At 41.0% G+C, this 126,744-nt stretch overlaps 1 protein-coding gene across 1 annotated transcript; it reads left to right on the plus strand.

Annotated features, from left to right (window-relative positions):
* The first annotated feature begins 45,717 nt into the window (after nucleotides 1–45,717).
* On the plus strand, nucleotides 45,718–121,556 carry ST6GAL2 (ST6 beta-galactoside alpha-2,6-sialyltransferase 2). Its single transcript, XM_039222697.1, has 6 exons — nucleotides 45,718–45,778; nucleotides 86,342–87,343; nucleotides 97,888–97,985; nucleotides 99,614–99,715; nucleotides 102,639–102,813; nucleotides 121,284–121,556. The coding sequence occupies exons 2-6, from the start codon at nucleotides 86,398–86,400 to the stop codon at nucleotides 121,553–121,555; spliced, it is 1,593 nt and encodes a 530-aa protein (XP_039078628.1). The 5' UTR covers nucleotides 45,718–45,778; nucleotides 86,342–86,397; the 3' UTR covers nucleotide 121,556.
* The last annotated feature ends 5,188 nt before the right edge of the window (nucleotides 121,557–126,744 follow it).

The raw sequence follows: 126,744 nt of genomic DNA on the forward strand, positions 1-126,744 counted from the left end.
GACTTTGGCTCAGATCATGATCTCACAGTTCATGGGTTCCAGCCCTGCCTCAGGCTCCTGGAGACTGTCTCGGATTCTGTGTCTCCCTCTCTTCTCTGGCCCTCCCCGTTCATGCTGTCTCTCTCTCTCAGAAATAAATTTTTAAAAAACATTTTAAAAATGCACATGCATTTTCATATCTTTCCCGGTGTTGCACATCTATGACTAAATATGTAAGTTAGAACATTGATCCTATGATTCCAGCTAGTACAAGTAAAACAGTTCTTTTTCCTCAGTTTCATTCCCCTTTGCACTTCTGACAGTTGTGTCATTTCTACATTACCAGGTTATTTAGCACTTACATTTGTTTCTTCTTGGTTTTATTGTTAGGTATGTATGCTGTGCTTAACTTTCTCTCTGGGTCTTTCGGTTAGCTAAAGAGCATCTTCTTGCTGTTCCTCAGATATGTTCAGAGGAATTTTTCTCAAGTTCAAAACTATTACCCTATCATCCTTATACTTGAAGGACATTTTGACTGAGCATCAAATTCTCAGCTTACTCGATGTTTCTTCGGATGTCTTTGTCTTGTTGCAAAAGATGCTATGGAAAAGAAGAAAATAAGGTTGATTCCCCCACTCCTCGTGTCTTATTTTGCCCTGCTTCATTGAAATTTATTTCTTTATGATTGAGCCCCAACAGTTTTTATAAGAAAATGACTTGAGCTGATTGGGATAAATATAACTTGGGACTTGGCATACCCTTTAAATAGAAATTCAAGTTGCTATTCATTCAGGGAAAAAATTTAGTGTATTTAATGTATTTAAACACGTCTTTCAGCTCTGTTATTTTGGTTCTTTTCTTCAGCAACTCACATGTTAAATCTCTTTGGCCAGTCACCTATATTCTAATCTTTTTTATTTTCATAAAATTTCAAGCATATAGAAAAGCTGCAAGAAGACTAGAAAATACTCTTATTTTCTCTTTACCCAGATGCACCCACTGTTTATATTTTGGTGCATTTACTTATGATTTATATGTGTTCCTTCTCTTTCTCTCTGTCTCTCTGTCTCTCTTTCTACACACACACACACACATTTTTTTAAACCAATTAAGAGTAGGTTGTAGACATTAGCCCTTTTGCCATAAATAGATCAGTATAGCCCCTAACAAAAAGGCAATTCTTTTACACAATCACAGAACAATGTCCGGATTCAGAAAATTTAATATTCATACAATCTTGTTATCTAGTTCCTACTCTCTATTCAAATTTCATCCGTCGTCTCAATAATGTCTGCCATGGTATGTCCCCCACCCAGCCCAAGATTTAATAAAGGGTCACACATTGTATTTCATTATCACGTCTCTTTAGTCCCTTTAATATGAAGCATTCTTTACACTTTGTTTTCTTTAATGACTGACAGGTTGTTTTGGGAATATCACTCAATATTGTATAATTTTGTGTAATTGGATGTTTTATCATGATTAGTTGTAGTTTTATATTTTTGACAGAAATACCACAGAAGTGGTGCTGGGATCTCGGTGAGTCATAACAAGAGGTACTTGATCTTGATTTGTCTCAAAGTTAACTTTGATCCCTTGAGGGATGTTTGAAAATTTTCTCTGTTCTAAAGCTACTATTTTTCCCCCTTTGTAACTAATAAGTATCTTGTGGGGAGACACTTGAATAGAGACAGGATGTTCACAGTCTCACTCTTTCACCTACAGGTTTTGAATCAACCACTCTCACACAGTGATTTCTTAACTCCATCACTCCTACTTTTCTTCATTGGTTTTCACAGTAAGGAGCTTTTCTTCCTATTCATTTATTCATTCATTCATATCAGTAATAACTGATTGATTCTCATTTTATCCAAGGAGTTAAAAATCCCTTCTGTCATTATTTATTTTGGTGTTTACATTGTCCCATAACCAACCAGCTGGCATATCTTTGTAGGCTGGCTCTTAGGACCTTCTGGTGACATTCCATCATTCTTTGATTACTTTCTTACTTCCTGCACAAAAGGATGTTCTCTAACTCATCTTACACTTTCCTTGCCACAGCCCCTAGAATGGGCCACTTCTCCAAGGAAACTATTTCTCTGAGCCATTTCATTAGAAAATGGTATTTAGATCTCAAAATCCTGGTGCTGATGGATATTGAGGCATATTGTTCCCAGGCCTTTTTAGCAAGGAAAATTGTAAATATGGTTATGGATTGATGTGTGTGTGTGTGTGTTGTGTTGTGTGTGTGTGATCATGAAATTATACAGATACCTTCAATGCACTGCGTACCACAGGTTTCCCTTTAGTCCCCACCCTCTTCATGCTTGTAATCCAATTCACCAACAGGAGAGGAGAAACTTGAAGCCAAATTTTCCTAATATATTTACTTCTTTGCTCAATTCTAATATGCTCAGTTGTAGTTTCAGAATTACTACCCACAGGACTGTGAGAAAACAAAGCTACTAATTAGAATTCAATATGTATGCACATATTATTTTTATCTTTAGTCTGCAGTAGATAGTCAAAACACTATCTAACACCAGTCATTTAGGCCAGTTCTCTATTGCACAGTCTCTATATTTTTAACACTTTTGCCCCATTTTCTTATGAGCATTCTCACCTCTACTCTCCATGTCGTTTAATTTTTTTAATACATGTTTGGACCCGATCCAGTTCCATCTTCGTTTTGCTGATGGGTGGTTCTTTTTTCATATTCTGTTCTGCATTTCTCCAGCCTGTGTTCCATACCCATTCCATCTTCCATTTCTTTCCTGAGTTCTTGCATTTCTCCTTCATTGTATACCTTTTAAAATGGGATTTTTTTTAGTTTATGAAAAATTTTTTTTTACAATTTTCATCTCTACGATTGCAATAATTTCTGGAGAATTTCCTTCCTCTGTTGGTAATCTTTGCTGCTCATTTCTCTCTTTTCATGTCTAGCATCTTTGTTCAAATGGACATTGTGTGCAAGAGATTCTAGTTCTCTCCCTCTTACACCATTCATATGACTGGGCAGTTCGGAGCCAGCCTATTTGCAAGAAGTGGCATAGGTTTCCAAACTGGCTGGTTTCCACAAATCATGTGCTCTCTGCTCCTCAGCCTCCTCATGAAACAGCTTTCTGCAATATTGCTTCTTCTGTACCTTTCTACATGCAGACCAACTCCTCCATTTCCTTACTTTATGGTGCCATCCCATTTCTATACTTTTTTCCATAATTTTTCCCTTGCGGTGGGAGCCACGTTTCTCAGACTTTACTCTTATTAGCCCTTTTGAAGATCTGCTGTCCTTGGGTTCTGCTGTTGAGACTTTTCACAAAATGTTGTTACATCTTCTATAGGTCTGGTCTCATAAAAATCATACTTCTTAAGACCCTGACCTCTAATTTTTACAGCTGCCTTCTGCCAAGAGCTCACAGCTACTTTCCAAAGGCACTAGCTGGAATGTATTCAATGGTTTTCTTTCTGACAGTGCCAAGTATATTTTTTATGGCCGTAAGTGCTCTGGATTTTCTTAGCCTCGTTACCCAGAGAGCAGAGCCTAAGGCATCGGCTTTTGTGGAACTGCTTTATTAGGAAATGCAATCTCAAGGATCAAGAGTGAGAGAGAGCGAGAAGAAAGTAGGGGATTAGGAAGAGCAGTTCTCCACTTCACAAACAGCATGACTGACTGTTGGTTTGTCCATTATTGTCTTCCAAGAGGCTCTTTATGCAGTTATATCTTATTATAGTCTGTCCAAAGAAAGAAGAGGAAAAAAAGTAATCCAGTAGCTCCTGTGTCCCATTCACCAAAGATTTCCTCCACAGTATTCATTTTCTCACACTTCTAATTTGCACCTGCTCGGGCACAAGCTGAGGCCGCAATTCTTACACCTCAGAGTCAACAGGGAAGCCCAGGACAGAGCTACAGCGGGGCAAGTGGATGTCATTACTAGATGATGGCTACCGGAAGTTATTTGTTCCAACTTAGCTCGGCTGTACATTCTGACTCATCAGACATTGTTCCGGTTTAAGTGTATGGTCACAGTATAATCATTAAAAGCACCTCCTTGTACTTTAAATATTATTTTGGATTGAATACAAAAGACATATTTATGTGGCAGGACCCAGGACAACTCTCAAATTCCCTGGAGACAGGTTAATCCGAGAAGATCTGGAAGAGCATATAAGACGTATCTGATATACAGTCTGGAACTTTTTCCTGGATATTTCCTACCTTCAAGTATGATATCTAGTCAGTTATGCTCTAAGAGGATGAGAAAAGCTTTTTTTTTATTTTCTGGGGATCTCTCTTCACCTTTTGTCTGTTGATATCTTTAGATATTCATATAAAAAGAATGGCAAATTGCATTGGAGGGAGGGGATGGGAATAGAGCTAATTTGATACCCCAGAAGGAAGTGATAAGGTGTTTGTGCAGATGAGGTGTCCTTAATGACTTTAGAAATAAAAGTGTGTGGAGAGTATATTGTTCAACATAAAGATTATTGATTTTCAGTATCACTTGAAGGGTGATATACATTGATTGTGTTAAATTAACTGGTCAATAATGTACTGTTAAAAGTCTCTGCTCAAACTTCGAGAAACTGTAAATGCAATTTGGAAATTGTGACTGGGTGCTAAATCTAAAAAGAATGTTACGAAGTAAAATTTATCTTCCTAAATAATCTCTAAATATTTTTATTTAGACAACCTAGACATAGTAGCCAATATACTGTTCTGCTCTTTGTAATTTTGGCTTCAAAGGTTAAATTTAATTGGATATATTGAAAATCCCAGTGAAACCCCAGAGGTAAAGCAATCCATTTTAATTATGAAACGTTCAGAGCATATCATGCAAGCTACGGTCGTCAAGCATCTGAAAGGTAGATCCTGAGTTGTTCCAATATGCAAATCACAAAGCGAAGGGAAAGATTTTTCAAAATATTTTCTCTCACACACACTTGAATTTGCATTTAAAAGCACAAGAATAAATTTATGAAAGATTTGGTCACAACACCAGCAAAGAAAGCATACCAAGAGAAACATTAGCTATTAACTGCCAAACAGCTCTTTGCTAAGGCATAAGAGTCGGGCTAGGCGGACGATGGAGGCACTTAATCAATGAAGTCAGCTGTTCAAAAAATTGGGATATGAGTTTCAAAGAAAATGATTATAGGTAAAATATTGGGAAATAAAAATTGTGAGAAGACTCTGTGCTTCCTTAATCTAAAATAAGGTACACTAGTTTCTTAATTTTAAAACACCATCAAATAGAAGCTGGGTTGTAGATTAAATAACAAGCATTTGGAGATTACTTCTATGGGCACCTGGGTAGCTCAGTCAGTTAAGCTACTGACTTTGGCTTAGGTTATGATCTTGCACTTCAGTGGGTTAGGGCCCCACATTGGGCTCTGTGCTGATGGCTTAGAGCCTGGAACTTATTTTGGATTTTGTGACTCCCTCTTTCTCTCTGCCCCCTCTCTCAAAAACAAATAAACATTAAAAAACTTTTTAAAAAGATAAAAAGATTGTTCTAATGAGACTTTTGGCCCCTCAATGGCCTTGAATAACATTAAGAAGACACATTGTCTTTCAAAATCCAAAATTGTTTGTGTTCTTGACATATTTAGCAGCTATAGGACCAATAGTATAGTCTTGAAACTTTTTAGATGCTATTAGTGTCTTGACTCAATTTCCTATGATTAAATGTATAGCTTAATTTTGAGTAGAATTTTATTTTGTTGAAAGTTAAACAGTTTCTCTTGAAAGTCAGATATCTTACAGATAAATATTCATTGAGTGACAGAGATATGAATTAAGTACACCAATCACTCCAAGCTCCCACTATGAGAGTTTTGGTAATGGTAATTTCTACTACCTTTGATTACATTGCCTGGAATTTGACAGTTTGGATTTTTTTTTTTTTTTTTTTTTTGGCATACAAAATGATTGTATTCTTGTGGTGCCTGGGTGGTTCAGTCGATTAAGCATCCAACTCATGATCTCATGAGTCCTGACTTCAATCCCCCTATGGGGAGAATCCCTGCTTGGGATTCTGTCTCTCTTCCTCTCTGACCCTCCCCTGCTTGTGTGTGCACTTTCTCTCTCTCTCTCAAAATAAATACACTTTTAAAAATGTTTTTTTATAAAAGTATTCTTAAAATAATAGTTATAAAGTTATATTTCTAATATATTTTAAGCAATGAAGACTGAGTTAAGTTTAACATTGTTTCTACTAAGTTTAACATTGTTGGGGCACCTGGGTAGATCAGTTGGTTAAGAGCCCAACTTCAGCTCAGGTCATGATCTCCTGGTTCATGGGTTGGAAACCCATGTTGGGTTGTGCACTGGTGGTTCAGAGCCTGCTTGGGATTCTATCTCATTCCCTCTCTCTCTCTTCCCTATCCCCATTTGCACACACTCTCTCTTTCTCTCTCAATAAATAAATTATTAAAATAAAATATAAAATTGTTTCTACAAAATAAGTTACTTATTGTCACCTAAACACTAAGACCCCTATGAAAATAATAACAAAGTAAACATACCGGATAACTACAAAAGAACCCATCTAGGAAATTATTTGTAAAGTTTATATTGCTATATATAATATTACCTTTGTTTCTTCCAAGATCAGGCTGTCAAGCAAATTTCACCAAGAGACCAGTAAATAATTAAATCCACAGTGAGATGCAGAGGTATTTGAGGGTCAAGAGTAATCCAAACCGTACTTCTTCTGTGGAGCCATTCTGCATCTTTTAAGCATACCTGGGGCTCTACCTACCATCACACATTGTTCTCATAGATTATAGTCACCCATAAACTTCAACTCAATGCATAATTGAGTAACAACTGTCCCTGGCTTTGTTTGTGTTTCATGAGTTAACGTCAGCTCCCTGAAGTAAATGTTAATTTTCTCTTTTTGTAAGTTTATTTATTTATTTGAGAGAGAGAGAGACAGAGAGAGAATGAGTGGGGGAGGAGCAGAGAGAGAGGGAGAGAGAGAATCCTAAGCAGGCTCTACGTTGTCAGTGGGGAGCCCAATGTGGGGCTTGAACTCAAGAACCATGAGATGATGACCTGAGTCTACATCAAGAGTTGGACACTTAACCGACTGAGCCACCCAGGTGCCCCACAAGTGTTAATTTTCTGAGGCAAGGAGCACAGTGTGCATTTCCTAGACTACCTACAGTAGTAAAACACAGTTGTTGGACTGCCTATTGAGGTTGACTTCGTGAGGAACCACTGTCAAACATCCTCACAGAGTACTTATGGTCTCATCTACCAGAGCCCTTCCCATAGTATGTCATATTTGCTTGTTTTCTTACCTGCATCCACCTCTGAACTGGAGACTTTAGAGTGATGACTTGTTTTTGTGTGTGGAGTTTTGTTGTTGATATTTAAATCCCCTGTACCTAGATTGGTAGCTGACTTGGGTCTTAATATTGAATGTTTTGTTGCCTGTCAACTGCTATCTGAGAAAGAACTATGTATGAATCAGCAATGATCTATGTAGGCAGTAGTTGCTACATTTAGTATATCAGGGTAAACAGAGTTTTCCTTAAAGGGACAAATGGCAAAGTTTAGGCTTCCAGGATATAAGGTCTCTGTGACAACTACTCAGTTCTATCTCTGTCAGACAAAGCAGTCCTAAACAACAGTAAACAAACAGCATGGCCATGTTAATATCACTGTCATCACAAAAGCAGGAAGGGAACTGTATGTGTCCCGAGACCCACAATATGCCTACCTTTGTCACAAAAACGCCAATGCTTCAAAAAGAGGTGGGAATTAGAAACATCCAAGAAATCTAATCAATACTTCCTAACAGTCATAGGTGCAACCTCTGGACTCGTCTCAAAAGTGGTCTGATTTGCTGCCTACATTCATTGTGGAAAAAAACGTTAAATTTCAGTCAGAGGTTAGTCAAGACAAAAGTGGGCCGTGGGGGAAGAACCCTGTCCGGGAGGCATGGAGTCTAACCTCAGTCCTTAGTCTTCATAGTAACACCATTCATGGAGGGATTACATACCATGGACCAAACATTTAACAGATATCATCTTGTTTAATCCACAAGGAACACTACAGAGTAGGCATTACTGTTTCTCTTTTATGCCTAAAGAAAAAGTGATGGAAGTTACCCAGACGTTTTATTTGAGAACCCAAGGCCGTATGAGGAAAAGGCAATTTCAAGTCCAGGTCTGCCCACCTGCAGACGCTGTGTGTTCTCCAGACTCTGTAGTGGTGGGGGAGATGCAGGAAGGGGTGGGGGGAATAAGAGGTGAGGAGTGGGAAACCACTGTCATGGGAGGTGCATCATGAGTATTTTATAACAATGACCTGTAGTGACCAAATAATCGTAACTTCTATTCAAAAGATGATGCCGACATTCTTTTAACTCTGTAATCTGCCACCCAAAGATTAGGAAACAAGAACAACAACCCTGTTTGATGGAATTAAACAGCTTGGGTTAACAATTGTATTAAAGTTACATTCATTATCTAAGCAAAATGCAACAAATTGCACATTTTTGAAGAAAGAAGTTTTTGTGTTAAAACTGCTAGTATTTCAAAAGTAGAAAATACAGCTTTTCCATAATACAACAGATTATTTTTATTTGAACACATTGTAGAAGTGTACAAAAGTTCTAGTTTTTGGGTTCTCACTAACATGAAATTGAATTCTTAAAATGGAACATTGATCTATAATATTCATACAGCTTGCTAGATGCTCTAAGTCTGACAGGTTTTCTTACCTCTCCTTTCTTATCCACAGTCTTCCTTTATACAGATTTCATTAAAAAGAAGCATAAGGATTTTGGGGGTCAGGAATCATGAAAAACAGGCCTGTCATATAAGTGGCCCAAAACATGCTCTAAAAAGACTGCAAGAGTTGATTTGTTCTCCACTGGCTTTTGACCTAAACTCAGTAGCTACCATCTTTCAAAGGATGCAAACTTTACAGAGGCATTGCAGAGAAAATGACTAGATTTTTAGGTATACCGATGGAATTTTTCTTTTTGAGATGCTAATAAAAAGTCCTTTGTTTTTGTTCATTTCCTGAGTTTTAAATGTGCTCACAAATACACACACAACAATAGTTTGAACAAATTCCCTGCTGAGGTTCAAAAGCTGCCTGGCCCTCACCCTCAGGCTTAGAAAGTTTTTTCACTAACTTTGTCCCTGCTTCTGCCCCCATGGATGCACCTCCACCACTAGGGCATCTCAGAATCATCCTGCACTTCAAAGATCTCTTTGCTCTGTTAGCCTATCCTGAAGCCTTTAAGAAATTCTTACCTAAGCTGTTTTTCCTCTCCTTTTACAAGGGTTTTAAAAAGTCAAAATCTTAAAGAAAAAAACAAAAACAATTTAAGATTCAGGTTATTTTGAAGCCTCCACAATCAAAGGCTGTACAAGTGAAGGTTTTGCTAGCACACTCACCCACGTGGTCCATATGTTATATTTTGGATAGGCAAGATGTTAAACATAAGCTTTAATAAATGCAGTGAGGCTAAATGAAGTCAAGAATCGTGATTTTTGCATATACTGTTTAACCATGATTTTGCTTGTACCAAAGGAAGAGAGACAACCTTGAACATGAGAAGGGGGAAAAAAAGTCATTGCCTACTTGGCTTTTACCAATTTGTGGGAATATAATCTAAATTTTAACTCTATCACCTGACTTCTGGTCTTGTTTTCTTCTTCATTTAGTTCTTACTCATCTCTTTTTTCTCTTCCTTCATAAACTCATATCATTGCTCAATATATGAAGAAGAAGCAGGGAAATTATATTCCTGGATACTAGCTTTCAGCTATGTTTGGAGATATGGTGGGGCCATAGTGGATCTGACTTGCCTTGGACTCATGATTCGTGTGATGCAAGATGCCATCCAGATGACTGTTGTGGTTGGGTCTACAATTCAAGAATATTAATATGATTATGTAATGAAAAGAAAAGCTAAGGAGGAATATATCTTTGTTATTTGATTTCAAGCATATTCACAAATAGCTTCCAACACTAACAAAAGAGTGATACACAAGCCCTCTTCTTGTCAAGTAATACCAAACATCTGGATGAAAACTGAAAAAGAAGAATCAAGCAAATTGCCTATTTTGAATAGTCATGAGGCAAAACACTCAGATCTTTGGGAACATCATACAGGAACTTTTGATAAACACATCCCTCTTCAAAACTAAAATACTATGAATTTGGTTTCTTACATATGGATCATGTTTCTTATCCCAGAATAACACAGACTTAGAAATGGGAGAGCACTGGAGAGGAGTTTCTAGAAGCTGGCAGAGAAGGCAAGAGGTAGTTTATAAAAGGCAAGAGGTAGTTCATAAGAAATGGGATATGATGGGGGTGCCTGGGTTGCTCAATTGTTTAAGTGTCCAATTTAGGCTCAGGTCATGACCTCGCAGTTTTGCATTCAGCCCCTGTGTCAGGCTCTGTGTTGACAGTGTGGAGTCAACTTTGGATCCTCTTCCTCTCTCTCTCCCGTTCCCTTACTCACATATGCTCTTTCTGTCAAAAATAAAATAAACATTAAAAAAAAAAAAGAAATGGGATAGGGTGCACTGCCAGAGAGACTCACAGCTGACCTTTACTGAGGGCTTGCTCTACCAAGCATGGGGCCAAGTGTTTCATATGCATTACCTCATGTATACCTCAAAACAACCCCAGGATATCATCTGTGCTGCCACTATTGTACTACTAATGCAAATAATAATACTAGTTATGACTTATTGAGTGATCATTATATATCAAAAAACTATGCTAAGCACTTCATAGTTACATTTACTAACTTGGAACTCACAACAACCTATTCAATCATTTCTTTATCATAAATGAGGTAATTGAGAACACGGAGGTTAACTTACCTAATCCATATGCCTAGGGAAGCCACAATCTGTGTGAAGGGGGTGGACCTAGAGAGGAATACAGTGTGCAACATTTCCTGATGCCTCTGCAAAGCTGGGACAGTCTCAAGCTACAGTGTTTTATCAAGAAACTCCTTCTCATCCACTCAACAAATGATTATTATGAATAGGAGTCCTTTGTGAAATGCTCACTGTGTAAGACACTGTTCTAAGTGCTGTACATGCATTCCATCTCTATATTTTATTATCTTTTTGTCTTAGAAATCTGAAATCCAGAGAGTTAATTAAGCTGCCCAATTCAACAGATACTAAAAAGAGGATATCAGATTCATACTGTGAGACTGAATTTCTGTTTCAAATACTGCAGTAAGCCTCACCCATGGATGAGCATTTTTGGCCATGTGCCATGGCAATGTCTGGGTCAGAGGTTGGCTATGCTCTGATAAAAGGCCAGAGTCCTTGCCAGAGACAAGCTAAGGACCAATTGACGAAGACATACATAAACCAATAATCAAAATATCTTTAAAAAGTTGTTTCAATTAAATTGAAATACACCAGAAATTACCTTATATAGGACATGGCACTTGACCTGTCAGTCAAGGTAGGCATTAGAAGTTAATTGGCAGAGTGATACTGGGCTAGATACAAAGAGGACTCTGGCAGAACATGAGCATATATCTTGCTGCATGGAGCTTCTAATGACATTACAGCTGCGAGAGAATTCCTTAACATGCAAATGATATTTCACTATAGAGCCAGAATCATTTGCATGGACTTGCACCATGTCAGGACCCAGAATGTCCCTTCCTCAAGCTCTGCATCTTTCCATCCCACCCACCCTCGAATTCTACACAGCTTTAATACCCAACATTCCTGGGCAGATTTAAGTCACATCTCCTTTCAGGCAGTGCTCATCCCACTCTATTATAATTGTTTCCTTCCATCTCTCTCCTCCACTGGATTGTGCATTCATATTTTCATTGCCAAAGTCCCTACCACTCCCTCATTTCAGTGCCTCACAACCACTGAGCAGGTGGTTGAGGGGAAGCTTTGATTCAGAATGGAGCTCAACTTCTTCATGCTCAGAGAAGTTAAACTGCCCTAAAACATTTAACTAGTAAGAGTCAGGGCTAGGATTTAGGTCCTTAGCTCTCTGGCCTACCTTTCTCATCATTGCAACACACTGCCCTCAAATTAAGTAGAGACTGCTTAACTGCTGACCCATGAATACAGAGCTAATAAGCTGATGAATTCAAACTCCTGTTCAAGTCCTTTGAGTTCAGATGTAATAATCTTCACAGAAAATCAGCAAGGATTCCTTGGCAAAAAGTTAAGGTTACATATTAAAATGATAGTTGTGAAGGCATGATATGGAGACATGAGGGAAACAGTGGGCAGTACAGTGATGACACTATCAGTGATCAAACTAAGAACCAGCATGGTGATGGAAATCAAGGCAATATATGAGTGACTGTCCCAGAAACCAAAGATCCATGCCAGGCCCTCACACTTGACTCTGCTTTCAAGCCTCCACCTTCTAGGTTATCCTTGGCTAGTCTTTTCCTAAGCTAGAAAAGTTCTTCTCCCTCTTAAAATTTTTACAGAGGCAACTTAAGATCAAGCACCAAAGAAGGAAAAGGAGTTTCCAGGTTCTGGTCTGACATGTAAAGAGCTGAAAGTTATCCCTCCCATTCACACAACAAAGAGCTGTGAACTGAAAATCAACAACTGCTTTTAGATCCACCTCCACAAAATTGTAGAACTAGACAAGGAAATACAGAGACTCACAGCTCCTATAACCACAAACTGATAGGAAAACCTAAACTGCAATTGATGGATTGTTAGAGGTTCAGTATGGACAATCTTGAGAGATAAATGGGGAAGACCTGCATACATTTGTCAGTTTCCCTTCCAGGAACCTCATCAGATTCTCACAATGAAGATTAAAGAAAAACTCCCTCCTTTTTCTGGCAGGGGAAAGGGAAAATGAATCTTTTCAAAGTACACTGAGAGTGTTGCAATCGCTGACTGCCTCAGGAGAAACTATTTTACCAGAGTCTAACTGATTTCAGTTTTACTAGAATTTAAGGGAAGGAAAATATCCAAATCCAGCTCTCTGTAGACTTCCTCCCCACCTAAGAGGGAAAAGGATGCTAAGAAACACTCATCATGAATGCCACAGCACAACGGCACACACAGACTCCACTAATATACTAAGACCTGATCATAGGTCTGTAGAACACTTCCTCTCCTCTGGATACCTGCACCATGCCTATAGGTATTAAGAATTTAGTATCCATTTAGTTTGGCCAAGTGGCCTGCAAGGATCTTAAACTGACACTAGCCCTTCATGCATATGCATGTCCCAGACAGTAGCCCACAGAGTCTCAAACAAATATAAGTCTTTGATGTGATTTTCCCTAGAGCCCTTTTTAGCAAAAGTCTCCCCTATCTCACAAGCCTTCCTCTTGTGTACTTCTTAGATAAGCTCCCCAAAGGGCTTACCAAAACCTTACTCTTTTGGTTTGAATTGACTAGTCCTGCCCTAGTCTGGGAATTCCAAAGCACTTGGCCCCTGAATTGTAATGAAGGTATGCACTCCAGGTCCTACTGCTGTCTGCACTCCACCTTGACCTCCCCTGTAGCCCCTTGATTCACTCCCCATACTTCCTCAAGGACCTGTGGGTAATAAACTTCTCTATTTCAATCTTTCTCATGGTTTGTTGTTGAGCTGCAGTACACCAGCACCCAGTGCTCCACTTAACAAATGTTAATTTAACAAAGTCATAACAATAGTATAACAATGTTCACAGGTAAAAAAAAAAAATTCAAGCCTCAGACCCTAGTTCAGAAAGTTTCTAAGAAAACAAAAAGACAATAGAGAAGACAAAAGCAAGGACACTAGAAGACTTTTTAGTCACTGACATCACCACTAGAACACACAGTAAACACAATCAAACCTTTAGCCACAAAATACAAATCTTCACACTAAAGGCCTATTATCTCAGTTCCTTTCACCCAATACATTCTTTCTCATATTCAACAAAAAGTTACAAAGCATGTTATCAGGCAAACCAGAGTTTGCAGAGACAGAGAAGACATCAGAACCAGTATGACGGAAATTTTGGAATTATCTATCAGATTAAGAATTTAAAATAACTATGATTGATATGCTAAGAATCAAATGAGAAAAAGTGCATAAAGTGAGAACAGTATATGTGCTATCAAAATGAGCACCAGACAATGTGAGAGCAGGTAAGTAATATATCTGCTACCTGTAATAGATGGAAACTTCAAAATCAAAAGGAAATTGAAAACACTAGAAGAGAAATAGAAATGTCTTTAATAGGCTCATCAGTAGAATAGATACAGCTGAGGAAAGAATAAGTGAGTTTGAAGATATATCAATAGAAAGGTTGCAAACTGGAATTAAAGAGGAAAAAAAAAACGAAATCAAGAACACAAAATACCCCCAAACTGAAGGATAATTGCAAGAGAAGTAGCACGTGTGTAATAGAAACATCAGAAGGAGAAGAAAGGAAATAATGTAGGAAATATTTGAATTGACAATGGATGAAAATCATCCAAAAGTAATGACAGGCATTATACCAAGGATCTAAAAAACTTAGAGAGCACAAAGAAAGCAGGAAAAATAGCAAAAAAATAATACACCTGAAAAAATAATATTCAAACTTTCAAAAATTCAAGGACAAAAAGAAAATCTTAAATGACTCTAGAGGGGGGATAATTCCTAAACTCTACAGAAACAAAGATGAGAATTACATTAGACTTCCCTTCAGAAACCACGCAAGCAAGAAGAGAGGGAAGTTAAATATTCAAGGCATTGGAATAAAACTCCATCCGAGTCTGTCTTCAGAAAAAATATCCTTCAAAAATTATCCTTTCACAAACAATCAAAAATAGAAGAAATTTGTCACCAGTAGAACCAACTTGTAAGAAAAGTTAAAGTTCTTCAGAGAAAAGGAAAATTATATGGGTCAGAAACTTAGATATACATACATAAAGAAAGAGTATTAGAGAAGAATTAAATGAAGGCTTCTTTTTTTCTTGGCTTTAATTGTAGTAGTTTGTTCAAAATAGTAATAATAATAATAGCAACAATATATCAAGTGATTATAGCTTATCAATGAATGAAATGAATGACACAATAGTCATACAGGATAGGAGAGAGAAATTGAGAAGATTCAGTTATGAAGTACTTGTCCAAACTGTGAAGTGGTATATTGTTATTTCAAAGTGGATTTAGTTGTAAATGTATATTGCCAACTCTAGGCAATCACTAACAATTTTTAAAAAGAACTATACTTGAAATGCAAAGAGAACAGAGAAAATGGGAGTCAAATAAAATGCTCATTCAAAATCAGAGAGAGCAGAAAAACAGTGTAAGACAAAAGAAAAGAAAGAACAAGGGCAACAAGTTCAAGGGTTATAAATATAGTAGATATTAATCCAACTTTATCTATAATCACTTGAAATGTGAATTGTCTAGGGGTACCTGGGTGGGCCCAAGTCTTGATTTCAGCTCAGGTCATGATCTCATGGTTTGTGACATCAAGCCCTGCATCAGGCTGTGTGCTGACAGTGTGGAGTCTTCTTGGGATTATCTCTCCCTCTTTCTGCTCGTCCCCTGTTCTCTCTCCCTCTCTCCCACTCAAAACAAACAAATAAACATTAAAGAAAATAAATGTGAATGGCCTAAATATATCAGTTAAAACGCAGAGACTGACAAAGTGTATTTAAAAAAATACTATGTATTGTCTACAAGAAACCAGCCCATTTTAAACATAAAGGCACAGATTAAAAAGCAAAGGGACGAGACAGATACATCATGTTAACACTAATCCAAACAAAGTTGGAGTACTTCTATTAATTTCTGACAAGGAGGACTTCAGGGTAAGAAAAATGATCAGGGATGAAAAGAAGCATTGCATAATGGTAAAGAGATTAGCCCAAAGGAAAACATAACAATCTCATATACACTTAATGGAAGAGCATCAAAATACGTGAGGCAGAAAATGATAGAACCACAAGAAGAAACAAGCAAATCCACATTGCAGTTGAAGACTTCAGTGCATGTCTATCTGTAATTGAAAGTCTAGCAGACAAAAACTCAGGAAGGATATCGTTGAACTAAATAACACCATCATTCAGATAGATTTAAAAAACACTTTCTTCTCACAGTCACATGAATATTTCCCCAAGAGAGGGTATATCTCAGAAATAAAACACACTTGAATGAATTTTAAAGAATAGAAATTATAGCACAGTGCTCTCATAGCACAGTGGAATTAAATTAGAAATTAACAACAGAGAAATAGCTAGAAATCCCCCAGAATATTTAAAAATTAAACAGCCCACTTCTAAAAAAATGCATGGGTCAAAAATTCTCAAGAGAAATTTAAAAATATTTGGAACTAAGTGATATGAAAATAGAACTCATCAAAATGTGCAGTATGCAGGGAAAGCAGTGCTTAAAGGGAAATTTGTAGCATTTAATGCACATAATTGAAAAGACAAAAGATACAAAATCAATAATCAAAGCTTCCATCTTGCAATATAGAAAAAGATGATCAAGTTAAATCTAAACATGCAAAAGAAGAGAAATACTAAATATTAGAGCAGAAATAGATGAAATTGAAGAGAAGTAAACAATAGAAAAAATAGTTAAATTGTAACCTGCTTCTATGAAAAGATTGGTAAAATTGAAAAAGTATCTAGGCAGGCTCACCATGAAAAAAAAAGAGAGAAGACATAAAATCCTAAGATCAGAAATGAACTAAGGCCATCTTACTGATATTGTGGACATTAAAAAGATAACAAAGGAACATTCTGAATACCTCTATGTCCTAAAATTTGATTTCTTAGATGAAATAGAGCAATTCTTTGAAAGATAAAATATACCAAATGAGCCCAAGGGGAAATAGATCATCCAAAGAGGACTATATCTGTTAAAGAAATTAAATCAATAGTTAATAACCTTCCAAACAACAAATGCCAGGCCAAGATGGGTTCACTGATGAATTCTAGAAAATATTAAGGAAAGAAATGATATCAATATGTTACTCATAATTAGAGAGAGACCTCTTCCTAACTCATTCTATGTAATTATCATTATCCTCATACCAAAACTAGACAAAGAAATTGTAAGAAAGGAAAACTACAGATCAGAACATCGATGCAAAAATCCTCAATGAAACATGAGAAATGAAACATGAGAAAACTGAATCCAGCATATATAAAACCAATTATGCACAATAAACATAATTTATTCCAGGTATGGAAGCTGGCTTGGCATTTAAAAATCAATTAATGTAATCTATCATATCAACACACTAAAAGAGAAAAAAACATAATTATACAAATAGTTGTAGAAAAACATTTGAAAAATTTAGCATGCATTTATGATGAAAACCCTCAGCAATCTAAGAATAGAAGTGAATTTTCAAAACTTGATAAAGTATATCAATGAAATGCCTACAGGTAGCAACTTACTCAATGGTGAGAAACTTTCCCCCAAAGATCAGGAGTAAGGCAAGGATATCCCCTTTTACCACTTTCTATTGGAAGTCCTAGCTAATGCAATCAGATAAGAAAAGAAAAATATAAATTGAGAAGAAACAAACTTTGTTCATAAATAACATGACTGTTTTTATAGAAAATTCCCAAGAACCACCAATAACAAAAAACTCTTGGAATGACTAAGTTATTATAGTGTAATTTCAGGATATGAAATTAATATACAAAAGTCAATTGTTTATATACAAAGAATAAATTATTGTAATTTAAAATGAAGAACATGTTGTCTCCTCATGGCTGCAGGGCAGCTGGAAAATGAGCATCTCATCTTCATATGGCAATATCCAAGGCCTGGGGAAAGAATGGTCCTTATTTTCATCACTTTTTAATAAAGAAGAAAACATATTTAGAGATGAGACCTCCTCCCCAACACACATCCCACTACCACCAATGATGAATTCTGTTCAAACCTTTGACCCATTTTAAATTGGACTCTCTGTTGTCTTATTATTGAATTTGTAAAGTTTTTTGAATATTTTAGATACCAAGCCTTTAATCAGATATGTTTTTCAGAGATTTCCTCTCATGTAATGGGTAACTTTACATTCTCTTTGCAGTATCTTTCTTTTCATGTTTATTTATTTTGGTGGGGGGATCAGAAGGGGTTCAGAGAGAGAGAGAAAGAGAGAAAAAAAAAAACAGGCTCTGTGCTGTCAGTGCAGAGCCTGACACAGGATTGATCTCATGAACTGTGAGATCATGTCCTGAGCCAAAATCAAGAGTTGGACACTTAACTGACTGAGCCCTCCCCCAGCACCCCTATCACTGCAGTATCTTTTGCAAAGCTAAAGATTTTGATTTTAATGAAGTCCAATTCATTATTTTTTCTCTTTCATTGATCATGCCTTTGGTGTTGTATCTACAAAGTAGATTATCATACCCAAAACCATCTAGAATTCCTGCAGTGTTACCCTTGAGAAATTTTGATTTTGCATTTTACAATTACTGTTATTCCATTCCTCTTACCAGTGATTGTGTAGGAATAGGCAGAAGCACATTTGCATTCTTACAGCAATGTCTTCTAAAAGGGATTAGAATAACTATGATTGGTTTTGACTATTGATTTTCAATCTTCTTCCACCATTGGAATCACCTGTGTATCAGTCAGTTTAGAGTTCTCCAGAGAAACAAAACCAATGAGGTGTGTGTGTGTGTGTGTGTGTGTGTGCGTGTGTGTGTGTGTGTGTAATAAGGAATTGGGTTACACATTTATGGGGATAAGTGAGTGCAAAATCTGCAGTGTGGGTCAGCAGGTTGGAGACCCAAGGTGGTATAGTTCCAGTCAAAAGGCCTTCTGATGGAGAATTTCCCATTGCTTGGAAAGGCAGTTCTTTTTGTTTTAGTCGGGCCTCCAGCTGATTGGATGAGACCCATCCACATTATGGGGAGCAATCTGCTTATTCAGAGTTCATTGATTTAAAAGTTGATCTCATCCAAAACACTCTTCAAGTTGACACATAAAATTAACCATCACAAGCTAACCCCCTGTCAACTTGGCACTCCTCAAACCATTGTTAGTCTCCAAAGAGAGACACTAACAAGGTCATACTTCCACTTGACATTCCTGCAACAACCAAAAACTCACTAAATTCTTTCCCCAGAGAGGACACAGAGTTCTTGAATGATGCTTACTCTTCTCTCTGATATCCCATAACTTAAATACTATGATATGAAGCTAATAATACTTCAGTAATATGATATAAAATCAATATAACATGGTTACACACACACACAAAAAAAAAAGAATAAGAGGGAAGAAAACAAAGGTACTTGTTTAACACACACACTCACAAAAACACACATTTATAACAAAATAAGAAGTAAGAAATACTCATGACAAGTACATCTCTCATTTCTGTAATTGGTCACATGGTCTTAGCTAGTATTTATAACTACCTTCTTCCACTACTCATTCTATATTCTCTTTGCCTTTATCAAGGGTTTCAGCCAGTTGTGGTTCTTTACACAGTGGGATGACCCAAACTTTCATCCCTGAAAAGTCTGGGCCAATATTAGTCCTACCTGAATTGTGTTGTTGTAATTTAGTTGTCCATGACTTTAATCACAGGGCATGGTGATACTTAAAGATGCCTAAAGAATTTCCTGCATTCCAGACATACATTTCTTTACCTTGATTGTGGCATAGTGGTCCAATTTCCCAAACACACTCAGTCACTGCAGCTAGTTCTCTATTGCCTCGTAATTCAAAGGTATGAGGGTTTCCAAATAGCTGGGTAGCAGTCTTAACTTCTAGTTCAATGGAATCATTGCTGTTTCTCCTGGAGGAAACATTCCTCCCCTTAGAAAGAAGTCCTCCAGGCCAGCAGAATATAAGGAAACAGGGATAGGAGACAAAAATTGTTAGTGGATCAAGAGAGCAACAGTGAGTGATACTGCTCCCATATTGCTTGATTCCTAGACCCAGGGATCCTGGCTATGGAAGAAATAGCACCATCTATTAGATGCTGATTTAGAGCACATATAGCCTCTGAGAGAATGTCGTCCCAGCTTTGCAAGGTATTTTCACATAGCTGACTCTGCAAACAAATTTTCAAAGACCATTCCACCATTCTATCTAGCCAGCTATTTCAGGACGGTGCGGAGCATGGTAAGACCAGTGAATTCCATGAGCATGGGACCATCACCACATTTCATTTGCTGTGCAATGAGGTGCTTGATCAGAAGTGATGCCATGTGGAAAAGCATGATGATGGATAAGGTATTCTGTATGTCCTTCTGGTAGTTTTGACAGAAGCATTGCACATAAGAAAGAAAAATCCATACCCAAAATAAATGTCTATTCTAGTAAGAACAATGTGCTGCTCCTTCCATGATGGAAGTAGTCCAATGTAATCAGGCAACTGGCTAATCACGCTGGGAAATGGTGCCATATGTGGGACTCAGGACTGGTCTCTGTTGCTAGCAGACAGGGCTACTCAGAGTGGCCATAGCCAGGCTGGACTTGGTAAGCAGAAGTCCCTGTTGCCGAGCCCATTCATAACCTCCACTGTCCTACCATGGCCACCTTGTTCATGCATCCATTAAGCAATAACAGGGGTGGCTGGGGAAAGAGGTGGACTGTGAGCCACAGAATGGATCATCCTGTCCATCCCATTATTAACACCCTCCTTTGCTGAGGTCACCTTTTAGTGTGCATTCTCATGTAACACAAATATTGTCATGTGTTTTTTTCCCCGTTCAGGGAAATCTATCCATATATGTCATCCCCAAATTTCTTTGTAATCAATTTTTTAATCATGCTCCTTCAAGTCCCTGACCATCCAGTCAAACCACTGGCCTCAGCCCATGCATCAATATATAATCACATGCCTGGCCATTTCTTCCAAGCAAATTGAACAACCACGTGCACTGTTCAAAGTTCTGCACACTGAGAGAATTTCCCTTCACCATTGTCCTATTGGGAGATCCCAGAAAGGGGCTGAAGTAGCTGTCCACTTTTGAACAGTGCCTGTATAGCATGCAGAGCTCCCCATAAGCAAAGTCTGAGTAGTCTTGTCTTTGTTAAACGATTGTAAGAAACTCCCCATGAAGTCACAGACACAGGCTGGAAAAGAGAAGGCAGTGTGTGAGGAAAGGCAAGAGTGGGGATCATGGGGGGTCGTCTGGGTGGCTCAGTCGCTTGAGCATCTGACTTCAGCTGAGGTAATGATCTTGCGGTCTGTGAGGTCAAGCCCTGTGTCAGGCTGTATGCTGACAGCTCAGAGCCTGGAGCCTGCTTTGCATTCTGTGCCCCTCTCCCGCTCTCCCTCTTGCACTCTGTCTCTCTCTGCCCCTCTCCCACTCACACACACTCTCTCTCTCTCTCTCTCTCTCTCAAAAATAAATAAACATTAAAAAATTTAAAAAAGAAGAGTAGGAATCATGGGCATTTGGACCACTTCTTCATGTAACTTACATGGGCCTTAGGACCTACTTGGGCTTGATCATATATACCACCTCCATTTGATGATGGAGTGCTGCTGTGCCCACCCAATATTACAGCTTTGTGGGTCAGGTAACATCCATTTCCTGTTAGGCAGCTCAGGCCACATGGTACCTTGGGAGCCCAGGGTTAAGCATTCAGTCTCTGCTGAGGCCTAGTAGCAGGCCAAGAGCTGTTTCTCAAAAGAAGAGTAATTATCTGCAGAAAATGACAGGACTTTGTTCCTAGATCCTAAAGGCTTACTCTGAAATTCACCTGTAAGGACTGCCAAAGACTCCAAATAGCATCCTTTTCTGCCACTGACACATCCAGCACCAGTGGATTGGCTGCCTGGATCAGATGGCCTAAGGAGCAGAGCAGCTGGAAGGTAGCCTCAACCGATTGCAGAGCCTTCTCTTGCTCTAGAGCACGGGGGAAAGCAAACACTTCTGGTGGTCTCCAAGAACAGTATGGAGAAAAAAAGCACTGGCATGGTCAATAGCAACAGATCAGGTACCAAGCAATGTGTTAACTTGCCCAAGTAAGGAGACCACCATCTGGCACAGCAGCTGCAATTACAGAAAATACCTGGTTTCCTCCTTGTTTTATATGTGGCCATTTAAATTTATGTTCATATTATTTAAGAATAAATGCAATAAAAAAACTTAGTTCTGTAATCACAGCATCCATTTTCCAAATATTCAGTACCCAACAATGTCTGGTATCTACTGTGGCAAGCAGCATAGATAAAAGGTATTTCCATCTTCACAGAGAGTTCTGTTGGGCAGCACTTACCTAGAATAACAAACTTAGCAAACTTAGTTGAGCTTTCTGTGTGCCAGAAACTAAAACAGAGATTATTAAGGCACAATCCTGCCCTCATAAAATTGCATATGAATATATGATTATAAAAATGTTATATTAACAATCATAACCTATTCATTGCACAAATATTTCAGAGTAAAAGGTATCATGAGCCACTGAATTTTTTTAACAACCCGTTTTAAAAATATTTCAGGCCCATTTTTCCCTTTAGGTTATTAAAACAATACTTCCATATACTTCTTTTGAAAAAGAAATGTTTATAACCATAAGAAAGAAGGATATAGGGTAAAATGGACACCTTTTAAGATATTTTCCATCCCACAAAAAGTTATCCCCTGCCACCACTGTTACCAGGTATAGGAGTTGACCCAGAGCAGCTGTGTCTATAAAGCCTGACCCTAAACTCTTAGCCTTCTTTGATAGAACCAGGAAAGACTCAAATTAAATTTATCTTCAAGAATTGTAAATGGAAGGAAAAGACACAACTCCTGAAATCTGCCCAGAACTGGGGATGTTGGTTCTCTCTGGGAAAGCTCGCAAGACATGAAAGTATGCAACCAGAAGGCCAGCTCTCAAATTTACAATCAAGCAGGCCAGAAAATGATTTCAGTCCTGCTGCTGAATTCTCTCCCAGTAGGCAAGCTACACAGGAAGCCTGATCATCACAAGTTTGTTTGTGCACATATCATCAGCATTAGTCCATTTGAGCATGAAGTGGTAGTAACCACAGTTGGCCTGAGATATCTATGGTCATAAAAAAGGAATTACTTGTCAGGCTGTCTAGGCATACAAGAAAATACATGGAAATGGGGAGCAGAACAATTTTGAAAATTTGGTTTTGGATCAGCTAAGGAAATTTTCTCTCACTTTTTCTCCAGAACCACCCCTTTCCACTAGAATCCCTCACCGAGAATTATTTTCAGAAATTGTGGGAATGCCATGCTTTTCCCTGCTCAGCATTCTTGCTCACTCCATACACCCATGCAGAGGTTGAGAGGAGACAGTACACATGACCCTGACCTTGCTAATCAGAGTCCTTCCTCCTGACTGATTTCTAACTTTTGAGATGAAGTGGATAAGTGAAAGTGGAATGGTTCAATTCTTCTTTTTCTTTACTGTTTATTTATCTGAGAGAGAGAGCACTAATGAGGAGAGGCAAAGAGAGAGAGGGAGACAGAGAATCCGAAACAGGCTCGGAGCTGTCAGCACAGAGCCCTACTGGAGGCTCTGCTCATGAACCATGAGAGCATGACCTGAGCTGAAACCAAGAGTCGGATGCTTACCCGACTGAGCTATCCAGACGTCCCAGAAATAGTTCAATTCATGATGCCCTATCATCTGGTAGGAATCCTTCTTGAACAGAGAATGGCAGGCATTTGGAGACCTTTAGAGGGATTTGTAAATCTTTAAGTGGATTTATAAACATTTAAGTAATTTTGTCTTCATAAAGAGCTGAAATGCTAGAGAGAAAAGTTATGAATAAAGAATGAAAAGGAATTTGCTTTTCTGAGGCAGCCCTAATTTTACTACAATTTTAATCCCATGGAAAACATTCTGGGGCACCCATCTGGCTCAGTCAGTACTATTGATCTTGGGGTTATGAGTTCAAGCCCCACATGGGGCATACAGTTTACTTTCAAAAAATAAGTAAATAATAAAAATTTTAAAAAGAAATACTGTAATGGATTAAATAATAGCTCCCAAAAGGATATATCCGAGTCTTAACGTCCCAAACCTATGAGTTTGACTTTATTTAGAAAAAAAGGTCTTTGCAGATGTAACTAAGAATCTCCCTGATTTTCAGATTACATCACCCTGGATTCTCTGGGAGAAACTTAAATCCAATGACCAGTGTGATAGAGGGAACACACAGAGAATCATAACATGTAAAGACAGAGGTAGAGATTGGGGTGATGTAGCCACAAACCAAGAATGGCCTGGAGCCATCAGAAGCCAGAAGAGGTGAGGAAGGATTCTCCCCTAGAGCCTTCAGGGGGAAGGCAACCCTACCAAAACCTTGATTCTTGACTTCCAGACTCCAAAACTGTGAAAGAATACATTTCTTCTGTGGTAACCCACCATGTTTATCTTCATCTATTACCCTAAGAAACTAATACAAATGCTAAATATAACAATAGTTTTGCTGAATCATCCAATCATTCAAAACTTGGGCTCTACCTAAAGTCAATTTCTTGTTCATGTTAATTCTTGGTCTGACATTAAAAGAATATTAAAGAAAATGCTTTGGGGTTTATCCAAGATGCTTTTCTTTCTACCTAAGCCGGATTTGGGGAAGTCCTGGACTGATTTCACAGACTGGCTTTGAGTCCTATTTCTTAAGTCAAAAGCAATGTCATTTTTGGCTGTGACTAGAGGTGGCAGAGAAAGATCATGCAGAAGGGAATCTTTTTTTTTTTTTTAAACTAAATTTCATATTTCTTATGTCAGGTGAGATGTTTCTTTTTTTAATTTTTTAATGTTTTATTTATTTCTGAGAAAGGGAGAGAGAGAGAGAGAGGGAGAGAGAGAGAGAGACAGCGTGAGCAGGGGAGGGTCAGAGAGAGAGGGAGATACAGAATCTGAAACAGGCTCCAGGCTCTGAGCAAGCTGTCAGCACAGAGCCCAATGCAGGGCTTGAACCCATGAACCTTGAGATCATGACCTGAGCCAAAGTGGGATACTTAACCAACTGAGCCAACCAGTCACCCCTGAGATATTTCTAACCTGTAATATTTTACAAGTGCATTTAAGGCATAAGGGTTTTCACAGTTTGATTCTGTATTCTTCCATTTTGAGCTAAGATAAAACATGAAGAAAGGATAAAATTGCTATTGTCCTTTAGGAAATAAGGGACACAGTCTCCATACATTTAAATTGGTTTCTTCATATATTTACATTTTTCTAAGGTGCAGAAGCAACCAAGGTGCAGAAGCAATACTTCGTTCTTATAGTGCCTTAGGGTCCCAGCAAGGAAACATCCTATGTGATTATAGGGAAAATGAAACAATTGGACATTCAATTGATTCTTACAATGCCTCACTGAGGCAGTTCTCTATTATTTCTAATCCCTTGACAGGTGAAGAACCAAAGTACTAACTTACTTTCCCCCAAAGCACTGAGTGGCTCAGGAAATAACAGACCTCTTCCTCCCAGGCATCTGCATTACAACACCGAGCCTCCTGTTAATTGACTCCTTTAAGTGGCTCAGTTGCCTGGAAGGAACCTTCAGAGGGGAGCACTCTGTGCTTAAGCTGAAGTCATAGGTGGACTGGATCCAGAAGAGCAGTAGGTGGCCACCCATTTGCAGTTGCTATTGTATGTTATCAAGGCCCGAGAAGAGCGAGGCTGGCATTCCCTTCCCACTCTACGACAGACAGCCTGTCTTAGAGGCTCAGAAGCCTGAACCTGCCCACTAGAAGCTCATTCATTTCCCTATTAGAATGTAGCTCCACTTGCAATGGTAGCACACTCAATTGTTAGCCTCTTGTCCTTGATTTCCCAAAACTACCTTAGAGAGAGGAGACTTGGAGTTGTTAGTGAACATAGAGGACAGCTTTCTAAGAAGGCTGGAATAGGGAAAGTTCTTTAAAAAGACAGTGAAGATGGGGCGGGGGGGAACTCCTGGGTGGCTGGGTTCGTTAACTGACCAAATCTTGATTTCCAGTCAGTCATAATTTCCTGGTTTGTGAGTTCCAGCCTGCATGGGGCTTGTGCTGACAGTGTGGAGCCTGTTTGGGATTCTTTCTCTCCTCTCTCTGCCCCTCTTCCTGCTCATGTGCCTGTTCTCTCTTTCTCAAAAGGAATAAACTTTTTAAAAAGGACAGTGAATATGGTAAAGCAAGACAGAAGGCGAGATAGGCTCTCTCTGCCCCCTAACAGTGTTCCAGCAACCTATAAAGAAAAAATAATGGAGGGATGTCTCCAGCAAATGAACACACTTTTTTTTTCGTCCAAGTACCAAAATGTGTTGGTGGAACATTGCAGGTAGCTTGTAGTTAAGTACGTGGTTAGTGTTGCTGATACTGTTGTTATCAGCACTCTGCCATTCTCCATCAAGCAGGCTGACTTCACTGACATCATTTAATCTCTGTGCTGGGGACTTTCTGTGACAGCGGGAGTCCTCTTAACCAACATTAAAAAATGAACACCCCCTCGCACACACCCCCATAGTCCAGGCAGCCCATGAGCAGAGACAGACAGGATCTAATGTATGAAACCCCAACTCCATCATACCCTGAGCTGTGTCTATTATGCCAGTGTCCACGGTACCACAACAGGATTAAGCTCTGAGTACCCACACTGGCTATTTGCCTCACAAAGCATTCTTTCTTAGCTGCCTCAGCTTATAGTTCTTCCTTCCCAACTTCTCCTTCTACTGATGTTTCCTGGGAGCATCTTCAAACAATTCTTACTTATCTCAAGGTTTGCTTCTGGGGAAACCAAACTAAACATTTGTCAAGGTTAGCTGTAACCAGAACTTTCCTCTGCCTAAATGACTGTTGGCTTTGCATTCACAAAGGCCTTTCTTGTCAGGAGTACTATCTTATCCTCTCAAAAGAACCAGCCAGAACAGTTACCAGATCTAAATACATAGTTTCCTTCTTGGTTTATGATTTGATTGTTGATGGAGAAATATTTTTAGATCTATCATTTTAAATATGCAAAGAAAAGGAAGTATGCCAGAGTGCCTAGGTGGTATCATCAGAGGCCTAGGGGGCATCTAAACCCCCACTCCACCCCATGCTGCAATACAAAGAAGTCTCATCTGCCCCTAGAGAGATCAAGTGGAAAACATACTTTTACAGCCACCTGGGAATAACAAAGTGGCACCCCCTTCCCCCTACTTAAATAGTGTCAGAGAAGCCTTTCCCAAATGCAAGATTTAAATAAGATCTTGACTTTTATAATATCCAAGTTTCTGGGTTTGAAGAATAAAATCATTTGTTATATGAAACATTAGGAATATCTTAAACTAAATGAGAGTAGACAATCAATAGACATCAACAGCAAGATGACACAGATGTTGGAATTATTTGACAAAGATTTAAGGCAACCATCATAAAAATGCTTCAGTGATCAAATACAGAAACTTGAAACACATCTAAAACAAAAAAATCTTGACAAATATATGAAAGATATAAGAAGAAACAAAGAAACAATTTAGAACTAAAAACCACTATAGCCAAAATAAAAAGTTCAGTGATGGGATCAAGAGTAAAGTGGAGAAGAAAGAGGAAAAAATAAGTGAACTTTAAGACAGAATGATAAAGATGATCAAATCTGCAACACAGAGCAAAATTAGGCCAAAAAATAAAAAACAAAAGTTGAACAGAGTCCCAGGGCCATGTGAGATTATAACAAAAAATCAAACATTTATGTCATTAGAATCCCAGGAGATCAGAAAGGGTATGGTAATGAAAAAATATTTGAAGAAATAATGACTGAAAACTTGCTAACCCTGAAAAAAGCGTAAACCTACAAATCAAGAGGTGAGCAATCTCCAAAGAAAATAAAACCAAAGAAATGCATGCTAAGAGACATAGGTAAACTTTTGAAAACTAAAAACAGAGAAAAAAATCTTAAAGGCAATCAGAAAGAAATAACACATACCCACAGAGGAAAAACAATTCAAATGTCAGAAATTTTTTCCAATGACAGAATTTCTGATCAGAATCCATGAAGGTCAAAAGGACATGGAGCAACAATTTCAAATGCTTTAAAAAATAAAAGAACTGTCAACCTATAATTCTATATCCAGTGAAACAATTTTTCAGGAATGAAGGGGCAATCCAGACATTCTCAGGTAAAGGAAGGTTAAGAAAATTTGTCACCAACATATTTACCTTAAAGTAAAGAATGCTAACAGAAGTTCTTCAAATGGAAAGGAAATTATTTGGGCCAACAGACAAATATTTGGTAGTGGAAGTAAAAATTGTGACACTGTATAGTGTGGCTTGCAATGGATATAGAGGAAATATTTAGACAATTATAAATGGGGGAAATATATGGATGTAAAGGGAAGTAAGGTTTCTACACTTAACTTAAACTAATGAAATACTAATACCAGTAGAATTTGATAAGTACGTACCTGTAATATAATATCCCAAGCAACCACTAAATAAGTTATAAATGAGATACACTCAAAAACTCTATACACAAGAGACAATCAAATTCTTTAAAAAAATTGTTAGTTCACAGAAATTGAGAAAAGAGAATCAGAAGGGAAAAACAGATAATCAACAGAAAACAAAATATAAAACATCAGCTTAAGTTTTAGCATATAATAATTACATTAAATGTAATTTTAAAAGAGATGATCAGAGTGGATTAAAACATGATCCAAGAATATGTTTTCTTCAAGAAATTTACTTCAAGTATAATGACATACATAGTTTGAAAGTTAAAAGATGGAACAGCATATACCATGCAAATCTTAATAAAAAGAAAGGAAGGATAGCTATATTAATATCAGATAAGCAAATTAAACTATCAGAGACACAGAAGGACATCACATAATAATAACAAGGTCAATCCATCAAGAAGATATAACAATCCTAAATGTGTGTAAACCACACAAGAGAGCTACAAAATGTGTGTGATCGTAACTGAAAGAAGAAACAGAGAAATCCTTTCTCTTTGATTTCTTAGTAACTTCGATACCCCTTTCTCTTGAATTAATAGAACAGCTAAATAGAAAGTCAGCAAGAACGTTGAAGAAATTGACTACTTCATTAACAAACAAAACCCAATTGATATTTAAGAACATTTTACCTAGCGATAGCAGAAAACATTATTTTCAAACACCCAAGGGACATATACCAACTTAGACCTTTCTTTCTTTCTTTTTTTTTTTTTTTTTAATTTCTAGGAGAGAGACAGCGTGAGCAGGGGGGGGTCAGAGAGAGAGGGGGACAGACTCTGAAATAGGCTCCAGGCTCTGAGCTGGCAGTCAGCACAGAGCCCGACGCGGGGCTCGAACCCACGAACCGCGAGATCATGACCTAAGCGAAAGTCGGACGCTTAACCGACTAAGCCACCCAGGCGCCCCTAGACCATATCCTAAAATATAAAACCAAGTGGAATAAACTTACAAGAATTAAAATAATAAAATGAGGTTCTCTGACCACAATAAGATCAAACTAGAAATCAATAATAGAAAGATAAAAGAGATATCATCAAAACATAAAAACTAAACAAAACCTTTCTAAGTGATCCAGTAGTCAAAGAGAAAGTCTCAAGAGATAAAAATATGTGGAACCAAATGAAAATGAACCCAGAGCATATCAAAATTTATGACATGCAGCTAAAGCAGTGGTAAGAGTGAAATTTATAGCCCTGAATATATATAGATACACTAGCATAGGTAAGATTGACATCCAAAAATCAGTTATATTTCTATATATTAGCAACACACATAGAAACTGACATTTAAAAAATAAATTTCTGAAGAATAAATCTAACAAAGCTTGTAATAAACTACAAAACGTTTATTAAAGAAATCAAAAGAAGATATAAACAAATGGAGAGACATACCGAGTCATATATTCATGGAAGTGTCAAAATATCAAACAAGTCTGTTCCTACCAAACTGATTCAAAACTTTAACAAAATTCCCATCAAAATTTCAGGAAGAATTTTTAAGACAAAAGCAAGATTACTTTAAAATTTATGTGGAAGAGTAAAGTAACTAGATTAACTAAAATAATTCTGAAAATTAAGAATGAACTTGGAGGAATCATTCAACCCAAGTTCAAGACTTATTATATAATACAGTAATCAAAATCATGTGGTATTGGAGTTGATAAAGACACACAGGTCAATGGTTCAGATTTAACAGCCCAGAAATGCCCTATAATGATGACCAACTAATATTTGACAAAGATGGGAAGACAAACTGATAGAAGAAAGGGGTAGTCTTTTCAACAAACGGTACTGGAGTAATTGGGTATATATATATATACAAAAACATGAACCTAGACCTGCCTCATACTTTACACAAAAATCAAAATATATTTAAATGTAAAACATAAGATTATTAAACTTTTAGAAAAAATGTAGGCAGAAATCCTTAGAACCTAGGGCTCGATGAAGAGTTCTAATATGTGACCCTAAAAATATGATCCACAAAAGAGAAAAATAATAAATGTAAACAAATCAAAACTTCAAACTTTTGCTCTCCAAAGGACCCTGTTAAGATGATAGAAAGACAAGGTAATATTTGCAAATCACATGCATGACAAAGGAGTCATCTAGACTATGCAGAAAACTCTCAAAAATCAACACTGAAAACATAAACAGTCTGGTTAGAAAATGGCTAAAGACATGAAAGAAAATATGGGTGGTAAATAAGCACACAAAAAGCTGTTCAATATTATCAACCATTAGGAAAAAGCAAATTAAGACCAGATATCCCTACACACATATTCTTAGGGTCACTAATTATTAGTATATATTAGAGCAATGAAAATTAAAAATTAGAAAATGGTGACAATAGCAAATGCTGAAAAGGATATAGAGAAACTGGATCACTCATATTTTGTGGGTGGGAATGCAAAATAGTAGAGCAACCCTCAAAAACCTTATGTTCTTTGTTTCTGAACCATTTCACTCAACACTGTGTGTTTGTGTAACTCAGCCATGTTGTCATACATAGCTACAGTTTGTTCAATTCCATTATTGTATAATACTCCATAATGAATATACCATAATTTATGTATGTTTTATCGATGAAGGACTTTGGAATGCTTCTAGATTGGAGTAATGACATGATACTGCCACAAAATTTTTTTTTATATTGGTATTGTCAGACTTTTATTAACTTCAGTTTTTCTGTTGGAGAGAGTAATTAAAGATTTAATCCGCATTTCTCTGATTACTGAGAAAGCTGAATATGTTTTCAGATTTATTGGCCATTTATATATTCTGTTTTATGAAGCACCTGTTCAATTAACTTGTTTATTTTCTACAGGGTGCCTATGTATTTCTTGCTGATTTGTAAGTGCTGCAAGTGTCTTCTCCCATTTTGCGAATTCCCCTTTCATTCTCTTAACAATGTCTTTGGATGAACCTCTTTTCAGACAGTACAGAGAAATTTCCTATCCCAAGATTAGAGAGAGGCCAGTATGCTTGCTTTTTCCAATGACAATAGCATCATTTGGGGAGAAGGATGAAATCCATAAGATAAGTAAGGATGCTTCTGTGGTGCAACTTTGGCACCAGCTGCTTGAGAGATAGATAGTGCTCAGTTAAGGCTGAAACACAGAGAAGATTGACTTTTGAGCGCAAATGAGATCCTACATCTTCCTCTCTCCATTCCTTCAAATCTACAGACACTGAAAATAAAATAAGAAAGACTGTGAGACAATTCACAGTGTCTAGCAATGGAGACTAGAAAAAGACCTGGTGAAATTTTTTTGTTACTGTTGGCAGAACCAGGACATTATAGCCTGGGGGGGGGGGCGGGAAACGTGGGCAAAGAATGAAATACTTTTCCAGATTGCTGAATTTCCAATCTCATGACAGAGATGGATCCTTTGTATTGTGATAAGTGGTACCATGGCACCACTTACCACTTATGACATCAGCACCAAAGAGAAAGTGGCTGATGTTAACTGAGGGAGGAAGACGGGTCAGATAAGAAGAGAGCACTCGGGGCGCCTGGGTGGCTAAGTGGGTTGAGCATCAGACTCTTGATTTCAGCTCGGGTAAGGATCCCAGGGTCATAGGATCAAGCCCTGCACCGCAACCTACTTGAGATTCTCTCTTTCTTTCCTTCTGCTTATCTCCCCTGAATGCACTTCCCCCCACCCCCTTTCTCTCTCTTTCTATTTCTGTCTGTTTCTTTAAAAAATTTTTTTAAAGGGGGAGCACCAAGTTGGTTCAGGGAAGAAGACCAAATGTCAATGACTTGAGAAGGAGAAAAGAAAAATAGAAACCAAAGGTTCTCAAACTTTGCTAGTTTACAATGCCCTCAGTGTCTCAGAAATTTTTCAAGATGCCTGTAGTCCAAAAGGAATGTCTAATAGTTTTGATTCATGTATTAATTAATTAGGTATGAACAACTTTAAAAGTATATGTAGTCTGACATCTTCATACTGCTGATCCTCACTATTCGTGACTTCTGTATATTTGCAAATTCACCTACTTGCTCCACATATTAGTAAAACCCAACTCAACACTCATGGTTCATGCAGGGTCACTTGCAGACATACACAGAACACTGAAAATTTTGAGTCAAATTTTGAGAAAATGTTCCCAGTTGAGGTCAAACAAGATGACACTGTGCCTTCTTGTTTCAGTTCTCCTACTGTAAACAAGGTCCATAAGTGTTTATTAAGTGCCATATTTCTCACATTTCTTTGCTTTTTTTGGTGGTGATGTTGCTGTTTAAAATATCCCAACCATAGCACTTAAGTTCCTAGGTGCAGGAATGTTCTGAGGTGCCTTACAAAGAAAATATGTGTGTTAGATAAACTTCCTTCAGGCATGTGTTATGCTGCCAGCTGTGAGTTCAATGAACGTTAAAGACTCAACAATGTATACTAAATAAGATGCCTTTAAAGTAAACCACTAATAAACAAGCTTATAAATTGATCAGTTGATGAGAATGTTGTGGTCAGGACCTCCCAGGAACCAATCCTGTATTCCCTCTCAGAGCAATGATTCAGTATTTGTGAATTCACTGTTTGTGGGAACATTATAGAACATAACTACCACAAATAACAAAAATCCACTGTACCTATTCGAAAAAAAATTCATATAAATGGAATATTTTCACTTTTTTCTTAAATATCCAAAGTTATTTAATAATGTGTGCTCCTGTTGGGCACTGCACAACTTATCATATATAAAATCAGATCCAACACTGCTGCTTTCATTTCTGGTTCCACTGTAGTTTGTACAAGATACTTACTTTTAATCACAACAATTGCTGGAAACACGATTTCAAAAAGATGAAATATCACCATTAACAATGTAGCACAATCTAACACTGAGATTGTCAAACTACCCTACCCTACAGGTATCAAGTATCACTGTGTTTCCCTTGAAAATCTAAAATATTCTGCAGCATCTCAGTTTGCTGTGGCACCATCAGCCCCTCTGCACACATTTTGAGAACCATGGATTTAATTAAAGAAAAAAGAAAGACACAGTGAAACTGAATATTCTTTTTAGGAATAACCAATTTGGTTATCTTCCCAAAATGGATAAAGATTGCATATTTATGAGAGAAATGGCAGAAATAGAAGCTGGAAGATGAGGTTTGAACTAGCAGAGAAAGACTCTGAACACCACTTTAAAAGTACTTTTATTCTCAAGGAATTAGAGAGCCAAAGAAGATTTTAAAGAGGGGAGGGCAGATTGGCAAATCTGTATGTAGATATGTTTTAATGATATGTAGATATAGCTATCATAGAGAGAGATAAATTCACATATACATATTTAATATAAATGAAAAATATATATTACACATATAAAGAAATCTAAAATAATAAAATTATAAAAATATATATGATATAAGCAAGTGAATAAATATACCATATATGTATTTTATATAATATATAAAACTAAAAATATATTATAAATGAATATATATGTTTGTATGTAATAAAATATACATATGTATATTTATATGTAATAATATATACATTAGGAACACAGTATGGTGGCTATGAAGGATGATTGAATCAGGGAGAATTAGAGGTGGAAAGACTAAGCTGTAAACTAATTTCAGCACAAGATGGTAAGAATCTGACCCAAAGCAATGGAAAAGGAAAGGAACATTTTAAGAGGCAAAGCAAATATAGTAGCTCAATAAGCTAACTAGTTACTAAGGATAAAGGAGGTAGGGGTGTTGTTTCACTTCCAGCTTCTTGGGCGGACGATGATGCCATCAGCCTAGCTATCTTCAGACTTGAGTTAGAATTCTTTCCATCGATGTTAGATGAGAAGGATGAATGAAGGTTCAGTTTCACTCCAGATGCCAGTAATCTTTAACACTGCTGCTGGTATCCATCGCTGGTTCATTTCTCTGTCAATGTTAAACAACATGGGTTGAGAGAAGGACCCACAGAGATTCCAGAAAGAGCAGATTTCAGGAGCAAGGGCACTGCCATACGTTAGGGCAGGGCTGAAGGGTGGATGGAGGAGAGTTGGGCTCAGAGTTAGCACTGTTGATTGCACCTAGCAGATATTTGCACTGAACACAACAGATGACATCTTTGCTTTTATTGATTCAAACAGGGAAAAGTGATGGCACAGAAATTAGATAATTGTACTTTAAAAATAAATACTTCCTTACAATATTTAATAAATGAATAGCATCTGTTATCAATGCTATTTGCTGTTCCCTCTTCTACTCTTCTGGGACCTTCTCCAGGTAGGTTTACTTCTTTGCCTTTTCTGTGAGGCTTTCCCTGATCATTAGCCTTTTAAAAATAGCAACTCTATCACCCTCAGAATCCTCTATATTCCTTCCCTGTTTTATTATTTTCTAGAGCTCTTATTATCATCTGGCATACTATATAATTTTTTTACTTATTTATTTATTTACTTACTTACTTACTTACTTACTTACTTACTTACTTATTTGCTTATTCTCTGTCTCCTACCCATCCTGCACCAGAACATAAGCCCCACGAGGCCTGGGATTATTTTTTTTTTTTATGTTTTTTTTTGCTCCTGTTTGTCACCCCCTAGTACAGGCTCCGGCATGTAGAAGACACTCGATAAATATTACTTAACAAGTATTTTGAATGTGCATTTCTTCTGTTAAGCGAAATAGAAGAAAAGTACTGTGTACCATTAATTGTACTTTATTACTTATTCTTTTTTAATGTTTATTTTTGAGAAAGAGGGAGAGAGAAAGACAGAATGCATACACTTGAGTGGGGTAGGGGCAGAGAGAGGGAGACAGAGTATCCAAAGAAGCACCAAGCCAATTCAGAGCTCAGGGTTCGAACTCACAAACCGTGAGATCATGACCTGAGCCAAAATCCAACACTTAACCGACTGAACCATCCAGGTGCCCCATGAAGTTGTATCTTAAAAGGACTTAACATGGTCTGAGGTCATTTTTTCAGGAAAAACTTAGATGGAAACTGAGATGTAAAGGTTAGAAAGTGAGCAAGCAAAGGCCCAGCGGCCAGAAAACCCTGAATGGAGGGAGCCAAGGAAGTGCTGTGCTAGGAAGAGGGATGTAGCTGGAGAACTTGGTCACACAAGCCCTGGGGGACAAGCCAAGTAGACTAGCCCAGGACCTCATCACATTTTAGGGCATTTTCATGATCAAATGTTCTCCAATGATGCAGCTTAGTGGTTCTCAAACTTTATGTCTATTGCATATTTGCCAAAATTAAACCAAAATTTTAAAATATTTAATTAATTTAAAAATAACAATAACTAATAAAAAACGCAAGAACCCTCATGCATTGTTGATGGGAATGCAAACTGGTACAGCCGCTGTGGAAAATAGCAAGGAGTTTCCTCAAAAAGCTAAATATAGAACTACCCTGTCATCCAGCAATTGTGCTGCTAGGTATTTACCCAAGAATATGAAAATACTGACTTGAAAAAGTGTATGCACTCCTGTGTTTTATTGAAGCATTATTTACAATAACCAAACTATTGAAGCAGCCCAAGTGTCCACTGATAGAGGAATGGATAAGATCTGGTATATATACACAATGGAATATTACTTAGCCACAAAAAGAATGAAATCTTGCCATTTGCAACAGCATGGATGGATGCAGAGAATATAATGCTAAGCAAAACAAGTCAGTCACAGAAAGACAAGTACCATGTAGTTTCACTCATATGTGGAATTTAAGAACCAAAACAAACAAATAGACAAACGACAACAACAACAAAGGGACTCCAAACTATGGAAAACAAACAGATGGTTACCAAAGGGGAAGTGGGTGGGGGGATGGATGAAATTGGTGATGGGGATGAAGAAATGCACTTGTGATGAGCACTTGGTGATAGAAGTGTTGACTCGCTACATTGTACACCCGAAACTAATATAACACTCTGTGTTTACACTGGAATTTTTTTAAGTTAAAAACGTAAGAATGATATAAAGCTATTGTATGTTAACATAAATCACATGTTTTTGTAACAAAGGAACTACTTTTTGAAACAAAGCAAAACAAAATCTAGGAAGAAGAACCACATTGCTTGACACTTTTGCAAACTGCTTTAATGTCTGATTGAAAATACAGGTGAATTCTCAGCAGCTTCTGCCATTAATCTGCTGCAATGTCACATGTCACATGTCACACCGCGTCTAGAAAACCACTGCACACTCATGATAGAATGAGAATGAAGAAGGAAAATAGTTCTGACTTCAAGAGCTCTTTCCGAGTGTGTCTTGAGGCACCCAGACCCTGGCCACATGTAGAGGGGGCTGCTCTGTCATTCAGGAAGGTGCCTGTGGAATGCAACCCATCTGCCCCAGGACAACCCCTGCTGATATCTTGAAACACTTCCTTCAAGAGGGTTCTTTTTTTCTTATGTTTATTTTATTTATTTATTTTGAGAGAGAGAGAGAGAGCACACATGCAAGCAAGGAAGAGGAAGAGAGAAAGGAAGACACAGAATCCCAAGCAGGCTCCACACTGTCAGCCCAGAGCCCGATGGGGACTTGAACCCATGAACCATGACATGACTGAGATGAAACCAAGAGTCTGACCCTTAACTAACTAAGCCACCTAAGCACCCTTCAAGAGTGTTAAGTTATTCTCAAAAAAAGTAAAATAATAAATATGTATATTTTCCTTTTAACATTTTTTATTTTACCATTCTCAATGACCATAGATAGCAGCATCTTCCAGAATCCATGTAAAGGAGAAAAGAAGAAAGGAAGGCAGGAGGGGAGAGAGGGGGGAAGGGAGGGAGGGGAGAAGGAAGGGAGAAAGAAACAAAGAAAGAGACAAAGAGGTAAGATTTTAAAAGTGCTAACATTTTCAGAAGAATAAATTATTCACTGTATTTCATCAATACTTGTACCATAAGTTCAAGCTGAACAAACAGGGCAACAGACTTTGAGTGTGTCTTTTGAATATTTTTACATGTCATGGGATAATTGGTTCCCCTTAGCCAAGTCAGTCAACAATCTACAAATTCTTTCCTGCATGTAATAGGAAACAGTTTGCTTTGGTGATTCTTTTTCACTTTTGTTGATATTTGAATTGAAAAATACATGGCTATCTAAAATTGTGCTGTATAGGGGTGCTTGCGTGGCTCAGTCAGTTGGTTTTGACTCAGATCATGATCTCAGGGTTTCGTGAGTTTAAGCTCTCCTTTGGGCTCTGTGCTGACAGTGTGGAACCTGCTTGGGATTCTCTCTCCCTCTCTCTCTCTGTCATTCCCCTGCTCATGCTGTCTCTTTCTCTCTCAAAAAAATAATAAATAAATAAAACTGGTTAATAAACAAATAAAATTATAGTATTTAATATATAACTTACAATCAACCCCAATCATGTAAGAATTGATTTTAAACTGTGTTAGATGAGAAACATGTTGGGGAGAATAACTTGAACTGAACAAGAGAGATATCAGACGACTTAGCATTTCTCTTAAAAAACTAACAGGTAGTTTTTTTTTTTTTTTTTTTTTAAGGAAAACTTTGGTCCAAGGTTTCTACTTTGTATTCATGCTTCTGGTGGCTCTTAAATTAGTACCATTATTATCCATTAGTTTCTATAGCTAAAGCTATTTTGTACCATTTCTAGCATTGACTGAGAAAAGTGTAAATTGCTGTAGGATTTAGACACTGAAATGGAACAGTGTTTTCACCTCAGTTGTAATTATATGTTGGGACAGGCTGCTTCACCTTAAAATGATTAGTGTTTTGTGAGGGATGTATAACAAATTGCAAGGCCAATCAATGGGAAAATTACCCAGTAGTTGAGGTAGGGTTTTAATTAATTATATTGCTAGTTTGTTAGAAGAGAGGGCTTTGAACAGGTAATCAAAGAATCATCACATATGGGCTGTTTGTTCCGGTATCACTGTGTTTAAAAAGGAAGTTTTTGACAAGCCTTGGTCTGCCTCTACAGCCTGCCAAGGCTTGGGGGTGGGATCACCTGTCCTTTGGGCAACTTGCTGATGGGTCTTCCCCCTCCTTGTGTAGAAATAAATGAAGCCCACCCAAATGAGAACTGACAAAGGCTATTTATTCAGAGCTGGCTCTAGGGAGGGAGTCAGCCACCATCACATGCATTTGGCAGGGACTCAACGGCAGGCCGAGGTAGGGGAGAGCTTTATAATGGAACAAAAGGAATGCTTTCAGGTGTGCCCTGAGCAACACTGTCAGCGCGAGGAAGCTGCAGGCAGTGTGTGATCCTGCTAGGGATCACAAGATACCATGGAGGGGGTAGTTAAAACAACAGAAATTAATTTTCTCTCAGTTCTGGAGGCGGGACATCCCAGATTGAGGTGTGGCAGGGGTGCGTCCCTTGAGGCCTCTCTCCCTGGCCTGCAGATGGCCATCTTCTGGCTGTGTCATATGGTCTTTTCTCTTTGAGAGGAAACCCTCATGTCTCTCTGTGTGTCCTAACCTCTCCTTCTCATGGGGACCCCAGTCAGATTGGATTAGGAGCCTCCCCAATTACTTTATTTTAAATCAATCACCTCTTGAAAGGCCCTGTCTCCAAATACAGTCATATTCTGAGCTACAGGGTATTAGGGCTTCCACACATTATTATGGACATAATCCATAACCATGGAGTAAGTAGACATGGGGGATCTCATGTGATTGGTTACAGGAGCATATTTGGCTTTCTACATATGGAGAAGCTGGCAGTTTTAAGCCCTGACTATTTGGGGTGGATCATACAAAGGTTTGGCTTCCTGGTTTGGTTGCTGCAGATTTGGAGTCAGAGTTTCATCATCATATACAATCTGGCTGTTATTGGTTTGTATGGTTAGTCTCACCTGGAACAAATAGGTAGTGAGAGAAAGCACCTGCTGTGTCGTTGACTGCTATAGCCATAACTCCTAGAAACAAACCTGTTAGATAGCTAACAATCAATAAATAGTTGTTGAAGGAAAGGTTTCAAGGTCAGAACTTTCATTTGATAACAACAAGTCTTACACATCTCTCTTACCCTCTATAACCAGATTTTCTTGTCTGCAAAATGAGGATATTCCCATCATTTTAATGACAGTTATTGTTTATCAAATCATTACTATATGTTCAATTGGGGTAGACACTTTGAAGTCACTATATCATTAAATTCTATGAACAGCCATATAATATGGATTATTGTTTTAATTTTATAGATGAAGAAAGATGGGGTGCCTGGGTGGCTCAGCTGGCTAAGCATTCAACTCTTGGTTTTGGTTTAGGTCATGATCTCACAGTTTTGTGAGTTCAAGCCCTGCATTGGGCTCTGTGCTGACAGTATGGAATGGGCTTGGGATTCCCTCTCTCCCTCTCTTTCTTCCCCTCCCCCGCTCTGTCTCTCACAAAAATAAATAAACTTGGATGTCTGGGTGGCTCTGTTGGTTAAGTGTCTGACTTAGGCTCAGGTCATGATCTCAAGGTTCATGGATTCAAGCCCTGTGTGGGGCTCTGTGGTGCTGACAGCTCAGAGCCTGGAGCATGCTTTGGTTTCTCTCTCTCTCTGCCCCTCCCCTGCTCTCAATTTATCTCTCTCTTTCTCTCTCAAACATAGACATTAAAAATGAAAATAAATAAAATAAATAAACTAAGAGAGAGAGGAGAGAGAGATCAGAAGCTCCATCTTGCCGGAGTGACAGTTAATAAATGTGTGATCCAGGACAATCTATTCCCCTCTCTGTGACCCTTCATTTCATCTTCTTTAGAAAGAGGGAAACAAAAAATATCCACATCAAAATCTTGCTGTAAAATCAATAAATGGGGGAAAGGGAATGCTCTTTCTGGGGCAACATGCCAAAGAATAAAAGGTGCCATCATTGCTTGTATGAGTCATGAGTGGAGATTAAAGCTAGTGAATACAAGTTTGAAGAGAACAGAATATATTCAGTGGCTCAAAGTATTTCCACACAAATTACTTTTTAATTATAAGGGAAGGAATGGTAACTTCACTGTGGAGAAAGGTAGGAGGCACCACATTAGCCAAGTAACAGAAGTTAAGCCCACTGCCATTGGAACAAAGGCACAGAAATGATCCTCTGGGTGGTACATAACACGTTGGTATTCCTGGCCAAAAAGAAAAACAGCATAACCTGAATCTAATCTGAATTTAATAGCGAGGGAACAGCAGACAAGCCTAAATTGAGGGCATCTAATGAAATAAAGTCTGAACTCTGCAAAAATGTTGAGGTTACAGAAACTCTGAGAAAATGTTCCAGATTAAAGAAACTAAAAAGACACTAAGTATAACAGATGATCCTGGATCAGATTCTAGGTATTTATTATTATTATTATTATTATTATTATTCATTAATTCCCTGTGTCAGGGAGCAAGAATGCATCACCCCCTTCACAGGGAGCAAGACTTTCCTGTCCCCTTTAAGGTCCTTCTAGGGGAGACAGATTAACAGGAGAAAATAAAATATAATAGGTGTATGTATGGGGAATTCACATAGACCTAGAAATTCCAAATACAGTGCCGTAAAATGATCTATGTCATCCAGAACTAAGGAGAAGGAGGTAAGGGTCTGGGATTTCAGGGGAAAGAAAGGCACTCCATAGGGTGATAATAAGACCAGATGTTTGGTAATTAGATGTTTGCCCTGCTATACAGATGGGTCACTCAGATAAAATTTATCTTTGCTAATAACCGTATTCTGGTAAGATCCTCCAATTTAGATTCTTTTGTGTAGTTAAGGGAGGCGCAAAAGTTTCTCTTAAGCCCAAGGGGTCTCAATTGTCTTCAGCTCAAAATAATCCACATGCCAATGGGGCACATTCTTGAGGCAGGGGGCTGTCCTGAACCCCTTCAGCTGCTATATTGGGGGATAACTGAAATGTGGATACAGTCTGAGACTAGACAACAGTATAACCAATTTTATTTTCCTAATTATGATAGTTGTACTTTGGTTATGTAAGAAAATGTCCCTGTTTTCAGGACAATAAAGTGAAGTGTTTAGGGGTAAAAGAGGCATGCTGTGTGTATTGTATGCTTCAACAGCTCAGGAAAAAACATAAAGAGAAGGTAAAGGCATGAGAAAGCAAACACAGCAAAGTGTCGATATGTGGGGGATATTGTGGGGAGGTATTATTTATCCCATTTTTCTGTAAGTCTGAGATTATTTCAAAAGAAAAGATTAAAGATGGAAAAGCGTTTTAAAACCCTCGCTATAAGGATTAAGTGAATTTATGTTTATAAAGGACTGAGAACACTGGCCCTAAAATTTTAGTGACTAGGTATTCGTATTACCACACAATTAAGAAGTGATGGGGCCACCTCTCTATTCCCCTTTGTACCTTCACTTCATCATTCAGAGTTGTGGAAAATCCAGTAAAAGAATTCACAGGAAGCCTTTACATAAACTGTGAAGTGCTGTACCCTTGTGAGTGTTTCTAACCTTGTGATGTGAGGTCAGATTCTCGAAGGTAACTGTGAAATGGGTTAATCTGTTGTGTTGCTGAGGTAACTGAGGTACAGAAATTTCAAACAACTTCACTAAATGTGACAAGGTCAGAAGCAAAGCCCAGAGCTCCTGGCTTTCCATCCAGTCCTTCAGATAGCAAAGAAAATTTTAGGAAAAGAAAACGTTAGCATCTGACATGTTCTCATCCTGTTCTGTATGAGAGGTAGAGATGACCCATGGGAGGTTAGGTTGTGACCCCTGACCCTGCCTTGGGTCCAGCTAAGTGACCTTGCTTGGAGTCCAAAGGCAGGCAAGAAGGGGTGCAAACTGTAGACAGGGCAAGCCTAAGGGCAACCAATTGCATTTCTGTGTCCTCTCCTCCATATCTCATGCTGAAAAGATATCTTTCTTACACTGGCAAAGATCTTTTTCGCTCCATCTGCAAATATTGAAGGAATGAGGGCGGGAACTCCTGTATGGCCAGGATTCCAGGTTCTACACACATCCATACACCTGAGGCTATTTCTTCTTAATACTGGTCTGTTTCCTTATTAACATTTCTCAAGAGTAAATTAATTAAATTTATTTTTAAAAATCTATAGGTTGGCTAGAAAACAAATGTTTCTTCCTGAACTTTGCATTGTTTAATGGGATCTAAACAAGTGAGTATCTGAAATTCATTTTTTATACTGACCAAATACAGAATTGTTTCACTGATGAAGTATGAAGAACACATCTATAGGTGATTTTCCTCCCTATGATACTAAATGCATTTATAGAATAGCTATCACAAGTAAATCAGAACCAGAAAATGTTATGCTTATAGAAGTGGGGGAAAAATCTGCCAGCCTCAGTTTCCCCATCTGTAAAAGATTCCCTAGGTTTACTGTGATAGAAGAATGGCAAAATAAATAAGAGAGAAATATTTTCTATGAACAGTACTTCAAGTGAAAACAAATACCCCAGATTCAGCAATGGTACAGTTAGGAAATATTGACTCTTCAATTCCTACCCAAGCTCAAATACTTCTTGCCTGGGAGAGACACCTAGCCTCCTGATTTGACTGCTTACCAATAATAAGTTTCTGAAAACAGAAGGAATGTTTCTTGTGAAACACAGCCCATCATGAGTCAAGAGTGGATGTGAAAAAAGTCAGTGGAGGAGCCCTGAGTTTAAAAACAGAAAAAGAAATTGAAGTTATTATAAGTAAATGGGTAATAGCAAGCAGGCTTCTGATGCAGGAATGTCCTTTTTTTATTTTTTAATTTTTTTAATGTTTTTATTTATTTCTAGGAGAGAGAGACAGCGCGAGCAAGGGAGGGTCATAGAGAGAGGGAGTCACAGACTGAAACAGGCTCCAGGCTCTGAGCTGGCTGTCAGCACAGAGCCGGACGCGGGGCTCGAACCCACAAACTGCGAGATCATGACCTAAGCGAAAGTCGGATGCTTAACCGACTAAGCCACCCAGGTGCCCCAGGAATGTTCTTATTTGCAGGAGTAAGTTTCTTCTGGCTCTTTGTTGCATTTTGTTTTGTTTGAGGAAAGGGGTATTAAAGTGTCAGAAGAGCCCAGGAATTTCTTACAAATCGGTAGACTAACACAAAAATTATATCATTTGCTTCTATTTGGCATAACTTCTAGGCAATGAAGCTAAAAGATGTCAAAATATGTTATTTATCTTTACACTCTAACAGAAATAATCTTCAATTGATAGCTTTATGTACATCAACTGGCTTTCTGATTTCTTCAGGAAGCAACAGATTAAGTTAGTTTAGCACCACTTCATTTACTACCCCCAATCATAAATAATAAATGCAATCCACTTAAAATTTTACAACAATGATTTGCATATTTGCCTTCAGGTGGTAATTTTTCTACACGCATCAAGCTAATTGTTATTGGGCAACTCTTTTTTTTTTTTTTTAAGTTTATTTATTTACTTTGAGAGAGAGAGAGAGACAGAAAGCGGGGGGGGGGGGGGGGGCAGAGAAAGGAGAGAGGAAGTATCAAGCAGGCTTCACACTGTCAGCACGGAGCCCAAAGCAGCTGAAGCAGGCTCCATTCCCTGAATGGTGAGATCATGACCTGAGTTGAAATCAAGAGTCACAGGCTTAACCAACTGAGCCACCCAGGAGCCCCATTTCTGCTCTTATTTAACTTCTCATTAAGACTTCTTTAGGGTAGTCAACATCAACTTTTGCAGCTAGAATGCAAAGAAACAAGTGTATAAAATACAAATACAGTACTAGAAGTGTATAAAAATTATTCCTTTACTTCAGTGAAGTGTTTAACACTATTGTTTATGAATTACTGCTATTAAGTATCAGATTCCAGGCACGAGGGGAGACACTTTTAACACGTAATTTCCACCTCTTACAACTAATCTTGAAGGTAGGTACTATTATATGCATTAGACAGAAAACAAGGCAGTGACCTGCTCAAGGCATCGCAGCTGATAAGGGGGAGGATTTTCTGCATTACTTCCTTCCCTTACCCCCACCCTCTACCATGTCCCTCTTTTTAAAAAATTTACTTTTAGCCACACTGTAATATTTCACATTCGTGGAATAGAGTTGCTGTTGTTGTTGTTAAATCCTGTGACACATTACCCCTTCATCCCGTTCTGCAGAATTCCAAGTGTCAGAAACCATTAAGGTAACTGGGGAAATACTGAGTAAGCTTTTTTTGTCCATGCTTTTGATTGAATACAATGCATTTTGTCCAGTTTTAGTTGAACCCTTGTGATGTTTTAAATTTCTGTAAGTCTTTTGAGAGTAGGAAAGAGATTTTATTCACCTTTATTGGTCTATTGTTGAACTCAGTCTCCAGCTCACAGTAGGCACTCGGTAACACTGACTGAATTGGGTATTCAGGTAATTGTTTTATCCTAAAAAGCCTCGGGTAAACGAAAGTACATACAAATGGTATATTTAGTGAAAGATTTGTGTCTCCAAAATGTGAGCCCTGGGATGGAGACAGCGGGTAACCTGTCCCTCTGAGGTGGATGGGCGCTACCTGGTGATACCATTTGACTCAACTTAATTCCACCTGGGGACTCTCCCACACCTGTACAGCTCACGTTCAGTGAAAGGACCTCCGGGGTAAGACGGGGGCCCAAAGCCAAACGGACGCACTCTTCGAGCCATGTTGAAGTTCAAAGGAGCATGTTTACCAGAAACAAAGGGAGGCGCGGTCTCTGGTCCCGGGACCAGCTGCGGCCTCCCGGGAAGGGCAGCAAGGCCTCGGTGACAAATGGACATTCCGCACGCGAGCAGACGGACACCTGATCTGTGGCTCCAGGCGGCCCCACCTACCGGCTCCAGCTGCCGGGCCCACAGTCGCCGTCCGCTTCCTCGGCGGGTTCTCCACGCGCCCAGCTAGCAGCCTCTGGCGCCACCGTCCCGGGAACTTTCCCACCCTCTCGGGGCTAGGGGCCGGCGGTGGGGAGGGGTGGCTAGGTGGGGGCCTTAAGGAATCCCTTACCCGGACTTGGTGGGCGGCCCTTGGCAAGTGGAAGGTGGCTGGTCCCCAAGTCCAACCACGACCCTAGGGTGCCCCGGAGAAGCTCCCGGGAGCGAGGACCCGGCGGCCGCGCGGGCGGAACAAAGGGAGTCAGCGGGCCGGGGAGGATGCTGCGCTCCCCTGCGCCCCACCCGGCAGGCTCTCGGGCGCTGCCTCCTGCGCAGGTAGCCCGGCCTGCGGCGCGGCGGGAGGGTGTGTTCAAGCGGGGAACACAAAGACTCGTTTCCCCGAGGCCACTCACAGCCCGTTCACATTCCTGCATCCCTGCCGCGTCGGGGACCTGCGTGCCCGCCGGGAGCCCAGCGCGGTGCGGGTGCAGGTAACCCTCGGAGGAACTCGGGCTGGCTGCAGGCGGCAGCCGGGGAGAAGCACGCCTTTTTAGGCAGCCGCGCCGCCCGCGCCGCCCCTCGCAGCCCAAGTCTGCAGTCGCTCCTCTGCCAGAGGGCAGGGCTCGGCGCGCAGCCGGAGCTTTCCGCCGTGCACCCCGCCTGACGGGCCAGGGACGCGGGGAGCGGACGGCGCAACTTCTCGGCGCCCGGCGGCGAGGTGAGCGGAGGCCGGGAAGCGGGAGGACCGGGGCGCGGGCGGAGGGAGGGGGGCCCTGGGCGGGCGGAGGGGAAGCGCAGAGCTCGGGGGCGGGGCGGGGCGCGGCGCAAGCTCGGCGCGGGGGCCGGGAGCCGCCGCCTAGCCCCGGGGCTCGGGGCCGCGGTCCCTCCCGCCGCCCGCGCCGCCGCCGCCGCCGCGCTGCCGGGAACAATGAGACGCGCGGCGCGGGGCTGAGCGCAGCGCCGCGCCGGCCCGAGGCCGAGCCCCCGCCGCGCCTGCAGCTGCCGCCCGGCGCCGACCAGCTCTGGCCCCGGGGAGGTGATCCCGCAGGCCGCCCGGGACGAGAGCGCGGGTCGCTCGGGACCCCCGAGGTGGCGCGGGGAGGCTGCTCAGCGGAGGCGGGGGCGGCCACCGGCAGCAGGGTCTGAGCCGCGCGCTCGGCGTTCGCAGCCCCGAAGTTCCGCGGCGCGCGTCGGGCGCCCCCGCCCCGGGCCCCGGGCCCCGGCTCCCGTGGGCGGCCGTGTGAGTGTGGGAGCGCGTGGCGCGCGCGCCCGAGCGGCTGCCGGAGAATAAAATGTGACAGGCACGTCTCCGACTCCAGCGCGGCGCGGCAGGGGGAGCGCCGAGCACCGCGGGGTCCGCCGCCGCCAGGCGCGGCGTCCGGAGAAGGCTGGTAGGGGCGCGCGCGGGGGTCGGGGCGTCGTCTGCCTTCGGGTCGCCGCCGCAGCCTGTGCGCTGCTCCGTACGGATGAGACTCGGTGGCCAGCAGCCAGACCTGCGTAGCGGGGTGAGGGGACGCTGAGGGTGTGGGGTTCTTCGAGAGGGTGAGTGAACAAGAGGGCTTGAGCCTTGGGGACGGGCGGACACAGTTGTGTTCCTGCGGCTCAGTCAATAAAACGGCGATCTTTTATTTTACTTAATTTGGCTCTGGGAAGGAATCGAGATTTTTAATTGCCTCTCTTGACTCCACCCCCATGCAAAACTGCACTTCTTAAGGCTTAAAGTGTGTTCTATTGATTTCTAGTTTGCGGTAGCTGTAATATTTAGGGACAGAAGGAATCCTTAGAATCCCCAATACCCGGGTGTTTATTCTTACGCGCTTGCTGGGGGAAAACTCGTGCTTTTAAGTTGTTATACTTTTCGCCGTCTAGAGAGAAGATATTTGATGCATTCTTTTGAGTAAGCAACGTTAACACCCGTCTCTTTTTTGGATGTGACGGTGCTGGGGCGCGGAGTGAAGTTCAACTTGTGGCTCGCAGCAAGTGGTGCCTTCCAAAGCGAGCTGAATAGCTGTGTTTGGAGAAACCGTGCTTTCCAGGAATTTAAATGAGACTTTTTGTGGTTGCCTTCCAGGTCTCTCTTCCTAGTACCGTATTTGTTTTGTCAGGCTGAACTTTCAAAGCTGTTTTATAATCCGAGAAGCACATTGGGAGAAAAGTAATGCTTGACTGGATTTTTATGAACTTATGTTTACAGGGTCATGCTGAAAATTAGAGGAGATGCAAACCATATTTGGTAGCAATCTTTGTTTTCTGTGCCTTTTGCGTTCTAACAGTGAAGGGGCTTGCTGATCCTCTCCGCGGGGACTGGCTGGTTGGGTTAGGGTATTGCTGGAGCGCTTGCAAAACATTTTGGGGGAAGTGCTTTGTACATATTTAAAAAGCCTCATACGGGTTACTTGATACTTACGGGTTGTTTTTTTTTTTTTTTTTTTGAAATTTTGCTCAACATATTTTGCCACTTTGAAATAATTGTGACTAATGAAGAATTTTAAAAATTGAGATGCTGTGTGTGATCCCATTGTTGCAAACTTAGGGCTAACACTTTCTTTAAAATGAAAAATGTGTGGCCTTGCACTTATTTTTACCCACTTTCCTCCCCCCATTATTTTCCGGAACCCGACAGCCAGAATTTTGCAGCGCTCCAAAAGCTGTTGACAATGGTGAATAAATATTATGATGAAAATGGAGAACAACCTAAACTAATAGGGGGATTACCTTGAATTTTACAGCCATATTGAAAAATGGGGGGCACTCAAACATGTTGGAATTCTTGATCCAGTTTTTATTATGATTGATATAAATTTTAGCATTTTACCTTTTTGTAAAATGCAGTTGATGCTTCTGGAGTCTTGAGCTAAGTCTCTTCAGGAAATGGTGATAGGACCCTCAGCCCTTTGTGGAATTCTGAGCCCCAGCGTTCAGACAGAAGGTGGAGACTGTTGGAGAGTGTTCAGAACAGAGGCCAGCATTTGGGTGGGTTCTTATGTCGTGCACACTATTTAGGAAGTAAAGATAAAGTAAGGATATGCAGACAGGAGGATTCATGTCTGAGATAACTTAATGTTTGAAAAATATGTCGATGGAATTATTAGGCAGGGAAGGGCAGTCAATCAGCTATGCTCAAGTTTCTGATGAGGACACTAAGAAGGGGGTGAAGAGTTAATTGGGTTTTGGGGAGGATTTATCGTCAGCCAGTGAGATAGGTTAAATAGTAAAGTGTTTGCTGAGAAATTTCTGTAGGTGCTTGTTTCTAGAGCCCCCCCCCCATTCTCCTCTTTCTGAGAGGATTTAATTGTGTGAGTCTATCTATTGCTTATACTAACTGCAATTGTGTACTGTGGGTCCAGAATGTATCCAAGTGTTTGCCAACTGCTTAAGCCTTCCCTAAAATGACAAACTTATTCTCAAGTTCCTGTGTCTACTGCTTAGATAGATAGATAAAGGATGGGTTGCATTCCATAAAACTTGGAAATACTTGCCCCTTGAGAAACTTAGTTGATTTTCAGATTTCATGCCTCATTCCTGATACTTTTGAATAAAAATATCTTATGCATTGATAATAAGGACACTCTTTTAAATAGTCACCTTTTCTTTAATTGTAATGTCTTTTTCTCCTCCTGGATCATCGGTTATATAATCTTAAATTTTAATTGATTGGATTAAATGAAATACTTAATTCGACTTGCTTATATGTCTAAGCAAAAAATAGTGTCCTCATGCTAGGTGTATGTTAAGTTTTAAGTTTTTGAACCTCCTCAAGAAAAAACTATGGGATGAAGTTGACAACTGACTGTAAGAGAAATAATTACATAGAATCAGATGCTAATTTTGGAATCCGGAAAGTGCAGGTGTACATTTACATAGCAATTTTCAATGTTCTCAACAGGTTGAGGTCAAGGGCAAGGACTGAGTGTGCTCTAGAAGTTGACCAGCTACTATTAGTGGGTAAACTTAAGAATTTCTGTGTAATATATCTGTAATTTTCTGGAAGTGCTCCTTCCTACTTTTGAGAGATTTGTTTGGAAGCATTTTTAAGTACATAGGGCACAGGCAGAAGTATCAGGGGAAAAAAAAGAAGTATCAGAGAAATATGGGTTTATTATGCCCCTTGCTAAATCCCATCCTGATCTGAAATTCCAAGGTCTCCCCCCTCCTCCCCCGGAATGGATGGGAACAGTTGTAATGCTTGGAACCCACCCAAGGATGTGTATGAAGTGTCCTAAGGCTTTGTTGTTATCAGTGGTTTGGTCCAGCCGTAGCATGGATCCTGGACCTGCTGGTTTGGTAAAAGTGCAGGACCAGCAGCTGCTTGGCCACTGTCTTCAAGTGGCCACTGGCAGGTTCTTGGCTGTCCCACTGTGCCAAGTCCCTTCTGATTTGGGGAGGAATTGCTCTCTGGATAGAATTGACATCAGAGAAGTAGTACCCACCGTCTCAGGGATTTTGGCCTGTGCAGAATTGCTCTGTGCCCCCTTTCAGGTTCTGCTGCCCTCTGTGGTCTTCTCTAGGAAAGAATTCTGAATTCCAGGCAGACATCAGCTCTAAGAAGCTAGAAGGGTGTGAGGGTTGGGCTTGCAGTTCGCACTGGACTTTCTCCGTGAAGAAGCCACAAGGGAAATTCTAGGCCGGCGACCTCAAACCTGCATCATAGGGAGTGCTGTCCCTGCACTGCAGGTCACTGGAGCAAGTCTGAGCCTTCCAGGGCCTGGTTTCCAGGGCTGGGAAATGCAGACTTAGATTAAATCCTCTCCAAGGTGTCCTCTCATGCTGAGATTCCGTGAAATTGAGAATTGTATATTCTGGCATACTTAAAAGTGAATTCCCATGCTCAGAGGAGAATTCACCTTTAGTTAACATGCTGGGCATCCCTTCAAACACCATGTAGCCCAGGAGGGAGTAGTAACTCAAAGAATAATAACAGCAGTTGCTTCAGCCTTATTACGGATTATGCCCTGCCAACCTGCTCTGCATAGGTTACCCAGTACGCCTTAGCCACAACCCTGACACGTACTGTTATCCCCATTTTATAGGTGAGACTGAGCCTTGGAAAGATGAAGTGCTTCCTCAAAAGTCCCACATTGGGGAAGCAGCCCTGGGTTTGTGTGTTGCAAAGTCAGTGCTGTTGAGACTATGCTCAGACTCTGGAGGAACAGGCATGACTCCTTTTGTGGTCCCTATGTTGGGGTCAGAGAAGGGCTGTGACCTTGAGCTTGCCCATCTCAAACCATGGCTGAGCTTGTGGGATCAGGAATATTGTATAACAGGATGGAAGGGGCTGGCGGAGCACTCGTGAGACAAAGCCAGCAGATTCACCGGAACCTGGAAGCAGAAAGAGGCGTGAAATGCAAACTAAAAATGACCCCTGCAGTTGAGAATATCCAGCCCATCAGTATTCGAATGAAAATCAGGCTCATATGAAGGGTGTGTCAGCAAGTGAAATTTCCAAGGAAAAATTTAAGCAAAGATTTGAGAAAATGATCCCTACTCTCTAAGTTATTGGGTCAGTGAGGAGAAGAAGCTCAAAAAGTAGTCTCTTGGGACATTGAGAAAAATATTGGCTAAAGCATTAGAGAAGACACTGTAAAGAAAAATCCTGTGATATTGATTATGAACTTCTGCTTTCATAAGTTTATAATTCACACATTACGTTCTGCTCTTGGCTGCTCCTAGTCTTTTAGTCTGAGAGGGAAACGTATTATTAAATTTAAAACAATTGGTTTTCCATGTTCAAATTATACAAAATTTTCAAGTAGAGGTTCCTGCATATTGGTAATTGTGGTTTCTAAAATGATTTAGCTTTAAATTAAATTTGGAAGAGGGTAAATCTCTTAGATAATCTGGTAGCTTTCATTAGAAAGAAATTTGAAAAGTAGCTTCCTCGAAAGTGAAGTAATGATTTTTTTCTGAAAGGTATGTATATTTACTAGGTGCTAAAAACCTGTCTTTGTACCTCTGACCACAAACGGATAGAAAAGGTATCGGTAAGACTGGATATCTTTTCTGAATGACACAGTTAACCCAATTATGCTATGGAACTGTAAGTGCATGATTGAATGAATGGATTTGGGTTTACAGTGAGAAGACGGATCTTGCTGTGTAAATTCTATTTAAAATTAGGAAAACTATACCTGCCATACAGAAGAGGACTGTGTTTCAAAAGAACATGCAAGGGTGCCTGGGTGGCTCATTCAGTTAAGCGTCCAACTCTTGGTTTGGGCTCGGGTCATGATCTCAGGGTTTGTAAGTTCAAGCCCTGTGTTGGGCTCTGTGCTGACAGCATGGAGCCTCCTTGGGATTCTTTCTCTTCCTCCCTCTTTCTCTCTCTCTGCCCTTCGCTTTTGCTCTCTCTGTGTCCAAAAATAAATAAAGTTAAGAAAATAAATAAAAAATAAAAATAAAAAATACCAAGAATAAACACACACATGCGTACAGACACGTGTGCGCACATAAACTCACAAACACGGGGGACTACATCCTTGCATTAATATGTTTGCCATTACTAATTAGGAGTGGGAACCCAAATGAGGATACTTACGCATTAATTGTTGGGATTCAGAACTGTTGAGTGAGAAAATTAGGACTTAGAGCTCTGACCTTCTGACTGAGAGAACATTTTTTTTTCCTTTATTACTTCTCTCTGAGAGAACTGCGTGTTCTAGATTGCCAGTGGCTTATGCGAAGATATCAGAAATGTTTTGGGTTATTTCAACTTTACTTTGGATTTATTATTGATAGAATAGGTATGGGAAAACACACTTTTACTTCTGTGTGTATATGTGTGTGAGTGTGTGTATCTGTAAATATTCTTTACAACAGTAGCGTCTTCAATGTACCTTTGGTAGTTTGCAGAATGTCTTTGACTGTTGATACTCACGAGGGACGCCTCTCTGGCAGGGAAGCCTAGAATACCAATGCTGGGGTCCTATACATTAGTTAGCTGTTCGCTGGGGTGGAAGACATGGAGCCATTTTAGAAGGTTTGGGGTCAACCTGGTGTTGACCAAATAGCAAGTGTGACTTAATCTTTCACTGAGAGAACAGATAACCATTTGAGGTTTCCCCAATGTTGTCTCATTACTTGAAACTAGGTAAAATAATTAAAACAGCAGCAAGCTCATGAGTTTAAAAAATGTCTTTGATACCCTCTGGTTCATAAGGTATTTTTTGGAGCAATTTATGAATAATGGGAAGCTGACAGGGGCAACGTGGTTTACTTTATATTAGTATATGTGTATCTGTATGTGTGTAATATATATGTAGGTATTTGACTGACATTTTTCAAAGGGCAGTTTTCCTCCTTGGAATAACAGTATCGTTACAAACTGTATTCCTCTGCCCTATGTTCAAAATTAGTAGCCGGGAGAGTTGAACTAATTAAGTAATTTGCCTGACTAAATACTTGATACTTTATAATAACATTCAGAGAGAGTCATTAAATAGATTGCTTCATTAACTATTTGAGGTGGGAGGGTTTCAGAAACTGACTTGATGTAACAGGAAAATGTCTGTAATGTAACTTGAAAATAATGTGATTGCTTCCATAAGTTAAACTGAAACATGTCTCTACTGGCCACACTCTGTAATTTTCACATGATTAAAACATATCATTAATGTATTAGAATCCTACCCCGGTAATACCCTTCATATTACTGTTTTATACATATGCTGAAAGAGCAGAATTAATTTTTGGTTTGGGGTTTTTTCAGGGTATTCATGACTGATAAGCATCGTATTAGATGTAAAACCAGAAATGGGCAAAAGAAAAGCTTTAAATTATATTAATGTGCTTCATAAAGGAGAGTAGAAAGACTCCTGGAACAAGGAAGGTTTGTTGTTTCTAGATGGTATATAAAACCAATTGTAGCACGGAACTCTAGGAGTATAACCACATGCATGATGTGGATGTTTTACTGGCAAAATTAAACTCACCTGACCCCAGATCTTCCCCAGTGGGTCCCTGCCCAAATTAGATTTATCTTGAATTCATTACACCACATTGAAAATAAAAGGTGAGTTTATAATATACAGAGTGACCCTAATGGCCCACACATTTGGACTGGGAATTACTGAATCCATGTGGCGCATAGTGGCAACCCTAGATGCTTAGTGTGCTTGGTGCAACACACAGCCAGGTGCCTGAGCTTGTCATCTACTAGGTCCGTGCTTAACCTAGCCAGTTACAGCTTGGAAGGAGAGCCATTCCTTAGAATCTTTCCTTGTTGAACTGAAAGGCATCCATAGATCAATTAATTTACTTTCCAGGGTACATATTTCCTATGAACCCACATTGTCTTTTCTCTCAAGAAAAAATTCAAATTCTGTATGTGGAAAAGGTAGACACAGATCAAAATTATAGGAGGAAGGTCATGTGCATTTTGTTTGTTTGCTATATATATATTGAGGGTAGAAAACAGATTGGTGATTGCAATTAGGTATTTAAATCTTTCCCTTGTTTGTTTTGTGTAGTTGCTAAGCAAATCTTTTTTTTTTTTTTTTTTTGAGGTAAAGTCCCTTGAACAGTTCTTTCACCTGTGTACTTCAAAATGAAGTTTCCTTGGGGCACCTGGGTGGCTTAGTCCCTTAAGCATCCAACCTCAGTTCAGATCATCATCTTGGGTTCATGGGTTTGAGCTCTGCATTGGGCTCAGTGCTGACAACTCAGAACCTGGAGTCTGCTTTGGATTCTTTGTCTCCCTCTCTCTCTGCTCCTCCCCCACTCATGCTCTGTCTCTTTTCTCTTTCTCAAAAACAAATATTAAAAAAAATTTAATGAAGCTTCCTTCATTTGGTGCTGACAATTTGTAGAGAGAGAAAAAGCAGTGACTGAGCCAGGGACTCCATTGCTTGCATTGGTAGAATGGGGGATACATATTCACCTTTTAGCAAAAGAAGCTAATGCCACAAGGATATGTTCCACTCTAGGAGCTTAGAAGAGTGACATCATTGAACAAGACATGGTCTAGAGCATGTCTTTTTAAATTTTTTTTACTTATTTTTTCATTTCACAGGACTATAGTTACTTTGATGTGACATTATTCTTATCAGCTACCTGTATACTCAAGAAGCAGATTTCATTAACTTCAAATACAAAAGATAGAGGTGGAGCAGTGCTCCTAAACCACCTTCTGAGCCTCAGGAAGATACAGAGAATCAAGCTTAGCTCTTCCCTTGCAAATCAAATAGGCCATCAGAGATTTGCTGAAACATCCAGGGTTGGCAGACACTCATCAGTAAGAACTGGCCCACATCATGAAACTGGAAATGGATGGCGTCGGATGCAGTCTGGGAGGAGAAATGAAGTACATAGAAGCCTGTCTTCTTCACCATACCTCCTACATGCCACTTGTTTTTTTTCCTCCAGAGAGTTCAGAGACTTTATTTTCTTTCTCATTCTCAAAATGTGTCTGTGTGTTTCATGTGCTTCTTGTGTCCATGGGATGTGGGAAGGAAGCAGTATCACATCCCCAAAGTTCAGTTTTCTCTGGATTTGGGGCAACTGCTATACCTGTCTTGTTTCTTCACCTGTGTTCCTAACCAAAGAAGTGTTGCATAGAAAAGGCAATTATTAAAATCTTTAGCCAGTGCCAACTGTGCACAGATCATAAGAGAAAAGTTTGATGGATTTTCATAAACCAAATATACCCATGTGCTAGCTAGTTCAAGAATGTGGTATTACCAGGGTGCCTGGGTGGCTCAGTCCTTTAAGCATCCAGCTCTTGGTTTTGGCTCAGGTCATGAACTCACAGTTAATGAAATCGAGCCCTGTGCCAGGCTCTGCGCTGACAGCATGGAGCTTGCTTGGGATTCTCTCTTTCTCTCTCTGTTTCTACTTTTCTCTCTGCCTTTCCTTACATACACGCTCTCTCTCTCTCACTTTCTCTCTCTCTCTGTCTCAGATAATTAAATAAACTTTAAAAAAGAATAAAATATTACCAATAATCCCTGAAGCCTGACCCTTCTGGCCACTGTCATGCAGAAGGTAATCATTATCTTGATTTCTCTCAGAACAGATGAGTTTTCTCTCACCTGCTTGCATTTAGTTTTAACAAAATAATGGTTTAACAATACAGGATAGTTTTTTTAGAGTTAAAGAAGCATTAACCAGCAATGAAATATAGGTTGTGATGTTGAAGTCGAGAAGTTTGGTGTTGGTTCATCATTGAAACTTCCATCCTGTATAAAGTGCATTTTGTTATTAACAGTTGTGGGTTGTTAATAACATAAATGTAGTTTAATTTTGCTATTTCTTGGATGCTATAGATCTTCCTTTCCATTCACTATACAACAGGATCAAAAAATTTTTATGTGTATTAAAAGCTAGTAACATTATGTTGTAAATCTTGAAGATATATTTTAATATCTTTAATATCCAGATTTATTAAAAATAAAGCTGGAGCACCTGAGTGGCTAAGCCAGCTAAGCATCTGATTTGTGGTTTTGGCTCAGGTCATGATCTCACAGTTAAGTGGTTTCGAACTTCTGTGTTGGATTCTGTGCTGACAGTGGAGCCTACTTGGAATTCACTCTGCCCTCCCCCCCTCCCCGCCCCCCGCCGCTTGTGCTCTCTCACTCTTGAAATAGTAAATTAACTTAACAAAATAAACTGAACATAGGATAGTTCTATGAAAAAAAACCTTTAAAATGAAACTTTCTTTACTAACTGAATTTAATTTCATTTGGCAACTTTTAGCCTTTGATTTGTGAATTTGACATACTTTCATAATGCAGGTGGACACTGATAGATGGATAGTTCTGTGAAATATTATACATAATATAGTTAGACATTTTTAGATTTTTTTTAAGGAACTAGCTCAGACAAATTCATGGGGACATGGAAGATTAAAATCATAGATTCTTTAGAGATTTTTGTCTGCTTAGAGATAGTCCGCATTGCTATTTGGAAATAAATAAAAATCCATAAAGTAAAAAAACTCTAAAAAAACTACATGGAGGAGGACACTTGTGGGGATGAGCACTGAGTGTTATGTGGAAACTAATTTGACAATAAACTATTTGAAAAAAAAAAAAAAATCTAAAAAAACTAAAAACTCAGTTCTAGGCTGTCAGTTGCCGGGCCTGTATTTGGTGCACTGACCAGCTTGGAAAAAGATTTTCACTATACCAAAAAAACTAAAGTGCAAAGGGATATAAAGAAAAGATAGAATGATATCTCAATGTTTACTAGAAAAGAATTAAAAATTGGAAATGTGACTTGAAAAAGTAAAAAGATTAACAGGCAGATTGCTTAATACTCTCCTGGTGTACTTGGATTATACTGTATAAATTCAGGATTTGCCTAAACCCAAGAGATTGGCTTAAATCCAAAGCCAGATGCCAATGGAACCCAATTGGTAGAGAGCAGGGCATTTGGCAGCCAAAGCTCGCCTGGCATTGAGAGTCTTGTGATTTGGTTTCTGTCTCCCGAAGAGGAAGCTCTATCCCTTACCTGCCTCTGAAAATGTTGGCTTTTGTACAACATGCCCTTGGGCATGTGCTACTTAAGTGGCTCAGAAATATGTGATTATACTTCATGTGATTGTCCAGAGTGTCTTTCCTGATATTTACTGTTTCTGGAGGGCAAAGTGTTTTTTGGGCTTCAGCTTCTATTGTTTATCATATTCTTTACAGAAAAAATGGAGGGAAGCTCTGCTCTGTCAGCAGAAGGAGCATTTTATATGAGGAATTCATTTTACAGATGGCTCCATCCACTCTTGCTCAGTTCCTGGTTGCCCGTCTATTGTCCATATTGGCAAAGAATCATCTTTTGAAATCCTAAGCTTGATCATGTGATCCACTCCTCTCCTTAGATGCTCCAGTGCTGCCCCCCCCCCCCCCCCCCCAATGGCATACAGGACGCAGCCTGGAATTTTTTAGAACATCCTGTGCTTCTCAGTTGGGCCCCAGTTTTGTCTCCACTTTACTACTTTTAGGGTGTCTCTGACCATATTAGGCTGAGTCTAAGGACGGACCTGCTACTTCCTCCCTCTGTCTCTCTCTTTACAAACACAGATGTCTACACAGTGCATGGTCCCCTCCTGTGCTATAGCATCATCTTTCTTTGTTGCACCTCCTACTTTGTATTGTAATTGACCTTTTACTTTTTTCTCCCCTGCTTAACTGTTAAGGTGCTTGCAGACAGCCCTGTGAGCTCTGTCCCCAGCTCCTTAACAGGTCTTAAGATACTGAGCTGAGTAGGTGCTTGATCAATGTTAGCTGAAGGAATGGAGCTAAAAGTACTTTTAGATTTGAATGGACTACTGTCCACTACATAAACATGATTTCTAAAAATGAAGAGGAGAGGGTGAGATCTTCTCTGCCTTTTTTTTTTTTTTTTCAAACCCAATCCCCATGTATATAGCTTATACAATTCTAGCTGTGCATTTATAGACAGGACATTCTGAAGACAAGGGACTATGGACCGAGTGGACCATTCTGTACATACATTATCTTTAGAGTTGCAGTTAATCACTCTGGAGAAACACATTTACTAGCCATATTAGGAAATCAGAGTTAAACGGTTTGACCTTATAATTTTTATGCCTGTTGTGAATCTCACCAAGAAAACTGGAAATTCACATTTCTTTTCATAAGTGGTAGAAATGTGGTTGGGCATCTTTGTTTCCTCCTTTAACAAAGAACTCTGAAGTAAGGGACATGTGTAATTGGTAAGCGATTAGTAAAGAAATTGGGTGGGATCTGCCCAGGGAGGTTTTATAAAAGCACTTTGTCTAGGATTCATAAATGTATCAAATTCTAACAATTAGAGCTACATACATTATCAGCACCTGGTGTGATAATAAAGGCTGCTCCAGAGCGAATGGCCTCAGCAGCATTTTGTTGTTGGGTTGCATTTTTTCTGGCTGCCCACGAATCATCTATGAATAGGTATTAAAACTGGGATAGATACTGCTAGACCAGAGACAGTATAAAAAATCAGTTGTCCCTCGAGAATTATAAATGCAATCCCCTTATCCTGAGATCAGTCCAACCAGGTACAAGTGGAAAAGTGCATACCTTTAGCTGAAAGCCTGGAGAAGGCACTGTGCTGTGCCTTCTTCCTGTGTGTGACAGATGCGTGCCCTTGACCTTGTTCTGACAATACTCCCTGCAGGAAACAGCCCCCAGGGCTGAGGGGTGCCTGCCCCGGAGAGAGGGGTCAATGCGCCTCTGAGGCCACTCATTCCACAAAAATTTATGTGGAATTTAGTTATCTTCCCAGATGCAGATCTTCTAGAGTGCCAAGTGCTGTGCATTTCTCTCCCCACTATTTAAGAGAGTTTTGTTTTAAAGTTTGCAGTCTCCCAAAATGCTGAGTTAGAGCTAGGGAATGCCTGGGATGAATCATTTAATTAAAGGGACTCTTTCCCTTACTCTGAACCCATACTAGAATTAAAATAAAAAATGTTACCCGTGGTTGAAGTTAGGGACCTTTGGCAGCTTCTAGTAGTAAATAGAACATTGCAGGAATTTAACAAAAGCAGGAGGGATTTTAAAAAATGCATGGAGCTTTTGAATAAACTATTTCTGTGCTCCATTTACATATGCTTAAGATCAAGGAACCACTTGGGAGTAAAGAAAGAAGAACCTAAGTGTGGATTTCCTCTCACCCACAGAAATAGCTTTAAATCGCTTTCATAGTCAAGTTAAGTGGATTTTAATGACTTCATGTGTGTTGGCTATTAGCAGTTGTCATGCTGCTGACTGTGGCACTCAGACAGTTCCTTCTGGTGACCACTCCTCCTCCCAAGTCTGTGGGTACATCACATCATCAGCACAGACTTGCATCTGTCTCTGGATTCACACACCAAGCAAAGGAAGCTTTTTAAGTAAGAAAACATGATCTACTGGTAGAAGGCAGGGTTAGGTACCAAAGCATTAGGGCATGGCTGTTATTTAAAGTGATGTATTCAAATTTGAATATCTGTTTAAATTATTTCATTTTTCTTAATGACCTTAGATTCCCTACACACCCCCAAGCCCTTTTAATTTTCCTTATGAGTCATGCTATGCCAGTTTAATAAGGCTTTCTATGCCAGTGGGTTTCTCTGTGCTTTTTAATTATGTTGTTGTCCCAGACATGGGTTTTGATAACTGGATGTGGTTAAAAGATTCTATTACTGTGTTCTGGAAATCTGGTGCCAACCATGAAGGCCTACCCCTGCGATAAACCAACCCACCATTTTTGTTGAACCCTTTAGGAAACTCACAATCCTTGCATATTGGAACTTTTGCATATTGGAACTCGTTTCATGTGGATTCCAGGCTTTAGGGGGAGACACTGAATTTGGCCTGTACCTTCAGTAATGGGTTTGGTGTTTTGCTTATTTATTGGTTTGGTTTTCTTTTCTTCCTTTTTTTTTCCTCCAAATGTTTTAGACTCCTTGAGAAGATTTACACTCAGGCAGTAAGCCTCAAAGTAAACACAATTTTGTGGCTCCCTAGAAACTAGTGATGAATAATATGGATCTAACAAGAAGTCCTGCATTTACCTTTCATGAATATCTGAAGTAATTAGAATTTTAACTTTTCAGGCCCTCTTAGTGAATTACTATTAAACATTCAGTTTGGACACCAAAATTTTTTGTTTTTTTTTTAAAGTAATTTTTTTAAATGTTTATTTTTGAGACAGGGAGAGAGGGAGTGAGCAGGGGAGGGAGACACAGAATCTGAAGCAGGCTCCAGGCTCTGAGCTGTCAGCACAGAGCACAACACAGGGCTGGGACTCATGAACCATGAGACCATGACCTGAGCCTAAGTTGGATGCTCAACCGAGCCCCCTGGGCGACCCCCAAAATAATTTCTTTATTCTTTTTTTTTTTTTTTTTTGAAGCAAAGCCCCGTTCCAGGAAGACCAGCATCTGCAGGGTCATATGAATAATGCCTGCGGCCCTCTGTGCCAAGGGAAAGGTGGAGATGTGGCCATGCAGTGATTGGGAAAATTCCTTGCCCAAACAGTGGCTGAGTGCAGGGATCTCCCTGGTGAGGCCTGTGCAGAGCTGGCTCTCCCTGCCCTCCCCTCCCTGGCCGTTTTGCGGATGGGCTCCCTAGCAGTCGCCACAGAAACATCACATTGGCTACACCCGTGAAGTGGAACTTGTGGCTGAACACCGAGAGAGGTCAGCCCAATTATAGTCTTCACAAATAAATAAATAAATAAAGGATAATCTTTCTCAGAGGCTCAAAGGTCAGGTGCCTTTCCGGCTGGGCCCTCTGTTCAGTCCTGCTTTGAATCAGGAAGGGGTGAGGAGCAGGGGTAAGAAGGAGCTGGGACCCCCTAGGAGCCGGGGGAGGGAGCTGCAGCCCCAGATCCCTGCATGGCTGGATGTGCAAGTGAGGCCTCAGCTATCAGTCAAGTTAATGAGAAGGGCTTAAAAGCAAACAAATCCTTTCTTCCCTCCCCAGGGTTCTTCACCATTCTAGAAGGGTCTGACTGACAGCTTTGAAGGCCCTACTCCTGCCCAGAGAGCTTAGGCGGCCAGAGGGGGCTTCTGTATTGTGTAAACTGTCAGTCTCTCCCCTCCCTGACCTAGAAAACAGGCAGGAAAGGGGTCCCCTGGGCCCCATCTCAGGCAGGTTTCCTAGGACAGGAGCAGTTCCCACGGAGTTCAAAGGGCAGCTGTTGTTTGGGGGCTTGTAGAGGACAAGGTGAAAAGATGAGGCAAAATGTGTTTTCTGTTTGCTGAAGGAAATTAACAAAGTTGCCTGGGTTTGGTATTTCCTGGAATATCTGCATGGAAGAGGTAAACTTTGTGCACAAGGGAAGCTGCCAGAGACCCAGATGTGCTTCCGCTTGCTCCCTGGCTAAACCTGCCTGAGGGGAATCCTTTCAGGCCCTGATTCTAGTGAGTCATGACTCCCTCCCTAGGACTTTCACAGCATGGCTTGTATCTCCTGGCGTGGGAGCCCTGGACTCCTGGGAATCCTGGGCACGACCCACAGACCTCCACCCTTCTCTACCCCCAGAATTCTTAAATGTGGGACCTTCTCTCACCTTCCGTAGCTAGTTGTTGAATAAAAGAAGCTTCTTTCCTGCTGGACACAGTGATCTTACTACTAACAGCATGGAATGCGATGGTGCTCCTTCCATGAACAACGTATTTAATCATTTTTTTTTCTATTGCACTTTCTGACTCATGCTCTTCAGCCATAATAAACAGAGTGGCAACAGATATTTGTAGAAGGTACTTAAGGAGTTTAAAAATTTCCTCCTTACAAAGAGGAACATGTAGGCTTGTATTGTCTCTTAAGCACCCCTCCCCCACCAACATTGATGGTAGGTGGTTGACAATTTTTTGTGTGTCAGATTCTCTCCCTACCTTTCTTCAGCTTCTGGTCTCCCTTCTCTTTAGTGTGACACATGATGTCAGGACTTAAGCATTAACAGCAAGCACTATTGAACCACTGCTGGAGGTTTTCAGGACTGTTATCTTTGCTTTGGGACTTGTACACAGATATTTCGTTTATTATGGCAGGTTCTAAAAATTTATGACCTGTGAAAAGTTTATTTTCAGTGTAACTGAAGTCAGAATTGGACATTTAATCCAAAATCCATATGGCACTGAGTCGCACAGTGTATGAAAGCGCTTTGTAAGCCACAGAGGGCTGCCTGAGGAGAGAGACAGGCCTGGGTCAACAGACCCAGTCTCAGATTCCAGGGCCTCCACTTCGGGTTGATTTGTGTGAGTTCTTCTTCTTTTCTTCTTTTATTTCTACATTTTTTAGCAGTAAGACTTTCAGAGCAGCTTTAGGGTTGCAGCAAAATTGAGCAGAACACACAGAGATTACCCACAGGCCCCTGCCCTCACAGGTGCACAACCTCCCTCACTACCAGCACCCCCACTCCAGAGCGGTACATTTGTTTCACCCACTGAACCTATCCTGACACATCAGTCACCCATAGTCCACGCTGGGGTGCACTCCTGGGGTTGTACATGCTGTGGATCTGGACAAATGTTCAGATGTATCCACCATTACAGTATCATACAGTGTTTTTACTGCCCTAAAATCCTCTGTGTTCAGCATGTTCACCACATCCTTCCCAGCCCCCCGCCAACTCCCACAACCCCAAAACTGTTTCTATAGTTTTGCCTTTTCCAGAATGTCAGATTGGAATCATAGCGTTTGTAACCTTTTCAGATTGGCTTCTTTTACTTAGTACATCTTAAGATTCCTCATTTCTTGTTAGTGCTAAATAACTTTCCATTATCTGGTTACCACAGTTTATTTATCCGTTTATATCTATCCAATGGATTATTTATCCATTTATCCAACTGAGAGAATCTTGGTGGCTTCCAGATTTTGGCACTTGTGAATAAAGCTATCCACATGATGTGCAGGTTTTTGTGTGGATGTAAGTGTTCAGTTCCTTTTAACATGACTGGAATGTGATGCTGGATCATATAAGAGTATATCTAGTTTTCTAAGAAACTGACAAAGAGGCTGTACCATTTTCTCATTCCCACCGGCGATGAATGAGTGCTCCTGTTGCTCCACATCCTTGCTGGTGTCAGTGTTTGGCTATTTCAGCAGCCATGTAGGGGTATCTCATGGTTATTTTAATTTGCATTTCCTTGAGGACCTATGATGTGGAGCTTCTTTTCATATACTTATTTGCCATTGGTATATACGTTGTCTGTTAAGGTCTTTAACCCATTTTTTTAAATCATGTTGTTTCTTTTCTTACTGTCAAGTTTTAATCGTTCTTTGTATAATATTGCTCAGGGTCCTTTATCAGGTGTCTTTTGCAAATATTTTCTCCCAGTCTGTAACTTGTCTTCTCATGCTCTTGCGATTGTCTCTCAGAGAGCAGAGGTTGTTTATTTCAATGAAGCTCCCCTTATCACCTTTATCAACTATTCCTTTCATAGATAGTGCCTTTAGTATTCTATTTAACAAGTTCTGCCATACCAAAGGTCATCAAGATTCCCCCCTATATTATCTTTGAAGCACTTGATACTTTTGTGTTTTGGGTTTAGGTCTGTGATTTCTTCTACTTCTTGTTCTTTAAGTTCTTCCTTCGTAAAATGAGAGTAAATCTTCTGTGTCTTTTTTATGCTTAAGTACCAAGTAGCACACTTGTCCTGGGCTCAAGGGTGGTCATTTGTGGCTGTTATTAGTAGAACCACAACACAGTAGTCAAAGACAATGAGCTTGGTGGCAGGTCTAGCAAATTGTTTTGGCCTTTGCTTCATCAGCCCTCATAAGAGTTTTGGGGTTTTGTTGTGGTGGTGGTGGCTTTGCATTGCTTTGCCTTTTTATATAATACATGATTCTTTAAAGTGCCTTTTGGCTGATGTGACTGACAACCCAGTAAGTGGTTTAAGCATCTTGAGGATGCAGACAGATCCTAGGATGGAAATTCCCTGACTTTGAGTTGCCGTGGGACTCAAGCACACAGAATTTTCATCTGCTGCTTCTCATCCACATTTGGTGTTCAACCAAACACACCTGGTTAGTAGCCAAGTGCTTGTTTCAGTCCCTCCTCCATCCTAACCCGCCCAGTCCCCTGAAGGATTACACTTGCCGTAAAATGCAGTCTCTGGTTATGGAGGTAATTAAGAATTGGGGAAAAGAAGCAGAAAGACTTTGAAGTTACATAAAACTCCTCATTTATTTGTTTTTATTAAGGTTCTTAGAAATGACTTTGCCATCTTCGACTCTAACATTGTATGCCTTGCTGATACTCTTATATGTTGCTGGCTCAGAGTGAATACTTGTTCAGTGAGTAGAGAAAATACAGCCTTAAATAATTCAGAGAAAACAAGAAGAAAACAAGAAAAGCCAAAGGGAATAAACAATTAATTGTCAGGTGTCCAAATTGCTAACAGTGGAACAATGACAAAAATGTTTGGAAGCTGGGAACACTGCTGCTTTTAATGAGAGGCTGACCAAGTTGGTGTCAAAGCAGAGGAGCTCTGCAGTCAGTCTGGGTTCGGATCCTTACACTGTCCTACAGGTTATGTGACACCCAGAGCTGGCTGAGGGACTCCATAAATTAAAATGGGGAGACTCCTGTTCAAAAAGCGGGGGTGGGGGGGGATAATCCCTTTAACAGTACCAAAACAAAACACTTTACTCTTCCCTTCCTTTTTTTTTTTTTTTGCTTGTCATGGTGTTTTTAAAGTTCTAAGTAAAAATTAAAATTTAATTATTAACATCAGTTTTACCATTCATCTTTGTTGTGCCATGACAGATTTAAAAGCAAATTTAAATGTAAGATCATTTAATTCCTGCACAATCACTGAGATTACACAATGTGTACTTCATAGTGGCACGGGCTTATGTATTCATTCTTAACCAGAACAGTGGAGACACAGCTCAAAACTAAGCTCGTTTTATTTCGCCTCGTGACACATGCGATTCTACGAACCTCAATTTTCCCATAAGGAAGGAATTCTGAGCTTTTCTTCTACATCATTGTTTTCAGCATATATGGATGGTTCATCCAGGGCAATGAGAAGACATGATTAGGGCCCTAGGCCCATTGTGTGTCTTAAAACATTATTGCTTCTTTTTGCTTTTGAAGCCAGTTCTGGCTCTAACAAAGCATGGCCTTTTGGGGCAGTCAGATCCCCCTACTTAGTCACAGAGTAACATGCTTACTGTGTCCTCAATTTGAGTGTTGCTCAACTTCCGTGCACTGGGTCCATGGGGCGTCAGGCATGCTCTCTTTGAATGGGCTGGCAAGGAAATGTGGACATGCATATTGCACACATGTTATACATGTCTGGTTTGCTCATGGGAATGCTTCATTGTCCCATTGCCCCATTTTCTAATTGGATTTTACTTGGAAAACACAAACTCAAAGGTAAAATTATTAATAACTTTAAGACAGTGGCAGGAGGAATTTAAAGCAACCATCGTCTTTCTGAATGTGGGGTCCTTTGACACTGCACAAGTCACATGCCTGTGAAGCTAGCCCTGCTGACATTTAATGGGTTCTTAGCATCAAGGAACATCTTTCTTCATCATAATATTGAGCAATAATATGACCTCACTCATTGGTTGTTTTCAAGTTTAAATGAAGCCCTGTTTGTGGTTTATGAAGTACCATGCTTGATACATAATATGCCTTTACTTAAAGTTGATTCTTTTCTTTTTTAAGTTTGTTTGTTTATTGATTTATTTATTGAGTGTGCATGCCTGTGTGACTGGGGGAGGGGTAGAGAGAAGGAGAAAGGGAATCCCACACTGTCAGTATGGAGCTTAACACAGGGCTCTAACTCACTAACTGTGAGATCATCACCTGAGCTGTAATCGAGAGTTGGACACTTAACCAACTGAGCCACCCAGGTGCTCCATACATTCTTAAACCACTTCGAAGTACAGAGGGAATCTTCAAAGAAGATGGTTTTGTTGTTGGAAAGACTACCTAATGTGGAGGAAAGCCAGAGTCATGAAATGCCCCTTCTAGAATTGAGCAGGCTGAAAAATAATTAAGTCACAAATGAATTTTATTATCTCTGTAGAAACAATTGGGTGCCTGTAGAGATGCATAAGCAAATAAACTGTAGTGCTTGAGGCTTTGAAGAGCAAGGCTTTATAAAAATATGAAACATGCCTTCCAGTTCCATAACTCTTTACCTGTCGGCAGCTTGCTTCCTTGTGTCCAGGAGTGTCAGATGTCTGACATGGATACTAAACCTTGTTGCATCATGGCATAGTGTCTGACAACTGGAAGGGGCCTAAAGTAAAAGCAAAGACTTAACAAATGCATGTTGTAAGGACCTGATAGAAAGAAGAGTGACAATAAATCAGTTTTATTGTTGCCATCATGTTGACAGGGTGCCAGCTGTGGGCTGTGCACTGTAGAAGCTACTTCCTCTATAACCAAGGCTTTGCCAAGCAGAGCCAACGCACAGGGGCACTGTACCAGTACCACACAGACATGTACTGTTCTGTAGCCATATTTCACCCTTGTAGAAACTCTAAGCATATACTTTCTGCATCTTTTTAAAGGGTCCTGCATAAATAAAGACCTCTTTATAGTCTGAAAAACTGAATACCCTGGACTTAATGCCCTGTAGTCAGCATTTTCTTGATGAGGTAAGATACAGAGGTGTGCTAGAGCTGGCTGGTGAATATTCAGGAATTTTGTGAGCCAGTTGTTAAACTTCTTTAAAACAGTCCATCCTCAACATTCATCATTTCCTAATTATTTCAATTACATTTTACTATCATCTATGCTCTTAAAGGCGTTCACATCTCCTGTGGCTGCATGGTGCAAATACTGTATAATGCTGAACTTCTGTGGGTCTCTGTGTCCAACGACATCACTTTAGTAGTTTAAAACCAGCCATGGAGGAAGGATGTACTCTAAGGAAATGGGCAAATGCCAAAAATCAGCTCTCTGCTTCCCACTTCTCTTTCCCAGGAGCCAATTATCAAACATTTATCAGTACATTACTAAGTAGGAATGAAATCGGCATAGAAATTTCTTTTGGAAGATTTGTTACAAGCTCCGTAGGCTCCTATAGAGCATTACAGAACCAATTAGAAAGTGTGCAAAAGGAAAAGGGGAAGGGAATGAACCTTCTTGAAGCATCTGTGCCTGGAAGGGCATTAATTGACTTTCATATAGAGGTCGATTAAAATCCTCTTAAAGGCTGGCTAAGCGTCTGATGGTACCTCAGTCTTGCAATTGAAGAAACTGGTCTATGGTTTAATAACTTACCTACATTGGCATGGTTAACAAGGAAAGTAACTTACATTGGAAAAGTATTTGAATATAGGTGTTTCTAACTCAACTCTTGTCTTTTTCCTGTACAGTGGAAATTTTAATGCCTCATGGGAATAGTGTCGCTAATGCTGTGGTAAGATTTTTGCAAGGGTAATGAATCCTGTATTTTTTTTTTTCTTTCGTGTGTGTATATCAAGCATTGAAAGGCAGGTGCCCATTGGTCATATAGAGGTTCTTCCCAAGGGAGGAAGTGTGTACAAAGTCCTGGGGCAGTGCAGGGAATGATAAGGAATGTAGGAGAGGGTTGCTGAAACTGGATTTTAAGAGCTGACAGGCCATTTCAAAGACATGCAGATGTATGGTCAGTCACATGGCTCAGGGGTTTGACCCTGGGGTTTAATGTGTTGTGGTTCAGGTGGATTTTGTTAGGGGTGACAGGATTATGAGATTGTGGTCAGACTGGCAGCAGCAGGTAGTCTCAGGTGCTTTCTGCCCAGCCACCTTGGGGGTGCACTTGGAATGCAGTGGCCCATTCTTACTGGCCTCCCTGTCTCAGACTCACTCACCAGCCCTGGCAGGGCCAAGGGCAAGGGCAAGTGGGCCAAGGGGAAGCATCTACAATGCAGGCTCAGGGGCCCTCCTCCTCTGATTTTGATTTAGGAAGTTTCCAGATTCTTGACATTCTGAGATGGTACCAAGCCCTTGTTCTATAGCTTCTGTGCCGTCTCCACCAATAAGAAAGCACCCGTACGTAATAATAATAGCTCTTCCTAGCTTGACACTGCTTTTATACCCAGTCTCTGTCTATCCCCACATTTACCCTCTGAGATGTTCAGAGCAGTTAATTGCTCTTCTTATTCCAAAGTTGAGAGAAGTGAGGATGGCAGAGGTTTAATCCAGCACCGCCAGGTCCACCGTTGGCAAACTGAGGACCCAGACTTCTCAACACTTACCGGTGTATTTCCTTCAAATGCACAGTGCCCATAGGGGATGCTGCCCCAGTGCCTGGGATGCCACCTTGTGGTGCTCTGCTCTGCAGCCAGCTTCAGAAACATCATCACCTGTGCTCCCCAGAATATTTTGGACTCCGTTGGAATGATTCTACTGCTGCTACAATGTAGTAATTTTATTCTTTAGATTCCTCATTCCCAATTTCTGCAGGATTCTCTTGGGCTACATAACTAAAATACTCTAGAAGTAAAATCTGTGATCTGATTTATTTGGTATCATTAGATGACAGGGAACGCATTGCGAGTAGTCTGCCTCCACTTAGCTTTGCAACACAGGTAACATGCTTCATTTGGTAAAAAAAAAAGAAAGTTGGAGTCCTTGAGTCCTTGTAAGGTCTGTCCTGGCTTTTGTGAAAGCTCTCTAGTGTCCAGGATGGAGGGAGAAAATACCACCACTGATTTCATGTTCTTTGGCTTTTCCAAGACAAATAGCATTGACATTGTGAGCCATGAACTCATGATTCTGTTGCTGTACTCACTTATTTTGGGCTTGAGGGCAAACCAAAATGTATTTTACTCATTGTATTAATTAGACTTAAAATAGCTCACTTATTTGTTTTCTCTAGTGTGAAGCCAGTTTCTCAATTGACCCACCTCCATCTCGAATTGTGGTTTTCCTTATATGACCTGCTTCTGCTTAGTGTCTGCGTCGTAAAGCACAGTGAAATTACATTCTTCCTGGCACATGGTTCTCAGTGGTGTTCACTCAGAGCCGATATTTTGTTTTCTTGTAAAATGGGAACTTAAATTTTTACTAAAATGAGGGGGACAACCAAGTCAGAATGCTTTTCTAGCACATAATGCAGTGTAAACCTGTCACAATAGCCCACATGACTTCACCTGAACTTTACATTCTGGAGAGAGCCAGAACATACTTTAGGGTATATTCTTTTTCTTAAATTCAAAGTAATAACTCCACACTGTTCAGAAATGAGTACTAGCTATAGGTTTTTTATCAAAGTCATCTGACATTTTAAATAAATTTCAGACTGATGAATTCAGTGTTTCTGTGACAGAGATCATAAACATTTTCCTTTTTCCAAAAGCAGTCTGAGGACTGTATATTTGTACTGTAGTTAATGCTGTGTTAAGTCAGTGTAATATAGCTGCTGCAAACATTTGTAGAGCAGAGGGGAAAAAGCCTTTATTTAAATCTTGCCAAGAGCAGAAATAAAATGAGCAAATGCACAGTGGAGTGAGAGAAAACATAAAGATCCATACAGTTTTATTACTGTGGTGCTCTGGTGGTAGCATCTCATTTAAGTTGCATGGAATATATGGTGCTGTTGCTAATAATTTTATGTCTGAGTGTGGGGCTCACAAGGGATGTTTGTTGAGTGAATCAATGTTGGATCAGTGCTTTCTTTTTCTATTACAGAACTTTCACTTACCCAGCATGGAAATTAGATACAGATAGCCTAAGTGTAGTACTATTTGTATATTTACAGAAGAGTAAGAAATAAAAATAAATGAACCTAAATTCTCCTTAATAGTGAAATGTTCAAGGCTGACACAGGTACCATGAAGACAATTTTGGAAGTTACTTTCACTAAATTATAGACTTATGAAGGATAAGATTGCATTGTATTTTCCTTTTAATCCCCACCAGGTAGTACAGTGCCTGGCATATCATAAAGGCTTAGTGCATGCATTGTGTGTATGTGATGAGGTGTGTGCGTGTGCGTGTGTGTGTTCCCACCAAAGGTAGGTGGGCAGCTTACATGCCATGGCTTATTAACAAATTAGAGAAAAGAGCTTTTTGCAGGCCAGAGAAAAATTACAGCTCTAAGGAAGAGGGGCTGGGGAGGGTGGTGGTTAAATAACCAGAGCACTTGTTTAGCATAGATATTGGACCAGAATTCATCAGAATGATTTATGGCCCATGGTGTCATCCCAGAGACAGAGTCTTCAGACAGCATCTTTCATCTCCTTTGAGGCGCTATTTTCCTGTGTCATCCTGGTCGCTTTAAGCTCATATTCTGATGATTTCACCATGACTCCGGTCTCACCCTTCCTTGCCTTCATACTTTCCCTGACATTTCAGGAGTGGGGCTTGCCCCTCTCCGGGGCAGATCTGGGTGTCCAGCGTCTGGCAGTGGTGCCTCATCAGTATGTCCTATGTGTAAACATTGGGTCCTGCAGAAGCCCTACAGAAGTTTTGTGCATTTGAGGCTGGGTGTATGTGGACGCATTATTGTTTTCACGTCTCTCTTTTTCCTAGTTCCACCTATGACAACAGAAACTGCCAGAAGTCATACTGCTAAGTTCCCATTTCCCAACTGTGTGTGGTGGAGTTTTAGTTAAAACTGTCTGTGGAGGAAGGTTTTTACAGAGCTCTGATGGGGAGGCTGAAACCTACTGCATTTTATTTATGTCATTAAAGACATTAAAATTATAGTGTTTCTCCCAAGTTCTTGATAGTGTATTTCATAGAAGCCTGTGTTTCCGTATCCCCGTGTGTTTGCAGATTAAGTAACAAGTGGTGTGATTTTTGTAAAGAGGATCTATTGTGTATCTCTGCACTTACCCAAATCAAAATACAGGCGTGCAGATTCCCACCTGCCCCACCCCTCACTCACAACTCCTATTTTTCCACTTGCAATGCACCCGGCCCCAAACAACCTAACTCTTACCATCCGTTTCTTCTTGGTTTACATTTTACTGCCTCTGCACAGTCTGTCCAGGCTCCCCAACCCAAGTTAGGCCCCAGAGTCTTTTGTCTTACAGTCCTTCCTTCAGTTCCCCATTCATTCCTGGAATGGCTGAGAACTTCCTATGTGCCAGGCACAGTCTAGGGAGTGAGATAAGACAGTTCCCTCTTCTAGAGCTTACGGCCTGTTGGAGAAAAGCATTAAACAAACAACATAGCAGGTGATGAGTAGTACCGAAAGGGAAGACAGAGCCAGCTGAGAGAGGTCAGGAGGATGGGTATTTCAGGGAAAGCCCTTCTTAATAGAGCAGAGACTTACATAAAACTGGGAGGAAGGCAGGTCAGCTTCTAGAGGATGGCCCCAGGGCAGCAGGAAGGACCCAGGCCAGGCCCCACAGCAGGTGAGAGCTGAGTGTGCAGAAAGCTGTAGGGGCCAGGAGGAGGGAGGATGGCAAGGGAGCAGTGGTGTAAAATGAGCAAGGGACACCTGTGTCTGTTATGAGTCTGGCTCTTGATTTTGGCTCAGGTCATGATCTCATGGTTTGTGAGTTCGAGCCCCACATCATGCTCCATGCTGACAATGTGCAGCCTGCCTGGGATTCTCTCTCTCTCCCTCTCTCTCTGCCCTTCCCCCACTTGCGCTGTGCTCTTTCACTCTCAAAAATAAATTTTAAAAACGAGGTCAGCAAAACAAGTGAGGATATACCACATACACAAGGCAAGGGAGAGGGGGGATTGACAGCAGAGAACTGGCTACATTAGTTCTCATCTTAAGAGTTTCTTTCTGTCACCTGAGCACAGGTGGGAATGCCCAGCAGGAACACCAGTTCCAGGGCCATTGCACTGGTGCAGGCGAGAGGTGGTGCAGACCGCTTTGGGGCAGCAGAGAGGGCAGCTAGTTGTGCGAGTCCAGGTATGTTTTAGGGTTGGGGCTCTCTAGGTCAGGTTAAGGCTGGTGGCTGGGATCAGATGTGAGTTTAAGTGGAAGGAAGAAGCAAGAGTAACACTGATGTCTTTCACCCAGGCAGCTGGGTGACTGGCACGCCGTTTACTGGATGGAGAAAGGCTAAGCGGGGAGAAGAGAGTAACAGGTGTTTGGTTTGGACACATTAAGTTCAAGATTGTTATATATGGATTTGAGGTTCAGAGGAGAAACCAACACGATGGATATAAATGGGGGTGACACCAGGAGATAGAAAACATAGCACAGTTATAGCCATACACTTAGCAGCAGGTGTGTATTTTGAGTTCACATCCAAAAGTGTTCAAGGAATGCAACTTATTCTCAATGTAACTTAAGCTGTATTTTGAGACCGCCATTCCACTCAGTGTTGGAAAATTAAGCTACCAATTCAGCCAACGTTTTCTAGTTGAGTAAATTAACCAAAGTTGACATTAACGTGGATGATTTAGGTTCTGTTTTTCCACTTCTAACTTAGATAGCTTCATGACATCAGGGAAATTGTCTAGTCCTTAGCATACAGGTGCATGTGTTTTGGGCTGGATGGGCTTGAATTACCTGCCTGACCTTCTGCCTTGTAGTACATTACAGTCTTTATTTTTGAGACAGAGAGAGAGCATGAGCAGGGGAGGGGAAGAGAGAGACGGAGACACAGAACCTGAAGCAGGCTCCAGGCTCCAAGCTGGCAGCCCAGAGCCTGACATGCGGCTTGAACCCACAGACCATAAGATCATGACCTGAGCTGATGCTTAACCCAGTGAGTGACCCAGGTGCCCCACCTAGATTATTCTTAAGTGCACTGGGGACATCCTCCTCCTCCTCCTCCTCCTCCTTCTTCCTTCTTCCTTCTTCCTTCTTTCTTCTTCCTTCTTCCTTCTTTCTTCTTCTGGCTGTCTCTTCCTTTTTGAGAAGCCTAGCTAGAGGTTTGTCAATTTTGTTTATTTTTTCAAAAAACCAACTCTTGGTTTTATTGATCTGTTCAACTGGTTTTTTTTTTTTTTTTTTGGATTCTATATTGTTTGAATTGTTGTATTTTCATTTTCATTTATTTCCATATATTTTTTAAATTTCTTGTCTAATTGCCTGATTGGCCCATTCATTCTTTAGTAGGGTGTTCTTTTTTTTTTTTTTTATGTTTTTATTTATTTCTAGTAGAGAGAGAGATCATGACCTAAGCGAAAGTCGGACGCTTAACCGACTAAGCCACCCAGGCGCCCCTAGTAGGGTGTTCTTTAACCTCCATGTTTTTGGAGGTTTTCCAGACTTCTTCCTGTGGTTGGTTTCAAGTTTCATAGCATTGTGATCAGAAAGTGTGCATGGTATGATCTCAATTCTCTTATATTTATTGAGGGGTGCTTTATATCCCAGTATCTGATCTGTTTTGGAGAATGTGCCGTGCGCACTTGAGAAGAAAGTGAATTCCATGGCCTCAGGATGTAGAGTTCTAAATATATCTGTCAGATCCATCTGGTCCAATGTGTCATTCAAGTCCATTGTGTCTTCAGTGATTTTCTGTCTAGTTGATCTGTCCATTGCTGTAAGTGGAGTATTAAAGTCCCCTGCTATTAGCACGTTCTTATCAACAAGATTGTTTCTGTTTGTGATTAATTGTTTTATGTATTTGGGTGCTCTCAAATTCAGTGTGTAGACATTTATAATTGTTATATCTTCCTGATGGATAGACCCTGTAATTATTATATAATGCCCTTCTTCATCCCTTGTTACTGCCTTTACTTTAAAGTCCAGTTTGTCTGACATAAGTATAGCTACTCCAGCTTTCTTTTGATTTCCAGTAGCATGATAGATATTTCTCCATCCCTTTACTTTCAATCTGAAGGTGGCCTCAGGTGTAAAATGAGTTTCTTGTAAACAGCAAATAGACACATTTTGGGGTTTTTTATTTTTATCCATTCTGCAACCCTATGTCTTTTGATTGGAGCATTTAGTCCATTTACATTCAGTGTTATTATTGAAAAATATGGGTTTAGAGTCATTGTGTTCTCTGTAGGATTTCTGCTTGTGGTGGTGTGTTTGGAACCTTGCGTTCCTTGCAACATTTCCCTCATAGAGTCCCCCTCAGGATTCCTTGTAGGGCTGGCTTAGTGATGATGAATTCTTTCAATTTTTGTTTATTTGGGAAGACTTGTATCTCTCCTTCTATTCTGAATGACAGGCTTGCTGGATAGAGGATTCTTGGCTGCATATTTTTTCTGTTCATCGCATTGAAAATTTCCTGCCATTCCTTTCTGGCCTGCCGAGTTTCAGTAGATAGGTCTGTAACTACTCTGATAGGTCTCCCTTTGTATATTAGGGCCCTTTTATCCCTAGCTGCTTTCAGAATTCTTTCTTTTCCTTATATTTTGCCAGTTTCACTATGATATTTCGTGCAGGAGTTCGATTCAAGTTACGTCTGAGGAGAGTTCACTGTGCCTCTTGGATTTCAATGTCTGTTTCCTTCCTCAGATTGGGGAAGTTCTCTGCTATAATTTGTTCCAGGACTCCTTCAGTGCCTTTCCCTCTCTCTTCCTCTTTTGTAATTCCTATGATACGGATATTGTTGCATTTGATTGTATAGCTCAAGTCTTGAACTCTCCTTTTGTCTTCCTGGATCAGTTTATCTCTCTTTTGCTCGGCTTCCTCTTTTTCTATAATTTTGTCTTCTAATTCACCTATTCTCCTCTCTGCCTCTTCAATCCATGCATTGGACGCCTCCATTTTAATATGCATCTCATTTAGAGCATTTTTTAATTCGTCACAATTATTTTTAAGCTGCATAGTCTTTGTAGCAACAGTTTCTCTGATGTCTTCCATACCTTTTTCAAGCCCTGTGATTAATTTTATGATTATTGTTCTAAATTTTTGTTCAGTTATGTTGCTTATATTTGTTTTGAGCAGTTCTTTAGCTGTCATTTCTTCCTGGAATTTCTTTATAGGAGAGTTCTTCTGTTTCGTCATCTTGGCTAGCTTTCTGTCCCTTGTTAGTTTTAAAAGTTTGTTATGCTCTCTGCACCTGTGAGTACTGCTGTGTTAAAGAAGGCTCTTTGACTCTCCAGGGACTGTCCGTTCAGGAAGTGATCTTTGAATGAGGTCTCTTGGTCTCTCTTGTTGAGAGTTTGGTCATTGTATTTCCCTACTAGTAGTGGTATTTGGGACTCTCCACCATGTGTACTTTGGCCTATTTCTTTGGGTAGCCTGTTTTGGGTCCGATCTCCCTGTGCCATGGCATGGGCCATGCTCTATGTCCTAAGCCAGGCCTTGTTTCCAGATCTTAGTCCGTGCGCCCCATTGATACCATCCAAAATATAAACCTGCAGGCCGAGTCCCTCTGAGCAGTTTCAAGCTGGCTGCCTCCCCAGTGGGAATCTAGCCGAGCCGGAAGAGCATTGGAGTGGCTTCTGGTGAGCCGCTTCCCCTCCAGGTCGAGCTGGTGAGCAGCAAAAGTTTCATTCTTAAAACCAAACTTTTGGTGTGTTAAGGCTGTATTACTGAAGCCACTAAATAGCCTTACAAAGCCAACTATTGTCATTTTTACTTGTGTAGAAAAATGTTCCCTGGTCTATAGTTTTCACTGAAACCTTTACAGCTGCCAAGGTGATTTTTTAATGTATAATGGGATTATTTTTTTTATTTACACATATTTTATGGGACCAAAATATCAACTGAGATAACTTTGACATAATAATGAAATCTAAATATTCATGATTCCTTGTATCATGAAAACTGAATGAATTCGTAGGTCATCGAATTTTTGTTTTTAATTTTTTTTATAGTTTATTCTTGAGACAGAGAGAGACAGAACATGAGTGGGGGAGGGGCAGAGAGAGAGGGAGACACAGAATCTGCAACAGGCTCCAGGCTCTGAGTTGTCATCACAGACCCCAGTGCGGGGCTCGAACACATGAACTGTGAGATCATGACCTGAGCCGAAGCCCGATGCTTAACCACCTGAGGCACCCAGGCGCCCTAGGACATCGAATTTTAAATGTTCCTACTAATAACACATTTTTCTTGGGCATTTTCAACAACCCCGGGAGGTAAGGAAAGTACACATCATCATTGTCTTCATTTTGACTGCCTACAGTTTTACCAAGTACTGTCCCTAGCTCCAACACATGTTAACAATGGGACTTTCAAGTCACCTCCCTGGGACTCATGTTTCTCATACAAAAAATGGGCTTCACCATAGTTCCCAGGTGGTAGGATTTGAGAAACACTGAAATCACTGTTCAGTGTTTTACAGGATACCACGAATGTCAGATCGAGATTAAGTTATTACATGAGGTTACAGATAGTCATGCATAACTTGTGGCCTGGGTATGGGGAGCAAATTGGATTACCAATCCCCCACATTGTTTCCCCAACTGTCAGATCTAGACTTTGGGCCAAGTCAGTTTGGCTCTACCAAGATTCATGCCATGATCCTTGTTTCTCAATGGATTGGGAACTACTTCTATATAGGAGAATTAAGAGGTGGAACAGAGAACATAGGACTCAGAGAGACTCCATCTTCCCAGGTAGTTAGGAGTAAACAGGATGGCACCCATAAGTGCTTAACACAGAACCTGGGGCCACGGGGCATCACTGTTTTTAGATACTTAAAACCTATGGTAGCAGCAATAGAAACTTTATTTGCATTTTTCTCATTAAAATCTGTTATTCTGTATCAGCCTGTTAAAGGAAGGATTTTTTTCATTTTCATATGATGAAGCTGAGGCTCCAAGGGGTAAAGTAATTTGCCCAAAATCACATAGCTAGAAAGAGTAAGGGCCAGAATCTCAGTGCCTTTGTATGCTTTCATAAATCATTATAGCTGTAAGTTATTCATTTCTGGATTGATGATGTTGTCACATGAGAGTCTTAACCAAAACTGGAATCCAGGCTGGAATCTAAACATTAGATTTCTATTTTGTGCTAACAGAGGAAGCAGGAATTATTAGCCAAAAAGATTAGGAAGTAGAGATGTAAATATAAACACAGTTAATGATTGCTCTTATTTTTACAACTCTCATTACAACTTTTATTTTTACAACTTTTGTTATGTGTAAAATTGTTATGTTTAAGTCTGTTATCTGTAAGTTAGTTTACATACCCAGATTTAATACCTATTAATATTCTGCCTGATTACTTTGGATCTTTTCTTTATAAGAAAGGACATTTTTGAGCAATGATGCAAGTGTCCTCCCTCCCACTCAAAATCTCAGTCCTCCTTCCTCAGCAGTAGCTGCTGAGGTTTGAACTGGCATTTTACAGTCTTACAGCATTTAACAGTCTTACAGAAATGGTAAAACTCTTGTGTGTTTGCTTCTGCAGTTTCTGTTCTCCCCTCAGCATTATTCTTGAGATCCACCTGTGCTAATCTATGGAGATGGATCTAAAGCGGTTAGCTTTTTTTCAAATGATCCTTATTTGTTAAGATGTGGCTCTTGCCATAGAAAACACTCTCTTTCCCCTGATGCTCAAAACCAGTGCCCTGCGGGGCCTTTGAAGTTTTCTGAAAGGGGGTTCTTCTAAGCATGCTCTCTTCCTGGGCTCTTGTGAGAGCCCCACTGTCTGGACTGAAGAGACATGTTGGAATTTGCATCTATCTCGTGTTTTTTGTTCACTCTTGGTGTTCAAGGTATTAAATCTTCATTTCCCCAAGAACATCATTCAGTTCCCCCGATGGCAAAGTCTTGTGGTATACATATTCAACCTGACATTAGGTCTAATAACTATTTGTTGAATTAGAGCAACATAAATTACAATAAGCTAACACAGTGAGCCCAGTTGAAGATACTTCTCAGGCATTCAGCCCTGATGGGTTCTGCTTGTTGTGACGGAGACACCAGAGAGAGGGCTTTTTTTAGGCAGAGTCTGGGCCACACTTATTAGCTGGAGTCCTGTACTTGTGCTGATCTCAACAAGGGCACATCATTTTGGGGCCATTGAAAGAGAGGGATGCCTACTGGTGAACCTTCAAGTGTTTATGCATAGGACCAATACTCACACAGTGAAATCCATTCTGGTTATATCACTTTTTTTGCTTTTACAGGGTTTCAAAACCTGGACTGAAAAATCATATTTATGTAGCTTTCCCTTTGGGCCAGGCACTGTGCCAGTCAAGTCACACATGGTGCCTGACTCATTCATTTCACAGGGCAGTGGTGACTGAGTCAGTGTTATGACTCACCCTGGATGAAGAAACTGAGGCTCAAAGTATTTATCCAAAATAACAGAGCTGGCAAGGATCTGAACAGGCTGTCTGACCAAAGGGCTTCCTGGTCAACCATACATTGCCTTTCCTTCTCAGTGGTGGAATTGTCAATGTCACTGTGCAACACTGTGTAGACCAGAGATGGTGGCCCTGATGTGGCCCTGATTGGTGCCAGCACCCCCTTGCCTTCACACATGCATCCACTACCAGGCCACATTGATGCTCTGACCCCTGTTGGGATAGGAAAGCATGCTTTTCGTATGGGAGAGTGGCTTCCACTGGTCCAGAGGCCTCTTTGTGAGAGCCACCTGCTGACCGCCTAGACTTTGACCCAGAAGCCCAGTTACATTGGAGGAAGCAGAATGTAAGCTTTAAATCTCAATGGCAGGTATGCAATATTTCATATTCTTGACTATCAAACATCAGTGCTGAAGCTAATTTACAGCTTCAATCATGAGCCTTGGCACATTATTGGTATAAAGTGTAAATATTTGAATGCTAATTATTGTAAAACAAACAGGCCACTGTGTCCAAAGCAGATGAATGCTGTTTCAGGAAGCCAGCAGACCCTAGCTAGTAGGCAGCTTGTGTTGTCTCTGCACAACCAATAATAGATGTCTGGAATCATTTCCACCTCCCTCTGCCCCAACAGCACCTGCCACCTCATTGCAGAAAGTTCTGAAAGCTAAAAGCTGCCCAGAGTGCCTCACATATGTGAGTCCTTGCCTTTTAAACTATTTCCCATCTGCCCCTGCCACTTGAGGAAAAATCTTGTATTGCTGAAATTATTTGCCCAGAAAGAGAACACTATAGTCTTAAATAGATTGGCCACCCTTGTTCAGCCTGAGCCCAGCATTCCTGGTCATCTGTCTTTGCACCATGGAAATTCTCATCCCAGGGACATTTAGCCCAGTTGTTCCACTGGCTGGAGGTGACTGACTCCTTTCCAAACCAATGTGTGCTTCCATGCCCAACTTCACTCCTCCTCCTCTTTAGTCCATTTCACTCCTCTCTACATTCTCCTATCATGGAACAGAGAACCAAGCAGTCAGAATTGTGGTCTTCCTACCTAGATAACAAATTCCATGAGATCTTCCCACCTGTAGCTGCACTGGAAATGTTAGTGAATTGGTATCCTGTTCTGACTGGGCAAAATCCATGTGGTTGGTGTGCCCCGGCTAAGCTGTCTCTGGTGATTGCTGAACAGGTGGATTCTGGGGAGGTGTGGATTCCAAGGCCTACACCTGGGAAGATCCGTTTCTCCAGCAGACAAAAAGCATGTTAGGGAAGACAGGGTATCAGGTGGTCTGGTTAGTGTAGGGAGCTAACCTGAAATTGGGCACAATACTTTCTAGCAGAGAGAAAAAAAATCATTAAAATTTCAGGCATGGTGGGACACCGGGGTGGCTCAGTCAGTTGAGCATCTGACTTCGGCTCAAGTCATGATCTCACAGCCATGGGTTTGAGCCCCAAGTCAGGCCCTGTGCTGACAGCTCATAGCCTGGAGCCTGCTTCAGATTCTGTGTCTCCTCTCCCCTCCCCCACACGTGCACTCTCACACTCTCTCCAAAACTAAATAAACATTAAAAAAATATAAATAAAATTTCAGGCATGGCGCAGCATCCCTTGGTTTCATGGTATATTTGGTATAAAAAGATAGGGGGTTTGGAACAATGTATGTGACGGGGACTACTTACAGCTTCAGTGTCCCCATATGCTGAATGAGAATAATAATGTTGACTACAGAGTTTGATACCAGGATTACAGTGGGAATGAAGAGTTTAAATGAGACAGTACAGATGAGGGGCTTTGCACAGTGCCCAGCATGTGGTAGGCATCTGCTACACGGCAGTGTCTGATACCTCTGCTGCTGGTTGATTCCATCTCCCTGACCACTCCTCTGACTGCTGTTCCTTACACTAAGCTGACCATATGACAACTGGTTAAACTTGCAGGGAGCCACCCACATACTCCTGCTGGCCTGGGAAAGACAGCAAGCGGTGTGTCCCCTCCTGCCTGTCCCAGCCAGGAGCCCATGTCTCGGCGGTCCTGCTTATTTTATTGTATGAATTGCAGTCATTTGTTTCATTAATTTAAAACTTTAATTGGGAACCTTCCATGGGACCATCTATACTTGCTTCCTGGGAATATAAGACTGAATCTGATGTGGTCCCACCCTTAGGTAGCTCCTGCTGTTCCCCACAGAGATTACTCAGGCATCTACATTTTAGATCCACCAAAAACCATGGCACTGGTGTTTTAAACTCAGGCCTTTGCCAAGCGAGCTCATTTGGGTTGGCCGGCCCTAGCAGAACATCGTCCTTCCTTGCACAGAGGATGGCGACACCCATTCTGGAGTCCAGTGGCTCCTGGTCACAAGGAGATTTGGCCTGAGCCAGCTGCCTCACCCTTGGGGCGCACAGCGCACCAGCAGGGGTGCCCTTGTAGGACAGTGAATCAGCAGTTCGGCCAGGACCGTTAGAAAGGGGGCCGGTCCTCCCACCACGAAGCCTTACTGACCTGGCTGACCTCCTTCTTTCTGCTCTTCTGGGCATTAGCTTAAGAATGGGCTGAGACTGGAGTGAGAAAGAATGAAAGAGCGGGCCCTCTGTGTACTGCATGTAGCAGTCTGGAGGCTTTCTTACATTTATAGAAAGTGAAAAAAGGAAAGAAAAGGGGTTATTTGTGAAAGGAGCCAATGGGGTTGTGAAGAGATAGAAGCATTCCAGCTGGAGGCGGTATCTCCCTCTTTTCTGCAGACTTGAGTGTTTCCTTGGGTGTGTGACAAGAACTAATTTTGGAAAAATGAATCTTGAAAGCAAATGTCTCCTGAAGGCGATTAAGATACATGAGTGCCTCACTATAGCTCACATACTGAATCTTCTTTATTATTTCAATGTTAAAGTAAATACTTAGATTTAAGATTCTTTAGACAGCTTCGACACACAAAAAAGACACAAGTGTTTCTCAGACCAGCAGAAAACCCGGCTAGATGGCAGTTGTAACAGAGACCCATCGTCAAAGTGTGTTACAAAATACTCTCCATTCAAGAAAACAGGTGATCGAGCCTGTCAACCTGAGGGCTTATGAGAGGGACATCGTGAACGTGGCAGAGGCCAGAATTAACTTCTCTTTACCCTTGAACAGAATGGGAAGCCATCCCTCTTAACCCTTAGCTGAACTATAATGTTCACCTGTGGCTTGCATTTCCTAATTTCATCTGACTACTTGTAATGAATTGTGCCATTTGGAAAATGTGATTTCTCCCTGAATGATTCGAAGGAGGAATAACACTCTCCTGTATTATTTTCAACATCCACACAGAAATGTGGCTCGTTTCTTTGAGAATTAATATCTAGGATGGGGCACTGAAATCCCTTGAGCAAGTGGAACAATCACAATAATTTCTTGCAGCCGGCCATTTTGTTTTGTCTTTGATCATTGCTTAATGTCACCCTGTTAAGTTTCTAAGAGGCCAGGCTAGAAAGGCAACAGGAACTGGGAGAAAAGTGGGAAGGGAGAAAAGTCATTCAGGTGGGCAGAGAACATCTACTTGGAATGTAGACCTTAGCATGGCTAGGCAATAATGCTATTAGAATCGCTATGGAGAGGGGGCCCTGAGATGGCCCAGTTGGTTAAGAATCTGACTCTTGATTTCGGCTCAGGTCATGATCTCACGGCTTCGTGGGTTCAAGCCCCACATCGGGCTCTGTGCTGACAGTGTGGAGCCTGCTTGAGATTCTTTCTCTCTCTCTGCCCCTCCCCCACTTGCACTGTCTCTGTCTCTCACAAAATAAATACATAAACTTAAGAAAAAGTCACTATGAAGAGAGGGCCATGCCACACAAATGATGCTTATAATCTTGCCATTTTGCTTCCCAGGGGAAAACTGGCAGGAACTGAACTGCCGCAGTCACTTAACCACAAAGCACACATGAATGTATGATTAGGGAGCACTTTGTCATTGGCACCCGGGAACAGATGATTTGCCTGATGTGCCTCTTATATCTCCCCGATGTGATTTATATCACACCAGCTAATGATGGGATATAGCAATGAGTACACTTTACTTTGTTTAAGCTACATCATTATAATAGTTTAAGTATACCACATTAGAGGGAAAAAATGTGCTGTTATTGTTTTCTTTTTCTGTTGCTTAGCTGAACATTTCTTCCTCTGGCTGTATGGTCATTTTGAGGAAAAGAATGAGCAACGGATATAACATTGATGATATCCTCCACCTGTCTCTGACCTGGATTTTTATAAAGATGCTGGTGACTGAGCTCCATGATCCGTAAAATGATGTATGTAGAGTTTTGCTAGTGGAGGATTTGCTCTTGCCTTGAGATTTAATCATTTTGGAGAATGTTCCCTTAATTGGCAGCAGCAGGTTTACAGCGACAGAGGTTGTGGGGAAGGCTTTTGGATTTTAAAAGTTCAGCCTAATCATGAGTTGAGACTGTGATCCCCTCCTTTCTATTATTACTGTGTGTCTGAAGCCAGGAAATCTTACCTAATGAAAAATCATCATTATTGCATTGGGCTCCCTAGTGCCTGCACTGTGTCCAGAGGGCTTCACAAATCCCACCTTTCTGCTTCCTGACGAAGTGGACAGAGAGAACAAGATCAGCCCCAGGGTCCTGGCCCCATGGCCCTGGCCCCATGGCAGTGCCTTCTTCCTGCTTTTCCCTTTTAGGCTTTCCTTTTCACCAGAGAGTTCCTGTCATGATTCTGTGTCTGCTCCATGTCTGTCAGCTCCCCACAGGAGAAAGAAAAAAAGTCTTGGCCTGCTTTGGTTGGGAATGAGGCATTTTCTGAATAAGGAAGTCTGCATGCCTAATAACCCCACTCTGCTGCTCTGAAGCAGCCCAGGGTCACCTGGCATGGGAGTGGGGCCCTCAGATCCAAACCCCACGAGCTGGAGGTTTCTAGGCCCTCCCCAAGGGATCAAGGCTTCCTCCTCCTCATTTTACCCATGGCAATCCTGTGCACACCCCTCCCCTTCTGACTTGGTGTTTTAAAAATAGTCTCTCAATCAAATGCTGGACAAAGACACCTGCACTCCCCATTCTTTGGTAATCCATCGAGTAAGCGCCCAGAGCTTTTGCTCAGTGAGAGGCAACCCAGTGATGAGGACTTCCACCGGAAGCAGAAAGAATGCCTTTTAAATTAGCAACTACAGCCTTGCTGTGGCAGAATAATCTCTCTGGTCTTTGTCCTGGATTCCTGGCATGGGGCTTCAAAAACCCTTGTAATTTCCTGAGTGACAGGAGTGTCTTTGTTATGTTTATGAGGAGACTCTTGGTGGGTCCCTGCCTAGGTTCAGGATGGAGGCTGGTCACCAGAAAGATTAACTGTGTGTTTGGGGATGGGGAGAGGTAAAACTCTGGATGCTAGGGTTTGGTGGAGTTCATGGTTCATGAACACAGAGGTGTCTGGAGAGGGTGATGTTCTTTGACACCACAGAGAGAGGGGTCCACCCCACAAGACCTTGAACCATGTGTGTACCTTACAAAACCTCTGTAATCATTAGTATAGGGCTTTCTTGAGTTCATTCTGGCAAATTATGGAACCTGAAGGGGTGTCGTGGGAATCCTCCAGATTGCTAGCCAAAGGGTCATAAGTGCATGTGGCCTGGGGCTCCCTCTTCACGCTGGTGTCTGAGGTGGAGGGAGTCTTGTGGGACTGAGTCCCTAACTGTGCTAACTCCAGAGGTTAGTGTCAGAATGGTATTGCAGTGTGTTCAGCTGGGGTAAAGGCAAAATAACCATCATTAAGGGTGATTTTCTGATTTCTAATAGAAATGTTGAAATACTGGAAATAGCTTCTAGATCTTCACATTGGGCACCACAGTTTGAAGCACTAGCACCTGACTGAACAGGTTTAGGAAGATCATTTGGTAGATTCTACTCAAAGTGTGATCCCCAGACTGTGCACGTCTGCAAACTGTTCATTACCAGGTCCTGATGAGATGTGTACAAAACTTGATAGTAAGCTTTTAGAATTTCTTGCAGCAATTGGGCATTGCCAAGATATTCAGGAATGGAAATATAAGAGCATCAGATTCTGATTATTTGGAGAAAAACAGCTTTCCTTCACCAGAGATAGCTTAAGAAGCCTTATTTAGAATATATAGCTTCAGTCCCTATGATCAAATGGAGTCAGAACTTAGTGTTAAATGTGTGAACCCTGGAATCACACAGATGGGTTTGTTTATAGTCATTGCTGCTTGCTATCCGTGGCTTTGGGCAAGTTACTTAACCTCTCTGGGCTTTAGTTCCCTCATTTATAAGGTATATTTCCTACCTTATAAGGTGCTGGGAATACCAAATGAGCTAAAGCCAGGAGAGTGCTAAGCATACGGTCTGGCACATAGGTTAACTTTTGGTATTGTTTTTTTCTGCCTTAATTTATTGGCATCAGTTTTCCCGGCTTGGTGAAAGCATGTTCTGTAGGTGGAGGTGGAGGGTGGGGATGGGGGTTTGAATTACAATTGTAAATGAAATCTGCAGCCCTGCCTTTATGTGAATACAAGGTAAAGCAAACACTTTTTAAAAGCCACAACTTATACATTTAAATGAATATTGCTTTTCATAAAATCTCTGAGAGGCTAGACTCTTATTTCAAGGATGCCACAACATTGAAAGTGTTTGGGGCACTTCTCATTTCACATTTCTGTTAGCGCCAGTCCCAGTGATCTATCCTGATGCAACAAAGTGCCTCAAAACCTAGTGGCTTATAGTGTCACCATCACTCTGGTTCTGCAGGTAGACTGGGCTTGGCTGGGTTCTCACTTGGGGTCCTCTATGCATTTGCAGTGAGAGGTTGGCCAGGGCTGGATCATTTGAAAGCTCAACTTGACTGGACATGCAGCATGGTGTCTTCACTGTTCATGTCTGATGCTGGAGCTGGGACACCTGGAACAGCTTGGGGTTGGCCGGGCATCTCTCAGTCCTTGTGGCCTTTCGACATGGCTATCTTGGGTTTCCTGGCTGCAGGGTGGACTGAGGTTAGAGAGATGGCTTAGTTGGTGGCTAGCTTTCCTCCAAATAAGTGTTTTAAGAAGTAGGAAAGGGAAGCAGGGAGTGGAAACGGATCAGAGCAGTCACAGAGCTCTCTTCTGAATGCAAGGGCAGGATTAGACCCCACCTCGCAATGGGAAGGGGGTCAATGAATCTGTGTTCATAGTTAGTCGGCTACAGAACCACAAAGAAAACTTGGTTTTCTTATATAGGCATTTTTTCTTCACCACCAATGACAGAGGACAGATTCCACAGTAACTGTGTTTATGTAGGTATCAGTCATTTTGATATGAGTTATCTAAGTAAAAACCCCAGCCATTGCATTATGGCCCTACCTTTCAATTTTGGTAGCATTGATTAGCCTATGCTAAGGAGGGAAGTCCCCCACTGAGTTCTTCCTACTCTACTTCCTGCGTGTCTGATCTCTACTAATGACCCCCTCCAGCCCTGTGTTGCCTCCTTACACCTCTCCTCCCTGTCCCCCTTATCTACTATAGTGAAATCTGAAAGCCCAGGCAGCCAGCATGGTAAGCCTTGCTCAGAGAACTTCACTCCTCCCCATTTTTCACAGAGCCTATGGCTCAGACATCCAAATAAGCCCTCCAGGTCCCACATAACTGAATGGGCATCACCTTCCAGTTAGGTTTTCCCTATTTCTTCCAACCCCATTACCCAAACACACAGTCCCTACCCCCAACACACATACGCAAGGTCATGCCATTCTTTCAGCCAATAAGTACTCAGTGTCTGCTGGTGTTGCGCACCATGCTGATTGCTGGCTCCAGTATGCTCCAGTATTATTACACACACCTTATAGTTTTCCTCTCTGGGGGCTTTGCTTACATTCCTGAAGGTTAGGGGCATTTCTTAGTAATGTTTTATTAGTATCAAGCACTGTACCCACACAGTAATGTAGCAGTAAACATAAGTTAATGAACTTATGAAGGAGAGGTTCCTTCTCTTAAATTTTACTTTCTACCTTACATTTCATCTCTGCCTTCTTTGTCACCTTTTTTCTGTTAGACGCTCATCTAGAATCAGGCAGCTCTTCCTTCATTTCCTCACTTGTTTGAAATGTGAACATGGTACCCATTTCAAATGTGACTCATGATGGGGGTGAAGTGGAGGCCATTTATTTGAGTGCATTTTTGAAGTCCAAAGACTCCATGGCCATGGTGGCTAACTGCTAACCTGGCTGAAGCATTGCTTATTCAGGACCCTACGTGGACTTCTGGTATGCTCCAGGCAGCCTCCACGGCCTAAAGAGACCAAGGAAGAATCTGATATGGTGGTCACCCTGTAGAAGCACTCAGCAGTACTGCTGTGCAATATATGAGCCGTTGTTGTCTGAAAGAGCAGGAAGAGAGGGCAGACTCTGCTTCTCAACTCCAGCTGCTTTGCTTTTCCAAATGGAATTATGTAAACCCAGTTTCTGGGAGAGGCTGTTGGAATGGACGCCGATTAAGTAGCTGTCAGGGTGAGGGACGTGGTTCTATTTCCAGAGGTTTTCCAAGTATACAGCCACTCCTCCACTTCTCTCACAAGACTCTCAGTAGGACCCCTTGTCTTTCAGGGGTCCAGTCCCTCCAATGGGGAGGGTGTACTATGCTTAATTTGGTCAAAATTCCTAAATGGTCCTGGTTTCTGATGCCCCTTCTAACCCTTCCCTGCAGAAACACTACTCAAGCCAGACTGTCTCCCCCCCCTCCCCCAGACCTCGCAGCAGGTGTCTTCCGGTGGCTAACTGCAGACCTGGCTGTTTTTCAGGTTCATTTGGCCTCCTGCCGCCTTAGGACACAAGGCACTGACCCCAGAGACCTGCCATGAAACCACACTTGAAGCAATGGAGACAACGAATGCTTTGCGGGATATTCGCCTGGGGGCTGCTCTTCGTGGTGATTTTCATTTACTTCACCGACAGCAACCCAGCTGAGCCTGTGCCCAGCTCCTTCTCCTTCCTGGAGACCAGGAGGCTCCTGCCCATGCAGGGGAAGCAGAGGGCCATCATGGGCGCCATGCAGGAGGCCTCTTTCCCTGAGAGCGTGGGTGCAAACAAGCGGCTGCTGGGCAGACGCCCGCCTGTCCCCTTCCACGCGGGTCCAGGCGACCTGCCGCAGTGGGTCCAGGTGCAGCATGGGTTTGAAAATGACGAAGAGTTCTTTTCATCCCAGATGGGGAGAAAATCCCAAAGTGCTTTCTACCCTGAGGACGACGACTACTTCTTTGCCGCAGGGCAGCCAGGGTTGCATAGCCACCATCAGGGCACGCCGGGGGCCCTCTCCCCCGGGGACCAAGGCCGGCGGGAGGAGACTGCACCGGCTCGCCTGGCGCGGAGAAGGCGGGCAAGGAAGCGGCCGCGGAGCCTCGGCGGGAGCCCGGCGCTGGAGGACGCCGACGATGGGGACAGGCTGTACTCGTCCATGTCCAGGGCCTTCCTCCACCGGCTCTGGAAGGGAAACGTCTCGTCCAAGATGCTCAACCCGCGGCTGCAGAAGGCCATGCAGGACTACGTGAGCGCCAACAAGCACGGCGTGCGCTTCCGCGGGCGGCGGGCGGCGGCGCTGAGCCGCGCCGAGCTGCTGTGCGCGCTGCGGAGCCGGGTGCGGGTGCGCACGCTGGACGGCAAGGAGGCGCCCTTCTCGGCGCTCGGCTGGCAGAAGCTTGTCCCCGCCGTGCCGCTGAGCCAGCTGCACCCGCGCGGCCTGCGGAGCTGCGCCGTGGTCATGTCGGCCGGCGCCATCCTCAACTCCTCCCTGGGTGAAGAGATAGGTGGGTCCAGCCCCGTCCCGCACGGTGCGCACTCGGCCCGGCTCTTCGCATCTGGCTGGCTGGGTGGAACGGGGCTCTGCGCTGGAGGTCTCTGATGCTAGCCAGAGTCTCCCATGCTTCTCCCTCACTGGCCTGTTGGAGGTGCCAGCCGAGGTCTTTTTGAGGGATGATTTTATTAAAAAAATGTTTTTAATGCTTTATTCATTTCTGAGAGAGAGAGAGAGAGAGAGAAGGAAGGGAAGGAAGGAAGGAAGGAAGGAGAGAGAGGGAAAGAAAGAAAGGAAAGGAAAGGAAAGAAAGAAAGAAAGAAAGAAAGAAAGAAAGAAAGAAAGAAAGAAAGAAAGAAAGAAAGAAAGAAAAGAAAGAGAGAAAGAAAAGAAAGAAGAAAGAAAGAAAACAAACAAGAAAACAGCGTGAGCAAGGGAGGGTCAGAGAGAGAGGGAGACACAGAATCTGAAACCGGCTCCAGGCTCTGAGCTGTCAGCACAGAGCCTGACACGGGGCTCAAACCTACAAACCGTGAGATAATGACCTGAGCCGAAGTCGGACGCTCAACCACTGAGCCACCCAGGTGCCCCTGGGGGATGATTTTAAAGCAGACGTGTTCCGCCTCTGCTGGCTGACAGGGGAGTGGAAGGCCTGTGCCCTGCCCATTGCAGCCGATAGTGTTCATCTCCTGCAGAGACTGTGTTGTACAAGGCCAGGCTGCCCGCCTAGCCCACAGAGGCCTGAGAACCCCTATGTGATAGGATCATGGGAGAGGAGCAAGACGACCAGAACAGAAAGCAGAACTCTCTGCAGGGCAGTGACAGTTGGGGGGGGGGGGTTTCAATTCCAAAGAGAAGTACACATGGTGATAAATTTTAGGAAGCCCAGGGACTAAGTGGGTATTGAGGGCTCAGAGGAGAGCCCTTCTTGCCTCAACAGTGAGTTCTGACCTTACACCGGCTGGTGCATGTCCAACCTTTGGGGTGGCCAATACACCCAGCAGGGACCTTCTCCAAGTTGGTAAATAACATGACCACACTTTGGGCATCCATCATTCTTTCTTTTTTTTTTTTTTTTTTAATTTTTTTTAATGTTTTATTTATTTCTAGGAGAGACAGAGAGACAGCGTGAGCAGGGGAGGGTCAGAGAGAGAGGGAGTCACAGACTCTGAAACAGGCTCCAGGCTCTGAGCTGACAGTCAGCACAGAGCCCGACGCGGGGCTCGAACCCACGAACCGCGAGATCATGACCTAAGCGAAAGTCGGAAGCTTAACCGACTAAGCCACCCAGGCGCCCCCATCCATCATTGTTTCTGAACTCTGCCTTCAGAGCCATATCAAGAGCCCAGGAGCACATCTGGGTCATAGTTCCTGTATTAGGCCTCTCCAGAGCAACAGACTGATGTAGAGAGAGAGGAGATTTATTTTAAGGACTTGCTTCTGCAGTTGTGGGGACTGGCAAGTCTGAAATTTTAGGACAGGTGAGTAGGCTGGAAATCTAGGTAAGAACTAAGATTGCAGTTTGGAGGCTGGAGTCTGCAGGGCAGGCCAGCAGGTGGGAAGTTGAGGCAGGGTTTCCTTGTTGCATCGGAAGGCAGAATTCCTTCTTCCTAAGCAAACTCCGCACTTCTCTGTAAGGCCTTAGACTTCTGTCTAGGCCCAGGCTCATTCCATCGCCACACTGGTGAACAGCAGTTTGACTCTGTAGAATCATTCAGTCATTTAATAAACACGTGTTTGGTCCTTACTATGTCCAGGCTTCTGAACTAGATGCCAAGAAACAATGTGAATCACAACATTGGCCTCAGGTCCAACTGTAAAACAACTGTGTCTAATACATTCTCACAGTAGACAGTGTTCGATGTAGCTCATAGATAATCTGGAAGTTTCAGTCAAGGGGATTTTTCTCATTTATTAGAAAGGAATAACCATTGTTTCTTGGGTCCATCAGTATTCTGTGTTCAAGAGGAGTGGCTGATAAGCCAGAGCTGTCTTGAAATGGGGCAATGCCATTGTCATCAGGTCCCACAACCCAGACCATCTATCATACATTTTTGGGAGCAGAGCTGAATATGAATTTTCAAAAAGTTTTAAAAAAGTAAGCACAAGTATGGGCTTGAGGTGTAGGGTCCCAGTGTCCCTGTGCTGACATTACAGCAGGCTCATAATAACACTGTCCATGTGTCACATGCAGCCAAAGCTGGAGCAGAGCAGTCTGGAATTGATTAGGAAAGAACAGTGGTTTAAAGCTTCCTGGGGTGAAGTTCTTTCTCATTCCTGAGGGCCATTATTAATAATGTAAGAAGGAATTTAAGTATTATGCTTAAAGCAGACAGTAAGTTGCTTCTGTTTTTGTTTTGCTTTATTTTTTTTAAATGTTTTTTTTTTCTTTATTTCTAGGAGAGAGAGAGAGAGAGACAGCATGAGCAGGGGAGGGTCAGAGAGAGAGGGAGTCACAGACTGAAACAGGCTCCAGGCTCTGAACTGGCAGTCAGCACAGAGCCCAACGCGGGGCTCAAACCCACGAACTGCGAGATCATGACCTAAGCGAAAGTCGGACGCTTAACCGACTAAGCCACCCAGGCGCCCCTGTTTTGCTTTATTTTAAACACCTCTGCATAGTACTTGCACATTTGGATTGCTCTTGCGTGTCAGGGAGATTTTTCTTGCTCTTTATTCTGGCATAAATATCCTTGACCAGAGTCTTACAAACTCTACTTGATTCAGAGTTTGGAAGAGAGTGTGAAAGGCACTGGGAATTACACATTTCTGGGGAACTTGAAATGTCACTTATATCTTTGTTAGTTGCTAGCATCCAAATTTAATTTATATTGTCTGCAGTTATGTGAAGGTTCATGATTAGGACTATAGACTTTTAATTATGAAATTGAAGAACATAACTCAGAAATTTTAAGAAGTTCTCTTAATTGCCAAGATTCCTTCGAATCCAGTTTTGTACTATTATTTTAAGAATATAGAGTCAGCCCAGTTCAATGTATAAAAACCAGGTCTTTCATTTTTATAAGCTAGTGTGTCTCTTAGTCTCAACATTTGTACATGCCAGGTACAGACATTTCTCCTTCCTGCTCCCCTAATGTAAATGTGCTTATTAACACATATTTGTTAATGGCTCTCTTGATAAAAACAGAGTCATGCAGCAGATTCCCTCAGGCAGTTTGGAATATTGGAGTGGGCCATGCTAGTTAGCTGAAGTCATATTAGCCCCTACATTTCTACTTGTGAAGTTGCCTAAGTGAAGATCAAAGAATTCACAGAAGGTCATGGTCTCATGAATGATTGAAGAAGCTAGGAAAGTACCTGAGACTAGCTCCATGTCACCCCTGCCAGGAGGCCAGCCCTCCAGGCTGTAGTGTCCCAAAATGCTCCATCAATCTCCCCTCTCTGTGTGGGAGACCCCACGTGCCTCAGATTTGCTTATCAGCTGCCCTCTAGCTCCCCCTGCTGGTCAGTTCCCTGGCAATGCAGTCCTGCTTCTCCCTGTTGTTAGGCTTGAGTCATGCCTTGTAATTGTTTTTGAGAATGGTGTAGCAGTTGTAAACACCTCCACTTTGAATATGTTATTGCAAAGCAAACTGAACTGTTTTGGAAACATGGAACATTCTTTCCTAGAACCAAGAGATGGTTTTTTTCCAGCCGTACATATAAACAATAATAATTTGGTAGTGAAATCAGCTACCAGCCATCCTGTGCAAACACACTACAGAGGAGAAATGTCTAACAGTCCTAGCCCTGATATAGGAACTCAGGGTCTGTGTGCTTGAAACTCAAATTCTGAGATGTGTCTGGGGAAGTGGGAGGGTGTGGAGGGCTGTGCGTAGGAAGTGGAGCGTATGGTACTTAGTGGCAGAGCTTGGGATTTGGCAGATCTTGATACCTTAAAAGGGAGAAAGCCATTTAACAGGAATTGATTATTTATTGATTCCCAACCCACCAAGGCCTGATGTTATACTAGGCACTAGTGATGCAAAGATGAATGAGGCTGAGAGCTAACCTCAAATCCTCTTCAGTGTATTGGGGGAGACCCAATACACTGCAGACAACTGGAACAGATAATTCCAGTATAGTGGTTAGAAGGACAAAGATATGCATACTGACAGGAAGAAATGACAGCAGAATCCTAACCCATTGTGTGGGCTGATGGCTGCATAGACAGAGGAGGTTAGCCAAAGAGGGAAACCTAGGCTAAAGTTAAGGGTAAGAGGGAAGTGAGACACAGCATGAGGAGTGCTTAGTAGGGGGAAGGAGGCAGGCACAAGGAAGGGCACAGGGGAGAGGAGATGGAGGGGTTAGAGGTGAGATCTATAGGGAGCATGGGGGGAGCTGGGAGTGGAGAGAGACCTAAGTTGATAGGCAGGCAGGCGAGCAGCTTGTACGTCATTTTCCCCAGAAATTAGATTTTACTCTATAATTGTAATAAAAGGTGCCACTTACAGGGTGTCTACTGCAGACAATGTCCTGTTCTAAATGCTTTTGTGTTAACTGTTGCAAAGCCAAGGATAGGATTCTTCCTTTTTTTTTTTTTTTTAAATGTTTTTTATTTATTTCTAGGGGAGAGAGAGAGAGAGACAGTGTGAGCAGGGGAAGGCCAGAGAGGGAGGGAGTCACAGACTCTGAAACAGGCTCCAGGCTCCGAGCTGGCAGTCAGCACAGAGCCCGACGCGGGGCCCGAACCCACGAACCACGAGATCATGACCCAAGCGAAAGTCGGACGCTTAACCGACTAAGCCACCCAGGCGCCCCAGGATTCTTCCTTTTTTATGGGGGCACCTGGAGGCACAGTGAGTGGAGCTTGGGCTCCATTAAACCCCACTCTGGGCCTCCAGAAAGTCCAACTCTGACCCCTGGGCCCATGGTGCAGAGAGAGGCATTGCGATCTTTGAAGCAGGGAAGTGATGGGTCAGCTTTTCATTTCAGAGAGAGTGTTCCAGAGACTGGAGTTGAGGGCACAAAGGAAGTCACACTGCAACCGTCCCAGGGAGAGGCAAGGCACACCAGGGCGGTGGAGTGTCAGAGGGATGAATCATCTCTTTGACAGGCCATTCCCTAAAGACTGAAGGCTTTTGCTCCCTTGCTGTTTCAGATTTTGTTTTCTGGAGGAGTGTGGGAATGAAGGAGGGGGATGTGGAGGCCTGGTGCCCAAGGCAGGACACTGACTTTGTACTCGTACACCTCCTGACTGGCTGCTTCTTGAGGGTTTTTTAATCTTCCTTAGTGAATGCATGTAGCCTGGCTCTATTCTCAAGGTCAACACAAAATGGCTCTACCCTGGAAATGCCTTCTCTAGAAAGAGGTTTTACTTTATTCCCCATGTGCTTGCTGTCTGATCCATTCCTCCTTTTCTAAATATGAATGGACAGCTTAGTTTTTCAGGCACATTATCGAGGAGATGCACAGCCAGGCATACATTTACAAAACATGTCTGCATGATAGACATGCTCTCCACTCATCCTCCCCCAGACGCTCCCCCCTTCCATCCTGATCCCACAGACAGCTTTAAGGAGGTTCACTCTCCATCCATAGCAGCCTCCTCCATGAAAATTAGCCTTTTAACTCTTTTGATTCCATACCACTTACAAAGGAGTTAATCTAGATTATGTTTTTGTGCTCTGCCTTGTAATAGTCACTTGAAGGCTTAACACACACACACACACACACACACACACACACACCTCAGTGTAGAATACTGGCATTTAAAAGCTGTGACATTTTCAGGGGTGATACAGTTAATTTGGAATTTCTACCTAATTAATTTGAAAGGCACCCACTGCATGAGAGCTTTGGCTTATCCACCTTTCCTTTAGACAGAGGCTGCGTCCAAGGGCAGCATGGTTTAGCAGAACTGTGGTTCAGGAGCGCTGGCCTCACACTTCTTGCCCTTACATTACCCTGACTACCTCTGTTCCTAAAGGTCACCTCGCTGCCTGGAGCCTGCTCTCACTCTGCCTTGGGAGTAGGTTGTCCCAGATCAGCAGTGCACATCATGTGATGTGCTTACATCAGGGCCTCACAAGAGGAAAACTTTATAAAAACATGCAAGGGTCTTTATAACCATTGACATTTGCACTGGTGATGCAGAGGCAGCGGTAGGTAGAACTGCTGGTTTGTGTAAATGAAGGCAGTGGTACCCAACAGTACTAGTTGTTGTGGTGGTTTCTGTGGCCCAGCTGCAGGAAAAGAATAGAGTGCCAGCTTCACTGATGGATGTCCTTGATGAAGCAGGAAAAAAATTTTTAAATGTTGGCTTTATTATAGATCAATCTTTGAGTACACACAAGACCAGCTAGGCAATAACACGAAACCCTTCTGCACACCAGCGCATAGTGGAAAAGCCCTTGTGTAACTAAGTAGTGAGCAGAGTTAGCCACTTGTGTCATGCGACACAATTTTTACTTGAAACAAATGACTGATAGAGATACTCTGTTCAGACTTGGATATTTGGTAGATATTTTCTCAAAAAGGAATTGAGTGAGCCTGTCATTTTTAGGAAATAGCTGACAGTATTTTTTCCCAGTGGTAAAATTCAAGCTTTCATCTATGACCTTGTAACAGAACCCAAGTTCATCTGCCGTGTGTGCAGCAAAGCCAATCACTGAGACATCAAATACACAGCAAGGAAAGGGTTTATTTGTGCATCCAAACACAGAGATGGGACAATAAGCCTCAAATCTGTTTCCTTGAAGCAGGAGGGAATGAGTTTTTTATAATCATAGGGGTTGAGAATGCATACATATTGATGCAAGGGCAGGCAGAGAAACATAACGACTACTCATAAGGAAAGATGGAGCATGCGCATTGAGCAAATGTATATTATAACATACATCCCATGTTCACCTGAAGTGGAGACTTAACTCCAGAAGGAGGCAGAATTCAGCCCCTGATGTCAGGAGGTTATATTCAGACAAGGAGAGGGGTTATGGGCTTGTTCTGAGAGCCAGTATAAACTAGATGGGGTTTTAGGCTCTTAACATGAGTAAGGAATGTTCCTAGGCTGGAACTCTTATCAGTTGACCTTGAGTCCAGGCTCTTTAGAAATAGCTAGTAAGTTTGTTAGTGGGGTCTGAAAAGACACAGTAGCTGATTAAGGGGAAACAGTTCTCAGAAAAACAAGCTTTAGACTTTCTGCTAGTTTTAACCTCATTAACCCCAGAACACATTGTTTCAAACTTGGAAATGTCCCAGGCTTAAAAACTGATGAGATGCATGGTAATATTACTTGATGTGATTTGAGGGGATACTTTATAAAGAAGTGCATCAATATTTGGAAGATCTGCATAATTTATTAAAATGGTAATTCCAAATGACCGTTTCACAACGCTGCAAAATCATGCATGGGTGAATCACCCATTTTAAGAGCAAGATGCACTATTTGGATGGATTTTCATGTAACAGAGCATGGCAAGTTCATTGATACTATTTCACATTCCACATTAGGAAAGCTTTTTAAAGAAACTAGCACTTGTCAAGTTTTGATGAAGTATCAAAGAAGAATATTCCCAGTAATGTGGAAAGACTTTAAGTGCTCCTTAAATTTTCAAAGATCTATCTGAGTGTTCACATACTGCAACTAAAGCAATATGTTGCAAGGGGCACCTGGGTGGCTTAGTCAGTTAAGCGTCCGACTTTCGCTTAGGTCATGATCTCGCGGTTAGTGGGTTTGAGCCCTGCATTGGGCTCTGTGCTGACTGCCAGCTCAGAGCCTGGAGCCTGTTTCAGAGTTTGTGACTCCCTCTCTCTCTGACCCTCCCCTGCTCATGCTGTCTCTCTCTCTCTCTCTCCTAGAAATAAATAAAACATTAAAAAAATTTTTTTTAAAGCAATATGTTGCAACAGATAGAATGCAGAAGAAGCTAAGAGAAACCAGCTGTCTTCTGAAAAGCCAGGCGTTAAGAAATTTGCAGACATCTAAACCAGTGCCAGTCTTCTGTTTCTTGAAAATACTTATTTGTCATAAAAATATTTTATTTTGAAGTAAATTAGTAAATAGAGGTTCCTGGGTGGTTTAGTCGGTGAAACATCTGACTCTTGATCCTAGCTCAGGTCTTGGTCTCAGGGTGATTAGTTCAAGCCCCGCCTTGGGCTCCATGTTGGGCATGAAGCCTACTTTAAAAAATAATAATGAATTAACATCTTTAAGTTTTCTATTTTGCTTCCGAAGGTGACATATATTGAAAGATGTAATCTGAATAAAAGAACCTTGGATTGTCGATAATTTTCAACAGTGTAAAACGGTTCTAAGAACAAAATGCGAGAACCGCTGCTTTGGGTAATCAAATTTTTCTGATGTAAATAGCATTTGAATTTTTATGAGAAAATACTTTTCAATAAAAATAAATAACAAAATAGCTCATTACAAAAAAATGTATGTTTACATTTTACAAAAACAAGTGCTTATATTGTAAAGAAAATAGAAAGCGTTCAGGTTTTTTGGCATCATTTATGCAAAGCATGGATCACCTAGAAGGTAAAGATTGCAAATCTCTATACTTTTTTTAAGAACCAAGTAGTAAATATTTTAGGTTTTGTGAGCCATGAGGGGTCACTGTCACAGTTCACCTCTGCCATTACAGACAGTAGATAAAAAAATGAGTATGTCTATGTTGTGGTCCAGCTTTATTTACTAAAACAGGTGGTAGGTCATCGCTTGCTGCCCCCTGCACCATTTCCCCTAAAAGAACACTGTGGAATTTTTTTAATGTTTGTTTATTTATTTTTGAGGGAAAAATAGAGAGTGAGCAGAGGAGAGGGAGAGGAAGAGGGGCACAGAGGATCTGAAGCAAGCTCTGTGCTGACAGTGAGACCCGGGCATTTAGTTCAGACTCACAAACCTCGTGATCATGAACTGAGCTGAAGTCAGATGCTTAACCCGCTAAGCCACCCAGGGCTCCCCTTTAGAATGTTTTCAATTACATAGTCAGGTACCCTTTATTCATTCTTTGTGCTCTGTTTAATTTTGGTGCTCAAAACTGGAATACAAATTCTTCTGAGTTCAGGGCTCGTCAAGAAAGGCACGTAAGATAACTTTTTGTTTGTTTAATGTTTATTTATTTTTGAGAGAGAGTGTGTGAGTGGAGGAGGGGCAGAGAGAGACACACACAGAATCTGAACAGGCTCCAGGCTTTGAGCTGTCAGCCCATGACCTGAGTTGAAGTCAGACACTTAACCAACTGAGCCACTCAGGCGCCCCCTAAGGTAACATTGTTTTAATGGTGGCTTGTGTGCGGAGTCTGAGTCTGCTACTTAGGGAGTAGGAGGTTTTCTCCTAGGGAGACTGCTCAGGAGGGGGTAACACAGTTAAGGAGGTGGGCTGCTTTAAGGAATTGCATGGGGTATGGTTGCAGTAAACATAGGGCACATCCATAGGCTCTTTGGTGAATCAGAAATACATAATCTTATCTCTCACACACCCACAGGCATTATTGTTGCTCCAAGGTAAATTTGAAATGTGCATGGAATTTTTGAAGCTAAAGATAGCCAATAGATTCCTTTACTGCTGATTAACTCTGGTTTCTGGGCAACACAGTAGCTGGCTCAGGAGATTTCAAGACATATGTATGCATATAGACCACTTTGTGGGAAGGGAACATGTCCCCATTCCCATCTAGCCCACCTCTAGCTCTTCATGTCCTTGTCAGCCTCCAGGATGTGTGAGCTTTGTTTTCATCTGAGACCTTTGAGAACGTGAGAAAGTCAGTCAAGTTGAATGAAGAGAGAGACAGATTGATGTTGTAGTTGAAGCTCGGTGAGCCGTTGTGTGCTCTTACAGAGGATGAAGAGTCTAGGCAGCCAGGACCACCGGTGGTGGTGTCTTCTGTTCTCCAGTGCTGTGGCAGGTGGTCACACCATTGCTGGGAACACAGAATGCTCTTGGTTGCTCTCCATGGGTCTTCTGGGAATCAGCAGCAGTATGTAAAGCAGAAATCGGCCAGTTTTCTTTCTTTCTTTTCTTTATTTTGTAAGTGTTTAAGTTTTAATTCCAGTATAGTTAACATACAGTGTTCTATAGGGCTGGTGTCCTTTTGAAGCACAAACCATTACCCCAAGATATAAAAGTCGCATGAAAGGCTATGGCTCTTACCATGTGGGGGATGCCCTGTCCTGGTGCAGGAGGCCGTTTTAGCAGCACCATGAGTGGTTTCCATGCTCTAAAGCAGTAAGAAGCCACAAACAAGCAGCCTCTGGCTATCACAGCATCCTTACCTGCTCCCACAGATTCCATCTTCGAAATACCCTGGAATCTCTCAGAGAATACATGCATAAAACATCCCTTTCAAGAATATGAACACATAACAAGTATCTAAATATACCTGAGATGATATAGGATCACATGTAATGCACTCATATGTTCCCATGTTGATTTATCCCCTAGCCAGGATCTCATTAGAAATAAACACTATACTGAAAAATATGTGTATGGGTGTCTTAACAACTGATAGGTTGTTTGCAATTAGCTTCAGGTATTAAAAAATTTGCTTTAAAACTTTTTCTAAATTATGTTGATTCCACAGCAAAAACTAAGTTTGTCACTCGTGTTCTTAGATTCTCATGATGCAGTTTTGAGATTTAACTCTGCACCTACACGTGGCTATGAGAAAGATGTTGGAAATAAAACCACTGTGCGCATCATTAATTCCCAGGTAAGATGGATGGAGTATTTCCATACATGTACATTTTACAGGTAAATAGTTTAACTGGGTGAATGAAGAGAAATTACCCAGTTGTACATGACCATGGTTTTGCTTATTTCATAGAAATATCTTGTAATGATAAAAGAATTAATGAGAAAAAATGCAGATAAATAGGAATTTATGTGTGACATAAATAGGAAGAAATGAGTAAATAAGATTAAAAGGAAAAATCAGTAGTTATAGAAACATGTATGGATATCCTTATACACATATGTATGTGTATGTATATAGTCGTAGTCTTAGCGTGTTGTGTTTTATGGATGGGGAAAGACAGTTAAATTTAGAAACAATTATGGTGGTATGAAAGACAGAGGATGAAGGGGAGAAAAGCAAAGGTTACAGAATCCAAGGGTCAGTAGGGTGGCTTGGAAACTTTAGTCTGTTATTTGACAATTTAAAAAATGAAATAGTTGAAAAATGGAAGTATTTCTCTTCCTGGTGTTCTTGATACAAATGTTTTCCAAATTCAAAGCAAAATTATTCTCAAAACTATGGCAGTTTCTAGAGTTTCAAAGTATATAGAAAGAACATGAGATGATGGATGATTTATGACAAGTTGCTTGCAGAAGAAAAGATTAGCTTTCTGCCTGGGACCCTGAGCCAGACAGCCTGCAGCAAGAGATGGAACAATCGCTATATATCCTTACTTCATAGACAGCATGGATTGTAAGAGTTGCCATTCATTTATTAACAACTTCCCAGCTTTTCAACTAATCATCTCCACAAATTAAAATACATGTCACCTGTACGATGGGTCCTGGCTGGAGAAATCTTAAAATATGAGGAAAGAGAGCCCATCTTAAAAACTGAAAAGTTGCACCTTAACACTGAGGAACACCAATAATTTTTTTTTTCTCCTCCAAAACTATAGTTAAAAAATGATTGCAGGTGAGATCGAAGGACTCCTTCAGGGCCACAGAGGGAGGAAGTCACATGGGGCCTGCCGCCAGTCTGCTGGCTGTCCCTGATCTGTTTGTCCTGAGGCTGGCACTCTGGAAGTACCTTAATAAAGTGGGTCATCCATATCTGCACGTCCTTCTCCAATTACTTGTGAAGGCAATTGGAGAGGACGTTGGGGGTGCCATTTTAGCTAAGACATTGCATCTTTCAGGAGCTTATTCTATACCACTGGCTATGAATACAGTGCTGGTGAAAATGAAAGAATTCATGAACTTCATTTTATTTTGTTTATTTGAGAGACAGACAGACACAAACGGGAGGTCAAAGAGAGAGAGAGAATCTGAAGCAGGCTTCAGTCTGGGCTGTAAGCACAGAGCCCGACTCAGGGCTCGAACTCTTGAACCATGAGATCATGACCTGAGCTGAGGTCAGACACTTAACTAACTAAGCCACCCAGGCACCCTTTGTGAATTTTATTTTTAACCCTATTTTCCCCAGACATTTCTTTAGGTGCATTAGCATGCAATGCCTGCCTCTCTTACTCCCCCAGAGGAAAATAGTAAAGTCTGAACAACATTTTATTCTTGCTCTGATTAATTTTTTAACTTCCCCTCTTTTTAAAAATATAATTTTGAAGAACTACTTGCTTTGAAATGATTTTTGTATGTATTTTGCAGATTCTGACCAACCCCAACCATCACTTCATTGATAGTTCATTGTATAAAGACGTCATTTTGGTGGCCTGGGACCCTGCTCCTTATTCTGCAAATCTTAACCTGGTAAGTGTTCCCTTTGGTGCCTCTACCCTACTGATCAGACAGTGCCTTTGACTGATTAATAATGGGAGCAAGTCAAGGATTAAGCTTTCGCAGAATGAAACCAGTTGTGGGCACTACTAAAATACGTGTGTGTTCATACCATTTTGATGCCCAGTTCCAGTGGCATCCTTGGTGAACACGAGTTACCTAATGAAAAAGGGGTTTTGCTCTGGAGGATTTAAAAACAAAAACAAATCACAGTGTCCTCACTGTTCAGAAATTCCTAGTTACACTGGAGGTTGGGCCAAGTAAACTCAGTATTGCATTTTGATAGGGTTACATCACCTTCCACATAGTTACTAGACCTTCTGAAATAAATTCAGAGTGCTTGGAAAGAGAATCTAAACTTTGTGAATCAACAGCTCAGTATCTTTTTAAATTTTTTTTTTAATATTTATTTTTGAGAGATACAGAGAGAAACAGAGAGAGAGAGAAGGGAAAGGGGGTGGGCAGAGAGAGAGAGGGAAGACACAGAATCCGAACCAGACTCCAGGCTGTGAGCTATCAGCACAGAGCCTGACACGGAGCTTGAACTCATGAACCATGAGATCATGACCTGAGCCAAAGTTGGACGCTTAACCATTTGAGCCACCCAGGTGCCCCAACAGCTCACTATCCTTTAAGTGGAACCTGTTACAGGCTTTTCTTGAGTGTATGACTCTTTGGCTTCTTCCTCTAAACCTTTTTTACCTTACATGATACAGCACAAACAAGATTACTACTAGCCATCAAAATATAAGCAAGTTATATTTGCTTATATTTGTGGGGGGTCGAGGATGCAAATCATTGCCTATCTAAACAAGCAACTAGTTACTTCTGTAGAAAACTTGGACGAAAAGCCAGTGCACTTGTCTTTTAAAGAGGGCTGGGAAAGAAGTATGATAGTTTTAGCCTCATGAAAGAAGCTTTCCACTGTGCCACTGAGCGTCTTTCGATTTGTTCTGTCACAACCCAAGAGAATACATCCTTCTTAAGATGGAAGTGAGGGAACAGGTCTTGGCTTCACGAAGAGGACTTCCCAAGAGAGCAGCTGCCCAAGGTCAGATAGGTCCCTCTGGGGCTTCTTTCACTGTTCATCTTGAGACTGAGGCTTGGACATTTACCTAGCATGATTTGTAACTGGTTCTTTTTTTAAAATTTTATTTAAATCCAAGTTAGTTAACATATAGTGTAATAATGATTTCAGAAGTAGAAGCCCCAACTAGTGCCCTCCTTAATGCCCCTCACCCATTTAGCCCCTCTTCCCACCATCACCCCTCTGGCAGCCCTCAGTTTGTTCTCTGTATTTGAGTCTTTTATAATTTGCCTCCCTCTCTCTTTTAATCCTAACTGGTGCTTAACCAGGAGTGCAAACCAGAATCACCTGGAGAGTGTTTTTTTTCAAATGTATCTGTCAGAGCCCCATTTCCTGACATATAGCTTATGGCCTGAGTGTGTAGTTTTTGAGAAAACTCTCTGGCTGATTTTCACAGGTACCATCTACTAAGAATCCAGCACAAAATGCATGTTGGAACTCTTCAGCTTCCTTTACAGTCTGAAGTTCTCTGGTTTTAAGTCTGACAGCTTTCCTGCTATTTGTGGACAGACTGAGAGCTCTGGCTATTGGACCTTGTTTCTTCTTCCTTTGGAAGCATCCAAGCCCCAGGGCACAGAGCCATCCAACCCAATGAAGGGGGCAACGACAGTGCTGAAACCCAGGCAACAGGGCTGTTTTCTGTGTGACCTGTGCTCTGGGGAGCAGGAGAAGGAGTGAAGAAACTGAGGCCCATACACCTCTTCTTTCCCTTCTGCTGCCTCTTGGCTTCGGGGCAAAGTTTACAAAAGAAAGATGATTGGCCCAGGTCCTTCTCAAAATTGTTAAAGCATGGGATCCAGCCATGGAATATTACTTGGGATCTCAGTACATACCTACTATTTCCCAAAGGTATCTGTTTGAAGGGCTAACGGAGCCCTTTAGGCCTGATAAGCTAAGTCTCTCCCTCACAGACCTCCAGATCCCATTTCATGGTGGCACCTAAGATGTTTGAAAGACATTTAAAATGAAATCAACCCGGTGCTCATCCCCACAAGTGCCCTCCTCCATGAGCACCGGGTGTTATATGGAAACCAACTTGACAATAAACTCTCTGTAAAAAAAAATATAATAATTAAAAAATTTAATAAATAAATAAATAAATGAAATCAACTTTAGGGTACATTTTTTCATACAGTAGCATATGTACAGTCAGTGGAAGTATACATTTTGATGAGTATTAGCAAATTTATATAGGCACATATCCACCACCACAGTTAAGAATTGGAATATTTTCATCACTCCCAAGAGTTCCTTGTGCTCCACCTATCAGTCTTCCCAGCCCCAGCCCAGACCTAGGCAATAACTGATATGCTTTCTTTCACTATGTGTTACATATGGAAAATATGTTTTTGAAGTATACTGATTGAGCCTAGTGTCAGCAAACTATAGCAGTGGACCAAATTTGGCCTCATTTTGTAAATAAAGTTTCATTGGAACACAGCCGTGCTCATTCATGATATATCTTCAGTGGCTTTCTCAGTACAATAGAAGAATCGACTAGTTGCAGCAGAGACTATCTGGTCCACAGAGCCTCAAGTGTTTACTACCTGGCCCTTTATGGAAAAGTCTGGGGCCCCTGCCCTAGCCCATCTCCCATATTTCACTAAAGAACAAAGCATCGTCCTTCAGGACTGAAACCCCCTCTCTCTTTGTCCTGGTTCCCTCATCCAGTGTTGCAGTGCCTATACTCCGCCTCCTCCGCCTGGTCCCTTAGCCTCTAAGGTAATCCCCAGCCCCACTTGGGTGCAGCCCTGTTTCCTTTTCACGGTGTGGTTCTCTGTACTTGATTGTGTTGGTTTTTTTTCTTAGTGGTACAAGAAGCCAGATTACAACCTGTTCACTCCATATGTTCAGCACCGGCAGAGAAACCCAAATCAGCCATTTTACATTCTTCATCCTAAATTTATATGGCAGCTTTGGGACATTATCCAGGAGAATACCAAGGAGAAGATTCAACCCAACCCACCATCTTCTGGTTTCATTGGTAGGTATATATAAAAAAGGATGATCAGGCAGGCAGGTGGGGTTAGGCTTAGTATTTAGTACATGTACAGTTATGTTATTTAATCAGAACAATTAAAAGCGGTTGTAGAAGAAGCATAGGTTAGCTGAAGATAGTAGAAACACTCTGTTCCAATTTTCTATTGGTGCATGATAGTTACACCCAGAATTTCAAGGTGTAAAGCAAGAACTGTTTTATTTTCTGTCATGGTTTTGTGGGACAGGACAGGCTTGGCTGGGTTATTCTTCTCTTCCATAGGCTTCAGTGGGAGTCACTTCATGGGATTCACCTGCCTCATGGGATGGCTACACTCCCATGGTTGGCCCCTTTGGCAGAGATGGCTGGGAGGGTGGGTTCAGCCAGGACTGTTGACTGTGTGCCTGCATGTGGTCTCTTACATGGTAGTCTCAGGGTAATTGGGCTCCTTAAATGGAAGCTTATGGCTCCTGGCAAGTATGCCAAAAGGCAGGAAATAGAAGCTGCCGGTTTCTTAAGGCTGAGGCCTGGAGACCTGCACAATGTCACTTGCGCTCTTCTGTGGGTCAGAGTAGTCAAGGCCTCACTGGATTCAAGGGGGAGGACACAAAGAGCCCACCTGCATCATCTGCGATCCATCACCCACTCACCCATTCACATTATTTACGTGATGTCAAATTGAGGATCTGAATTTGTGACCACAGGATAGTGTCATGTGTTGCAAGATAGCAAGTGCAGACTTTGATGAGAATAATTCTAAGACCTTATACAGTTCTTGCTACCAGAGTCCACTAGCTCTAATCTAAAAAATGGATTTTTTCATATAACAGGATCATCACACTTGGCTTGCAATATATATATATATATATATATATATAGCAACCAAGCTTTGATCCTCAAAAATTTGTGGTCTTACTCTACTTCTTTACCTATGATTTGGCTAATCATCCCATTATTTCTTTGATTTTACCCGAGTAGGGTAATATTAAAGAATAACCTTGATCCCCTTGACAATATGAAAGCTGTAGTGGGACCAAAGGATATTAGTGGTGTCCACAAAAAACTGTGATGTTCTCCCCACTAATTTCAATGAATTTAGAACCCTGCATCTTAATTTGGGCTGCACAGTGGGTCCCCATGAATAAAGGAGAGATTTATGGAGATAGCCCTGTTTTCATTATGGATACGGGACACACAAGTATCTGAATTGAGGCTTGTGGACTTTGGCGTGAGTTTCTGGTATTGCAGTAATGTGAACTATTTTATGTAGAATTCAAGACAGAACTTACAGTATGACTCAGTAGATTAGTTGCCTTAAGTATAGCTAACCTCTTTTAAAGTCATGCCTTTGACACTCTATTTCCAAATCAGTTTTTTGAAATCCTAGTTTCTTTATCTTTTGCGCAGTTTCGTGGAATCCTGTTGCTTTAGGAAAGAAAGTATAATCCAGTTTGTCAGCAAAGGGTAAGTAGGAGAGTATAATGCTTAGACAGTGTAATGGGATGTGGCAGAAGTTTAATAAAATCTTTTTCATATTGTTGCCTTCTCATGAATTCATGGGGCTTCCACTGCTTGGAGCAAAAGTTTTAGAGCACAGTGGGGGCTTTCAGATACACTTACAGTGACATGCAGTTTGAAAGATTCACGTTAGATAGTCATAGCTGGAGAGAAATATTTTCCCATGTGTTTTTGTTGGAAGGAATCCTGCCACATGTGGCCAGCTTCCTTTCATAGCTATTTGCTGAGAATTTGGAGTTTTCAGAGGCTGATGCTTGCCTTGGAGGCTTCTTTTACATGAATATGGGGGAATGCAGTTTGTCATTGCAGGCACAGAGGCTGGGTCAGGCAGGTTAAGTGTAAATTCTTCTCTGCCCTTTACTAGGTTTTTGATTGTGGGCAAGTCACTCACCCCTGTGAGCCTCAATATGTTCAAATGAGAAATGAGACTCATAAAATGATTCTAAAGATGAGTTGGTGCCCCGATTTGCAATGGTTACTGTTTTCTACCACTGTCCTGCCCAGAGTGACAGGTATTAGCCACATGTGGCTCTGTAAATTTAAATTAATTAGGATTAAAGAAGAGAAAAGCTTCAGTTCTTCTTGCAGTGGCCCTCTTTCAGGTTCTTAGTATCCATGTGCACTGGTGGCCACTGTCTTGATGGGCAGTGCAGAAGGAGAACATCTCCACCATCACAGAAAGTTGTATAGGACAGCGCTGTTAAGTTTTGCTAATCACAGAAGAATGAAAAAGAGCAAGCAGTTAAAGGAAGCCTTAAGTTCCCAGAGGATGGGCTGTGCTCTGTGACTGGGGATACAGATGTCACAGAAGATTTGGACTGCCGTCTCTAGCCAGATTTAAGGGTGAACCCTCACTAAGGATGGACAGGAGATGCAGTCTGTGTGAGGTGTGCCCAGCAGAGCCCCCATCACCCTCTGAGTACTCTGCTGATGTTGCAATCTGTCTGCCTCCTCTTTGATCCTGCTCAGAAATATGCTGAAAGCCAGAGTCTGTTTTATAACTTATCTGATGTTCTGAAATATTGGCAGAATGATGTCCTCACATCTCAATCTGTCTGCTATAAGAATTTCTAAAAATCAATGACTTATTTTCTGTTATCAAAAAGTGTTCTCCAAATACCCCTTTGTGTTCTAAGGTCACGTAGAAAAAAAACTATTGACTTCTTGTCTCAGCACCTCATCATGTCCAGACACTAACCTCTCATGTCCATTACTGAACAAAAGAACCCATTGCAGAGTTGGTCGGTGAGATCAAGATGTTTAGGTGTGCATAGTTGGCAGACTCTGCCCAGGTACAGGGATCAACAAGATGCTCTCTATCAGAGGGGAGCAGTATTCTGATGTTCTGCTTTCCTCGTTAGTGCAGGGCTCCACCTGCACTGAAGACATTGCAAGTGAAGCAAGATGACTCCATTTGCTTTATTGATGTGCTTTTCTGAACAGGGAAATAGTCTCTCATTTAATTACTGATGTCTCTAAACCTGCTTCATGCATTTTCCTTATACATGTTTATGAATCTGCACATGTGAAATAGAGGGACTCTAAAAGTTGACTGTTTTGAACACAAAAGACATTTCTTTCTATGGAAATAAATGGTAGTTAGATTCCCAGGGGAACACACCTTGACTCCCTTAAATGTCATGTCATTCGTGGTATTTGGAGACTTGTTCCTGTTGCCTGAATTCATCATACAGGAGGAAGGTGGAGATGATGAAAGGGAAAAGTCACCCATTAAGTGGGTATTAATTAAGCACCTCTACATGCCAAGCACAGTGCTGATCCCAGGGGTAGTGGTGAGGAAACCAGGCAAAGAACTCATGGTGCAGTGGGTGACAGACATTACAGAGGTGTGCCTTCCCTAAATAAAATAAAATTACAAACTGGGCAATAAAGGAAGAGAACAGGATGCATCGAGAACTGGGAAGTATGTGCTTTGTCCATCATGTTCCTGCTCTTGGCCTAACACATGGGAGGTACAAGAAGTAATTATTTGGAGAATGAATGTTTTAGCTCAGTGGTTCTCAAGTTTAACACGTGTCAGAATCACCCAGAGGGCTTATGTATTAGATATCTAATGATGTGAGGCAAATTACCCCAAAACTTAGCTACTGGAAAGAACAATAAGCATTTGTTATCTTGCACAGTTTCTGTGGTCAGTCTTGTGGGAACAGATTGGCTGGCTTGCTCACCTTGGTATCTTTCATGAGGTTGCATTTGAGCTGTCTGGATTTGGCTTACTGATCTGTTTTCTAGACAGTTCACTAAAAAGATGGCTGTTAGCTGGAGGCCTCAGTTCCTTACTACACCTCTCTATAGGTGTGCTTGAATGCCTCACAGCATGGCAGCTGGCTTCCCTACAGCAGGCAATCCAAGGGAGAGAGCAAGAAGGAGGCCCCAGTACTTTTTATGGTGTCATAAACTATGCATTACCTTGGTTACATTCTATTTGTTATACAAGTCAGTCCCATTGTTGTGGGATGGGACTACTCAAAGACAGGGATACCAGGTAGGGATCACTGGGGGCCATACTGGAGGCTGGCTACCACACCTTTCTAAAACACAGACAAGTGGAATTACCCCTAGAGTTTCTGGGAAGCTTGGAAGGGGCAAGAATTTGCATTTCTAACAGGTTCTCAAGGGATGCTGCTGTTGCTTGTTCTTGTTCTGTACTTTCAGAACCACCCTTCTAGCATTTTAGAATCTTGAAGTTGGAAGGAACTTCAGAAATCAAGTCTGCAGGTCCTGTATTGATAGATATGCCATCAAGGTGATAAGCATTTAGCTCAGCAGGAGGACACAGGATGCTACGAAGAATACATTATTCCTTTTGTTTCTTTGAAGACATAGCTTAAAATTTTACTTTTATCATTACTGATGGACTTCTTTCATGCCCTGACAACTTGTGAAATGATATACATAACAGCTACCTATAAATGTCCTTCTTAAAATGAGTTTTTGTTTGCTTTGTTGGTTTATCATCTTGGGACCCAGATCCTTGGATGTACTGATTAGTCAGGTATAAGTTCAGGCACCAATAAGCAAGGTCCCAACTCTCATCGATTTCAGGAAACCATCTTCAGTAATATTCGGGCAGGTAGTTTGACCAACATCTCCCGTTCAAGAAGCATTTGCACCTTCATTAGCAACCCCTAGCCCTGCATCAGTGGTCCCTTGATGGCACACAAATCATGTGGGCTTGCTTGGTAGATAGGAGCTGTGGCAGGTATGTGTGTGTTCTTCGGGGTTATAACAATATATTATTTATACAATGGAACACTGCATGGCAGTGAGAAAGAATGAAATCTGGCCATTTGTAGCAACATGCATGGAATTTGACAGTGTTCTGCTGAGCGAAGTAAGTCAGGCAGAGAAGGATAGATACCATATGTTTGCACATATAGGTGGATTATGAGGAACTTAACGGAGGACCATGAGGGAGAAGAAGGGGAAAAATAGTGGGGGAGAGGGAGGGAGGCAAACCATGAGTGACTCTTGAATGCTGAGAACAAACTGAGAGCTGATGGGGGTGGGGGAGAGGGGAAGGAGGGTAATGGGCATGGGGGAGGGCACTTGTTGGGATGAGCACTGGGTGTTATATGGAAACCAACTTGACAATAAATTATTTAAGAAAAAAATTTTCAAGAAAAAAAAGCATTCTACCTATTAGGTCAAGAAAAAAAGTTATGTGAATACAGCCTTTCAAACTGTTATTATAGTGTGCTCACCCTTCTTCTTGTGATGGTGTGAGGTGATAAAATGCCCATGTGATGAGATGAAATGAGGCAAATGACATGGGCATTGGGACGTGGCATTAGGCCACTACTGACCTTCTGATGACCTGTCAGGAGAATCATCTGCTTCCTGACTGCAGGTGACCACCAGTAACTGAAACTATGGATAAGGGGAACACTACCATGTTGAAGGAAAGAAGGGTCTAGAAGCAACTTCTGTCCACTGCACCATTCTAAATACTCCTTAGAATGCGGTTGGAAATATTTCTGCATCAGTGTCATCTCTAATCACAATACCCAAATAGGCAGTGTACTTTTTCCTGGGTTCTGTGGGGTCTATATATTATCAGCTCCTATGGAGAAGTTTTCTTTTGGGCAAGATGTTCTAGTAACATCAGATTCAGGCACAAATATTTAAGTTGCATCTGAATTAATTTTCTTGTTCTGTCTACAAATAATAGGAACTGCCTTTTCTGATTATAAAGAAAGAGCAGGGAGTTGTAGGATTTGAGGAACACATTGACCTAACATTGAAGAAAACACACTCTGAGAGTCTCTTCACTTAAACTCATTTTATTACTGGAAAAACATTCCAGAAATTTCTCCTTTCTAATTTTTTGGTAATGTTTATTTATTTTTGAGAGACAGAGCATGAGCAGGGGAGGGGCAGAGAGGGAGAAAAAGAATCTGAAGCAGGCTCCAGGTGCTGAGCTGTCAGCAAAGAGCCCGATGCAGGGTTTGAACCCATGAAACGTGAGCCAAATCATGACCTGAGCCAAAGTCAGAAGTTTAACCTACTGAACCACCCAGGTGCCCCAAAAACATTCCAGAAGTTTCTAGTTCACATACATAAAGAACTTACCAAAGCTAATAATTTCAGTTTGCTTTCTTTTTAATAAAACTGAATTAAAGAACATATGTGAACAATTTTTATAATGTTGATACAGTGTAAATGCATATTAATATCAAGTGAATTAAACTACACTTTTATTACAAGCTTTAATATTAATAAGATATTTATTAAAGATTTAATATCTATAATGTATACGGAAGCTGGTCCTTCCAGATGTCTAAATGAATATTTTTGAGCTATGTCTTCTCCCTTTTTTATAAAAATCGAACCCATTTTATTACCAAACTACCAAACAGAATATTTTGAAGAGATGAATATTTGCTACAATTAAACATGAAACCTAACTCAAAGTCGGACACTGATTAGTGATAATTATCTTTCAAAATATTGTAATGTAACTGTGCAAATATATCATGACTTTTGTTAACAAGGTCATTATGTGAAAATTAATGAAAACTTGACTTTTTAAAGAGATCTCATTATTAACATATGTGAGATCTAACTCTAAGGAGATTTAGAGATTATTTATCCCAACATAGATACTGGTCCAAAGCTTTAGCAAACATTAAGGGAAAGACTAGTCTGTTGCTTTATAAGATTTTTCTTTGTTACATTTTTGAAAAGTCCCCTTTGCAGGCCTTATACAAGGGGGAAAATGACATTATAACTAAATAAACATTTTTAAAAGCACCCAGTAACCCCACTGCCACCTCCCATACTGCCATCTGATTGTTTTAGTCTATGCTCTTCCAAATGGCGACTGCATCTAGAGTTAGGCTTCCTTAACATGGTTGTGATGCAGGGGCTTCCCTCAAGTTGTGGCATCACACAAATGCACAGTAAATGTTTGCTGAATGAATGAAGGGATGAACACATGAATGGAAGTTGTGATTCATGTCTCCTTACAAACTCTCCCCTCTGATAGAGCTTGTCTCACATGTAGAAGGATGTCCATTTCCTCCCATAACACACTCTGTGTGTGTGCTGTGGTTAAGACCTTGAGCTCTGCAGGGACCAGAATCAAACTTTGGTTCTACCAGTCAACTAGGTATGTGATCTTGAGAGCGGGTTACTCCAGACCTCCAAACCTCAGTTCTTTCAACTGGAAAATGAAGATACCAGTACTACTGTTATGTTTGAATCATCATATGCTTAGCACAATAGTTAATATTTACCCTTTACTAATATTGTGATGTTTCCATCTAAAACTTTATGCTCGGTCAAATAAGACCATATTGGCAAATATAGAAACATAATAAAAAAATAGACTTGTTCTCTTCGATATTCCTGAGGTCATGTCAGTCCATCAAATAGGAATATCATAACTTAGACCTTTCTTTAGCTGTTGAGTATTTAAGTTGTTTCAAAGTATTTGATATTATCAAACAGTTATATTGATGAGTCATTTCTATCTCTGTACTAATAATACTATAGTTTATTCTTTGTGTGAATACATAGATTTTTCTTTCTTTTAAACCATTTCTTTAGATAAATCCCAGGAGTGTTAGTGCCGAGCAAAGGCTATATATGACATGTAGATGACTGTTGGTAAATGTTGACATACTACTTTTTCTTTGCATTTCTTTTTTTTTTTCTAAAAATTTTTAATGTTTTATTTATTTCTGAGAGAGGGAAAGAGAGAACAGGGGAGGGTCAGAGAGAGAAGGGGATACAGAATCAGAAGCAAGCTCCAAGCTCTGGGCTAGCTGTCAGCATGGAGCCTGACATGGGGCTCGATCCACAAACTGTGAGATCGTGACCTGAGCCAAAATCGGACGCTTAACCAACTAAGCCACCAGGGTGCCCCTTCTTTGCATTTCTAATCAGACCATATTTCTCCTTATGGTTCCCAGAAAGAGGCACACTAGTAGATACTCTGGAAATGTTATTACATGTACCAACCCGTTCTAGGGATTCTTCAGCCTCTTGGAGTGCACATACATTTTTTAAGTTAAAAGAAAGTAACAGGGATCAAGGTAATTTTGATGGTCCATAAAGACTTGTTTCTTTGAGCAACTTTTTCATTTTATTAGGTTCCTTATTCTTAGCCCACTGGGGAGCTATTTGTACACATATGAGTAGCATTTCTCTCTTTCATCCCTAGTTGGATACTACAGATTAATCTTGTTATTTGGTACTTTGAAGTTGTTTTGACTGTACCGTAGCCTGACTGAGGATAAGGAATAATTTATTTAGAGTCTCACAGCTTCCATTTTGTTCCCATAAAGACCGATATTTTTATAGAAGATCTGTGAACTCACTTGGGGTCATAAAGCATGTCTGGATTGGCTTGCCACCTATATGTGGTAGGGCATCCAGCCGGGCCAGCTTCGCCATCCCTGTCACATAGCCTGAGTACCAGCAGGCAGACAGGCCTGGAAGCACACATTCCAACCAGCAGCACAGACGTTGAGACTCTCTTCTTAAACCTACAGTTGAGCAATTGACAATATTTTTATTGTAGAAACCAGCAACACCTACTGCCACTTTTTAAAAGACAACCACTACTGATTATATTTTAACTAATATTTCTGGAATTCATAAATGCAGACACTATAATTCAGGAATTTTAAATCTGCACAAGAATAATAGGCTTAAAATAAAATCATAACTTTCTTTTCCATTTCATATTGCTTTTGGGGGCTTCTTATTTTCTAATACATCATCCAAACTCAGATGTTTAACACAAAATAACAAGCCACTTAACATCCATATTTATGATTATGTAAAATGTGTCACAGTTATATTGATTAGAAATAACTTTGCATTTCCCTGTAAATAACGAATCCTGACTGTGTGCTACCATGAAATAATATAATAGAAATCAGCTAATAATTGGCCTTTCAAATATCACTCCTGCATTATGTGATTTTGTTTAATAAGGTAGATACTTCTTAAATTATTATTTTGTTACATCACGTTCAGATCTCCAGACCACCTTTTAATTACAAATATTTTCTGGAAGTCTCCCTTGAAGAGTCACTATTGCTCCTAAATAATCTTAAGCATAGGGACTCTCAGGTGGCTCAGTTGGTAAAGCGTCTGACTTTGGCTCCGTCATCATCTCACGGTTTGTGAGTTCAATCCCGTATCAGGCTCTGTGCTGACAGCTCAGAGCCTGGAGCCTTCTTCAGATTCTGCGTCTCCCTCTCCCTGTGCCTTCCCTGCTTGCACTATCTCTCTCAAGAATAAATCAATTTTAAAAAAAGGTTTAAATAATCTTAAGTGTAGTTCTCATAATTTTCTATTTTACGATGAATTTATGGGAAAACCTGACAGGAGTGCTAGATTCCCATGAGACTGGTCTATTCCGTACACTTAGATTTTCTTGCACTCTGACCACTTATTAAGAAAACCATTTTGCAGTGTTGTGGGGTCATGCTCAGAAATTCCTAATTTACCTCACATATGAATTATGTTCAAGTGTTAACTGGAATTGATGTAAGCCAGTGTTTTTTCTGTCATTTGCATTTTGCTGTTTATATCCATAGTTTATTTTGCCTTGTATTAAAAGGATATGTTTATCAAGGAGAAAATTCTATCATTCTGAACAATTTTGGACATTACTTTGAATACTTGGCCGGGTGAAAGCTAGATAGTTTTAATCACAATTAAAATACATGAACACACTATACTAGATCTAAAAACACATCAACTAGAGCTAGACATGCAAAGTAGAATTCTCCAGAGGAAGCCTCATTCCTTTAGAATTTGTGGTACTCTGAACACGGGTTGTACTTTGCTTTTTATCCTGGCTTTGGAGCAAATAAATATATATACACTGTTAGGATGCTGAGTCATATAATGTGACATTTTATTAAGACCAGTTGAAATACTTTTTAATTGGTTTGATAATTACATTGGATTATACAGTACTTAAAGACATGTAATTTGGCAAATGAATGCTTCTTGAATCTTGATTGCCCAGAAAAATGTGCACTTTTTTTTCCTTTAAATGAATCCCTAGTATGGACTCGTTTATAAAAACTGGCCAAAGAAACTGAATGCTAATTGAATTATATTTAAAGATTTTAAAAAAGCTGGCCACATGCCTATCTGATTGGCTTAGGAAAATACATTAAAAAGTGTCTAAATATTGATCTGCCTATCTAAAAGCCTTGCTTCGTGTCAAGAGCAGGAAATTTTTTCATTGAGACTTAATTGATGTACAATATTATATTAGTTTCAGATGTACAGCATGATGATTTGATATTTGTGTCTATTGCCAAATGATTACCACAATAAGTTTAATTAACATCTGTCACCATACACGGTTCACAGTTTTCTTCTTGTGATGAGAACTTTTAAGATCTACTCTCTTAGTAACTTTCTAATATATAACACAATGTTGTTAACTCTAGTCTTGATGCCATACATTATATCCCATAACATATTTATTTTATGCCTGGAAGTTTGTACCTTTTGACCCCTTTCACCTGTTTTGTCCACCCCCCACTGCTGGCATCCACCAATCTGTTTTCTGTATCTGCAAGGGTGTTTTTTTTTGTTTGTTTGTTTTTTAGGCTTTTTTATTCCACATATAAATGAGATCATATAGCATTTGTCTTTCTCTGTCTAACTTATTTCACTTAGCATAATACTTTCTAACTTACTTCACTTAGCAATGCTCTGTTAAGGACTCTGTTAAGAAAGACAAAGAGTCCAGCAATGGACTAAGGTTGTTTCTATATCTTGGCTATTGTAAACATAATGCTGTACTAACATAAGGGTTCAGATATCTTTCCAGGTGGCTTTGTTTTCTTTGGATAAATAGTGAGAAGTGGAATTGCTGAGTGATATGGTAGTTTCTATTTTTAATTTTTTGAGGAAACTCCATACTGTTTTCAACAGTGGCTGCACTAATTTACAATATTGCCAACATTCTACTAGAAACTTAGTTTTTAGTTTGATGTAGTCCTACTTGTTTCTTTTTGGTTTGGTTGCCTTTGTGTTTGGTGGCAAATCCAAAAACTCATTGACAAGATCCATGTTACGGAGCTTAACATCTATGTTTTCTTCTAGGAGTTTCTAGGAGTTACAGTTCTAGTATTTAATCTCTTTTGAGTTATTTTTTGTGTATAGTATAAGATAGCACTCCATTTCATTTTTTTTGTGTGTGTGGCTGTCCATTTTTCCCAATGCCATTTATTGAAGACACTATCCTTTCTCCCATTGTATGTTCTTGGCGCTTTTGTTGGAAATTAATTGACCGTATATGTGTGGGTTTATTTCTAGGCTCTCTATTCTGTTCCATTTATCTGTGTGTCTATTTTTATACCAGTACCATACTCTCCTGATTACTGTACCTTTGTAACATAGTTTAAAATCAGGAATGGTAATGCCTTAAGCTCTCTTCTTTTTCAAGATTCCTTGGCTTTTTGGGGTCTTTTGTGGTTCCATGTAGATTTTAGAATTGTATGTTCTATTTCTGGAGGGGAGGAAGTGCCATTGGGATTTGGATAGGGACTGCATTGAATTTGTAGATTGCTATGGATAATATGAATATTTTAACAATATCAATTCTTCCAGTTCATGGACATGGAATATCTTTCCATTTATTTGTGTTCTCTTCAATTTCTTTCATCAGTATCATGCAGTTTTCAATGTGCAGATCTTTCACCTCAGTTACATTTATTCCTAGGTATTTTATTCTTTATAATGCAATTGTAAATGGGATTGTTATTTTAATTTTTCTTTCTGATAGTTTGTTATTAGTGTAGAAAAACAAAACAGATTTTTGTATATTGATTTTCTATCCTTCAGCTTTACTGATTCTATTTATTAGTTCTAACAGCTTTTGGGCTAGTCTTCAGAGTTTTCTAAATATAGTGTCATGTCATCTGTAAAGAGTGACAGTTTTACTTCTTCCTTTCTCTCCTTCCATCCTTCTAACTTTGAATGCCTCTTTTTCCTTTGTCTTGCCAAATTGTTCTGGCTAGGAATTTCAATACTATGTTGGATAAGGTGGCACCAGTGGACATCCTTGTCTTGTTCATGATCTTAGAGGGAAAACTTTCAGCTTTTCGTCATTGGGTATGATGTTAGCTGAGGGCTGGTCAGATATGGCCTTTATTGTGTTGGTGTACATTTCCTCTATACCCACTTGGTTGAGAACTTTTTATCATAAATGGATGTTGAATTTTGTCAAATGCTTTTCTGCATCTAACTGGGGTGATCTTATGATTTTTGTCCTTCATTTTGTTAATGTGGGTCTATCATGTTGATTGATTTATAGATGCTGGGTCATCCTTACATCTCTGGAATAAATCCCACTTGACTGTAATGTATGATCCTTTCAATATGTTTCTGAATTTGGTTTGCTGATATTTTGTTGAGCATGTTTGCATCTGTGCTCATCCAGGGATATTGGCCGGTAATTTTCTTTTCTTTTGGCGTCCTTTTCTGTTTTTGGTATCAGAGTATTGCTGGCCTCATAAAATGAATTTGAAAGTGTCCCCATCTCCTCTGTGTTTTGGAAGAGTTTGAGAAGGATTGGTGTTAATTCCTCTTTGAATGCTAGGTAAAAGCAGTAAAATTTTATTAGTGATGAAAGTTACTTTTTGGTAGTCTATAAACAAAATTACTTAACATAAAGTTTAAGTGACTTTTTAAAAAAATCTTTACTGAAGAGCATACTATTAAATTATTTGTATTCTTTTTGATTTTTAGGTGATCATGAGCAGTCCTAAGAAAGGAAATGAAAAAAATACTAAAAACATTTTTAGCATAACCAGATGTGAACTCCCCATGTTGGTCTGGCATAGGGAATTGATTATGAAGTATAATGATACTGTGAATTTATCCATGTATGGTATCTTTGCAAAAATTTAACCTGGCAAGCCTGACTGCTGATCTTAGAAAGGCATGATTGCAAAGCTGGCCCTTCGCTGGCATCTGGGATCTTTGATTTGGGAAGGTTCCCAACCCCAAAACTGGTAAGAGTAATTCATCTTGCCTAGACTGTTCGCACAAGCTTTATGGCATATGATGAACACCTGCTTTCATTCTGGGAGTCTGGAATTTTGGTATGTGCCAGGCAGAAACTGCCTGCATGACCAGTTCCTAGTTGAAACCTTGAGCACTGACTCTCTCAAAAGCTTCCCTGATTAGCAGCATTTCACATGTATTGCTAGGAGTATTAAGCAAACCCTGTGTGATTCCTTTGGGAGTGGAAACTTGACTTTAGTTTTTGCTGGAGTTTGGCCCACATACCTTTTACTTTTGCTTGTTTTACCTTGTATCCTTTTGCTTTAATACATCATAGCAGAGTAGCACTATACACTGGATCCTGTGGGTCCTCATAGTGAATCAGCAAACCAGGGGTGAGTTGGGGGCTCTCAGTGTGGCACTCTGTTGGCACTCTAATTCAGAGGACATCTGAGAACCATGTGTTGTTTGTATTTACATCATTTGTGGACAGTAGGGCTCAGTGTCACAACACTTGAAAAGCAATGCTGGTGGTAGTACTCAAACATTCTTTCTCAGTGCATCATGTAAGACTCTTGAAGTCATCCAAAGAATTGTCAGTTATGGGCTTGCTACCTGTTTTTATATTTAAAGATTAGTTCTTTAATTTACTTTCTTTCTTAAAGAAATTTTCTCTTAATCCCCAATGATTAGCACTGTGCCCAGTTTAATAAGTGTTGGATTTAATTGAAGAGGCCTCCAGCAGAATGTGAAGGCTTTGATCTTTCCCAGCCCTGTCCCAGCCCTGCCTCCCTGCAGTGTCTACACCCACACCACCCGTTCCCTAACACACATACTGAGAACTGTGCCAGGGCTATTATATAACTCCAAATATTGATGTATACCTAATTCCTTTTTGCAAAACAGGAAGAAATTTTGTCTTTAGGATTTTGTTTGTGGCTAAATACTCTTAACTATTAGCATTAACTGTTGTGTTGATTTGACCACATTTAACAATAATGATTTTTAGTATTTATTATATGACAGAATCTGAATCTAAACTCCAATCTGTGTGTAATCATGACCCTAATAAATTGAAAACCAGAGTATGCATATGCCAAATGAATTGACCATGCTGTCTGAAAAAAATTTTAAATAATAAAAATATTATCCAGCTTTGGTGTCATAAATCTTGTACACCTTTCACGTGTACCCAACAAATTGTAAATTGATTTTTCCTTTCCTTTTGAAGGTGTTGCCATAAATGTTGTGATGTTAGTGCTATAGCTGGCTGACATTTAAATACTTAGGGAAGATTCTGCTATTGCTTAAGTTTTAGGATGCTTTCAGCTCATGGCTCTAGAAAGCCACAAGTTCATGTGAGTACACAATGGGTTGGAAAATTGTTCCTCTAAGTCTGTATCAGGTAGGGAAAGATCAGGAGGAATAGTGCAGATAACTCATGGTAAGAACCCACACTCTTAACCTCCACTAGCCTTCATTTTGTCTAAAATGAAGAACTATCTGCCAAGTTTCTGCATTTCTGAAGCTCTAGAAGTTATTTAATTTTTTTTTAAAAAATTTTAGAGTTTATTTTTGAGAGGGATAAGAGGGACAGAGAGAAAGGGAGACAGAGGATCCAAAGTGGGCTCTGGGCTGACAGCAGAGAACCTGATGTAGGGTTCAAACTCATGAACCATAAGATCATGACCTGAGCCCAAGCTGGACACTCAACTGACTGAGCCACCCAGATGCCCCTAGAAGTTATTTTTAAATATAAAGTATTTTTATATGAAAGTGCTAAAACTTACCTGTTTACTTGCAGAGAAACTGTAACTTCTTGCCTAGTCTTACAACAAAATCTATATTGTCTACCTAGCAAATGCATGATTTAAAATGTAATAACTAACCAGCAGCAAGAGTAAAAATCTTCTCTGGGAAACTTCCTAGAGGAAAAAAATAATCTGATTCAAACATCTTAGTAGATGCTCTCTGAGACGAAGACAATAGGAAGGACTTGAGAAATCACCCAAGGATCTTCTTACTTGGGTGTTGGTGGCAGCTCAGCTCTAAATTTCATCTAACATGTGGAATGTCTAGCTACTTATGATGCAGCATGGGCATCCCTGACGGCAGACCTTTTCAAGCAATATGTGTGTTAGACCAACATAATCCTCAAAGAACGGCCCTCAATGCATCGTAAGCGGACAAGCATTGGTCCAGAAACATTAGTCACTGATCTATAAGTAGATCATTGTAGAAATTGACAGTATTTAGAAACTTCTGTAGTAACTTGACATAGCATGGATTCCAAATACGTGATAATTTTTAGTAAATCATTGTACTGTATTTTACAGAAGCCATGGTCTGTGATGGATTGGACGTTTTTTAATGGCCTTTTACCACACACAGTTTCAGAATGCTTCTTAAAAATGCAGTTTCCTGGAGTGCCTAGGTGGCTCAGTTGGTTAAGTGTCTGACTTCATCTCAGGCCATGATTTCACAGTTCGTGAGTTTGAGAGCCCCACTGTTAGAGCAGAGCTTGCTTCAGATCCTTGCTTTCTCTCTGTCCCTCCTCATGCCCCCCCTTCAAAAATAAATGAACTTTGAAAAAAAATTTTTTTAAACTTCAGTTTCCTGAATCCCAACATAAACCGGTGGGCACCCAAATCTCTGGAAATGGAAACAAGTCCCAGGAATTGACATTTAGCAAGCTGCCCTGGTTATTCCATTTTATGCTGAAGTTTGAGAACTGCTCTAGGAGAAGACCCAATAATGTGGCTAAGATGTTTGAGTGTAAGATTAACTTTTGAAAGACATCCACTCTAAGGACGAGAGTTGTAAAGGTGGCAACTCGAACATATCTGACTACAGCCCTCAGGAAGGAGATTGTGTTGCTCACAACACAACCCAGGTAAACGGAGACCTATCCTTTCTAGGTCCAGTTCCATTGCTATTTTTTGAGATGACTTTGTGCAAGACACTCTTGAAGGCTCTTCACTGCTATCTGCAGGAAAGTAGTTGTCGTAATTGTATTAATGGATGGCGTCTTGGTATGCGAGCGATGCCTAGGACCCTTTGATGTGGTTCCTTGTGCAAAGCTGGCATAGCCATGAACCATGCCCAGGGGAGGGAGAGCAGCCAGCTTCCAGGTAATGTGGTACAAGAACTTGTTCCATAGCTCCTGATTAAAACACTGAAGCCATAATGTCTGGGTAGTTCAGTTGGTTAAGCATCCGACTTTGGCTCAGCTCATGGTCTTGCAGTTCACAAATTCGAGCTCCACATCTGGCTCTGTGCTTTCAGTGTAGAGCCTGCTTCAGATCCTGTCTCTCTCTTTGGCCCTTACCCACTTTCACATGTGTGCACACTATCTCCCTCTAGAATGAACATTAAGAAAAGAAAACACTGAAGCCATCCTCAGCTACATAAACACAGGTCCTGTGACACTCATCAATGAAGCATATACATACACATTGTTTGTTGCAGGTGTAAAGTAACCAGGGAAAAAAGAGATTTAATTCTCCCCAGGCGCATGGCCTTCTCATTTGCTATGTGATCTCCTTACAGATGATTTGATGAGGAGGAGGACAAAATATTCTTAGAGCAGTAATTATCAGAAGGAGGGAGACTCTGGAAAACACTGTGGAGGTTCCTCAAAAAATTAACAATAGAACTCCCCTATGACCCAGCAATAGCATTGCTAGGAATTTACCCAAGGGATACAGGAGAGCTGATGCATAGGAGCACATGTACCCTAATGTTCATAGCAGCACTCTCAACAATAGCCAAAACATGGAAAGAGCATAAATGACCATCAACGGACGAATGGATCAAGAAGATGTGGTTTATCTATACAATGGAATACTACATGGCAATGAGAAAGAATGAAATCTGGCCATGTGTAGCAACATGGACCTTGAGGGTGTTATGCTGAGCGAAATAAGTCAGGCAGAGAAGGACAGATACCATATGTTTGCACATATAGGAGGATTAGGAGGAACTTAACGGAGGACCGTGGGAGAGAAGAAGGGGGGAAAATAGTTGGGGAGAGGGAGGGAGGCAAACCATGAGAGACTCTTGAATGCTGAGAACAAACTGAGGGCTGATGGGGGTGGGGGGAGGGGGAGGGGGGTGATGGGCATGGAGGAGGGTACTAGTGGGGATGAGCACTGGGTGTTATATGAAAACCAACTTGACAATAAATTACTTAGAAAAAAAAAAAGGGGGAAACTCCTTTATTGCCTGTGCTGCATGTTCAGGTGCTGATACTCACTCTCCTCAGTGACTTCAGAGGGAAGGTTCTGGTCCTTGGCTCTACCAGAATCGTTGTCATGTTCAGCCTTCCCAAGGAAGGGGCCACAAGGAAGTCAGCCATGGAAGAGGAGGAAGACATGGGCTGTGGGAGGAAAAGGAGAGGAACAGACCAGTTGTTTGAAGTTTTGACAGAGCTCTTGAGAACAGTTTTGCTTTTGGGAATTTGAAGAGAAGTACTTCCTTCTCTCTGTTAGGAACATCTTTTACTCTCAAACACACTACCATGTCATGGCTCTCAAGCCATACCTTTACCAGCTTCTAAACAGGATGCCATTATTGCCTCTGGACCAGCATCCCTTTCTCCTGCTTTCCTTTCTCCCCTTGTCTCCCAGGCTGCCCTGTAAGTTCAGGCCTCACCCCTCAACTGAGCAGCATCTATGAACCCCCAGGTAACATTAGACCTCTGCTCTCTTCTCTCCCAGGGGCCCTTGTGCATGACTTACTCCAGTTGTAAGGATTTTCATGGTTGATTAATTAGAAATATAATTGTCCTCTGCAGGAACTAACTGTTTTGACTGTTTTTTTTTTGTAAGGGATTCCTCTTTCCTAAAATGGATAAGCGTATATATTTGCTTAAAGTTTAAAGGATGTTAACAAAAGTGTTGGTGGTGCTGGGAAAAGAAAGCCCCCTAGCCTGGGATGAGGTTTGATAGCGCTCTATTTGCACCATGGGGAGATAATTTTGATATTATGAATCTTAACCTCTGTATTGCCAATTCCATCTCTTTCCATTCACATATTTTATAATCAACTATTTTATAGCCCCCTTTTTTTCAACATGTGTTTGGAACAAAGCAGTCCTACTCTTGCAAATGAGAATGGGACCTCCCTGTGGACTGTGACAGGTGAACCTGGAGAATGCAAATCTGTAACTCACTAGATTATGTCTTGTTAAGTATGGAAAATGCCCCTCCCACAATAACCCTATGAGTCCTATGAATGTATAACAGTACCACATCTCAGGCCCTTACACCCCATGAGCCACAGACAGGCCACTTGCTGGAGGTTTTGACACTGACACTGAAAAAGTAACAGGAAAACGAGCCCAGAACAAGTGCCCGTTGCTGCAGTCCTTCCCTCCATCACAGTTCCAGAACATTCTCGCTCCTGCTCAGAGTTGTTCATTGCTTCTAACTTTCTTTCCGCGGCAGGAATCCTCATCATGATGTCCATGTGCAGTGAAGTTCACGTGTATGAATACATCCCATCCATCCGGCAGACGGAGCTGTGCCACTACCACGAGCTGTACTATGATGCGGCTTGCACGCTTGGGGCGTACCACCCGCTGCTTTATGAGAAGCTGCTGGTGCAGCGGCTGAACACAGGTGCCCAGGGGGACCTGCACCGCAAGGGGAAGGTGGTCCTGCCTGGGCTACGGGCAGTGCGCTGCCCTGCACCCGGCCGAGTAGCTCCGCACTCTTGAAGAGCGGCTTTTGAGAGTCCATGTGCAATAAGGTACTACTGTCTACTCTAAGTTACAGAAGAATACTTGAAGATATATTTTAGGCATGTAATCTTCAGTCTTTAGACTGCAATTCAGTGGTGGCCGCTAGAATTCCTCTTTTTCTAAGCCATTGAGTATTTATTACTGCTTTGAATACAGAAATGGAATTTAAAAGGTAAAAAGCTCAAAGATGCAAAAAAAAAAAAAAAAAGCTAAAAGAACCCACAAAAGCAAATGTATGACGAATAGTACTATACCTCCAGAAATGTTAGCCTTTTCTTATGCCATGGGCACCCCTTATCAGGTTTGGTTTCAGCTACAGGTTTCCATGATTTACCTGATATTAGGAAATGGTTTATACACCCATGTCGAGGTACGGTATCTAAAGCACCTAATGTGTCCCTTGTACATTCATTCGTTATTAAAGATCCTTGAGTTTATGACAAACATCTGAATGATCACTCAGATGTATTTAACTGTAGAATTCCCAGTATATGTTGAGAGGTGCATGTTTCCAGACTGTTGCATTCCCCAGCTCTGTTTCCCATTGCCCACTGAATCTTTGCTCTTTGTGTATCAGGACAGATTTCTAAAACCTTAAAGCTTTCATCTAGAGCAGTCCAAGAAAAGCCACCCTGGAATAGCACTACAGAGGAAACACTTTGTTTTCCTGCAGTATTTTCGTACTCTAGCAAGTAGATACAGAATCACCGAGCTGCAGGGTGACCTGGGGCCAGGATGTTCCCAGCTCCAGCTTTTGCACCCTGCACCTCCTCAGCTGCCAGTCCTCACAGCCCTTATGCTGTTACACCACGGACACTTGTGACCCCCTGGTCCATGACGAAGAGCTTCTTCTAATCTAGTAGGAGGGATTTTGGAGCCTTCACTCTGTGCTTCCGGGGATGCACACCTGTCTCTTTCATGGGGTTTCTTTCAGGTCAATATCAGCTACTGGAAACCTAGCAGTGATGTACTGGATTTTCACTAATTCTCCCTGCAGACAGACAGTGAGGAACCTTGCCCCTGTTTTCACAGATATATTCTATGTCAGCAACATACAAGCCATATAATTAAATAAAATTGTATGAAAAGGTTGCTCTTTAACAACAAGGAAAATACCTACATGCTTGAGAGGCAACGGCAGCCAGAGGGGAGGAAGTTGTCACCCCAGTGCATTAGCTACATTCAGCTCTGTGTTGTTTTGTTTTGTTTTTAATCTCAGCTTTTGTCACTGATAGATTGAAAGACAATTTTTTTTTGCTCTGAATATAGTGAAACAGAAACATTTTGGAATACCTTAATTAAACATGCTATCTCTTTGTATAACCAAAACATTTTTCAGCAGTATAGGTGAGACTTCTTTTAATTAAAAATATGTTCTTCCTTGCAAGCATGTGAATTTCAGGAGAGTTTCCTGGGAAAGTTTTTTTGTTGTTGTTGTTCCAGGATTGGGTTTTTCCTGAGTGCTTTTGAAACTACTTTCTTGAGTGAAAATGATTTAAAGAAATTGACAGCTTCTGTTTGGTTAGTCTGACTCACCAGAAATCATCTCCTGTGGCTTATTATGATAGTGAAGTGTAGGAATAATTAAAAAGTTTTAATCATGAGAGTATCCACTAAAAGCCCATTTTGAGAGCGAGCTTTCTTGATCTATGAAAATAGAACCATAATTTTGTCCTACACATTAGCTTATGTGTGAGCAGACTTGGTCAAGCTACTTTTCTCTCTGGTTTCCTGAAAGAGCTTAGTTTTGCCCCCATGTGGAGTGAGTAAGGAGTTGAGTGACTGGATGCTGGTGAGGTAGCTCTAAGCACAGTGAGTGAGCAATCCTCACATGGCCGTGGTTCTCGCTGGACCTTCCAGGCTCTGCCTTCAAACGCCCATGACATTGAAGTTCCTTTGATAGTCTTCCTAGTCGATTTCCTTCCAACCTTCTTTGTATTCAGGACAACCCCCTTCGGTGACATAAGAGCTTGGCTAGAGGAAAATTTATCAGGGTCAGTATAAATATTCAAGTTCAGAATACAGAAAACACTTCAAAGATTTTTAAAGAGCATTTTGTTGTAACGCGTGTACTGTTAAAAAGCCCTTTCGGTCTCACAGAGGTTACAAGAAATACTGAAGAGAATAAAGGAAATTTAATTAAAAATTTTGAATTTATTATGGCCTTAAATACTCTTAGGAATCAGTCTGTTAAACATTCAGAAAATGTGGTACACATATTAATATAACATGGCTGGGCATTCTTCTATTTGAAAGTTTAAATTGTTTAGCCTCTCAAAAATATCAGGCAGTTACAGTTAACATGATGACTGCATCTAGTATTAGCTAAATTGGTCCTAAGTGGTAGTATTTTGCCAGACATTGATTAAGTCCTTCCAGGCTACATTTACTGAACTGCAATAAACACACAGCTCTTCTGTGGAGTAGTTAACAATAAATGCTGTCCTATTACATTTCTCCCAGGCTCTGTCCCTCCCAAAATGTTCCATCCACTTCTGGAAGGTACACTGATAAAATCCTTAAGGTGCAACCTGAAGCCATTATCTTCAATTGAAGATAATTTCACTGGATCTTTGGTGGTGGTGGTGGTTGTCACAAAGAAACAAATGTTGACCAAGAATGACAACTCACCTTTATCTAGGTTTTCCCTGACTAGTTTCCTCAGTTCTTCTACCAAGTATGAGTATGGGGTCTAATAGGTGTTGAAAGCTCACTGTCCCCTGGGAATACCAGCACCAGCCGTGTGTACCTGACCTTCCCCACCTAAGTCCTTACAAGGCTGCTTTTATCAGAACTTTGTGCATAGACCAAGAGGTGATCAGTTAAAAGTTGCATATATGCACCATGCAACATCAATGGCATGTATTAAAATGAGCCACATGAGGGACTTTTGCACATCTTCCAATTATTGGTTTTTTCCTTATCTGCCTGTACGTAGAGCTCCAGGAGCCCTGCGTCAGTCACAACACTTCCAGTGTATCCTGCCCTAGGTCACTGAGCCAGACATTTAATCAATCCTGAACTCACCAGTAATCATCTGTCATTATAGAGCCATAGCGTATGGACAAAGCAATGCTGAAATAATAGTTAGCATTTTCAAAATTGAGAAATAAAAGTAACTGTTTAAAGCTACCATGGGGTTGCTCCGTTACATGTTTATGAGCCAGTTCATTCTGGTGGAACAGATTAATACCTTATGTTATTGGCTGACCCATCAGGGCAGGGACACTTACATCCACTGAATTAATTAGGTCTAGGTCCTGCTTGGCTGCATTAAGTGGGCTCAGTCTCACATGAGTAATGGCACATGATGGAAGCATTCTTTTATGCACAAATGACATGATTCAAGTTCTCTCTCAAGCCTGTCTTAGAGATCAACACACAGTGCATGTGTGAGGCTGATAGGCAGAGTGACCTGGTCTCATTTCTGCTCAGCTATGGGAAGAGACAGTGAGGGAGGTGGGGAATTACTGAGAAACCCATGACAGGCCAAATAGTCTCTGAATATATTCTGATATTCTGCCATATTGTCTGATTCGACTTCCCACTTTCTTATAGGTTAGAGCTCTTCCTCAGTTGTGACAGCCAATGAAGGCAGCTACATTTAGAAATGAACTGCTTAGGTAAAATGTACTGCGTTCAAACTTGTGTTTTTATACTCTGGACATTTCCATTGTGAAAATATTCTGCATGTTCTTGTCACTTGGGCATTATTTACACAACTGGTAAATGAAAGGTATCTCTGTGAATTCAAGGGTAGAATGGAAGTTCTGAATCTTGTTTCCTTAAATAAATGAAGCCTTTTAGTAAGACATAATAATCCAGCATACTCCTCTCCAAGCTTGGAATGATAGAATTTAAAGAATTAAAGACATTGCTATAGTTCTTACTTTTGTTATAAAAGTGTGCATGTAGATATAGTTATATAATTGTATATATACGTATCTACACACATGCTTGGTTTTATATTGTCTTTTTTCATCAAACTTTTCCTGAAACGTTTACAACCAATTTTATTTTAATTATGCAAACGCCAGTGTTTTAATGGAAAAATTCAAATGTTATATGTCCTTCTATTAAAAATAAATTCAGTCTTCCCACGCACCCCGGGTTAAAAAGTATCACAGAAACATTTGTAAGGCACTCTGCAGGTAGAGTCGCTACCTGAAACCTGTGACCTTGTCGGAAGCCTAATGTAATGCTGCACATTGATGAGAAGGTTATTTATTATAGCTCATGGCTTTTACAATGTTAGGGGGGAAAGTGAATATTGGCTCCATGGAAAATAGTCTTCTTGCCAGGTAGGTTTCACACAAATTAATTGAACTGGTAATGCTAAAATCTAACATTTCTGATGCCGCACATCCTGTTCTACTCCAGATAAAACATGTATGAAATTTTTCCAGTGGGGACCAGTGAACTTTTTTAACAGCTTTGGGAATTTTTTTGTATGATGATTTTTAAACTGGAATGTGTACCCTTCAAACTAATGAAGGCCTGAGGTTTTTCCAGGAGTCACATTTTAAAAGTGTTTGTATACATTTTAACACCTTTGATATTTTCTATTTTGGTTTTGTATATTTTTATGTATACACAGTGTACAGACTTTTTTCTTGTAAATAAAACATGTTTCATTTGTCTAGAAGTTTCTCTGTTTTAATTTGTAAAAGTCGCAGATGTGAGCAACAGACAGAATCCTGAGCCTTCCCTAGGAGAACACGGCACAGAGCCGAAATCTCATTAGAAGTTAACAATAGAACTCCCCTATGACCCAGCAATAGCACTGCTAGGAATTTACCCCTGGGATACAGAAATGCTGAGGCATAGGAGCACATGTACCCCAATGTTCATAGCAGCACTCTCCACAATAGCCAAAACATGGAAAGAGCCTAAGTGTCCATCAACAGACGAATGGATCAAGAAGATGTGGTTTATCTATACCATGGAATACTCCATGGCAATGAGAAAGAATGAAATCTGGCCATGTGTAGCAACATGGATGGACCTTGAGGGTGTTATGCTGAGCGAAATAAGTCAGGCAGAGAAGGACAGCTACCATATGATTGCACGTATAGGAGGATTAGGAGGAACTTAACGGAGGACCAAGGGGGAGAAGAAGGGGGCAAATAGTGGGGGAGAGGGAGAGAGGCAAACCATGAGAGACT

This window comes from Hyaena hyaena, unplaced genomic scaffold (genome assembly GCF_003009895.1).
Source record: "Hyaena hyaena isolate Hyena2069 unplaced genomic scaffold, ASM300989v1 scaffold_1174, whole genome shotgun sequence".
NCBI lineage: Eukaryota > Metazoa > Chordata > Mammalia > Carnivora > Hyaenidae > Hyaena > Hyaena hyaena.

Coding starts and splice junctions, on each gene's coding strand:
- ST6GAL2 (XM_039222697.1), top strand. CDS start 86,398: ATGAAACCACACTTGAAGCAATGGAGACAACGAATGCTTTGCGGGATA. Junction 99,716..102,638: donor ATTCTGCAAATCTTAACCTG/GTAAGTGTTCCC, acceptor TTTTTTTCTTAG/TGGTACAAGAAGCCAGATTA. Junction 102,814..121,283: donor ACCATCTTCTGGTTTCATTG/GTAGGTATATAT, acceptor TTTCCGCGGCAG/GAATCCTCATCATGATGTCC.